General features: G+C 43.4%; 5 protein-coding genes and 1 long non-coding RNA gene across 16 annotated transcripts in view; 3 read left to right on the forward strand and 3 right to left on the reverse strand.

Annotated features, from left to right (window-relative positions):
- Positions 1-3,726: 3,726 nt before the first annotated feature.
- LOC112250665 (FYVE and coiled-coil domain-containing protein 1) lies at positions 3,727-64,340 on the reverse strand. Of its 3 annotated transcripts, none has more exons than XM_024421009.2 (18): positions 64,253-64,340; positions 47,123-47,232; positions 45,818-45,924; positions 44,340-44,465; positions 43,055-43,161; positions 42,169-42,312; positions 41,942-42,035; positions 39,231-41,744; positions 38,922-39,014; positions 34,628-34,746; positions 31,539-31,706; positions 30,159-30,308; positions 28,252-28,382; positions 26,488-26,641; positions 9,559-9,651; positions 8,062-8,272; positions 6,175-6,284; positions 3,727-5,763 (listed from the first exon to the last, which is right to left on the reverse strand). In XM_024421009.2, the coding sequence occupies exons 2-18, from the start codon at positions 47,181-47,183 to the stop codon at positions 5,691-5,693; spliced, it is 4,455 nt and encodes a 1,484-aa protein (XP_024276777.1). In that variant the 5' UTR covers positions 47,184-47,232; positions 64,253-64,340; the 3' UTR covers positions 3,727-5,690. The 3 variants fall into 3 exon arrangements, with proteins under 3 accessions (XP_024276777.1, XP_024276775.1, XP_024276776.1); XM_024421007.2 differs by having other exon boundaries at positions 28,153-28,382; XM_024421008.2 differs by having other exon boundaries at positions 28,153-28,382; positions 47,123-47,229; positions 64,253-64,316.
- Positions 64,341-65,654: 1,314 nt separating this feature from the next.
- Positions 65,655-67,642, forward strand: LOC112251784 (chemokine XC receptor 1-like). Its single transcript, XM_024422723.2, has 2 exons — positions 65,655-65,787; positions 66,086-67,642. The coding sequence occupies exon 2, from the start codon at positions 66,100-66,102 to the stop codon at positions 67,111-67,113; it is 1,014 nt and encodes a 337-aa protein (XP_024278491.1). The 5' UTR covers positions 65,655-65,787; positions 66,086-66,099; the 3' UTR covers positions 67,114-67,642.
- Positions 67,643-75,410: 7,768 nt separating this feature from the next.
- On the reverse strand, positions 75,411-77,687 carry LOC112250668. The gene is made up of 3 exons (XR_002953563.2): positions 77,598-77,687; positions 76,610-76,730; positions 75,411-76,234 (listed from the first exon to the last, which is right to left on the reverse strand). It is a non-coding gene; the product is annotated as an uncharacterized LOC112250668 (long non-coding RNA).
- Positions 77,649-82,873, forward strand: tal1 (T-cell acute lymphocytic leukemia 1). Its single transcript, XM_024421010.2, has 4 exons — positions 77,649-77,782; positions 79,313-79,958; positions 80,563-80,660; positions 81,047-82,873. Exons 2-4 carry the CDS (start codon positions 79,450-79,452, stop codon positions 81,502-81,504), a joined length of 1,065 nt encoding a protein of 354 aa, XP_024276778.2. The 5' UTR covers positions 77,649-77,782; positions 79,313-79,449; the 3' UTR covers positions 81,505-82,873.
- Positions 82,874-86,778: 3,905 nt separating this feature from the next.
- pdzk1ip1 (PDZK1 interacting protein 1) lies at positions 86,779-98,105 on the forward strand. Its single transcript, XM_024421016.2, has 4 exons — positions 86,779-87,045; positions 90,707-90,821; positions 96,219-96,308; positions 96,464-98,105. The coding sequence occupies exons 1-4, from the start codon at positions 86,979-86,981 to the stop codon at positions 96,534-96,536; spliced, it is 345 nt and encodes a 114-aa protein (XP_024276784.1). The 5' UTR covers positions 86,779-86,978; the 3' UTR covers positions 96,537-98,105.
- The window catches only part of patj (PATJ crumbs cell polarity complex component), a 220,670-nt gene continuing 177,721 nt past the window's right edge, over positions 96,746-139,694 (reverse strand). For 6 of the 9 annotated variants that reach the window (XM_042321981.1, XM_042321982.1, XM_042321983.1 and 3 more), the window contains 19 exons: positions 133,783-133,979; positions 130,168-130,259; positions 120,881-120,953; positions 120,372-120,506; positions 119,994-120,092; positions 119,605-119,682; positions 119,223-119,361; positions 118,867-118,976; positions 115,830-115,913; positions 114,922-115,115; positions 114,287-114,434; positions 113,299-113,385; positions 112,783-112,915; positions 112,585-112,622; positions 112,366-112,488; positions 112,185-112,289; positions 103,015-103,118; positions 102,555-102,678; positions 96,746-100,174 (listed from right to left, as the gene is read on the reverse strand). In XM_042321981.1, the coding sequence (XP_042177915.1) occupies positions 100,028-100,174; positions 102,555-102,678; positions 103,015-103,118; positions 112,185-112,289; positions 112,366-112,488; positions 112,585-112,622; positions 112,783-112,915; positions 113,299-113,385; positions 114,287-114,434; positions 114,922-115,115; positions 115,830-115,913; positions 118,867-118,976; positions 119,223-119,361; positions 119,605-119,682; positions 119,994-120,092; positions 120,372-120,506; positions 120,881-120,953; positions 130,168-130,259; positions 133,783-133,979 (2,210 nt within the window). In that variant the 3' untranslated portion in view covers positions 96,746-100,027. The other 3 variants (XM_042321979.1, XM_042321984.1, XM_042321985.1) reach the window with 3 other exon arrangements.

Consider the following 139,694-nt stretch of genomic DNA (forward strand, 5'->3'; position numbering starts at 1 on the left):
ATTTCTGAATGCAAATCTCTCATAAAAGCAAAATATGGTCAGCATTGCTGTGTGCTGCAGGTTATAACATGGCAATAAAGAAGAGAGAGAAAAGAGGGACCAGTTTAATGTTTTAAGTGGGATTCTTCAGTTTTGCACATTGTTATTAATTTTTCTTTGATATGGTGCAATATTCTATTATTATGTTGTTCAGATTGTATTCGATTTGAATTGTTACATTTATATGCACTTTGTTTATATTACATTAAAGTTATATTTTAAATGCACATGTGTAATAGCATCCTTCTTTTTTACATTTATTTTAATTTGTGGGATGCTGCAGTTTTGCAAATTGTTATTAATTTTTCTTTGATATGGTGCAATATTCTATTATGCTGTTCAGATTGTATTTGATTTGAATGTTTAGATTTATATGCACTTTGTTCATATACATTAAAAAGTTATACTTCTAAATGCACATGTATAGTAGCATTCTTTTTCATAACAAACCAATGCATTTTTAAATACTTTGTGGTTAAGGTAGAGTATGATTTAATTTAATCATTTAATTATAATTGTTTTAACACCAATCATTGTCAAACGATCGCAAACTGCTTGATTTTTTTTAAAGAGCTGGCTCTTTTTGGTGAGCTGAACCGAACGAGCCGGCTCACTGAAAAGAACCGGAATGCCCATCACTATCGCATACTCCTTAGAAGACCTTCACTTGATAAACGAGAAAAACAAAGCGGAAATAGTACTATTTGTTCCTCTTGAGACGCCGTAGTGTACGCTTCATCAACCTAGTCTGAATTAGTCTAAAATAACTCAAGTCTGTAATTAATTTAGACGTTTTTGCCGAGGAGGTCTTAGTCCCGCAATTTTACATCTAAGATGTTTGAGGCATTATTTTTTCCAGTAAAAAACTGTGCATGAAAACGAGTCTTATGTCCTTGAATGATAACAAACACTTCATTGAATAATCCCTACTGTTCACCAATCACAAACTAAGGGGCGTAGAATTCGGCGACCGAACTTCTGAACTTCGGCTTGCCTCAAGAAAAAAAATGTCACGTGGACGAACAACCGAAGAAAAACCTCGCTGAAGACCAAAATGAACAAAAACGTTACAAAATATGCACAATGCCATTAGTGATACTGTGGTTAAAAAAGCACTTCAAATACTCACAGATGGAGCCAAAGATGTCGCGAAAAGAATCCAATAGACAGGGACGCACATCTTGAGTGTTCAAAGCTGTATGAATGCGCCAGTACAACTCAGCTCACAGTCCGCTCTTACTGAACTGCTGTCTATTTAAATACGTCTCCATGCATCCTTTATCATAGACAGACAATGACGTGCACTAAGGCAGGTAGCGGGAAGCTTCTCTCTCCACCACCCAGAAAGATTCATCTAAAACCATCTGCTCTCTGCTGCTTCGGAGCCTGCGCGTGCCACTTGTGATCTGCACAAGCATCTCGCACTTCAAAGTCACATTTATGAAGCAAACATTTTATCAAAACTAACACCTGTGTAAACTTTAATTGTGGGTGTATGCTTGTGCGTCAAACCAAGTGTCCTATTGCAGTCCAGTCCTTTGTCGTGCGTAATTGGCCATTTCTGTAAGCATGTATGGGTGGAATAATGACAATTTCCACGTAGGATAGATCACCTGTAGACTGGAACGAACGTTATGTATTTCATCACAATTGCATCTAAAATACTGAACACACCAACAGCGTATCGTGCACCAGCGTTGAATTTCATCCAAACGGATCGTGCGCGTCTGCGTAGCCAGGCGACTAAAATAGAACTTGGCTCTATTTTAGACACTTGACCCGCTACAAGTCCCGCATCTCCCATCTCATTGGTTTTTAGGAGCATATACACACGTGGGTGATTGAAAGATGAAGGTGTCCCGATCAGTTGGTTGCGATAATGCACCTTAAAGTTGGTTGCCAAACGCCATATAAAATCAAAATCAAAAGAAGAGAGAACTGAAAACGAACTAGGTTTCCCCTTTTATCTGTGGATGAATTGTTGGAGTAGAGAACACATTATTTTGTGTGACTCCAAATCCTACAAAGATCTAGCAAAAAAAAGGACCTCAAATAACAACCCAATGTTTATATCCCAGAACAAATTAGCTAGCAATAGCAAGTTTCGACCTGTCCCCAATGAATATAGTTGTTCACAGTTCATTTTGATATTTCAACCTGCATGTCCTGAACGCATCTGAGGGGGATAGACCAACTCAACATACACACAATGGCGCACCCGCAGAGCCGGATTGGTCATCATATAAGTCAATAGGTAATGATATGAAAAGCACATTATGCACTCAATTAACCCGTAGCTCCAGCATATATCATTGTTGTCATTGCTTCCCCTCAAGCTGCGTCGATGCGTTTGTCTCCAACTGAAAGGCACCGTTGGCCCTCGCCAGACGAAACAGTGGCCAGGTGAGAGGGGATGCCAAGACGCAACAGAGGGAATTAGGGAATGAGGGAATTAGGCTTGGAGTGTCAAAACCCCTGGTCTGTGCAGTGTCCTCTACGCATAGAAATTGAGACCCTGAAAACCACTCTACACACACACAGAAAAAAGGGTCTACCTAGAACCACAGGGATAGCTGATGGACACCTTATTTTCTAAAGACTGTCCACCTGGAATAGGTGTGATGAGTTAGGAAGTGGAAGAAAGTGACATTTACAAACTTTATTTTAAAGTTGAACTGTACGTTTTACCAGTACCATAACCATTATAACAGTGAGTGCATAGATAGAGAATATGATGGTGGCTGACTCTTGAAATACGTTTTTTTTTAAATAAAATACATAGGATATCTTCCCCAGCACAACCACCATCAAACAGACTTGGTTCAAAACACAATTCCTTGTGACTTTGTAAATCATTATTATTGTTTTTCATTACAAAAAGTGCAAAACTGTAGAGAAAATATGAGGCTTTTTGTAAACAAATTGCACAAATTTAGACCACTCATAAAATCTTAGAAATGGGAAACAGTTCTCTACAAAAGCAGCATCCGATTTAGCACTCGACTCTTTGGTGTAGGGTGAAGTTGCCCCTAGAATCTGATCTTGGGTCAGTATTGCATTTTCCACTCGAATGGTTATCGTTAGGATGGGGGAAAACCCCACCCCGGACCTTGCTTCATTCGTGAAAAACATTGGTAAGCTCCTTGAATAGGCAGTATTGTAAACAAGGGTGGTCACGCCTTATTACTATAGCGACTAATAGAGAAAGACAACGATCAACTTAGATTAGTGACAACAACAAAAAACACAAGATCTAGAATGTATGGCTGTAACAAAATTCTAAACTCCTTTACAAATATATATTACAAAATCATATTCCTATGATGGTATATCATATATAGGCCTGCTATTATAAACAGTTCAGATATAATCCAGAAAGACCTTACATAAACATAAGCTTGCCATGGTACACTACACCAGCAATTCTCAACTGGTGGGTCGCAACCCAAGGTTTTGAATGCGTCTCGGGTGTATTTTTTTAACAAATATTTATACCAGTCAAAAGTGTGCAAAGCTGTCATCAAGACAAAGGGGGGCTACTTTGTAGAATCTCAAATCTAAAATATATTTTGATTTGTTGAACACTTTTTTTAGTTACTACATGATTCCATATGTGTTATTTCATGGTTTTCATGCCTTCACTATTATTCTACAATGTAGAAAATAGTACAAACTAAGAAAAACCCTGGAATAAGTAGGTGTGTCCAAACTATTGACTGGTACTGTATATATATATATATATATATATATATATATATGGAAAAAATACTCCAGTCTGAACTTAAATCAGGTAGGTGTGTAGAAATGATAATGAATTACATTTTTTAAATAATTTAATCTCTGAAAAATCTTTTTTCAATCACAGTATTTCAATATATAGCTATTAGCAGTGCAATTTTTTGGTTGATTTTGTCATCTCAAACCAGTGAGTTTAAAATTCTTCATCAAGAATATGGTCCAAATTGAATTCATGACAATGAAAGAGGTGGGTATGTTTTTCCCTTGTCATATAATTTCTACATTTACTATTAATATTGCATTAAACATAGTTTTTGGCACATTTTGCAACTGAGACAACCTGGTTCAATTTGGGACCCGAGGCAAAACCAGTTGAGAACCACTCTACTCCACTTGTGCCCTGAGGTGCTCCTTGAGGATAGCCTTTCGGCTAAGTATTATTCCATGAGGATAGCCTATGGGTAAGTATTATTCCATGAGGATAGCCTATGGCTAAGTATTATTCCATGAGGATAGCCTATGGTAAGTATTATTCCATGAGGACAGCCTATGGCTAAGTATTATTCCATGAGGATAGCCTATGGCTAAGCATTATTCCTTGAGGAGAGCCTAAACATTAAAGAAGTAGAAGCACTGTATACAACAGTGGATTCTTAAAGATGCTGAGTATAGCACGAATTGGCTAACCAAAACACATGTCAAATCTGCACACGTGAAAAGACAATGCGCCATCTTGGCACTTAACTTTTCATTTTCACAGTGCAGTTTTTATGTGTCTTGTAATGGAAACATAACTTTGAAAAAATTATGTTCAAAGGCAAGGATTGGCACTTGCTTTGTCAGTGAGTGAAATTGAGCTTGGTAATAGATCATAATAGTTGACAGTGTGCTGCAATAATATAATATAGTGTCCTTTTAAACAATAGTATTATGTTAAAATAAGAGAAGACATTGTCTTTTAAACAAAACCATTTGAAAATGGATTTCTCTTTGGGATATAAAAGCCCCCCGCCCCCTTGTGCTTTCAACATGACATTGACGATGGCAGTCTTCCATATGAAAACATGAAATATGGACTAACTTCAGGAAAGGCTATCGACGGGTCAAAAAGAGAGGTCCTTCATAGTGTTCAATTCACTCAAACAGTAGGCTTCAAAAGTCCCAGCTGACACAAGAATTTGGTAGCAAAGCTTTCAATCCCCCTGTACTACTGACTGTTAACCCGCACTTTCATTCTGTTCCCTCAGCATCACAGCATTTTGAGGATGCTCCAACGTAACTGCCTTCTCCTTAACAACGTGTTGTTTTTGGAGCTTGAAACAGATGCTCTATTTGTACAGTGTTCCCTACTGATTGTGTGATTCAAATGTATGCAGTTGCTCAAGAAGAATCATCTCACCTGTGGACACTGTGCTAGTCCATGGTAGAAAGAAAATCAGAACTAATGACGTGTATAAATGTGTGGTCATCTTAAGGAGTGTGTGCAATAACTTCTCCATCTTTAACAAGACCATGGCGTGTGCTTACAAGGTTTTTAACCCCTTAGCTGTGGTTAGGTTTTGTTTTGAATTTCACCACCGAATCTCAGTGAGGAGTCCATTAGGTCAAACCATTTGACTTAAGAGCGAACCACTATGTCTGTAGGGTGTTTGTGCTCTAACTAAAACATAACTAACACACTCCAAAACATAAAAGCACTAGTGTTAAAAAAATATAGGGATCCTACAAAAAACAATTCAGAATAAAACAGCAAAACTAAACATAAAATAGATGGTGGGGAACACAGAACAAAATAAGCAGATGAAATCCTTTCAAATTAAATACCTGTAAAAATGAAATGGACACATTGTCCTCCCTCTGTACCCTCTCCCTCCCCTATAACATTTAACCTGCGTAAGTGTCCACTATCAGTCTTAAAAATCCCTTCCGTTGTAAATAACCGGCTTCTCGAGTGTCAAGCGGTAGAGGACTTTCTTGGAGATGAACCTGTGAGGATGCGATGAAGAAGTAGAACAAAATGAAAATATGCAACATTAAGATTATACAATCACAAGCAATTAGTACGGCGCAGTACTTCATTGTACTTCAGTACTTTAGAGCCGTCATCCTTCGCCACAAGGGAAGCCTGGGAACTGGATACGGACTTGATGCTAGTGATAGATGTTCTACACAAGCACACGCTACCATGAGGAGGAGGATTTCAGTGTGAGTGTTGAAGGGTTTTGCTCGAGTACGGGTAAGCACATGAATGTTTTGCCTGTCGTATGCTGATAAGGAGTTGTCAAAGGGATGACGCTCTGCTCTAGACAAGCACACAGAGTGTTAAAGAACTTTGAGTGAGTATGGGTAACAACAATAATAATACAAATAATAATGGGCATCTTTAGCGTATCGAACCTTGAGAAGGAGTTGTCGAAGATGAGTGTGTAGAGACCAGGGTTCCTGACTTTCAGCTGGCCTTGGATGGCCTCTTTGTGGGAGTTACAGCGAGTCAGAGGAATCAGCACCTGAGAGCAAAGCATTAGAAGATGTCTGTAAAGTCCTAGATTTTAATGCTATTACTTCAAAAAATGCTCAATACAATGTTGTCTAAGTCAGAGGTGTCAAACTCAATCCCTGGAGGGTCATGAGTATGCTGTATTTTGCTATTTCCTGTCAATGCTTGTCCAATTAAGACCTAGACAACCATGTGAGAGGAGTTCCTAACAAACAAATTGCCTTCATTGATCAATCAAGTACAGGGAAGGAGCGAAAACCCGTAGACAGAGTGTCCAGGAATTGAGTTTGACAACCCTGGTCTATGTACTATTTATGTGTAAAAAGGTTTTGTATTATCGGCTTTGGATTATCATATTTCCAATTAGTAAACAGTATGTATGTAGAATCCAGGGTAATTTAGGTCACACAAGATTGTAAAGTATTTCACATTTAGTCTAAAACCCGCTTCAAAAATCATCGTAAGCAGAACAAAAGAAAATGTCAACATGAGAAAAAAAGATGATTGTATTGACATTTAGACAGGAAAAGAGGTGACTTTTCAGAACAACCGTTGCCCTTTTAAACAAACTGTAGAAACAAGCTTGAGAAACAGACTATTTAAAACACTCGTTGACTAGAATGATGAGTCAATTATTTATTCTCATCGGCAGTTGAAGCCGATGGAGACAAACTCTATAAACTCAGTGGTGTAAAGTACGAAAGTAAAAATACTTAAAAGTACTACTTAAGTAGTTTTCTGGGGTATCTTTACTTTACTATTTATATTTTTGACAACTTTCACTTTTACTTCACAACATTCCTAAAGAAAATGATGTACTTTTTACTCAATACATTTTCCCTGACACCCAAAAGTACTTGTTACATTTTGAATACTTCCAATTCACACACTTATCAAGAGAACATCCCTGGTCATCCCTGCTGCCTCTGATCAAGTGGACTCACTGAACACACATGCTTTGTTTTTGGGGACTTTTCCCACCACTTCTTAAACTCGGGGCTGTTCTGAACAGAATGAGCCCATGTTCACCATATTGTAACGACAACTGCCCACTAAAGTCGCACCTGACGAATGAATTTCATGAATCCATTCTGGGCAAAACAAAATGACGATGCGTTTCAATAAAGGGCCGTGCACGAATATTATTACCAAGTTACTGAATGTATCAAGAGTACTTTCAGATTTCGTTATCAACAAATGGCTGTGAAAAAGTACAGTGAAGATAAAAAGCAGATTAAAAGTCATCTCCAAATTCAGTCTTGTCAGGTCAACTGCTGTGTTCTCACCTTTGTTTTGAAAATGTCTCCATAATCTCCAAAGTGCTCCCTTTATACCATGGCTATGCATTATGCGCCAAATATCTTGTTTCTGTTAGAAGCATTTCAATTTGGCCCTGTCCATATTCATTTATTTTATTTAACTAGGCAAGTCAGTTAAGAATAAATTCTTATTCACAATGACGGCCTACCGGGGAACAGTGGGTTAACTGCCTTGTTCAGGGGCAGATTGACAGATTTTTACCTTGTCAGCTCGGGGATTTGATCTTGCAACCTTTCAGTTACTAGTCCAACGCTCTAACCACTAGGCTACCTGCCGCCCCCATAGACAGGGGAGACATAATCCTAGAAGATCAACTCTCCCAAACCGAGACGCTTGACACATCCCCTAAATCAAATAAAGCCTTGATGACTGCAGAAAATCCTGCCTGTACACACAGTAGCTCTCCAGGACTTGGGTTGGTAATTGACCACTGATCTAAGAGCTGAGCTGGGGCGTGGTTGTCCTACCTTGGATTGTTCCACGGGGACGTCGGCGGTCACGCGGTACACCATGCCGAACGAGATGCTCTTGGGCTCCGAGGAGAACATCCAGCTCACGGTGGGGCTGCAATCGACCACGACGATGGAGATCACACTGTAGCAACTGGACTTGACAAAAAGCTCCCGGGAGCCATCGCCAAACTGAGAGATGTCGTCGATGCTGACAGGGACGACCAGACTGGAAACACAACACAACATATCAAATCAAATATTGTTTGTCACCTGCGCTGAATACAAAAAGTGTAGACCTTACAGTGAAATGCTTACTTACAAGCCCTTAACCAACAATGCAGTTAAGAAAATACCCCCCGCAAAAAAAAGTGAGAGATAATAATAACAAATAATTAAAGAGCAGCAGTAAATAACAATAGCGGGGCTATATACAGGGGGTACCGGTACAGAGTCAATGTGCAAGGGGACCGGTGTCGAGGTAATATGTACATGTAGGTAGAGTTATTGAAGTGACTATGCATAGATAATAACAGAGAGTAGCAGCAGTGTAGAACGGGAGAAGGGGGGGGGGGGCAATGCAAATAGTCTGGGTAGCCATTTGATTAGCTGTTCAGAATTCTTATGGCTTGGGGGTAGAAGCTGTTTAGGAGACTCTTGGACCTAGACTTGGCGCTCTGTTACTGCTTGTCGTGCGGTAGCATAGAGAACAATCTATGACTAGGGTGGCTGGAGTCTTTGACAATTTTTAGGGCCTTCCTCTGACATCGCCTGGTATAGAGGTCCCGGATGGCAGGAAGCTTGGCCCCGGTGATGTACTGGGCCGTACGCACTACCCTCTGTAGTGCCTTGCGGTCAGAGGCCGAGCAGTTGCCATACCAGGCAGTGATGCAACCAGATGCTCTCGATGGTCCAGCTGTAAAACCTTTTGAGGATCTGAGGACCCATGCCAAATCTTTTTAGTTTCCTGAGGGGGAAAATCTCTGTTTCCTTCTCCAGCGAATGAAGGGGATGAGGGTATGTTCGGGTGTTTGGAGTATATCCTTCCCGTACGACTCATTAAAGAAAAACTTTGTCCAATTTGAGATGAGTAATCACAGTTCGGTTGTTCAGAAACTCTTTTCGGTCATAAGAGACGATAGCAGCAACATTGTGTACAAAACAAGTTACGAACAACACAGAAAAACAAACAAAATAGCACGGTTGGATAAGAGCCAATAAAGCCATCCCCTCCAGCGGCATCATCACATATCAGAGGAAGAGTAATTTGATTTGACTGAGATTTCAACTTGAGTTCTCTCACACAATACACTGCCAGTCTTGGCCGGGATTCAGTGTAGTCGTGAAATTGCCTGTAATGGAAAAAGGAAGTACTGGCAGAGGGAGCTGGAATAGTAGTGCTGTTATTGACATCAGAAATGTTAGTTGTTGATGTGTTATTCGGGTTCAGTGAAAGATCTGCAACGTGTGTGTGGGTATGTATGTGTGTGTGCGTGCACAAAGTTCTAGACTCACGTGACTTCTCCAGACTTGAGAAGGGCGATCTCTGCGTCCTGCAGAGTGGGCACATTCTCTTCTGGGTCATCTGGGGTCGTGTCTCCTGTGCCTCTGCATGCCGTGGGTCACATGACAAAAGACAGTATTGATTTACCACATAGCTTCTCATAACCACACATCTACTGTGTAATATTGGCTAATTAAGACTTTAGGGCCGAACCAAACCATACTGTGGTCGTAATGTTTACAACCACAAATAGCCGGTGGCGTAATGGAGGCTAAAACTGCATGACAGTTTATCTGCCTGTAAGGAAAAATGTATAGGGAACGTAACTTTCTCACTGTGACCGGCGATCAGAGTTTGCCCAACTTTTCATTTACCACCACATCAGTGCAAATAGCAATATTTGTGTTAGTGACCCTGTGTTTGAAGACGTTTGCCAATTTGATGCTATATATAAACATTTTGAAATATTTTCAACAAATGATCCACCACCAGGTTTCTGTGCTAATGCACCACAACTAATGAGCAAAGCATACCGACTTCAGGCGCTTCAACATCATGGTTTGCAATTTCAACACCATCAATCTGCACAGTTTGGATGCTGGATTATATTCCGGACGAACGCGCCCAGGTAGCCTACAGGAGACTTTCGAAGTAGCCTAATCAGATTAAAACATTGTGACTGGTTGTGTTTATGCCACACATAAAAGGAAATACATTCTAAAAGTTAAATGACAAATATTTAGCCTATATTGAAGCGTTTTGGGTTCTAGGTACGCAAGGAATAGCCACTCGGATCAGTGAGGAGGCAGAGCAGGTGTTAAGCTTTCCTGAATAACTAGGCCTGCTGGGAGCATATTTGGCCACATTATTATACGACAGGCTGAGCTGCTACTGTGTCTTTCTATACCTTATGAACTGTCGAGAGTAGACCCACAATTGGTCCAAATGGAATGAATGGCATGAACTATTCAAATCACAAGGCTTTTGCACTGTTGATCAAATGACAGTTGCAGTTTACAGCCTACAGTAGAATGTTTTACTCACTTAAAAACAACAACGCAATTATGCATTACAATGTGGTGCTGTAGGCTAGCCTGTGCAGGATAATTGTATTGTCCCTAAACAAGACCAATAGGACAGCTTTTTGAGCTGCGTGTCTCAAGCCTTCACTGTTCTTTCATAGGCAATGACTCACCTTGGCATCTCCGCTTATATTGAAAATTGGTCCAGCTTTGAATGATTTTATGTGTGGTAGGATTGCTAGTTAGCATATTGCAGATCTAGACAATCCGCCTACCACCACAGGCACTATGAATGGTGGATAGAGGGCAGGCTAGACAGACTGGTTGACTATATTGACCTGTGTGGTATAGTTAGCGTGTGGAAAAACAGAGTGCATAACGGATGTACCAAAACACATTGATATAGGGGAGGCGCATGCAAGCAGATGAGGAAATTTAGCTAGGATGGAAGACACTATATAGGAAACCTGGGGGAAAAACACACCACCCTACCCAACCTGGCAATTTAGCTAGGATGGAAGACATTATATAGGAAACCTGGGAAAAAACACACCACCCTACCCAACCTGGCAATTTAGCTAGGATGGAATACATTATATAGGAAACCTGGGGGAAAAAACACACCATCCTAACCAACCTGGCAATTTAGCTAGGATGGAAGACATTATATAGGAAACCTGGGGAAAAAACACACCACCCTACCCAACCTGGCAATTTAGCTAGGATGGAAGACATTATATAGGAAACCTGGGGGAGAAAAACCGCACCACCCTACCCAACCTGGCAATTTAGCTAGGATGGAAGACATTATATAGGAAACCTGGGAAAAAAACACACCACCCTACCCAACCTGGCAATTTAGCTAGGATGGAAGACATTATATAGGAAACCTGGGAAAAAACACACCACCCTACCCAACCTGGCAATTTAGCTAGGATGGAAGACATTATATAGGAAACCTGGGGGAGAAAAACCGCACCACCCTACCCAACCTGGCAATTTAGCTAGGATGGAAGACATTATATAGGAAACCTGGGGGAAAAAACGCACCACCCTACCCAACCTGGCAATTTAGCCAGGTCACAAGGTCACAATTAACTTTAGTTTGCGACCAACTTTTTTGTGTTTTTCTTTTTCTTGTGAGGGGTTCAGATCACAGACAGGCAATAATATTCAAAAAGTACACAGAGAAAGCATCAAAATAAGGTAGAAAGTAAAAACATGCATAAAAGACAAAACACCAAACAAAATCAAAAATAAAATAGCTGCAAGCAGCAATGCCGGGGTTCAAGCTGTGGGCCCACTGCCACCAGGACAAATTGGAAACATTGCCCTTAGGATAAGCTACTTCTGTACTCCTTACCAAGCTTGCAAATGATCAAAACTCAAAATCAAACAGATCAAGCAATACTCTTTCAATGTATTTTGGATTTTTTTTATTACATTGACTACTTTCAAACATTTTCTTCTGTAGAACCTCTGGACTGATCGGCACCAAATTTGGTAAATAGCAAATATAGATGCACATCTTCCAACACAATATTTTCCAAGACTCTTGCTTAAACAATATTGCCGCTATGAGCCAATAAGCATGCATGAATGATTTTACCTGTCAAACAGCGCCCCCATGCAGCCAAACTGAACAATAGGTTAGCTAGACTCATATCCCTGAGCATGTGTGCCAAATGTCATCATTCTGAGCTAAATTGGCAGCATTTTTGCAGAGTCAAATTTAATCTGTGAATTAATTTAGTGTATTCATTTATAATACACATTTTGGGAGGACATTGGGATATTATTTCAGACTCTTTTCTAGTCTGTATTGTGTTGATGTCTAAGACCTGTGTTACATACCGTAATTATTCCCATTGGTTTTTGGAGGGTTTCTAGTAGTTTTTTTAATATAGTTTGGATACAAAGCCTCAACTTGTGTTCTTGCTACCTATAGTACCAACGTTGTAAGTGGGTGGAGTGGGAGTGGTTGACCCCAAGGGACTCCGTATGTGTGAATAGTGGTTTGTAAATAAAAAAAATAAAAAAAGGACAAACCAGGTAAATTATACATGTTTTTCAGGTCTGTAATTGCAGCAGTGAGTTGTTTGTAGTTCCTCTACACAATTATATCTAGAGGGAATAATGTCAGAGCCTAGATATTTAAACAGGGTCCTAGTTGGTATCTCCAATTTCAGGTTGGACATTGCTTAAAGTGGGAGCAAAGATGATCCAGTGAGGTTGATCATTTACAGTTGAAGTCGTGAGTTTACATACACTTAGGTTGGAGTAATTAAAACTATTTTTTCAACCACTCCACACATCTCTTGTTAACAAACTATAGTTTTGGCAAGTCGATTAGGACATCTACTTTGTGCTTGACACAAGTAATTTTTCCAATAATTGTTTACAGACATATTATTTCACTTATAATTCACTGTATCACAATTCCAGTTGGTCAGAAGTTTACATACACTAAGTTGACTGTGCCTTTAAACAGCTTGGAAAATTACAGAAAATGATGTAATGGCTTTAGAAGCTTCTTATAGGCTAATTGACATAATTTGAGTCAATTGGAGGTGTACCTGTGGATGTATTTCAAACCCTACCTTCAAACTCAGTGCCTCATCATTGAAAAATCAAAAGAAATCAGCCAAAACCTAGGAAAATTGTAGACCTCCACAAGTCTGGTTCATCCTTGGGAGCAATTTCCAAACGCCTGAGGGTATTACGTTCATCTGTACAAACAATAGCATGCATGTATAAACACCATGGGACCATGCAGCCATAATACCGCTGAGGAAGGAGACACGTTCTGTCTCCTAGAGATGAACGTACTTTGGTGTGAAAAGTGCAAATCAATCCCAGAACAACAGCAAAGGACCTTCTGAAGATGCTGGAGGAAACAAGTACAAAAGTATCTATATCCACAGTAGAACGAGTCCTATATTGACCTAACCTGAAAGGCCGCTCAGCAAGGAAGAAGCCACTGCTCCAAAACAGCCATAAAAAAGCCAGACTACGGTTTTCAACTGCACATGGGGACAAAGATTGTGCTTTTTGGAGAAATGTCCTCTGGTCTGATGAAACATAAATAGAACTGTTTGGCCATAATGACCATCGTTATGTTTGGAGGAAAAAGGGGGAGGCTTGCAAGCCGAAGAACACCATCCCAACCGTGAAGCACGGGGGTGGCAGCATCATGTTGTGGGGGTGCTTTGCTGTAGGAGGGACTGGTGCATTTCACAAAATAGATGGCATCAAGAGGAGGAAAATTATGTGGATATATTGGAGCAACATCTCAAGACATCAGTCAGGAAGTTAAAGCTTGGTCGCAAATGGGTCTTCCAAATGGGCAACGACCTCAAGCATACTTCCAAAGTTGTGGCAAAATGGCCTAAGGACAACAAAGTCAAGATATTGGAGTGGCCATCACAAAGCCCTGACCTCAATCCTATAGAAAATGTGTGGGTATAACTGAAAAAGTGTGTGTGAGCAAGGAGGCCTACAAACCTGACTCAGTTACACCAGCTCTGTCAGGAGTAATGGGCCAAAATTCACCCAACTTATTGTGGGAAGCTTGTGAAAGGCTACCCTAAACATTTGACCCAAGTTAAACAATTTAAAGGCAATGCTACCAAATACTAATTGAGTGTATGTAAACGTCTGACCCACTGGGAATGTGATGAAAGAAATAAAAGCTGAAATAAATCATTCTCTCTACTATTATTCTGACATTTCACATTCTAAAAATAAAGTGGTGATACCAACTGACCTAAAACAGGGAATATTTACTAGGATTAAATGTCAGGAATAGTGAAAAACGTAGTTTAAATGTATTTGGCTAAGGTGTAGGTAAACTTCCGACATCAACTGTATTAAAATATGAATATCATACAGTGGACATCTAAGCCTATAGGCCTTTGTTTTAGGAAAGTAGCCAAAACACCCCCCAAAAAAGGCTAGAAGCTACACATCGAAACACAAGGAATAGTGTTTTTGTAATTTGTTACAGGCCGTTTTTAAGGACACGTAAATATGTGGCTCATTTGGCCAACATCCCTTGCTTATTGATAGCGCTGGCTGTGCCAGGTTGCATCTGAATGCATATGGATGTGCATGACATTTCTCAAATGTACAGTAAATGGATGGAAACCTAGCTATGGACACCCTAAAGACTCTGACAAGTGCGCTAGTCCACTGTCACTTATGCCTGCACATCATGGTTCACCAGAAGCCTCAAACATCTAAATAATAAGCTGCAAGCCAAACAAGCTTGTAAGAATTGTACTTAAATTCCCCCTTCATACTCATCTGGAGGTTGAGCTTTTTTTGTCTCTATGTCTGTAATGTGCCTGCATTTAAGTCATTGTACATGTATTACGTAGAAAATAGGGCCCCACAATGACAATAAGTCCCGACTTTTTTGTGCAATCCTGGTCACTTTAAAAAATCTTGGTGTGTATATACTACTCTTCAGAAGTTAGGGGTCACATAGAAATGTTCTTGTTTTCTATGAAAACATAAATGAAATTAGTTGCAAAATGAATAGGAAACATAGTCAAGACTTTGACAAGGTTATAAATAATGATTTTTAATTGAAATAATAATTGTGCCCTTCAAACTTTGCTTTGTCAAATAATCCTACATTTACAGCCTTGCAGACCTTTGGCATTCTAGTTGTCAATTTGTTGAGGTAATCTGAAGAGATTTCACCCCATGATTCCTGAAGAACCTCCTACAAGTTGGATTGGCTTGATGGGTACTTCTTACGTACCACACGGTCAAGCTGCTCCCACAACAGCCCCATAAGGTTGAGATTCAGTGACTGTGCTGGCCACACCATTATCGAGAGAATACCAGCTGACTGCTTCTTCCCTAAATAGTTATTGCATAGTTTGGAGCTGTGCTTTGGGTCATTGTCCTGTTGTAAAAGGAAATTGACTCCAATTAAGTGCCGTCCACAGGGTATGGCATGGCGTTGCAAATGGAGTGATAGCCTTCCTTCTTCAAGATCCCTTTTACCCTGTACAAATCTCCCACTTTACCACCACACCAAAGCACCCCCAGACCATCACATTGCCTCCACCATGCTTGACAGACGGCGTCAAGCACTCCTCCAGCATCTTTACATTTTTTTCTGCATTTCACGAATGTTCTTCTTTGTGATCCGAACACCTCTAACTTAGATTTGTCTGTCCATAACACTTTTTCCAATTTTCCTCTATCCAGTGTCTGTGTTATTTTGCCTATCTTAATCTTTTATATTTATTGGCCAGTCTGAGATATGGCTTTTTCTTTGCAACTCTGCCTAGAAGGCAAAGCATCCCTGAGTCGCCTCTTCACTGTTAACGTTGAGACTGGTGTTTTGCGGGTACTATTTAATGAAACTGCCAGTTGAGGACTTGTGAGGCGTCTGTTTCTCAAACTAGACACTCTAATGTACTTGTCCTCTTGCTCAGTTGTGCACCAGTTGTGGTGCACTCCCACTCCTCTTTATATTCTGGTTAGGGCCAGTTTGTGCTGTTCTGTGAAGGGAGTTTCTTGGCAATTTCTCACATGGAATACCCTTAATTTCTCAGAACAAGAATAAACTGCCGAGTTTCAGAAGAAGGCATTTCCTCGAGAGCAGTTCACACCAGACATCCCAAGAATATTGCTGAACTGAAACAGCTTTGTAAAGAGGAATGGTCCAAAATTCCTCCTGACTGTTGTGCAGGTCTGATCCGCAACTACAGAAAACGTTTGTTTGAGGTTATTGCTGCCAAATGAGGGTCAACCAGTTATAAATCCAAGAGTTCACATACTTTACCCACCATGCACTTAAATGTTTACACGGTGTGTTCAATAAAGACATGAAAACTTATAATTGTGTGTTATTAGTTTAAGCAGACTATGTTTGCCTATTGTTGTGACCTAGATGAAGATCAGATCAAATTTTATGACCAATTTATGCAGAAATCCAGGTATTTCCAAAGGGTTCACATACTTTTTCTTGCCACTGTAGGTCTACAACGTTAATCAATAGACATACATGCCCTTCTGTGAGTCAAGCAGGAGATGGAGCCATCAACCAAATTGAGGTACCTAAAAACTCTGAGAGAACCACATTAAGGGCAAAAAGTTCCTTCATACCTCCCCCCAAATGCAATGCATCCATAGAAACCTTCTGTAGGATTGTTGAAAATTATGTAGGTAACCTACTGAAAGACAAACAGAAACACAAATCCTATGATAACCTGAGTAGAGACGAGAGAATGGCTCTGAAGGACTTACAATCAGATCCTTCCATTATCATAAAAAAATGTGACAAAGAAAGAGGAATTTGTATACAAAACAAATGTGACTATGTGAATGAATGTCGCCGACAACCATCTAAAGGTGACTTCCATCACAAACTTCTATCACTATCACAAACGGGCACTGTAACATTTCCTTCAGCAGAGAGAATCCACCCTTGCTCCATTCAATGACTGCATCTTGCAACTCACTGAACTGGTATTATCCAATAACTACTTCATCTTTGAGTCAGACTTTTTCCTTCAAATTCAGGGAGTAGCCATGGGCTCCCTTTTTGCACCCAACTATGAGAACCTGCATGTGGGACAATTTGAGGAAGCACTTATTTACAAAACAGAGACACACCCTACTTTCTAAAATCATCCCATTGAAGAGATACATAGATGACGTCTTTGTGCTCTGGGAAGGAAGCCAGCAGAATTCCAAACAGTGTTAAACGAGAGCTCTCAATTTCTCAAATGCTCCATGCAGATTGATGAGAGAAAAATAAATTACCTGAACGTATGGATCAAAGAGAATGATGCATTACATACAGACTTGTACACAAAGCCCATAGATCGCAATACCTTGCTACCTGCAGATAGTATGCATCCCCTTCCCCTCAGGAATGGTCAACCATTTTGCCAGTTAAACAAATCTGTGGCCACCAGTCAAATTTTGACAGCAATGTTAAGAAAATGACAGATACATTCAAAAAGAAAGTCTACAAGGACAAAACTCTTAATACTGCAATGATGAAAACATGTCAAAAACCAAGAGAGGAATTGCTAAAAACTAAACCAAAGAAGAAAAACAACGCAACAGTGTTTTGTACTAAGTACACCAAGTGTTCATAGAAAACGAAAGCAATCCTGAAAAAGCACTGGCATACCTCTTCAAGGAGCCCCCACTGGTGCTCTATAAGTGTGGTCGCAATATTATGGATAGATTGGTGAGATCTAACCCGCCTGCCCCCTGAGCCCACTCCGAAACTCTTGACACCCATTCCAAATGGGAACTATGTGGCTCATGTGCCCACCTGCATTGCTTGCTGTTTGGGGTTTTAGGATGGGTTTCTGTACAGCACTTTGAAATATCAGCTGATGTACGAAGGGCTATATAAATACATTTGATTTGATTTGCAATAGCACTACAGAAACATCCTTCTTCAGACATCCACACACAGGTCGAAAAATCCCTGTTAGTGGTATCATCTCATGCAAGACAAAGGGAGTAATCTATCTCATCACCTGCACATGTGGGAAAGCCTATGTATGGCAAACGAAAATACAATTAAAACAACGCATAGCTGAACACCGCAGCTCAATCAGGTGTATGAACATTGACTATCCAGTAGCAGCTCACTTTGTTGAAGCTAACCATCCCATCTCCTCCCTCAAATACACAGGCATTGAGCATGTTGCTCTACCAAGGAGAGGAGGTAGCATGGAGATCCTACTACCTCAGAGGGAGGTCTACAGGATATCCTGTTTAAAAACACTGTCCCCTAGTGGTCAGAATATTGACTTTGATCTCAGGCCATTCTTATGACCAATTATATTGGACAGGTCTTGTAAATGAATGTATTCTTTCCACAGCTTATCAGAGTACACCCAATATGTTGCCCCTGTTGATGATGCTTATAACGCATTATGGTCGAACCAAAAGTTTATAAATGTAAGAAAATAAAAATGGAAATATTTAAATATTGTGGCAGGAAAAAGTATGTGAACCCTTTGGAATTACCTGGATTTCTGCATAAATTGGTCATAACATTTGATCTGACCTTCATCTAAGTCACAACAATAGACAAACACCGTGTGCTTAAACTAATAACACACACATTATTGTCTATTTCTTGTCGAAATTGAATAGATAATTTATACATTCACAGTGTAGGTTGGAAAAAGTATGTGAACCCCGAGGCTAATGACTTCTCCAAATGCTAATTGGAGTTAAGAGTCTGCTAACCTGGAGTCCAATCAATGAGACGAGATTGGAGATGTTGGATAGGGCTGCCCAGCCCTGTAAAAAAACACTCACAAAATTTGAGTTTGCTATTCACAAGAAGCTGGAAAGGGTCACAAAAGTATCTCTAAAAGCCTCGATGTGCATCAATCCACAGTAAGGCACATTGTCAATAAATGGAAAGTTCAGCACTGTTGCTACTCTCCCTAGGAGTGGCCGTAAGGGAAAGATGACTGCAAGAGCACAGCGCAGAATGCTCAATGAGGTTAAGAAGAATCCTAGAGTGTCAGCTAAAGACTTACAGAAATCTCTGGAACAGGCTAACATCTCTGTTGAAGAGTCTATGATACGTAAAACACTAAACAAGAATGGTGTTCATGGGAGGACACCACGGAAGAAGCCACTGCTGTCCAAAAAAAACATTGCTGCATGTTTGAAGTTTGCAAAGAGTGCACCTGGATGTTCCAAAATATTCTGTGGACAGAAGAAACTACAGTTGAGTTGTTTGCAAGGAACACACAACACTATGTGTGGAGAAAAAACATTCACAGCACACCAACATCAAAAACTTATCCCAACCGTGCAGTATGGTGGAGGGAGCATCATGGTTTTGGGCTGCTTTGCTGCCTCAGGACCTGGACAACTTTCTATCATCAACGGAAAAAACAAATTCCCAAGTTTATCAAGACATTTTGCAGGAGAATGTAAGGCTATCTGTGTGCCAATTGAAGCAGAATTGCTTCAACAGAAGAAAATACGCCTTCTGGAGTGGCCCAGTCAGAGTCCTGACCTCAACCCGATTGAGATGCTGTGGCATGACCTCAAGAGAGCAGTTCACACCAGACATTCCAAGAATATTTCAGTTTTGTAAAGAGGAATGGTCCAAACATTTGCATGAGGTTATTGCTGCCAAAGGAGGGTCCACCAGTTATTAATAATAGAGAAATCAGACCATCCTGCTGAGTACCTGACAGACTACATTTTAGTAGTTAATCTTGGAACTACCCATCCCGGATCCGGGAGAATTGTCATCAACTGACACTAATTAGCATAACGCAACTGACAAAAAATCTTACTAGAAAATATTCATATTCATGAAATCACAAGTGAAATATATTGAAACAGCTTAGCCTTTTGTTAATCACCCTGTCATCTCAGATTTTGAAATTATGCTTTACAGCCAAAGCAAGACAAGCATTTGTGTAAGTTCATCGATAGCCTAGCATAGCATTATGCCTAGCTAGCAGCAGGCAACTTGGTCACGAAAATCAGAAAAGCAATCAAATTAAATCGTTTACCTTTGATGAGCTTCAGATGTTTTCACTCACGAGACTCCTAGTTAGATAGTAAATGTTCCTTTTTTCCATAAAGATTATTTTTGTAGCCGAAATAGCTCCGTTTGTTCTTCACGTTTGGCTGAGAAATCGACCGGGAATTGCGGTCACGACAACGCCGAAAAATATTCCAAATTAGATCCATAACATCGACAGAAACATGGCAAACGTTGTTTAGAATCAATCCTCAATGTGTTTTTCAAATATCTATTCGATAATATATCAACCGGGACAGTTGGATTCTTAGTAGGAGCGACAGAAACAATGGCCGCATTTGTCTATTACGCACAAATCACTATGAGAGCCACCAGCCGACCACTGACGCCTGTTGTCGTTCACGCTCATTTTTCAAAATAAAAGCCTGAGATTATGTCTTGTGACACTAGACACATTAAGGAAGCCATAGAAAAAGGAATCTCGTTGATATCCCATTCGCTGCTCAATAGGGATGCATAGGAAGGGACTCTTATTTAGAAACCGCTGCGTTCCTGATTGGATTTTTCTTTCGCCTGCAATATAAGTTCTGTTATACTCACAGACAATATTTTTACAGTTTTGGAAACTTTAGAGTGGTTTCTATCCTAAGCTATCAATTACACGCATATTCTATTTTCTGGTCCTGAAAAATAGGCCGTTTACTTTGGGAAAGTTATTTTAAAAAAAAAAGTGCCCTCTAGTTTCAAGAGGTTAAATCCAAGGGTTCACATACTTCTTCCACCCTGCACTGTGAATATTTACAAGGTGTGTTCAATAAAGACATGAAAACACATACTTGTTTGTGTGTTATTAGTTTAACCTGTTTGGGTTTGGGGGCAGCATTTTCACGTTTGGATGAAAAGCGTGCCCAGAGTAAACTGCCTGCTACTCAGTCCCAGTTGCTAATATATGCATATTATTAGTATATTTGGATAGAAAACACTCTGAAGTTTCTAAAAATGTTTGAATGATGTCTGTGACTATAAAATAACTCATATGGCAGGCGAAAACCTGTGAAAAATCCAACCAGGAAGTGGGAAATCTGAGGTTTGTAGTTTTTCAACTTTTGGCCTGTCGAATACACAGTGTCTGTGGGGTAATTTTGCACTTCCTAAGGCTTCCACTAGATGTCAACAGTCTTTAGAACCTTGTTTGATGCTTCTACTGTGAGGTAGGGCCGGATGAGAGGGGAATGAGTCAGAGGTCTGGCAGAGAGCCATGAGCTCGTGACGCGTTCATGTGAAAGTTACCTCGCGTTCCATTGCTTTTCTACAGACAAAGGAATTCTCTGGTTGGAACATTATTGAAGATTTATGATAAAAACATCCTAAAGATTGATTCTATACTTCATTTGACATGTCTCTACGAACTGTAATATGACTTTTCATCTGAACTTTGCCCGGACCTGCCCACGCGTCGTAAGTGAACGCGCAAACCAAAGGGAGTTATTTGGACATAAATGATTAACTTTATGGAACAAATCAAACATTTATTGTGGAACTGGGATTCCTGGGAGTGCATTCTGATGAAGATCATCAAAGGTAAGTTGTTACGGATACAGTTATCCTGTGTGTGTGTGTATCCTGTGTGTGTGTTTCTTTTCTCTCCTTCTCCCCTCACAGGTGAAAATCATCACTCCCCAATCAGTCAACAATCAATCATCAATCAGAAGACACACCTCCTCCTGTTTCCTACCCTATCACAGTTCCTTCCCCATGGTTTAAAAACCCCATCATTTGTTTGCTCTAGAGCTCAATCTCTCTGTAAATGCCATGTCTGTAGGTCTCTGTGGTTCACTCTCGCTTTGTGTCTTAACCTCTCATTTGTTTGAGCACCTCCATAGCACTTTGTCATCCCCTGTGAGTATTGTTTTGGTTATGGTGTTTGTTTGTTGCTGGTGGGAAAAGGGGGAAACAAGACAAGTCGCCCATGGGCATACACTACCCGTAGGTAAACTTTGTTAAATACACTAGTTAGAACTGGGCGGACCACCCACTGTATTTTTGGTTAGTTAGCTGTTGTTAAAGTAGGCTAGTCTAGCTTAGGGGTGTTTTTGTATATTTATTGTTTCATTCCTTGGGTCCAGCTCAGCCCCTTTTCCTGCTCCCCCCCCATTACCGTGTGTTTATAAATAAACCTGGAGTTTGACGGTAGATTTCTGTTGTCGTGGTTATTTCATTCACACTTTTACTTTGTCACAATAATAATTTGCATGAGATATGTTACGGGTCTCATTACCATCCCCCCTAGACTTTCGGGACAAAAGGGATTCGTAACATAAGTAAATATTTATAATGCTATTTCGGACTTCTGATGACTCCAACATGGCGGATATCTTTTTGGGTTGTGTTGGTCTCTGAGCACCATACTCAGATTATTGCATGGTTTGCTTTTTCCGTAAAGCTTTTTTGAAATCTGACACATATCTTTAATTCTGTGAATAACACTTGTATCTTTTATCAATGTTTATCATGAGTATTTCTGTAAATTGATGTGGCTCTGTGCAAATTCACGGGATGTTTTGAAGGTGTTGGCGAGGGGTTCCGCTAGCAGAACGGGGTTGTTTGTCTGTTTGTCTATTGTTGTGACTTAGATGAAGATCAGATCAACTTTTATCACCAATTTATGCAGAAATTCAGTTAATTCCATAGGTGAAATTAAATGAAACAGTAATGTATGTAGATGCTAATGATAACAATGGCATCATATATTCAATATGCTGTGGGCTATTGTCTTAACAGTTTTGCTCAATTCATTCGGCTCAACCTGTGACGTGGTTAGGTTGGACACCAGGCGCAGAGAAGAGACCAGACGAGGAATCTGTGCTTAAGTATAAACATAATACTTTACTGATATACGGTAGCCGCAAGATCACTGTATACTTGAAAGAACAAACACTAAGTCTCAAACTCACTCAGGAAAGGAACACACACGATAAACAATTCAAGCATCTGCAAAGTACCACAGAAGACACTCCTCTTTTAAAACAGGGACACAATCATGAAATAAGACAATAAGAATAAGTCCAATAAAAGTCTCTAGGACGGCCTCTGTCGCCCTCTGGTGCCAGAAGGAACCATGACACAACCTAGCAATTACGACACACCCCTCACTGTTGTCATTGGTTGCACTAATTGTACTGTTTGTCGACATAACCGAGTTCAAGCATTCATGAAATGACCCTGAAGTAGGCACAGTGATGCCGAAACGTTGGTGTTTTTTTACCCAATAAATGACTGGGAAGTTATATATATGAAGTGTGCAACTCCCTTTGTTTCTATAGCTTACAGTTTATTCACCGTTAGTTAGCACCTCTACACTAAATAATTTTCTCTGGGTGTGCGCCATCTCATGCTTTTTGAGGCTTTCTGTTTGTCAAGATGTTTGATGTTGAAAACGCAAGTTTCCGAAGTCGTTATGCTTTGTCGATTGGTTGTGTGGTGCATTGGCACAGACACCTGTTGGTGGAAAAATCATTGTGTATATTTTATATAATTATAAATATGGCATCAAAATGTAGAAAATCCTATTTCTACCTAGCTGACAATTGTCTGCAGCGGGCTCTGGTCGTTGTGTAATTAAACAGGCAGGGAGAGTGAGCTCGTCGGCGAACCGTCAAACTTCTGGTCCGTAGCCCTGTGTGGCATCGTCTGTGCCACCAAAGCATGCTGAAGTGGCAAAGTTGATAAACACAGGGTCGCTACAGTTATTGCTATTTGTAGTCGTAAACATTATTTTTAGTTAATTCTATGGGGGGGGGGGAGCCCTCCCCATTAAATGTTGATCTGTCCCTCACTGCTTTTGTTTAATTATTAGCAGTAGAGGAGGCAGCCACCTTGAAGTTGTTGTTTTCTATTTTGCTTATATCATCCATCATTATTATGAGTTTCCTAGAGCATGGGAATGTCTACCACTTCCTATTGATAATATCAAAACAACTGTAGTAGTACATTTTCTTTGTTCATTCATGCCCTGTAAATTCCAAGAAAGCACTGATAAGTTAAAAGTAAATAGATGTGTATTCAGTAACAAGCATAGAATATGTAAAGAAAAAAACATTTCCCAGGAGTCTCCCCAGGTCGCAACTCATATAAACCTTCCCCTTTCCTTCCCACCAAAAAGGGAATATTCATGATTACATTGCAGCTGTGTTATATTCGTAATATTTACAACATCCTTTTCTTGTAGATTCCAACAACGATGCATCCTGTTGCAGGGCTCTGGCATGACAGGAACAAATAGCCCATCCACAGAGCTCCCTCTATTATCGTCCCATAATCTAAATACCAAATACATTCTACTGGACTAGAAGGGAGATAATAAACCATATGAAATCATTAACGTGAAATAACTCATAAGCGTGAAACCAAATAATGTTTGTACAGTCACTATTTAATAGGGACAAATAATGAAGCATTCAACAGATCCTAATTTGAACAGTAATTTGCTCATTGCTGTTCAGTTCCCTCTGGGACATTCTATTCGTGGGTCCCGTCTATGAGGGTCAAGAGGGTGTAAAAAAGTAAGTGGGTTGAACACCCACACAAAGAAAGACGGGAGTTGAACGTGAAATAAATAATATAGAAAGGGGAGTGGGGTCAGAAAGCCTGTGAGGCCGAGTAGATTATGGTCGGGGGAGGAATCCAGCATTGGTTTGACTTCCATTGCTTGCGTGGGTCTTGTTGATGCTTCGCCGGGTGAACCACGCTGTACCTCAGGTTAGTTTCGCGCAGTAGTCCTCTCACCTGGTTGTAGGTAGCTTGCTGCTTCTGTAGATCTGTGCTTACATAGGCTGTTGGTTAACTATTATTATTATTATTAACTATAATTATTCTCAAATTACATTTCCTGCCGTGGTTTCCCAGCACCTGTGTCTTTTCCTCCAGCAGCTTATTTGCAACTTGCAATGTGTCATAGTTCTTCTCCACCGTTTCCAGCCAGGTGTGTAGGGCGGTAGCTGAAACCTTGATCTTTTTCCTTTTAGTCTCAATTGATGACCGTGGTTTGAAGTTTCACTACTGTGTTGTTGATTGGGCTCAGCTTGGTGATGTGAGTGGAGGATATTTCCTCACGGACAATCACTCTGATCACACTTGCAAGATCGTCAGGATCCATTGGAGTGCTGCATGTCTTGTACGGCATCCACGTGTAGGCTAGTTGTTACTTCCCGAAACGTTAACCTCTCTTGGGTAGGGGGCAGTATTTTAACATCAGATGAAAAGCGTGCCCAAAGTAAACTGCCTGTTACTCAGGCCCAGAAGCTAGGATGTGCATAATTGGTAGATCTGGATAGAAAACACTCTAAAATTTCTAAAATGGTTCAAATAATGTCTGAGTATAACAGAACTGATATGGCCTGCGAAACCCCGAGGACAAACCCCGAGGACAAACCATGAGAGCGCATTCTTTGGTATTTTTCTCCGGCAGACAATAACAATTCTCCGTCTTAAATTTTATCATTTATTTACTTATTAGGGTACCTAAGGTTTGATTATAAACGTTTGACTTGTTTGGAAAAGTTTATTAGTAACGTTTGGGATTCATTTTGATGGAGAGAAACTGGGTGGATTATTGACTGAAGCGCGCCAGCTAAACAGAGTTTGTATGGATATAAAGGACATTATCGGAAAAAAATGACAATTTGTGATGTACCTGGGACCTTTGAGTGCCAACAGAAGAAGATCATCAAAGGTAAGGCATTTTTTATATCGCTATTTCTGACTTTCGTGTCGCACCTGTCTGGTTGAAATATGTTTTTCATGGTTTTGTATACGGGGCGCTGTCCTCAGATAATCGCATGGTGTGCTTTCGCCGTAAAGCCTTTTTGAAATATGACACAGCGGCTGGATTAACAAGAAGGTAAGCTTTATTTTGATGTATTACACTTGTGATTTTATGTCAGTTAAATACTTATAATTCTGTAGTTTGAATTTCGCGCTCTGCAATTTCACCAGATGTTGGCCAGGTGGGACTACCGTCTATAAGAGAAAGGCCAGGTGGGACTACCTGCCCATAAGAAGTTAAGCCAATACCGTTGGAATTCTTAATATTGAAAAATAAAGATATTTGTTGTGAATAAAGTCTTACTTTGAGGGAATTCTGTGGTACACTGCATGCCACTGGAAATCAAGTGCTTTTTGCTCAGTCCTCCTAAAGGACTGAACTTTTCGTCATGAAATGAGCGCACGTCTTTGAGAGATTTGAGAGTTTTTCATGACTCTTTGAGAGAGAGCTTGTCATTACTCAAGGGTTTGTCATGACTGTCCACTTGGAATGCTGTGTATGTACCCACGTTTGTGTATAGGTGCATGCGTGTGCGTGTGTGTGTGTTTATTTGGCTAGGTATCTGTCCATGTCTAGTTGCACTCACATTTCTAGCGCCCCCAGTGGCCGTGTGTCCTGCTCCCCCTCCAGTGAATCCCCTGTGGTTAGGGACAGCATGTCGCTGTCATAGATACCGTTCGCATCCTCCTCTGTGATTATGTCATAGGCCCCGTCATCAGTCTTGGTGCTGGGGTCCGACACTGCACAGGAAACAGGTGATCAAACCAGTCATGTACTTGTAACACTAGCCTGTATGTATGCATTAATAAAGTGTTTATAAGAGCTGTCTAAAGACATAACAGGAGCAAGAAGTCACACCTATACCCAATTCTATCCCAGGCAGTCATACATGTTTTACACATAGAAAAGCCATAGAGATCACATGTTTTTAACAGCAAATTGTGATCACCAAGGCTTTTGTCTTGATGATCTTTTACAAAAAAAATATATATATTTTTTTACCTATCCACTTTCGGAGGACAAATATATATATATATATATACATTTTTTTCAGCTTTTCTGCTACACATACAGGTCCAGTCAAAAGTTTGGACACACCTGCTCATTCCATTGTAGAATAATAGCAAAGACATCAACTATGAAATAACACTTATGGAATCATGTAGTAACCAAAAAAGTATAAAATAACCCTTTGCCTTGATGACAGCTTTGCACCCTCTTGGCATTCTTTCAACCAGCTTCATGAAGTCGTCACCTGGAATGCATTTCAATTAACAGGTGTGCCTTGTTGAAAAGTTAATTTGATCTCCGCAAGTGTGGTTCCCACCGTGAAGCATGGAGGTGTGACGGTGTGGGGGTGCTTTGCTGGTGACACTGTCTGTGATTTATCTAGAATTAAAAGGCACACTGAACCAGCATGGCTTCCACAGCATTCTGCAGCGTTACGCAATCCCATCTGGTTTGCACTTACTGGGACTATCATTTGTTTTCAACAGGACAATGCCCCAACACACCTCCAGGCTGTGTAAGGGCTATTTGACCAAGAAGGAGAGTGATGGAGTGCTGCATCAGATCAGGCCACCACAATTACCCAACATCAACCCAATTGAGATAGTTTGGGATGAGTTGGATCACAGAGTGAAGGAAAAGCAACCAACAAGTGCTCAGCATATGTGGGAACTCCTGCAAGACTGTTGGAAAAGCATTCCAGGTGAAGCTGGTTGAGAGAATGCTAAGAGTGTGCAAAGCTGTCATCAAGGCAAAGGGTTATTTTCTACTTTTTTGGTTACTACATAATTCCATAAGTGTTATTTCATAGTTGATGTCTTTGCTATTATTCTACAATGGAATGAGCAGGTGTGTCCAAACTTTTGACTGGACCTGTATGTGCTTAGAACAAGATAATGGAAGTATACCACTAGAATGGTTAGGAATGCCAGAAGGTTTCTGTTCTTATTCCACAGGGTACAGAGGATGGTCTTGTTTCAGTACCTGTAATGACTTCCCTATTCAACACAAAACCACTTTACACAACCTTGAAAGAAGGCTAGAGTAATTGTGACAAATTGTTTTTCAATCAAATTGTCTCATGGGGGTTAGCTTAAATACGTGTCCCTTTCGACTGAGTGTTTGAAAAAGGCCTTTGCAAGTGTGTGTGAGCATGTATTTGTATGTGTGGGTTTTTGAGTGCACATACTAGGAGTGTGTACGTGTATTTGCGTGTGCCTACGTGTGACCATCTATATCTCACCTGTAACCCTGGGAGTAGGTTTGTAGGGGGCTGGTTTGGGGAGTGAGTGAGGCCCAATTACGGGGGGCGGCAGCTGGGTGTCGGAGGGACTCAGCTCACCCTCTGTGAACCTCTCCACCACGGCTCTATGTTGGGTGTAACACTCCCTACAGCAACGCTCCTTTTTCCCACTGTGCTTGGTCATCACAAAGTTGTTACTGCAGTAGTAGCAGAAGATGCGTCCACATAGCCTGAAACAAGAAGAGAGTCTAGTATTGTATCACTGTGGAACATTCATTCAATACAGGAGTTAAATTACTAAAATGCCAATTCAAATACTGAATTGCCTGAAAGTCCAATATAATTGAGACCTTGGAATTATTAGCCAATATACTCAATCAACCATCCTGGCAATATCGCCAGATTCACCACCTCTGTCCATTGTAACCACTATGTAAAATGGCCTGTTTACAAATCTGTATAACAGTGGCGGTCAGTGGAGTTAAAGATGAGGAAGGACAATTTATTTTTATCAGCATGGCCTTATTTCTATTACAGCATATCGGATGATTGTCATTCATATTCCATTCACAGAGATAGGTTTAGGCTACATGATTACATGATTACATGATACTCTAATTTTCCCTATACCCATCATGAGGTTGCTACAACATAGCCTATGAATGAAAGTTTACAATGTAGGTTCATACAGGTCAAGAGAAGATTTTGAGGTGACAGACAGTGACACATGGACAGACAGTGACACATTCAATACCACCTTGCACACTCTTGCCTGCATCTAGCTGATAAAGGGTGTGATAATTAATAGTTGCAAACGAGAGTTTCTATTGGACGAATTCAGGTATGTTTATCCCGTTTAAAATCAGTGGAATGAATACACCCCTGATTACACGTAAATACAGTTCACTTTCATAATAGCCACGTTTTATTCCTTCTCGCATCTACATCCTCTCCTCCTCTCATATTTTCCCTTCGTCGCTTGTGGACATTAATGCACAACACATCAGCAGTATGTGTCCAGGCGAAAAAACCTTTTTAAGCCAAACTGCTACCCACAGCCTACATCGTTGTCACCATATTAGCTAAAGTAACGTCATAGTCAACATAACTAATAACGTTACAGTGTACAGTCAGTAAGCAGTTTAGCACTTACACTGGCGGGCTACAGTGGCAATACATTTGTAAAAACCAAAAGATTACCTTGACTTGGAAGAGTTCCAGTGTTGTGTTGGATAGTCATAGCCAGCTAGCTAACATAGCATCCCTCTGTTTGAGTAGGGTAAAGTAGCTAGCTGCATTTGCTAGCTAAGTGAAACTGAAAGTAAAAAAATGTAATCTTTCTCTCTTGCTTGCCCTTCATTTTGAAAGGAATTAATTTGTCCACCCAATCAAACTGCAGTGCTAGTTGGCTGTATCTTATACTTTCAATACTAGATTCATTTTCTGATTGATTGGGTGGACAACATGTCAGTTCATGCTGCAAGAGCTCTGATAGGTTGGAGGACATCCACCGGAAGTTGTCATAATTACTGTATTTGTCTATGGAAGGGGGCGAGATTTGTATTGAAGTCAATGTACCCAGAGGTGGACGGAAGCTAGCTGTCCTCCGGCTACACTATGGTACTACCCTACAGAGTGCTGTTGAGGCTACTGTAGACATTTCTTAGCAAAATAGTATGTTTTAATCAATCAATTATTTGGTGACGTGATTATATTTAGCATAGTTTTATCTAAAAAGGATAACGTTTTGAATGTTTGAAAATCCCTGAGGAGGATGGTCCTCCCCTTCCTCCTATGAGGAGCCTCCACTGGTATATAGGTGTATCACAATGTTTTCAATCATTACCAGTCAGACCGTAGTCTGTTAAGAAAAAAAGTCACGATAAGAAAAAGTCAGCCATTTCTAAAGTCACCGACTCTCTAATAGCAATTAACACCTTGTCTACGGTTCCCGTAACATGACGTAATATGGCCATTTGGTGAGTCAGTGCCCCCTCAGTGCCCACCTGCAGTGGTGTCGGCGTAGCCACCAGGTGAAATGGCCCTGACAGCCCAGGCAGTGGGTGGCCTCCTTGTCCTGCAACCAGCGTTCCTCTGCACGCAGCTTCTGCTCAAACTCCAGAGCATCGGACTTCTGCCACAGAATGTCCTTATCCCTGCCGGAGCACATACACACTGTGAATACATTTTGAATGTTTGGATCCAGCATCGAAGTACAAAGCACCCAAAAGGTCACAAACGCACATGGGTACACACACACATACACAGGTGGGGGGTTAGAGCGCAGGACCTGCTGCCAAAAAGAACATGGGTTATACAAATCTGGTTGTTCCCCTCTGTTCATCAGAGAGTGACAGAGTATGGCAATTATCCGCTCAGTTAGGTTCATTCAGGCATGGTTTCTTTGTAACGAGTGTATCATACATTTTGTATGGTTTGTGGGTATTTGAGGACCACATAATCATTACTCGTGCTATTCTGTTTACATTGTCCTAATCTAATTCCACATGCACTTTCCAATGACCCCCTGTTCTGGAGTGCATCTTTCTGGCAATGAGCAGTAAGGAATAAGAAGTGAAAGAGTAAATGAAGACTGTAAATAAAAGCACTCTAGTGGTTTAAGGAGACCCCAGGGGAGCTGGAATTGTGTTTTATCCCCTACTGGGGATGAGAGCTATGCGAATAGCTGAGACGGAGAGAGAGAGAGAGAGAGCGCAGATGAGAGCTGTTGCTTTCTCTTCATTCTTCTCCCTCTTGAAATCCCCCTCGCACTCTCTTTCTCCTTGAAATCATAGACTTTCTGAATTTCAAATCGACGACTCCTAGGCACTTTATGTACAGTAGATTTCAACAGATCGAATATGTATAATCCATACAGTACAGTAGTTCTTTCATCTTGCCCTTTTAGCTGTATATTGGATACACCTAACCAATTGTTTTACACCTACAGAAGTGCCTACCGGTTGATTTGGAATTCCGAATTGGTTTGTCTGTCTCCAAACAACTTATTTCTTCGTCACCCTCCTCTGTGTCACTTTTTTATACCCTTTTCCCCCCATCCATCTATTTCCTTTCCCTCCCTCCTTCTCATCAGATGAGGCTGTCAGTGGTGAGATGGCATATCAAAGGCCCAAACTGTGTTCGCTATGGGAGAGCATCCTCAGAACACACACTTCCCCCAGGGCTCAGCTAAGAGGGCAGAACCCAGACATAACATGCCATCTGATCGCCCAAACAAAGGGGGGAAAACAAGGCATCAACACCCTTTCAAGTTCCTAAACAAAGCTCCGCCCCCTCTACAAGATCAAAAGGTGCAGCTGTCACTTTTCTGTTTCCTCCCATGGCTCGGGGCAGGTGCAGAGGAGGGTGGAAGGCCCAGGGCGTACTTGATTAGTTCGATGAGGCGCTCCTCCAGGGTGCTCTTGGTTCGGTAGAGGTCGTCGATCTCTGCTGTCGTCCTGAGGCAATGACTATGCCTGTCAACCTCGGCCTGCTCCAATTTCTTCTTCAGCTCCTCACGCGCCGCCTGGACCGCCAAGAGAGCCTCCTCGGCACTAAATGGGGGAGCGATTAGAAGGGAGTGAAAGGGATTAAGCGAATGGAAGAGCGAATTGGCGTTTGTCTACAATGTGAGTTTGATATTGTACTATATTGTACTATTGTACTTTGGACACATGGGGTTAAAGTCCTGTGAATACATGTTTAATTGATCAGATCGTAATGATGTTTGGTATATACTGTAGATTGTCAGGACCAATATATATATTAAAACTATATCTAAAGAAATCCACTCATACACTTCTAGAGTAGATTATACAGTATAAGCAAATTCCATGCAAGTCAATGGAGAGTGAGGCCTGCTTCAGCATTCTCCAATGTTCTCTCCCTCTCTCACAGGCACACATGTACATACAGCACACATGTACCACAGACATACAGTATATGTTATTTATTATATGTAAAGACAACGTTAAATTAAGAATAGTCTGATGGGTGACAATATTAGCCTATCATTTGTGAATGATGTATTATCACTTGTGAATGATTCCCAGCTTGTGCAGTAAGGCAGGAAACAGTGCATGCCTTTTTCCACCATTAAAAAGGCATCTTTATAATAATAATCGCATTTGCCATCCCTTTCAGGAAGAGCGTTTTCCCGCTAATTGATTGCATTTTGGAACATTTGCGCTTATAGCCTCCTGCCGTGTGCGCATTGCTGCGATGATAATGTGAAGAGAGTTTATCAACATTTGAAGCAAAACGTTCTGATCTGTTGCATCAGCCTCATTGCTTACATTTTTTGTTGTTGATGCGAGTGGTTGTATTAATTTGGCCTCAGAATTCATGGATTTCTTTAGGGGGCATTACAGCCACACAAGGGAGATGCCACTGGGAAATTCGAGGTCTGGTGAGAATATTATCAAGCGCTTGTAAAATTGTGAATGAGAGACTGATGAAGTGTGTGCAGCTTGAACAAAAAACAAAATCAGAGCTCATGCGTTTCATGCAACTTTTTTTCAAATCACCATTAGAGTCCCGTCATGCAGCCTTAGAATGTATAAACAATTTTTTTTTTTAAATATAGCCCTACGTTTGTATCACAACTTAAGTTGCATAAATAACTCTAAATTAAACATATAGGAGGACCAGTTTATTTGTAAACTCTCCACAGAATAGCCGCATGTGCGCACTTTCTTCGAAATCGTTTGGAGAAAATATCCTTTATATTCTATGAAGCTATGTTCAATTCTAGGCAAATCTTGTCTTCTAAATGAACTAGTGTAGCTCATAGCCATATGGTATAGCCATATCAGGTCCTAACATAAGGACAACTCAGTATGCTATTCTGTTCTTCTGAAATAAGACTACATTTTGTTAATATCATGTTTCTTTAGACGTGTCTAAAATAAAGAATGGATTTATTGTAATGGTGTCGTCCAGGGGTGGGCAAACTTTTTGGCTCGAGGGCCACATCCGGACTTTGAAATTCAATGGAGGGATACATTTTTGTTGAAATCAATGTGGGGGCTTCCTGAGTGGTCTAAGACACTACATCTCAGTGCTTGAGACGTCACTACAGACCCGGGTTCGATCCCGGGCTGTGTCACAGCTGGCAGTGACTGGGATACCCATGAGGCGGCGGACAATGGGCCCAGCGTTGTCCGGGTTAGGGGAGGGTTTGGCAGGGCGAGATTTCCTTGTCCCATCGCGCTCTATAGCGACTCCTATGGCGGGCCGGGCACATGCACGCTGATATGGTCGCCAGGTGTACGGAGCTTCCTCTGATACATTGGTGTGGCTGGCTTCCGGGTTAAGTGGGCATTGTGTCAAGAAGCAGTGCAGCTTGGCTGGGTCGTGGGACGCACTAATCTCCTTCGCCTCTTCCGAGTCCGAACGGGAGTTGCAGCGATGGAACAAGACTGTAACTACCAATTGGATAACATGAAATTGGGGAGAAAAAAAAGGGGTAAAAAATATATAGATATTTTAAAGTGCCCGGTGGGCCGGATACAGCCAATGGGCCATACTTTGCTTCTCCTTGGTGTACGCTATATTAAATGGATTTATTAGACTTTTTTTAATGTAGATGTTCCAAAAGGACTGCATCAGTAGCTTGTAGGCTGTGCGTGAAAGCCAGGAGATGATAGACATGTTTATGTTAATTAAGGGTCAATTACCGTGAGACAGGCAGTTATTTGTTTGACAATCACTGGTTGACAACATTTTGTGACCGACACGGCCCTACTAATAAGGTGACATGACTGAACAAGGTGTGGCCTAAACATATGGTTAACGGTCCGGTCCGCAAGTAACCCAGTTTTAGAACGGCCCGAGATATGCATCATGAACGTAAGAGGCGGCCGCCAAAGCACAATAGAAATCAAAAATGTATAATGGGTCATATCTTTTGAACGGTAAGGGCTTTTCGAGACGTTTTCTACCAGGGAAAGAGGGAGACTTGGCCATGTTGGCTACTGAACCTGGCTATGAAATGCAGTGAGGAAAGTGGGAGGGTTGAGCGAGACTACAAATTTAAAGACTGGCTACTTTTCTATGCTCAAGGGAGAGAAAAACATAGCTAGACTTGTTTTACTATTAAACTCAATGCTGCTAATTGTTTTTTATTTTGTAAAGCAGCTTGGGTTTCTTAACCAGGCAAAAGGTAGCTAAGTAGAAGGCTGATGGTGACTGGTTAGCTTGTGTTTATTATCATTGAAAAGCATAATCTCTCCAAAAATCCTAATCCAGTCCATTTAGTAGTCCGATTTTATTCACAGAGAATTTTTTCTCGTTCCGTTTTAGTCAACTGAAACAATTTCTGTTTAGTTATAGTTTTTCTGTGTCTATTTAGTCAGTTATAGTCTCGTCATTTGCCATTGAAAAACATGAGTTTGACTAATATTTTAGTCACTTTTGTATGAAATGAACGCAGCCCGTATGTCAGAGATAAATGGAAGGGGGATTATAGCCATACCTGGTGACAGAGTCTCTCAGTCGCTGAATCTCTCCCTCACTCTGACGAATAGCGGCTTCCGACTTTGCGACGTGAGCATCCTTCTCTCCAATCAGCCGTGAGTACTCCTCATTCACCCCCTTCATCAAACATAATCATAACATACACTCGTTTTTTTTTTTTAAGAACCAAAAAAGCTTTCGTAAACAGATGAACTGCTGACCCCTTTAAATACAGACAAAGGATTAAGAAGTCTACAGTGGAGCGATGCTTTGTAAATGAACTCTCTCCTTCACTCAATCATAGCAAAGTATTATAGTACAGGCAGACTCTCTACACAGGGTGAGGAAGGAGATTCACACCACCCTGCCCTCAGTTTTATCATCCTCGGCTTATGAACACTGAGCTAATCTAATCTTCGGGGTATTCATTAACCCAGTCAGGTGTGTGAAGCCCTGCTCCTCTCGCCCCCTTTTTGTATTTTTACCTTTTCCCTTTCTCATATTCATTCCTCTGATTCTCTAATGAAAACATAACTTTTGCCAGGGCAGACAAGATGAATGTGCCACGGCTGGATTTGTCATCCACTCTCTCCTTCTACACACAATATGATCTTTCACAAATTCCTCTTACTGATTCTTTCTTTCAGCTATTCCAGTGTCAGCTGCTAAACAGACATGCCATTTAGCCAATCAGTTGTCCTGCGCCAGTGTATTCTAAAGTGGTCTATCTTGATAAGGGATTGAAGACTGTGGTTTCATTTTTTCGTCTGGCGCTATGTCAAACGCACGTTAGTTTGTAATTTCGTCTTGTAAAAACTGCAGCACTGGCATTTTACAGCCCTAACGCCAGGTTCGGTAATTTGCCTGTCTAACAACAGATCGCTTGCGCCGAGGTGGGAGGGGTGTCAATATTTGAGATGTTGCCTTAAAAACAAGCACAAAAGTGACAATTTCATGCAGTAGTAATGGGAAGTTTTAAGACTCACAAAAAGCACATCTTAACGGTAATGCAGTTGATAATGGAATGGATTTTGAGAGAGAAAGCGCAGACTATCCAGCCATGATGCACAGTGCCCATGGAAGGAGAGATGCGTCTTTTGTGACAGTGAATCGTGTTTATAAAAAAACTATTTCATTTAATTTGATTAAAAAAACAAGCATAGCCTACCTTCCCCTTAATCAAGGCTGGTTTAGTAGCATTGCGATATTAAAAGTAGCTTATGAATATAGAGGTTTTAAATGGTCAACAGAGTGCTTTGAAACATTTGAGGTTTTTGTCCTCATGCTTTTTCATTATTCACATACCTGCATTTTTCTTGTTCAAGTAGGCTATCCATTCCCATTTTCAAAGAGCTACCCTTGTCCGATTGCAAAAGATATCCTCCTCCAAACTATTCAGTCCTCCTATAATGCCATATCAAAAGCAGATTTTTTGGAGAATCTGCCTCACACATATAGTACCAGTCAAAAGTTTGGACACCTACTCATTCCAAGGTTTTTCTTTATTTTATTATTTTCTACATTGTAGAATAATAGTGAAGACAACAAAACTATAAAATAACACATATGAAATCATGAAATAACAAAAGTGTTAAACAAATCAAAATATATTTCAAAGTAGCCACTCATTGCCTTGATGACAGCTTTGCACAATCTTGGCATTCTCTCAACCAGCTTCATGAGGTAGTCACCTGGGATGCATTTCAATTAACAGGTGTGCCATGTTAAAAGTTCATTTGTGGAATTTCTTTCATTCTTAATGCGTTTGAGCCAATCAGTTTGTGTTGTGACAAGGTAGGGGTGGTATACAGAAGATAGCCCTATTTGGTAAAAGACCAAGTCCATATTATGGCAATAACAGCTCAAATAAGCAAAGAGAAACGACAGTCCATCTTTACTTTAAGACATGAAGGTGAGTCAATATGGAACATTTCAAGAACTTTTAAAGTTTCTTCAAGTGCAGTCGCAAAACCATCAAGCGACATGAAACTATCTCTCATGAGGACCGCCACAGGAAAGGAAGTCCCAGAGTTACCTCTGCTGCAGACGATAAATTCATTAGGGTTAACTGCACATCAGATTGCATCCCAAATAAATGCTTCACAGAGTTCAAGTAACAGACACATCTCAACATCAACTGTTCAGAGGAGACTGCGTGAATCAGGCCTTCATGGTCGAACTGCTGCCAAGAAACCACTATTAAAAGGACACCAACAACAAGAAGCGCTTGGGCCAAGAAAAATTAGAAATGGACATAAAACCGGTGGTAATCTGTCCTTTGGTCTGATGAGTCCAAATTTGAGATTTTTGGTTAGTGGTGTGAGGGCTGTGCTTTGGCAAGGTGGGTGGGGTTATATCCTTCATGTTTGGCCCTGTCCGGGGGTGTCCTCGGATGGGGCCACAGTGTCTCCTGACCCCTCCTGTCTCAGCCTCCAGTATTTATGCTGCAGTAGTTTATGTGTCGGGGGGCTAGGGTCAGTTTGTTATATCTGGAGTACTTCTCCTGTCCTATTCGGTGTCCCGTGTGAATTTAAGTGTGCTCTCTCTAATTCTCTCTTTCTCTCTTTCTTTCTCTCTCTCGGAGGACCTGAGCCCTTGGACCATGCCTCAGGACTACCTGACATGATGACTCCTTGCTGTCCCCAGTCCACCTGGCCGTGCTGCTGAGTTTTTCCTAGCCACCGTGCTTCTACACCTGCATTGCTTGCTGTTTGTGGTTTTAGGCTGGGTTTCTGTACAGCACTTTGAGATATCAGCTGATGTACGAAGGGCTATTTAAATAAATTTGATTTGATTTGGTTCTAACCTATGTGTCTTTGTGAGACACAGAGTAGGTGAATGGATGATCTCACCTTGTGTGGTTCCCACCGTGAAGCATGGAGGAGGATGTGTGATGGTGCTTTGCTGATGACACTGTCTGTGATTAGTTTAGAATTCAAGGCAGACAACCAGCATTGCTACCACAGCATTCTGCAGCAATACGCCATCCCATCTGGTTTGCGCTTAGTGGGACTATCATTTGTTTTTCAACAGGACAATGACCCAAAACACAACTCCAGGCAGAGTGAAGGAAAAACAGCCAACAAGTGCTCAGCATATGTGGGAACTCCTTCAAGATGGCTGGAAAAGCCTTCTTCATGAAGCTGGTTGAGAGAATGCCAAGAGTGTGCAAAGCTGTCATCAAGGCAAAGGGTGGCTACTTTGAAGAATCTCAAATATAACAATTTTTTTTAATTTGTTTAACACTTTTTTGGTTACATGATTCCATATGTGTTATGTCATAGTTTTGATGTCTTCACTATTACTCTACAACGTAGAAAATAGTAAAAATAAACAAACTCTTGAATGAGCAAGTGTGTCTTTTAACTCGTACTGAAGGTAACAATACAATTGACAGGAGCCTAGCATATTGTATAGACGTGTGAATGTTATGCGTTAAGACATTTATGCCTACGTGTGCACACAGTGCCATGTAACGAGAGAAGCGATTTATGATATCATGCTTCGGATCCGATCCTATTTAGAAATATTGTTGGTTTAAAAAAAAAAGATTTATTGTTTTTCGTTTAATTTTATAAAAAAACTAACTTAATTAGAAAGATTCACCGTCCATGGGTTTATGGTGAGAACGTACATGGTTCGGATGCGATGCAATTTCGTCTGCTATTTCCAGAGGAGTGCAAATATGATCCATAAGATGGTTCCATGATGTTTATTAAAACATTACATTTGTGAGCAGTATAACGGTGAGTGGACATTCCCCCTTTCTCTTTATATTGGATCTTTATCCAGCTCCTGTGAAAAGTTTGGATGTGTGTAAAACCTTCCATAGTCTAAGTTGCCTGGTCTGTATTATACGCCTTTGGGGAGTAATTATGGTGCCAGTAACTGTAGTTAGACATAGCATATTTAGAACAAGTTGTTGTTTCGTTTAAAAAAAAAAAAATATACAGTGTCTTTTCAGGTCTTATCAATATTCTAGTGAATTTAATAAACTAGGCTATAACGGACTAACATTCTAATTGGAGTTGATGACAACGCAATACATAAAATACCGTAAATACACAACATGAAGCAACCACATATTTAGCCATGGAGCATGTTCTGACTGGCCAGAGAAGCCTCAACACACACACAACCTGTTTATTCATCAAAATCCAGCCCTTTCACGCCACCGCCAACTTTTGCGCCCATAATTCTAATAATAATAAAAAATATTTTGGGCCCCCCCAACGCTAAGATTTACCATTGCATTAGAGTTGTTATAATGTTCTCTGTCATATGTGAATAATGAAAGAGGTGAAGATACAGACCTCTATCTCAAAGATTTTAGCCTCCAGACTGGACACCTTCTCCTGCTCTTTAGGCAGCTGGACCCTCAGTTTCCCCAGCTCATCTTTCAGACTCTGGATAGAGAGCAAAACATACAAGTGCTCAAATTGTGCCAAATCGGTCATTCAAAAACATGAAAGTGAGGAGAATTCTGCAGCTCCTGCAGAGCAAAAGCACACTGTTTTATAAAGAGGTAAATGTGTTCTGATTCACACACAGTAATTAAATGTCTAATTAATCACAATTTCCCCCCTGTCACAGGCTTTTGACAGAAATCCAGCCAAACTCACCTTGATCTGGTTCTGATGATTCATGCTCTCGGAGCTCATCTGGAACTTGACCGCCTCCATCTCCTCCAGACTGGTGTCCTGGAGGCTCCTCACCTGGCACTCTGCCTTCTCCAGCTTGTCCTGCAGCTCCAGCATGGCTCCCGGAAGGTGCTCTGTCATCCTCAGTTCCTCTCTTAGGCCGGTGTTCTCCTGGCGCATGGCAGCCATGCAGGACTCCAGCCGCTCCACCTTCCCGGAAGTTCTCTCCTCCAGTTCCCCTATCCTGTCTGCCTCCCCCACCCAGCCTTCCTTGGCCTCCTCCCTTTCTGCTGTCAGTCTACAGATAGTCATCCCAAGCTCTGCCATCTCTGTATTGGCCCGGTGGAGGCCTTCACGTATCTCAGCATTCTCCATGGCCAGCCTCTCATTTTGGGCCTTTAGCGTGGCCAGCTCTCCCCTGGTGGAGGCCTCTGCGGCAGCCAACTCGGACCGGGTGGCTGCCTCCTGGTCACGCTCCCTGCTCAGAGCCTCTTCCCTCTCTTTGCACTGCAGGAGCTCGGCCACGTGCCTCTGGTTAAGTGCCTCGGTCTGGGCTTTGAGCTGCTCTGTTAGGGTACTGAGTGCGTCTTTCTGGGCCTCCATCACCTCCAGCTGGGCCTGGCTCCTCATCCTGTCCTCCCCAGAGGTCTTCAGCTGCACTCTCAAATCCATCACTTCTGCCTGGAACCTGGACACCTCCTTCATGTTCACTTCCAGTTGGCACTCCACCATAGTCAGCTTGGCGGCTACCTCCTGGCTCTCCTTGGCCTGGGCAGAGCTTCTCTGTAGCTGTGTTCTCTCCACCGTCTGTTTCTCAGTGGTGACCCTCTCTATCAGCTTTGTCTTTTTGGCACAGGCATTTTCTGCATCTGCCTTAGCCTTTTCCAGTGTCCTTCCTCTGGCCTCCAGGGCCTCCACCCTGGCCTGGAGCTCTGCACAGCCCTTCTCCTTGTTCTCTAGCTGGGCCTTCCGGTCTTTGAGCTGCTCCTGCAGGCTGGCCTCGCTCCTGCGGGATGCCCCCAAGCTCTTCTCCAGCTCTCCAATCTGCCCGTGGATGGACTTCAGTTCCTCCTGCATGGAGCTCAGCGCCGCCCTCACCGTAGCCTGCTCCTCCCTCAGGCCTTGGTTCTCCTGCTCCAGCCGTTTGGTAGAGGCATCTGAGACCGCAGCGGCCATGGCTGCCCTCTGTAAACTCTCGTCCAAGGCCCGGTTCTCCTCACGCAACTTCCTGTCCTTCTCATCCACTGTTACCTTGGCGTCGTCCAGGTGGCCCCTCAGGTGCTTGTCAGACGCCCTGAGAGCAGCCACCTCGCCCTCCAGGGCTGCCCGGCTCTCTGCCAGCTCCTTCTTCAGCTCCTCATTCCTCTTCACTGTGTCAAGCAACTTCCCATTCAGCTCCATCAGGTTGGTGCACTGAGTCTTGTACTCTTCAATTTTATTGGCCTGCTCCCTGATGCTAGATTCCATCTTGGAGAGGTTGGCGCTCAGGATGTCCCTCTCCGTTGTCAGGCTATGGCTCTGGACCTCCAGGTGCTGAAGCCTCTGTATACTGGAGAGCAGCTCCGCCTCTCTGCTCTTCAACTGCTCCTTCAGGTAGAGTTGTTCCACCTCCAAGGCCTCTTTCAGACTGCATATGCTTTCCTGGATCTCCTCTTTCTCCTCCTCGGCTCTGTTTCTGGCCTCCTCTGCTTGTCTCTTCATCTCTTCCAGAACACTCTGGAGGTCCTGCAGCTGCCTCTGCAGGTTGTTGACCTCCTTCTCTCTCAAAGTCAATGCCCCCTTCAGCTTGTCAATGGCATTACGCTGCTCCTCTGCACACTCCGCAAACTTAGCGTTCCCCTCTGCAATGGATTTTGACAGCGACTCGAGCTTGGCCTCATCCTTCTTTTGTGCCACCTCTTTGACCCTTAGCTCATCTGCCAGCCTGTCGGCCTGTCTCCTCCTATCCTCTCCCTCTGCCAGAGCCTCTATCTTCCCCCTCTCAGCCTCCTTCAGTCTGTCCAGTAGCTCATGGATCTTCTGTGCCGAGTCAAAGTAGCTTGTCGCCTGCTGGCCCTTCTCATCCAACACCCCATCCAGTTTGGTCATTAGTTCTACATTCTTCCCCTCTGCGGATGCCAGCTTCTCCTGAAGGTGGCGATTTTCGATCTCCCTGGCCCTCTCCCCAGCCCTCAGGGATTCCAGCTCACAGGACAAGGCCTCCTCCCGTGCCTCCAGGTCTTTCAGGGTCCCTTGCATTCCCTGCTGTTTCTCCTGGGCGGTCAGCGACACGTCCAGCTGCCTCTGTAGCTCCACCACCACACGTCTGAGCTCAGCACCCTCCTCCCCCATCTGCTGTACCCTGTCCAGGAGCTCCCGCTGCTTCAGCTCCGACTGGTCCAGCTCCAGGCGGAGCTCGTCCAACATACTCACCTCTACGCTGGAAGGCAACAACTCGTTCAACTCGCTCAGCATGCTTGGGCCATTGTCAGGGCTGCCAAGGAACTCATGAGCCTGCTGCGGTGGTTTAGGGTGGTTGGGGAAAGAGAGTATTAGATTGAGTACAGATGACACCACTCAGTTTATGGTTTTACGTTTCATCATGGTATAATCTGAGCAATATGACTAGCAATATGATATGTTAAGATATGACCAGTTCATAATAGTGCCAGCAGAATAAAAGCTTTGAGGAGGAAGGCGGGCTGTGTCAGTACCTGTGAGTAGGTGCTGGCCAGACTGTTGATGCTAGAGCTGCGACTGGGTGGTTTCCACATGTGGCCAGGTGAGTTGGGCATGCCCAGTGTCCTCCTGGATTTCCGAAAACACGTGATGAGGTGACATCACCAAGTATCGTTTTAATCTACATCAATTCCTCAATCCAATACACAGCACCTGGAGAATGGGATGTATTATAAACCACTCTGTCTTTGTGATTGGTTACCTTGCGAAGGTGGGCCAAGACGAGTCAAGGTCATGACCCCTGGAGGCCACGTCAAACTGGACCTCGTTGAGCTCATACAGGTGACTTATGATGTCAACACCGAGGTGAGATTTCAGCAAGGGGCTGCGAGTATAGTACCAGTCACTGCACAGAGAAGAAGATAAGCATATTGATAGAATGAAAGGAGAAATACACACATTCACAAAGAAATACCTTCACTAATATACTTAGCCTGTTGGTTATATCCAATTACCTTGGCCCTCACAAAAAGTACAGTGCATATATGAAAAATGAACATCCCTTTTGTAAACACACAGATACATTTCACAAGTACATCGAGCACACAGACACGACTCTTTACGAAGGGAGAAGCAACTTTTTGAGAAGCAGATCTGTACAATATATCTTGACTACATCTGAAAACATGTCAACCCCTCCAAAACCCACTGGACACTGCTTCCAGTAACCTTTGGCGCCATAGTACAGGCACACTCTCTTTACTCACCTGAGGAACAGAGAAATACATTTATAGAAGTAAAACCCCACAAGGGAAGAGAAATGAAGGGAAATGATGTTTACTCGAAACAATAAACTTACCGTCAGATCAGTCCAAATCTCAGAACAGTAGTCTATGTCTAATGAAGTGTCACTTCAACCAAAACGCTAACAGTCCCTTAATTTAGCCAAACATGATTATGTTCCATAAATTTGACCCTACGCATCCATGTTCAACCCCTAAAACTGTTCCAGAAGTGGTGTCAGGTTTGAGACTTTCTGCTCACTTTGTCATTCCCACGTGTGATACATATTTGAGAGATGAACCCCTCTTTGCCTAAGGGTTTTTAACCCATGACCTCTGTAAATCCTGTGCCGGGTTGAATTTTACCTGGTTACCCTTTGGTTCATCAGACACTGCTGCAGAGTGTCGGCCAGTCGTTGGTGCACCAGGGAGTAGCGAATGAAAGCCCTGCCCTTCCCCAGAGATGTCTTCAGCTGGAAGGGGAAAGTAAATAACATATTCACAGTGTTGTACAGCAAATATATGTGATAGCTGTTCAGCTGCAGCACCAATGAGGCCTAGAATGAGCATATGTGCTTCCTGAACATGTCCGTTAAAAGGATAGTTCAAATCAACGTTTGTCAGACATTTTAATTCCTCAAAAGTGGTTTATAATTCATCCATATTCAGCAACATCTGTTGTGTAGATCCTGCTTACAAAGAGTATTTGTGTTTCATGGCATGCCAAATTCCCCCATGTACTTATAACAACAGGTAAGTGCCAAAATAAAGGAAACACCAACATAAAGTATCTTAATAGGGTGTTGGGCCACCACGAGCCACCAGAACAGGTTCAATGCAAATTGGCATAGATTCTACAAGTGTCTGCAACTCTATTGGAGGGATGCGACACCATTCTTCCACAAGAAATTCCATAATTTTGTGTTTTGTTGATGGTGGTGGAAAACATAAGGGTTCAATTGGGTTGAGATCTGGTGACTGTCACACAGACACACACACACACACACACACACACACATGCTCCTTTGAGACACCTTTTTCAAAGTCACTGATCCCTTCTCCTAGCCATGGTAGCCCAAATAATAGGTAACTCTGCATTTTTATACATGACGCTACGCATGATTGGATGTTAATTGCTTAATTAAATCAGGAACCACACCTGTGTGGAAGAACCTGCTTTCAATATACGTTTTAAAATCGCTCAATTACTCAAGTGTTTCCTTTATTTTGGCAGTTACCTAGTTATCAGCGAGACAGAGAACTGAATGCATATACGTTAATTAAGCAATCCATGACAGTTGCAATGTCAGGAGTATTAGCGATCAGGTCGATTTCAATCCCTGCAATCACTGTTGTGAAATATGTGTCTGAGTGGATTTGGTACATCATTTGTAGATCAAGTATATTTGTTCCTTCATTATTTCATATTAGGTAAAAAACAAACAAACATTAAGACCCAAAACTGTAATATTATACATAACTTCAGATAGAGGTTACACAGAAATGGTGACAGTGTTTGCTGGGACCCATAAAACGGTGTCAAAAAAACCTCTGAAGATACAACAATATTACATATGAATTACTACTAAACGTTGTGTATCAACAGTTGACAATCCTTATAATTGACTTTTAAAAGTGCAGATCTCCATACCTCTGGGATGGATTTGACAAAGCGGATACCATCGTTGGCGCCTTTGATCTTGGCCAGACAGTCGCTGAAATAATCCCAGTAGTCTTTTCTGGTGCCAAGAAATGTTGTCTTCTCCTTCTGGTCAAACTGAATAGTGTAGATGACGTGTTGGCAATAAATCTTACATGACATACTGTTTAGCGATGTGAACAATGTCATATTGGTGAACATAGCATGTTGGCCTTGATTTGACTTGGATTCTTCTGGAGACAGATTAGATTTTTAGTCTAGGACTAGACTTAATCTGTGTCTGGGAAACCACCCCTAAATCAAATCAAAGTTTATTGGATGTGTACACAGTTTAGCAGATAGGTGCAGCAACAAAATTGTGTTACTAGCTCAAAACAGTGCAGTAAAAAAGTACACAAATAATAACAAACTAAAATCAAGAAACCAACATTAATTTGGATGCAACCATGATTATGGATAATCCTGAATGAATTATGAATAACGATGAGAAAGAAAGTTAGAGAGTCAAAGGTTATACACCAAAGACATGTTAACCTCTCTCCATTACCAATAACAGGGAAGGTTAGCATGGCTTGGGGGTATGATCTTTGCCTATCTGTTACTTTCTCACTCATCATTATTTATGATTCATTCAGGATTGTCCGTAATCATGGCAGCATCCACGTTCATGTAGAAGTGTTCAGAAACCTATTCTACTCTTATTTACAATAAAAGTGACTCCAAAATGAGAAAATACATTGTTTACCATTCATTTATATTGGGCAGCAAATAATCTGAAACAAAACCAAAACTAACCGCAAATGCATCCAACCTGTTTGTAGAGTCACAAGCTTGATGTAGTCATTGCGTGCTAGGGCCTTGTTCCCATCCGGGCAGATGGTACCGGTGCATCATGGCTCAGACCAACAGACTGCTAAACAGCTTCTATCCCCTGGCCATAAGACTTAAATGGCTCACAACTACTGCTCCCCCTCACACCTACGCTGCTGCTAAAATTACTATTGACCAGATGTATTACAACCACTACACTACTATACATTGATTATTGATTTCCATTACCATTAGTATCAACCTATTTTATCCTGCTACTGGTCACTATTACTCCTGTTTGTACTCAAAGTACAAAATATTAGGAACACATGCTCTTTTCATGCCATAGACTGACCAGGTGAATCCAGGTGAAAGCTATGATCACTTATTGATCTCACCTGTTAAATCCGCTTCAATCAATGTAGATGAAGGGGAGAAGTTACAGGAGGATTTTTAAGTCTTGAGACATGGGTTATGTACGTGTGCCATGCAGAGGGTGAATTGGCAAGAGAAAAGATTTAAGTGCCCTTGAACAGGGTTTGGTAGTAAGGTGCCGGACATACCGGTTTGAGTGTGTCAAGAACTGCAATGCTGCTGGGTTTTTCACACTCTACAGTTTCCCATGTGTATCAAGAAAGATCCACCACCCAAGGACTCACCTGCAGCAGGTACTCCAGTTTGTAGGAGAATTTGTGCAGATTGGGACTATCATCCGTGATTGGCTCCCCATTCTCCCTGTACTCTTTAGTGAGCTCGGCAACAGCATCTGTGGTTCAGAGAGAGAAGGGAGAGTCCATCACATAACAAAAACAGATGTAAACACACTTAAAGGCATATACTATACACGTGCATTCCCCACACTCAGACACCACTGACAAAAACAGGGAGTTTCTACTACAGTAGCTACATGCCCTTTACCTGCTGAGAGAAACACATTAATACGATTTCTCTCTGACCTGGTAGCCTCTTTCTCCTGAACAAAATGCAAAAAAAACGTCCACCCATCTAATCCGATAGTCCTGCTACCTTTTTGCGAGGCAGGTAGCCTAGTGGTTCGAGCGTTTGGTGGATCGAATCCCTAAGCTGACAAGGTAAAAATGTGTCTGCCCCTGAAAAAGGCAGTTAACCCACTGTTACCCGGTAGGCCGTCATTGTAAATCAGAATTTGTTCTTAACTGACTTGCCTAGTTAAATAAATAAAGCATTTTTAGTTAGGTTCTAGAAATTCCAGGGTTTCTGTGCTTATTACAGCTCCACCATTCAATGACAAACAAACTGAGGTCCCACACTGACACACATACAAAACGCACCACACGTACAGACAGTCAAGATGGAATATCCTCACAGCGATACATTTAAATGGCTTCCAGATCATATACAGGTCAAAACAGATGGGAGTCGAAAGCTCAGCGTGTCCAACCTGGCATGTCTCCCCACATCCTCCTTACATCTCTACCTCCACAAAAACCTTCTCCAGTCCCCTTCCACCTTACTCACACATCCCAGCTCAGCACATTAACCCACCTGCCTCTCATCCAGCGTAAAAATAAATAAATGGAAAGACGATCGACGGGAGGCTGAGCACCTTCTCTCTCCTGCTGCATGCTGATAGGGCCTTTAGGGTCGCCCCCGCCACACTCTAGAGAGCACACCCCAGGGGGCTGGGGGAGAGGGTCGGCTCAATGATGTCCTCCCAATGAGGAGCGGGGACAACCAAAGTGTGGAAAGAAGTGCTGTCTGGATTGTAGCCAATGCCAAACCAGTCACATCCAGGCCACTGCAACCCCTCTGTCACTTGACCTCTACGATCCTTCTCTATTTCTCTCCCTCTTTGTTACTCGCTGGCAGCAGACAGTGGCGGTCTCCCCCTGTCACATTTACACAGGCCCGGACGCACTCGTTGTCACAAAGAGACTGATGCGAGCAACCACACGCAGCCTCACGCACACTCAATGGCAACGTACCATGCAGATCTCTGATAATCCTCCGAAGCTGGCTCTCCCCCAAAGCCTCCCCGGCGGCCATGGTCAGACTAGCTCCCCGGCAACCAGTTCACCGGGTCATAAACAGCCTGCTGAATCAGAGAATCAGAGGGACAGTCAGAAACAAAAGACAAGCACGTAGGTTCGCACACACATTTACTACATCCCTTTCACTCTTTCATACAGTGTGTCTGTCAGTCACTCACATGCATGTAAACACGCATGGACGCACACACACACGCACATATATATATATATATATATACTACCGTTCAAAGGTTTGGGGTCACTTAGAAATATTATTGTTTTTGAAAGAAAAAGCACATTTTTTGTCAATTATAATATCAAATTGATCACAAATACAGGGTAGACATTGTTAATGTTGTAAATGACTATTGCAGCTGGAAACGGCAGATTTTTTTATCCATCATACCCGTGTTCCAATGGCACGTTGTGTTAGCTAATCCAAGTTTATCATTTTAAAAAGGCTACTTGAGCATTAGAAAACCCTTTTGCAATTATGTTAGCAGAGCTGAAAACTGTTGTGCTGATTAAAGCAATAAAACTGACCTTCTTTAGACTAGTTGAGTATCTGGAGCATCAGCATTTGTGGGTTCAATTACAGGCTCAAAATGTCCAGAAACAAAGCCCTTTCTTCTGAAACTCATCAGTCTATTGTTGTTCTGAGAAATTATGGCTATTCCATATGAGAAATTGCCAAGAAACTGAAGATCTCGTACAATGCTGTGAACTACTCCCTTCACAGAACAGCGCAAACTGGCCCTAACCAGAATAGAAAGAGGAGTGGGAGGCCCCGATGCACAACAGAGCAAGAGGACAAGTACATTATAGTGTCTAGTTTGAGAAACAGATGTTTGGATCACAAAGAACAACATTCGTGAGACGCAGAAAAAATGTAAAGATGCTGGAGGAGCGCTTAACGCCATCTGTCAAGCATGGTGGAGGCAATGTGATGCTGGGGTGATTTGAAAAAAAAGTGGGTGATTTGTACAGGGTAAAAGGGATCTTGAAAAAGTAAGGCTATCACTCCATTTTGCAACGCCATGCCATACCCTCTGGACGGCGCTTAATTGGAGCCAATTTCCTCATACAACAGGACAATGACCCAAAGCATGGCTCCAAAATATGCAATAACTATTTAGCGAAGAAGCAGTCAGCTGGTATTCTTGTCTGTAATGGAGTGGCCAGCACAGTCACCGGATCTCAACCCTATTGAGCTGTTGTTGGAGCAGCTTGACCGTATGGTACGTAAGAAGTGCCCATCAAGCTAATCCAATTTGTGGCAGGTGCTTCAGGAAGCATGGGGTGAAATCTCTTCAGATTACCTCAACAAATTGACCACTACAATGCCAAAGGTAATTGCTGCAAATGGGGGAGTCTTTGACGAAATTAAAGTTTGAAGGACACAATTGTTATTTCAATTAAAAATCATTATTTATAACCTTGTCAGCGTCTTGACTATATTTCCTATTCATTTTGCAACTCATTTCATGTATGTTTTCATGGAAAACAAGGCCATTCTAAGTGACCACAAACTTTTGAATGGTAGTGTATACAGTACCAGTCAAAAGTTTGGACACACATGCTTATTACTGGGTTTTTCTTTATTTTTCCTATTTTCCACATTGTTGAATATTAGTGAAGACATCAAAACTATGAACTAACACATATGGAATCATGTAGTAACCAAAAAAGTGTTGAAATCAAATTATATTTTGATTCCTCAAAGCAGCCAACCTTTGCCTTGATGACAGCTTTGCACACTCTTGGCATTCTTTCAACCCATCTTGAGGTAGTCACCTGGAATGCATTTCAATTAACAGGTGTGCTTTGTTCAAAGTTCAATTGTGGAATTTATTTCCTTCAAGACTGTTGGAAAAGCATTCCAGTTGAAGCTGGTTGAGAGAATGCCAAGCGTGTGCAAAGCTGTCATCAAGGCAAAGGGTGGCTACTTTGAAGAATCTCAAATTTATTTTGATTTGTTGAACACTTCTTTGGTTACTACATGATTCCATATGTGTTATTTCATAGTTTGTGTCTTCACTATTATTTTACCGTGTAGAAAATAGTAAAAATAAAGAAAAACCCTTGAATGAGTAGGTGATGTCTAAACTTTTGACTGGTACTGTATATACACACATTCATTACCCATTTCAAGGTATTGCTGGAGACAATGTTGTGCTTCCCAACTTGTGGTTTGCACTCATAAGCCTCTGAGAGCTCAGTGTTGGACTGAGAATGAAAGAATTAGATGTACTTTTAGTTTGTGAGTTTTACTATGAGCTCCACATTAAACTCAGCATCGCTTTTAGTACATGGTGTTCATGGCTGCTTGGTTGCATAGAGGTAGAGTCATTTACCACAGCAGCTGTTCCTCCAGGCTAAAAAAGGCTAAAAATGTATCCATGAAATATTTCTAAAATATCACACTTCTCAATTCAGTCAGCTGTGTCTGTGACAGCCTCTCTCTCTCTCTCAGCGTGAATAACAAAGCCACTGTTGCTAAAGCAAAGTGAGACAACATCAACAATAACAGTATAAAAAAACCTATAATAAATACTCAATAATAATGATAATAATAGTGATTAGACAAAGGGGACAATATACAGTGCATTCGGAAAGTATTCAAATGTTTCCCAGATTTTGTTACGTTACAACATTCTAAAATGGATGAAATTATTATTATTGTTTCCCTCATCAATCTACACACAAAACCCAATAATGACAGAGCAAAAATAGCTTTTTTGAAATTATTGCTCATTTATTAAAAATGAAAAACAGAAATACCATATTTACATAAGAATTCAGACCCTTTGCTATGAGACTCGAATTTGAGCTCATCCTGTTTCCATTGAACATTCTTGAGATGTTTCTACACCGTGATTGGAGTCCACCTGTGGTAAATTCAATTGATTGGACATTATTTGGAAAGGCACACACCTGTCAGAGCAAAAACCAAGCCATGAGGTTGAAGAAACCGTCCGTAGAGCTCCAAGACAGGATTGTAATTGAGGCACAGATCTGGAGAAGGGTACCAACAAAATGTCTGCAGCATTGAAGGTCCCAAAGATCACAGTGGCCTCTGTAGCAATATTGATGTTAATCATATTGATGTTACACAGGACACGGAAACCAATTGTTACTTACCGTCTTCATGTACTGGATGTGCTGGTTGACAACATGCATAGTAAAGTTTGCTTAACTACATCTTTGTCTGTCGTGACCACAACACAAAGCATATTGAAACATGGTGGCAGCGGTACTCAAAAGAACCTGGATCTCATCGACGTAAATGAAGAATACATCCCAGGCGGCAGTTTGGAAAAGTACCGCATTTACAAGCTAGTCATTGAGCCTAACGTCAACGCTAGCTGACTATCGTGAGTGAGTCTATGCTAAAAGCTAACTGGCTACTGGACACAAGCAGATTCATGAGTAACTAACATTCCAATCTACAAATAAATCGCCATGGAAAATGCACAGAAACCTCTGGAAAAAATAGACTTTGATGATTGTAATTTAGCACTGACCTGTACAGTCGTGGCTAAAAGTTTTGAAAACTACACAAATATAAACTTTCACAAAGTCTGCTGCGTCAGTTTGTATGATGGCAATTTGCATACACTCCAGAATGTTATGAAGAGTGATCAGATGAATTGCAATTAATTGCAAAGTCCCTCTTTGCCATGCAAAGGACCTGAATCCGAAAAAAAATATTTCCACTGCATTTCCGCCCTGCCACAAAAGGACCAGCTGACATCATGTCAGTGATTCTCTCGTTAACACAGGTCTGAGTGTTGACGAGGACAAGGCTGGAGATCACTCTGTCATGCTGAGTGAGTTCGAATAACAGACTGGAAGCTTCAAAAGGAGGGTGGTGCTTGGAATCGTTGTTCTTCCTCTGTCAAACATGGTTACCTGCAAGGAAACATTTATCTGATCATCAAGAACTTCAAGGAGAGCGGTTCAATTGTTGTGAAGAAGGCTTCAGGGCACCCAAGAAAGTCCAGCAAGTGCCAGGACAGTCTCCTAAAGTTGATTCAGCTGTGGGATCGGGGCACCACCAGTACAGAGCTTGCTCAGGAATGGCAGCAGGCAGGTGTGAGTGCATGCACAGTGAGGCAAAGACTTTTGGAGGATGGCCTGGTGTCAAGAAGGGCAGCAAAGCTTCTCTCCAGGAAAAACATCAGGGACAGACTGATATTCAGCAAAAGGTACAGGGATTGGACTGCTTAGGACTGGGGTAAAGTCAATTTCTCTGATGAATCCCCTTTCCGATTGTTTGGGGCATCCGGAAAAAAGCTTGTCCAGAGAAGACAAGGTGAGCACTTCCATCAGTTCTGTGTCATGCCAACAGTAAAGCATCCTGAGACCATTCATGTGTGGGACTGCTTCTCAGCCAAGGGAGTGGGCTCACGCACAATTTTGCCTAAGAACACAGCCACGAATAAAGAATGGTACCAACACATCCTCCGAGAGCAACTTCTCCCAACCATCCAGGAACAGTTTGGTGACGAACAATGCCTTTTCCAGCATGATGGAGCACCTTTCCATAAGGCAAAAGTGATAACTAAGTGGCTCGGGGAACAAAACATCAATATTTTGAGTCTATGGCCAGGAAACTCCCCAGACCATAATCCCATTGAGAACTTGTGGTCAATCTTCAAGACGCGGGTGGACAAACAAAACCCCACAAATTCTGACAAACTCCAAGCATTGATTATGCAAGAATGGGCTGCCATCAGTCAGGATGTGGCCCAGAAGTTAATTTACAGCATGCCAGGGCGGATTGCAGAGGTCTTGAAAAAGAAGGGTCAACACTGCAAATATTGACTATGCATCAACTTCATGTAATTCTCAATAAAAGCCTTTGACACTTATAAAATGCTTGTAATTATACTTCAGTATTACATAGTAACATCTGACAAAAATATCTAAAGACACTGAAGCAGCAAACTTGGTGGAATTTAATACTTGTGTCATTCTCAAAACTTTTGGCCACGACTGTAATTTAGTTTGGTGGAATGTATCATGGCGCCGGAGAAGATGGCTGACATTTTACGTGCTCCTGACCAACTGTGTTTTAAAAAAAAACGTATTTCTTAGTTTACTTATTTTGTACATAATGTTGCTGCTACCGTCTGTTATGACCGAAAATTACTTTTGGACATCAGAACAGCATTACTCACCACGAACTGTCAGAAGCTTTTTTGTCCTTTAAAGAGTCCAACATGAAGGACATACTGCTTTCCCGGGAACAGGCCCAAATCCACGTCATTTGGGTGAGGAGAAGACAGAGAAAATGAGAACGGAGGTCTGGCTGCATCGGAGAATTCGTAGGTGATCGAATAAACCCCCACTGCCTTCCGTTTTACAAGCTAATGTGTAATCATTGGAAAATAAAATCGACAACCTACGAGGAAGACTAAACTACCAATGGGACATTAACAACTGTAATATCTTATGCTTCACGGAATCGTGGCTGAATAACGAAATTATCAACATACAGTTGGCTGGTTATACGCTGTATCGGCTGAATAGAACAGCGGCGTCTGGTAAGACAAGGGGTGACGGACTATGCATGTTTGTTAACAAGAGCTGGTGCACGATATCTAAGAAAGTCTCAAGGTTTTGCTGGCCTGAGGTAGAGTATCTCATGATAAGCTGTAGATGACACTAACTACCTAGAGAGTTTATCATCTGTATTTTTTGTAGCTGTCTGCATACCACTACAGACCGATGCTGGAACTAGGACCGCAATTAATGAGCTGTATTCCGCCATAAGCAAACAGGAAAACGCTCATCCAGAGGCTTCAGATGAAGCAGATGCTAAGCTGCAGGACTGTTTTGCTAGCACAGACTGGAATATGTTCCGGGATTCTTCCAATGGCATTGAGGAAAACACCACATCAGTCATTGGCTTCATCAAAAAGTGCACCGATCAAGTCGTCCCCACAGTGACCGTACGTACATACCCCAACCAGAAGCCATGGATTACAGGCAACATCTGCACTGAGCTAAAGGCTAAAGCTACCGCTTTCAAGGAGCGGGACTCTAACCCAGAAGCTTATAAGAAATCCCGCTATGCCCTCCGATGAACCATCAAACAGGCAAAGCGTCAATTCAGGACTATGATCGAATCATACTACACCAGCTCTGACGCTTGTCGGATGTGGCAGGGCTTGCAAACTATTACAGACTACAAAGGGAAGCACAGACAAGAGCTGCCCAGTGACACGAGCCTACCAGATGAGCTAAACTACTTCCATGCTCGCTTCAAGGAATATAACACTGAATGATGCATGAAAGCACCAGCTGTGATCACGCTCTCTGCAGCCGATGTGAGGAAAACCTTTAAACAGGTCAACATTCACAAGGAAGCAGAGCCAGACGGATTACCAGGACGTGTGCTAGCCAACTGGCAAGTGTCTTCACTGACATTTTCAACCTCTCCCTGTCCAAGTCTGTAATACCAACATGTTTTAAGCAGACCATCATAGTCGCTGTGCCCAAGAACACTAAGGTAACCTGCCTAAATGACTACCGACCCGTAGCGCTCACATCTGTAGCCATGAGGTGCTTTGGAAGGCTGGTCATGGCTCACATCAACACCATTATCCCAGAAACCCTAGACCCACTCTAATTTGCATACCACCCTAACAGATCCACAGATGATACAATCTCTATTGCACTCCACACTGCCCTTTCCCACCTGGACAAAAGGAACACCTATGTGAGAATGCTATTCATTGACTACAGCTCAGCGTTCAACACCATAGTGCCCTCAAAGCACATCAATAAACACCTCCCTCTGCAACTGAATCCTGGACTTCATGACGGGTCGCCCCCAGGTGGTAAGGGTAAGGTAGCAACACATCCGCCATGCTGATCCTCAACAAAGGGGCCCCTCAGAGGTGCATGCTCAGTCCTCTCCTGTGCTCCCTGTTTACTCATGTCTGCACGGCCAGGCACGATTCCACATGATTAAGTTTGCTAATGACACAACAGTGGTAGGCCTGATCACGACAACGACGAGACAGCCTATAGGGTGGTCAGAGACCTGGCCGTATGGTGCCAGGACAACAACCTCTCCCTCAACGTGATCAAAACAAAGGAGATAATTGTGGACTACAGGAAAAGGAGGACCGCGCACGCCCCCATTGTCATCGACGGGGCTGTAGTGGAGCAGGTTGAGAGCTTCAAGTTCCTTGGTGTCCACATCACCAACAAACTAACATGGTTCAAGCACACCAAGACAGTCATGAAAAGGTGCACGACAAAACCTATTCCCTCTCAGGAGACTGAAAAGATTTGGCATGGATCCTCAGATTCTCAAAAGATTCTACAGCTGCACCATTGATAGCATCCTGACTGGTTGCATCACTGCCTGGTATGGCAACTGCTCAGCCTCCGACCGCAAGGCACTACAGAGGGTAGTGCGTACAGCCCAATATATTACTGGGGCCAAGCTTCCTGCCATGCAGGACCTCTATACCAGGAGATGTCAGAGGAAGGCCCTAAAAATGGTCAAAGACTCCATCCACCCTAGTCATAGACTGGCTACCCAGACTATTTGTATTGCCAACCCCCACCACCCCTTTTTACGCCGCTGCTACTCTGTTTATTATCTAAGCATAGTCACTTTAACTCTACCTACATTACCTTAATTACCTCGACTAACCGGTGCCCCGCACAAGGACTCTGGTACCGGTACCCCCTGTCTATAGTCTTGCTATTGTTATTTTACTGCTGCTCTTTAATTACTTGTTCCTTTTATTTCTTATTCGTATTTCTTAAAACTGCATTTTTGATTAGGGGCTTGTAAGTAAGCATTTCGCTGTAAGGTGAAACACCTGTTGTATTCGGCACATGTGACTAAAAACATTTGATTTGAAAAGATGGAACGGAATTAAATTTGTACATGGCTCTTACAAATGTGAGAAAAACCTGATGACTACAAAGTGTTGCTACTGTATTATCTCATTGGGGGGGGGGGGAGCAGAGAGTGCAGGGACCAGCAAGAGAAACAGAGTCCTGGCAATGGGAAATGCGTTGGCTGACACAGAGTGGTGTAGATGTTCTCTGCATCAGACTAGGACCGAAGTCAGAGAGCATCAACGTGGTACAGGAGAAAACCACAGATCTTAATGCAGCTCTCTTTGCAATCATGCTGGTCAGCAAAAAGTCAGTCAGATTTCAGCTAGATTGTGGTGCTAGTTGTACTGTTATCCCTGCAAACATCACAAAAGCCAGTCACCTAGAACCCTGCAGTCAGGTATTGGTGATGTCTAACAAGAGTACTCTGATGCCACAGGGGAAGTGTACACTTAAAGTGATCAATCCACGCAATAAGAAAACTTACCGAGTTGAGTTTATCGTAGTCAACAGGAATGCGCGCAGATCCATTATAGGCAGTAAGGCTATCCAGGCAATGGAGTGGATTACTGTGCAGCACCACAACATCCTGGCCATCGAGAAAACAACAGGGTTCTGGACTAAAGAGCACATAAAACAGGAGTATGTTTATGTATTCCAGGGAGACGGATACTTACCCAGCAAACTGTAGCTGGAAGTGGATGAGTGAGCGGAGCCTGTCCAGCTGCCAAAGAGTGTCAGTAGCACTATATAAAGCACTCAGAGAGGAGCTTGATGGTCTAGAGAAAAGAAGGGTGATAGATAAAAGCAGTTGAAAAAAAAGCACAGATTGGCTTGGCAGCCTGATCGTGGTGCAGAAACCATCCGGAAAACTACGAGTGTGTACTGATCCAAAACCTCTCAACAAGGCGCTCAAGAGGAACCATTACCCACTTTCCACTATTGAAGAAGAGCTGCCAAATCTGAACAGAACACACGTGTTCTCTGTTTTGTGAAAAATGATTTTTGCATGTGTATCTGGAGGAGGAATCCAGCTATCACACCACGTTCTCTACTCCCATGGGACGCGACAAGTGGCAAGTCACAAGGAGGAGACAATGATGAAGCAGCGACTCCGGACCAAGACAAGAAACTGAGAATGCTCCTGGACAGATACAGGAAGCTCTATGTCAAGCTGAGTCTGGAGAAGCTGCAGCTCAGGCTGAAGGATGTGCCCTATATTGGCCACCTGCTAACATCAGAGGGGTTGAAAGTGGACCCAGGAAAAGTGACAGCCATCAAACAGATGCCTAAGGCCTACAGATGTGCAGGGGGTGCAGCGCTTCCTGGGCATGGTAAACTACCTAGCCAAGTTCTACAAGCCACGGCCATGGAGCTCTGCGAGCCACTGCAAAAGCTAACAAACAAGGACTCACTGTGGGAGTGGTCAGAGACTTGAGCTGGCTTTTAATAAAATCAGGAATACCATTGCACAGACCCCTGTGCTGAAATTCTACAACCCAACAGAGCAGCTTGTACTGCAACGTGATGCTTCAGAAAGGGGGTTAGGAGCAGCCTTGATGCAGGGAGGACAACCAATAGCATACGCCAGCAGAGGTGTTTGGCATGGAGAGGTTCCACCAATTCACATTTGGACAAACTGTGGAAGTGCAGTCAGAACACAAGCCTCTAGAGAGTATCATGACAAAGGCTCTCCTCAGTACACAAAAAAAGACTACAACGCATGCTCATGGGACACCAAAACTACGAGGTCAGTCTCCAATACATTCCTGGAAACCATGTGGTGCTGGCCGACCTAACAGTACAAGAAAACAGAGGTCCTGTGGGAGGTAGAAGTGGAATCAATCAATATGATACATTACCTGCCTGTGTCAAGCAAGAGACTAAAGGCCATCCAGAGAGCCACTGAGCTGGACCGGGAGCTCCAGACACTGAAAAATGTGATCCAGAAAGGGTGGCATGAAGTGAAAGAACATGTAGCCTTGGAAGTAGTCATGTATTTTCACAACAGAAATGAGCCGAGTGTGCAAAATGTAGTTATCTTCAGAGGTGAGCGAGTCGTTGTGCATGCTGCCCTCAGGTCAGAGAAAATGCAGAGAATCCCATTCCTCACACATAGGAATCGAGATATGTCTAAGAAGAGACCAGGAGTGTGTCTACTGGCCGGGCATGAATGCACAGCTGAGAACATGCATGGCACAATGTAGCACCTGCACTGCATGGGATGTGAAGCTGCAGAAAGAGACGCTGAGCCCACACGAAGCACCCAAGTATCCCTGGGAGAAACGACCTGTTCCAGTTCAACGACAGAGACTTCATGGTCACAGTTGATCATCTCTCAAACTTCTAGGAAGTGGACCATTTGGAGAACCCACATTAATTTGAAAACTGAAGACAAACGCTATGGGATACCTGACATCCTTTACTGCGACAATGGCCCCCCCAGTACTCGTCAAGAGTTCTGAAGTTTCAGCAAGGCTTGGGACTTTAAAACACACAAACCATTGTCTACAGTGGTTCCCAAACATGTTATAGTCCCGTACCCCTTCAAACATTCAACCTCCAGCTACGTACCCCCTCTTGAACCAGGGTCAGAGCATTCTCAAATGTTGTTTTTGCCATCATTGTAAGCCTGCCACACACACACGATACGATACGTTTATTAAATATAAGAATGAGTGTGAGGTGTCACAACCTGGCTCGTGGGAAGTGACAAAGAGCTCTTATAGGACCAGCGCACAAATAATAATAATCAATCATTTTGCTCTTCATTTAGCCATCTTATATATAAAACCTTATTTGTTCATCAAAACTTGTGAATAACTCACCACAGGTTCATGAGAAGGGTGTGCTTGAAAGGATGCACATAGCTCTGCAATATTGGGTTGTATTGGAGAGAGTGTCAGTCTTAAATAATTTTAAAATAATTTTGAAGAGACTCTCTTGTTCAGATATTGATAAGTGGACTGGAGGCAGGGCATGAAAGGGATAACGAATCCAGTTGTTTGTGTCATCCGTTTCGGGAAAGTACCTGCGTAATTGCGCACCCAGCTCACTCAGGTGCTTCGCTATATCACATTTGACATTGTCCGTAAGCTTGAGTTAATTTGCACACAAATAAATCATACAATGATGGAAAGACCTGTGTGTTGTCCTTGTTAATGCAGACAGAGAAGAGCTCCAACTTCTTAATCATAGCCCATTTTGTCCCGCACAATTGAATATAGTTGCAGAGTCCCTGTAATCCTAGATTCAGATAATTCAGGCGAGAAAAAACATCACCCAGATAGGCCAGTCTTGTGAGAAACAAGTCGTCATGCAAGTAGTCAGAAAATGAAAATCATGGTCAGTAAAAGAAGACTTTAAGCTTGTCGCTGAATAAAAATGTTTTTTAAAACGTGTCAATACTTTGCCCCTTGATAACCAGCGCACTTCTGTATGTTGTAAAAGCGTTACATGGTCGCTGCCCACATGCAGAAAATAAACAAGAATTCGGGGGCCTTGCTTTGACAAAGTTAAACATTTTCACTGTAGTGTCCAAAACGTCTTTCAAGCTGTCAGGCATTCCCTTGGCAGCAAGAGCCTCTCCGTGGATGCTGCATTGTACCCAAGTGGCGTCGGGAGCAACTGCTTGCACGTGCATTATCACTCCACTATGTCTCCCTGTCATGGCTTTTGCGCCATCAGTACAGATACCAACACATCTTGACCACCAAAGTCCATTTGATGTCACAAAGCTGTCCAGTACTTTAAAAATATTATCTCCTGTTGTCCTGGTTTCTAGAAGATGATGTCTTCCTTAATTGACCCCCCATAAACGTAACAGACATATACCAGGAGCTGTGCCAGGCCCGCCATATCGGTTGACCAACCCAGCTGTAACGCATATAATTTATTGGCTTGTATGCGAAGCAGTCATTGTTTCAAAACCTCTCCTTCCATGTCACTGATGCGTCGTGAAACAGTGTTGTTTGATGAAGACATTGTCTGTATAGTTTTTTGGGCCTTTTCCCCCAGCATTGTACCAGCCATATCCGCAGCAGCAGGAACAATTAAGTCCTCCATAATAGTATGGGGCTTGCCTGTCCAAGCCACTCGGTAGCTCACCATATAAGACCCTTCTAGCCCCTTCTTATTAATGATATATGTTGCTTTTATACATGTCATACGACTCGAAAGTCATATTAATTCTCGCTGAAAAAACTCCTGTGGCTTATTTTTCAAATTGGCATGTTTCATTTCTAAATGTCTGCGCAAGAGTGAAGATTTCGTTGAGTTGTACTGTTGCACATACAATACACTGTGGCTGAGGAAAGGCACTACTCCCAATAGAAGTGAACCCCAAATCAATGTAGTTCTCATCATATTTGTACCTCTTCGATGGTCCAACACCTGTCTGTTGTTCGGTGCTTTCGGGTAAGGGGGCAGTAGCTCTTCGGCTGCATCAGATTCACAACTGTCAGTGTCCATGCTAGCTGGGCTAACAAATGTAGAATTCCTGGTGCTAGCATTGGATGTGCTCGTGGAAGCAGAACAACTTGTGTCGTTGACAGGTGCAGGTGTAGTGCTGCTGGTAGTCATACTACCAGTAGAGCTGGTATGTGTCTCTATGGACGCGGGCCTGACTTTTCTTAACCATTTATCCATGTTTGAGCAAACGGAATGAGCAGCAGCTACGTTTAGCTACATACGGACCATTAGTGGAATTCCCGCAAGAGAGTAGAGGTTAATGTGATTGGATGTTCATTACTTGACTAGGCTACCTGTATGACATTGTGTTGTTATTTCACTGAACACTAGATGGTTTAATGTTTGGCAGTGAAACAAGGCTACTCAGGCGAGAAAAAAACATCACCTAAATGTATAGCCCTGTTGGAAAATCTAAATGGGATGTTCAGAAAATGTGAATCACATTTTTATTTGGCGTACTCCCAACGGCATTCGCATACCTCAGTTTGGGAATAGCCGGTATACAGGATACCCGCAAATTAAATGGGAATGTGGAAAACAGCCAAAAGACTAATGGCAAAAGCAAAGAGTGTAGGTGCTGACCCATACCTGGATCACGGAAATACCTTGCCACAAGGAACAGACAGCAGCCCTGCAATGGAGCTCATGGGATGATGTACAAAGACACTACTGCTAATGAGTAAAAATCTGAACGGTGATGACAAGCTGTCAGCAAGAGAAGTTCAAAGGCAGACAGCAGAGACAGGCAAAGTACTATGACACCTCTGCTAAGGATCAAACAGAGATGCCAATGAGATGACAGGGTGAGAGTTCAGCCACTCAACAGGACAGAAACAGTGGTGGCAGAGGGCCACAGTAGTCAGACCTTTGGAGCAAAGGTCCAACGAGGTGAAGGCAAAACAGGGACAAGTCTTCGGGAAGAACAGGAGACACCTGAGGAAGAGCAGAGAAATAGAGGAGGATCTCCCCACTGTTGAGGTGCTGACGCCCAGGAGTGGACGCTGCACCTCAACAACAAGTTCCAAACATCGCAGGTCAAGCACCTCCTGATGTAATCAGCACTCCCCACACAAGGTCTGGTTGGGCCATCCGAAGACCTAAATACCTGAAAGACTTTGTGTGAATGTACATTTTTTTTAAAATGAATAACGTCAATGGAAAGGCAGACATTAAACATTCAGTTCACATTCAAGTTTATTGCCGACTTGGACTACAAGCCAAAGTTAGGTGGAGTCTGCCTTTGTAGGTTAAAATTATGTCACACATGAAACGGAAACTAACTGCTTCTTACTGTCTTCATGTAGTGGATGTACTTGTTAACAACATGCAAAGTACAGTTTGCTTAACTATATACACTACCGTTCAAAATCAGCCATTTCCAGCTACAATAGTCATTCACAACATTAACAATGACTACATTGTATTTATCAATTTGATGTTATTTTAATGGAATTTGTTTTTGCTTTTCTTTCAAAAACAAGGACATTTCTGAGTGACCCCAAAATTTTGAATGGTAGTGTATATAGTTAATATTTTTCTTTGCCACTCTGCCGAGAAGGTCAGCATCCCGGGGGTCGCCTCTTCACTGTTGACGTTGAGACTGTTGTTTTGCAGGTACTATTTAATGAAGCTGCCAGTTGAGGACTTGTCTGTTTCTCAAACTAAACACTAATCTACTTGTCCTCTTGCTCAGTTGTGCAAGGGGCCTCCCACTTCTCTTTCTATTGTGGTTAGAGACAGTTTGTGCTCTTCTGTTACGGGAGTACACAGCGATGTACAAGATCTTCAGTTTCTTGCATGGAATAGCCTTCATTTCTCAGAACAAGACTAGACAAGACTCAGAACAAGACTAGACGAGACTCAGAACAAGACTGAAGAAAGTTTTGTTTCTGGCCCTTTTGAGCCTCTAATTGAATCAACAAATGTTGATGCTCCAGATACTTAACTAGTCTAAAGAAGGACAGTTTTATTGCTTCTTTAATCAGAACAACAGTTTTCAGCCATGCTAACATAATTGCAAAAAGGTTTTCTAATGATCAATTAGCATTTAAAAATTGATTAGCTAACACAACGTGCAATTGGAACACAGGAGTGATGGTTGCTGATAATGGGCCTATGTAGATATTTCATTAAAAATCAGCCGTTTCCAGCTACAAGTGTCATTTACAACATTAACAATGTCTATACTGTATTTCTGATCAATTTTGGACAAAGAATGTGCTTTTCTTTCAAAAACAAGGACATTTCTAAGTGACCCCAAACTTTTGAACGGTAGTGTATATCTTTGTCTGTCGTGACTACAACACAAAGCATATTGATACAGCCTCCATCATTCTTCAATATAAGAAGTTTGGAACCACCAAGACTCTTCCTAGAACTGGCCGACCAGCCAAACTGAGCAATCGGGAGAGAAGCGCCTTGGTCAGAGAGGTGACCAAGAACCCGATAGTCACTCTGACAGAGCTCCAGAGTTCCTCTGTAGAGATGGGACAACCTTCCAGAAGGACAACCATCTCTGCAGCACTACACCAATCAGGCATTTAAGGTAGAGTGGCCAGATTGAAGCCACTCCTCAGTTAAAGGCACATGACAGCCTGCTTGGAGTTTGCCAAAAGGCACGTAAAGGACTCTCAGACCATGAGAAACAAGATTCTCTGGTCTGATGAAACCAAGATTTTAACTCTTTGGTCTGAATGCCAAGCGTCACGTCTGAAGGAAACCTGGCACGATCCCTACAGTGAAGCGCGGTGGTGGCAGCATCAGGCTGTGGGGGTGTTTTTCAGCGGCAGGGACTGGGAGATCGAGGGAAAGATGAACGGAGCAAAGTACAGAGAGATCCTTAATGAAAACCTGCTCCGGAGCGCTCAGGACCTCAGACAGGGGCAAAGGTTCACCTTCCAACAGGACAACGACCCTAAGCACACAGCCAAGACAACACAGAATTGGCTTCGGGACAAGTCTCTGAATGTCCTTGAGTGGGCCGGCCGGAGCCCGGAATTGAACCCAATTGAACATCTCTGTCAAAACCTGAAACAGCTGTGCAGCGATGCTCCCCATCTGCAGAGAAGACTGGGAGAAACTCCCCCAAATACAGGTGTGCTAAACTTGTAGCGGCAGGTAGCCTAGTGGTTAGAGAGTCGGGCCAGTAACTGAAAGGTTGCTAGATTGAATCCCTGAGCTGACAAGATAATAAAAAAAATCTGTCGTTCTGCCCCTGAACAGGGTAGTTAACCCACTGTTCCTAGGCCGTCATTGTAAATAAGAATTTGTTCTTAAACTGACTTGCCTAGTTAAATATAAAATAAATAAAAATACTAGAAGACCCAAGGCTGTAAACGCTACCAAAGGTGCTTCAACAAAGTACTAAGCAAAAGGATCTGAACACTCATGTAAATGTCATAACGTTTTGGATTTTTAATACATTTGCAAAATGTTCTAAAAACCTGCTTTTGTGTGCGTTTACACATACACACAGACTTGTGCACATGATTTTGCATGGGTGTATGCATTTAGGATAGCATGGATGAGTGTAATAGACTACATGTTATTTGATGTAGTATCTAAGTTGTAGGCTGTTTATAGAGTGCATACATGAGGTGTTGTGTGTAAGTATGTAAAGAAATGAAACGAGTACAAATAATTAAATAAGGAAACAAGAGAAAAACATAACACAATTAAACAAAACAGCCCGCAGTCTATCCCCCCTCTTTCCTCTCAGCATTGGGCTCCATTTAATATGTATCACTGAAAAGTAGCCTACGCATTTCCACTGTTAGTCTACGCCTGTTGTTTACGAAGCATGTGACAAATAACATTTCATTTTATTTGAAGAGTTAAGGATAGGGCGCAGGCCCCTGTCCGGTCTGGATCAAGTCACGAGCTAAACTGGTCGGCTACTGCGTAGCAAACTAGCGGTGCCAATAACACTGGTATGCCCAATAAAGCCTATTTCAATTCCGATCGCCAGAACGTCCCAGAAATAATTCTGGGCTCTCAGAATTAGTTTATTATGATCAAGTTCGATCCCCATGGTGAAGTATTTTGAAGTTCGCTACAAATCGAGATATTTTATTAAATAGTGATCCATTCTGACTACTGCATGTCTCACACAGGACCACGTGCTAATCTGGCTACTATACAATGTATCAATAAAATACACTATGTTGACACATGCCCAGTCAGAGCAACAGTCAGAGCTGAGCCTTTGCCGAAAACAGGCGCTAATCTGAACTAGGAAACACGTCATTTCCAATTTGATAAGTAGTTGAACGCAGCACAAATACAGCAACATCCAGTTAGCAAGTCGGACATTTCAGTTTCCTAGTTCCGACTAGTAGTTGAACGCGGCATTTGTTTGTCTCGCACACGCTACTGCAATCGGTTGATCATGTCTCTCGTGTTTGATGGGATTTCGTGTGCGAAATAACATACTTTCAGTGATAAGTACATCTTTAAAGGTCTACTGAAAGCACAATGTTTTCGCCTTTCGGTGTTCCCCGTCCTTACGCAACAGTTTGCGATGGCCACAATTTTGTTTCAGCCATGAGGATAAAAATATGTTCCACTCAGAGAGGATACATTTAGCCTAATGTTGTTATTATCGATATCCAAAGTGACCGCGCGTGAGTGTAGTATGCTTGGTATGCATACAGCCCCAAATCAGTTGTCATTAGAAGTGAAGTTGCATAAGACACATTGATATTCATATCAACAAATAGACATTGATTATTTAAGAGAAAAACGTACTTTAAACTTGGCGATCCATGAAAATCCAGAAAGTTACCATCCATACGCAACCTTGCTATGTGGGGCGGAAACAATAACTGGATTGACAAGTAGCTAAACCACTTACAATGCGAGAAACAGGACCAGGACAGAGGGTTCGTTATGTAGGCTATAGTTTGGTTGTAGAGTATTACAAGTTAAACAGTAAAATCATGTGACTACAGTAGGAATTCAACGGCTCAGACACGAGAGGTATGTGGCAGGGTCTACAGTCAATCACGGACGACAAAAGAAAAACCAGCCCCGTCGCGGACCACGATGTCTTGCTCCCAGACAGACTAAATAACTTATTTGCTCTGAGGACAATACAGTGTCACTGACACGGCCCGCTAACAAAACCTGTTGGCTCTCCTTCACTGCAGCCAACATGAGTAAAACATTTAAACGTGTTAACCCTCAGAAGGCTGCAGGCCCAGACTGTCTTGTTTTGCACACTTTGTACAAAATGTATGTTTACACATATGAATATTACACAGAAGGCATCCTCTGCTGCCAGTATGTTGACTGCTGCCAACATACTGTCTCAACTCTAGCCACCTTAATAATGGAAAAATTGATGTAATAAATGTACCACTAGCCACTTTAAACAATGCCACTTCATATGTTTACATACCCTACATTACTCATCTCATATGTATATACTGTACTCCATTTACTGCATCTTGCCTATGCCATTCGGCCATCACTCTTTCATGTATTTTTATGTACATATTCTTATTCATTCCTTTACACGTGTGTGTATAAGGTAGTTGTTGTGAAATTGTTAGGTTAGATTACTTGTTAAATATTAATGCATGGTCAGAACTAGAAGCACAAGCATTTCTCTACACTCGCATTAACATCTGCTAACCATGTGTATGTGACAAATACATTTTGATTTGATTTGAATGTCTGGTTTATTTGTCAGGACTGTCCCACAGTCATATAGGCAGGATTTGTAAGAAAATAAATAAGCTTTAGTGAAGAAGAAGAAGAAGAAGAAGAAGAAGAAGAAGAAGAAGAAGAAGAAGAAGAAAAAGAAAACAAGAACAAGAAAGTGTTTTATGTTTTTAAAAAAATATTTAAAAAAAGGAAAGTTTATTTTATAAAACATTAAAAGCAGATGATAGCCTATTTATAAAATTGTAACATGCTACACGATACAGTACACATATTTCAACTAGATATTGTATTTGTACAGCTAGCCTACTGCACTTCTTTTGATGGCACAGTTACTTTATCGGTTGGTTGTAAACCTGTTGAGTTAAACCACAGATGAAAAAAAATAAAAATCATGTACTGCACGCCTACGTAGAATGGAAATACCTTCGGCAGTGCAATTAAGACTGTAGGATATTTCATGTTTGCCCCAAAAAAGGTACACCGGAACAAACTAGGAGGAATAGAAACCTGATTATTTTGTTACCTTAGCGACATCACACCTCAACGGTCCTCGTATCATTGTGCATATGGGAACGTGAGGCCATCAAGCTAAACTTAAAGAACAGACACAACAGGTAAGTTTGATCTTGTAAATAATTTATTGAGCCTAATCCTTCAAACTTGACTCTAGAGTTTTAGCCAAACCAAGATATAGATCAATACCAAAAGACTGTTGTTACATTTGAATTGTTTCAGTTTCAGATGTTTCCATGACTTCTTCCTCATTCATTTTTGTATACCTTTTTTTACATTTCTGTAATTGTAGTTGTAGGCAAATTGTTAAGTCATTTTGAGATTTGTGTTGCAGTTTTTAAAAGAGGGACACGCATGAAGAAATCATTGATAATTATAATTAGCATTTTTCTTTTCCAGCATCCAACCTGACCATGGGATATTCCAAAACAAACATCACTTATGATTACGACTATATAGATGAGGTCTGTAACAAGGAAGGTGTTGTCAAGTTTGGCTCCATCGCCACCCCTGCCTTCTTCTCTGTGGTGACCATCCTGAGTCTAGCGGGCAACATCCTGGTCCTGGCCATCCTGGCCAAGTACGAGAACCTCAAGTCTCTCACCAACATCTTCATTCTCAACTTGGCCCTATCTGACCTGGTGTTCACCTTTGGTCTGCCCTTCTGGGCAGCCTACCACATCTGGGGCTGGACCTTTGGCTGGTTCCTCTGCAAGACTGTGACCTTTGTCTTCTACGCAGGCTTCTACAGCAGCGTTTTGTTCCTGACCATCATGACGATCCACCGCTACCTGGCCGTGGTGCATCCTCTGTCCGACCACGGCTCCCGGAGGGGCTGCTACGGGGTCACCGTCTCTCTCATCATCTGGGCGATCAGTTTTGGTTTGGCCGTCCCCGCTTTGATTTTCAGCTCTGTCCAAGAGAATCCCCACGAGCGAAAAAACAATTTGCATTGTGAATACAGCATTCCAATGTGGAGGAAAGTGAGCACATACCAACAGAACATCTTCTTCTTGGCTGCTCTTGTAGTTATGGGTTTCTGCTACGTAAGAATATTGGAGGCAATCTTCAAGTCAAGGTCACACATGAGGAATCGAACCGTGAAACTGATCTTTAGTATCGTGGCAGTATTTGTTCTTGGCTGGGCACCTTACAACGTGGTTATATTTCTGAGGTTGTTGACCGACTACTCCGTAGCACCTTTCAACGATTGTGAGGTCAGCATGAAGCTCGACTATGGGTTCTACGTGTGTCGACTCATTGCTTTCTCCCACTGCTGTCTCAACCCTGTCTTCTACGCATTTGTTGGGATCAAGTTCAGAAATCACTTGAAGCTTATTCTGCAGAGACTTTGCAGTCGCCGAAGCACCGTAGATTCACAACCGATGGGAGCGACTCATGTTCCCTTAAGGGGATCCAAGTATTAGTCTGGCTCTTGAAGTTTCAGAGCACCATGGACTGAGCAGTCCAACCATGATCAATTGTAAAATGAACCTCTTTGCTTTTTCAATACATTTAGAATGTTACTTTTTAATATTTTATTTCCATTACTTATTATCATTGTCATTTTGTCTTGTTCTTTTCATTCTATTGTTAATCCCACTATTGGTATTTTAACAAGGGTTAAAATACTTTGCCTGGTGTATTTGTTTGTATAAAGTATCAAAAGTACTTTTCAAATAGTTATTATTGATCTGAACCATTTTTACAGTGTGTGTACTACAGTGGATATTAGGATAGATACAGAGGAGGACAAATTCCTAATTACGTCTTCAAATATGGGGATGTAGAGTAGATCAAGTGGTGTGGGGGGGATAGGCCCCCATAGTAACTTTACCACTTTAGCACTGCATAATGGGACTTTTTCATAGCTTCAGCTAGGGTTCCACTGCCCTCTGCTGGGGAAAGAAACAATAAAAAGGATTACAGCAGAGTCCTCAATTCTTTTCCCTGTGAGGTTCAGAGCCTGCTGTTTTTTTGTTCTACCTGATCACTACATTGCACACATCTGGTGTCCCTGGTCTGAATCCCTGATTAGAGGTGAACAATACAAAAATACAGGGGCACTGGCTTCGACGTCCAGAGTTGAGCTTGAGAGGTTCACAGCAAACGGGCCCATATTCATGAAGCGTCTCAGAATGCTTTTTAAATGTTTTTTAAAATGTATTATTTCACCTTTATTTAACTAGGAAAGTCAGTGAAGAACATTCTTATTTATAATGATGTCCTACCCCGGCCAACGATGCTGACCCAGGTTCAGTTGACCCCCCCCCCCATGTAATTATTCATTATGATCTAAAAGGAAAAACTGGTCCTGGATCAGCACTCCTCTACTATATGAATATGCACCCTGATATATAGTATATACCAAGCCGGTCTCCCATCCAAATACCCTACCAACCAAGTCCAGAGCTGCTTAGCCTCCGAGTCTAGAGATTGGGCGTGTTCAGGGTGGTTGGACATAAGCGATGATAAGGGAGGAAGAGATGCCTCTTATGGCTGTCATTATGCTTTTGGAGATGTGGGGAGAGAGACAAACTAGGAGTAGGAAAAAATAGTGAGAGATTAAAACTGTGGCCAAGATATGAATTTGTTCTAGAAGTCTTTAAAACAGGAGCACTATTCCACTCTTTAAAAGTGTGTGTGTGTGGCAAGGGGGATAGGTAGCCTAATGAAATCTAGGCTAGGTGTTGGGGTTGAGTTCAGGAGTTAGATTAAAGGGTTAAATAACCATCTGTCTTGTGTAACCATACCAAATGTAACATATCATACTAAATAGCTCATCTCAGATTTACATACATAATAATACGAAATGCTCTTAGACCAGGTTGCAACCACTGATCAGAAACATTTATCATGCAATAATGAAGCCCAAATCAAGCGTAGGCCAAATATTTTTGCTTGATCGCGTATAGGCAACTCCAAAAGCACGAGGAGGTTATGAAATATGATCAAGAGACTTGCATGATTTTAAAAATAGGATTGCTATTATTTTGTGTGGGTATCATGATGAAGATACTCTCACAATGCATGATCCTAACGCCGCTCCCTAACAAAGTGGAGTGAGGGTAGGAAAGAGATGAAACGTGGTTTTAAAAAAGCGTGGGCTTGGGCTCTGTTTCAAAATATCACCTTTTTTTATAACAGGGGTTCCAAACTTTCCCGTGACACAAATTGTGTGGGGAAAATATTGTATTTTATTCTGTTATATTCCATTATATTCTTACTGCAAAATATGTGTGTTAACTGTGATCGGGGTAGGTGTGTCTGTTTAAAGAACAAACATATTGACGATTTAATTCACTTGGAAGTAACCTAATTCAACTCAAAATATGGCATTCTATTCTTTTGAAAAAATATATTATTCCTGTTATGTTTCTTAGGACCTGCCTAAAATGAATTAATAATGGATTTCTTTTTGATGGTGTATGTTCAATGGGTTTATTCAAATAGGCGCCCAACCACATCCGCACACCATTACTACCACTCATCACACGGGAGGTATAAAAGGCATGTGCGGGCAATAATGTGTTAAAAATGGGCCTGTTTGGGCCAAAACATTTTTAAGGAAAAATATACATCAATCCTATGTGAATGCAGAATATATATTTTCTTGTGATGACAGCAAATTACCAGCAGAGGATGTTAAAGCATAACATAAGAATTCACATCCATGTAGCCTAGGTCAGGGTGTTTTAAACCGTCCATGTAGCCTATTTGAACTATTTCACAGCTAGCACACCTAATTCAACTTGTCAATTAATCATCAAGCCCTTGAATGGGTGAATCAAGTGGGCTAGTTCAGTAGCCTTGTAGTAAGTACCCTTGCCTTGTACGAGCTGGAATGTCTCATAGGAGCAGATCTCCTGTTTCTGTAGCGTAAGGCAGCTTGATGTACAAGTACACCCCCTGGACAGGAAGCGAGTATATCGCAGTGCCAAGCAGAGACGCATTGGGTCCCATTTGTACAGTCTTCGATATGACTCAGCCAGAAAAAAACTCTCCGCCTAATATATAAATTATAATATATGCCATATTGCGGATGCTTTTTTTTTCCAAAGCGAGTCGACTTATGCATGGGTCCATTTTTACAAAAGGGTGGTCCCAGGAATCAAAAACCCAATATCCTGGCGTTGCAAACATGTCCAATCACCGTCCATGTATCATAAGCCAATCATGTATAGCTTCTCCTTCTTAGAAAGAATGACAAAGCCAAAAGCATCGCGCCCCTCCATCGTTGGCTGACTCAGCCAACCAACCACTAAGAAAAATGTGCGATGTCCAGAGAGTGCACGATCGAGAATGAACTGTAGAGCCAACTTGTTTTCCAACAGTATCATTTAAATAGCAACCGCTAGACATGCTAACACTTCTAGGGAGAGAGAAGGTTTTTGTATCGTTACCCATGTTCCCCTAATGTTTGAGTGTCCAGTTTTCCGTTAGTTTTTGGGAACATTCTATCTATGTTAGCCAAAACCTTCTGAGAACCTTTTCAGCATGCCGAGTAGACCTGATCTAGAACGTGATTACAATGTTCTCAGAATATACAACATTAATGGACTAGGAGCTTTTTATGGGACCTTGCAACAACATTCATGTGTCCAGTTTTCTGAGGGTTAGGAGAATATTCCACACACACACACACAGAGAGACCCTAGGGGCCCAAGGTTCATTGCATGGTAATGGTACAGTAACATTACAGTAACTCTAGCATTCATTTTCATAGGTAATAGAACTGTCAAAGTTGGTGAGATCTAAAGTAATCATGCAATCTGCTAACATTACCAAGGTTAAGTTATTGCTTATTGTCGTAAATGCTATTCAGCTAGCTAAGTTTGTTAGCTATGTAAACAGCTTACAGTACAGCCATGCAAAAAAAATGGTAACGTTCACATTCATACCCACAAGTGGGTATGGTAACTGACTGATTCTTAGTGAGGGACAGGATCCAAACATATAACAACATCCAAGCAAACTGCCAAAAAAATCTCCATCTGGAAGTTCTAGGGCTCGATTCAATCCAACTATTTGAATCCAGTGGAGGCTGCTGAGGGGAGGATGGCTCATAATAATGCCTGGAACGGCGCTAATGGAAGGGCATCAAACACAAACTGTGTGTTTCATAACATTCCACTGATTCCGCGCCAGTCATCACCACAAGCCCGTCCTCCCCAATTAAAATGTCCCCCAACCTCCTGTGTCTGAATCAGTGTGCTATCATGGCAGCAGAGCCGTAGTAGTTGAGGAAAAATAATGTGACAAAAAATGTAATGTTGACAACAAGCTCAATACAATCCTCAGTGGAGGAGTCTGAACCGCTAACTCAGACGCAGGCGCTGGCGATGTTGTCGGTGCTGGACCAGTAGGTCCACTGGTAGAGACCTGCTTAAAAGGGAGTAATATACAGAGACAGCACTACAGTATGGTAATTTCAGTAAAAGAGAGTGCATGTTGTTTTAGCCTGTAAGCTTGATTTCATTGTACCTCCATGGGATGAAATCCACAGACATCTCTGAAGTCCCCGGAGCAGAGCTAGCAAGGACATGCATTGGTCAATTCTCTATCTGTAATAATACATAAGGAAAGCCTACGATAGGAATTCCCCCCCGCTGGTGACTTCCCCATCTCACAGCACTATCAAACAGCTCACCCCACTAACCATCCCCCACACCAGAAACCGGGAGTCAAGGGGTGATGCACTCTGGCTCTCTCTGGACCTTTCCTTAACCTGTTGTGATTGGTTGACAAGATCACAGCTTGGGACTTTGACCGTGCATATACTCTCTTTGTTACAATATGCAATGACAATTTGATGGCCGTATATTATAATACAGTTGCTGTTCATTAGTGGTAACGAAATACATTTAATGACAGGTATTTCTAGTAACACGGTATGTTTTTCTAGATGAACACAAAGTTCAACTGTCATAGGCCTATGCATGTTTTGCCAATATCTCGGCATAATACATACTTTTGGAGAGGTCACACCACTTCTGCCTCAGAGCTGGCCTGTTGCCCGCATTGGAGGGCCAAACCCCTGTGGTGGCAAATGTCCGCAAGCGGGACATCCACTCCCTTATGGGGCCTTTGGGGCTTATGGGGCTTTTTCGACGTCTGAAACCAACAGGCCAATTAAGGACAATGGCAAGTTAGTCAACTTTGGCTATTATCAGCTAGGCTATCATCATGGACTGACTGATTTGAATTCATAAACAAATACTTAGATATTAACTTAGGCTATATACTGTAGGTAACATAAGCATTGGCTAAACATGGGCTCCCGAGTGGCGCAGTGGCCTAAGACACTGCATCTCAGTGCAAGAGGCGTCCCTATAGTACCTGGTTCGAATCCAGGCTGTATCACATCCGGCCGTGATTGGGAGTCCCATAGGGCGGCACACAATTGACCCAGCGCTGTCCGGATTTGGGTGGAGTAGGCCGTCATTGTATAAGAATTTGTTCTTGACTGACTTGACTAGTTAAATAAAGGTTCAATCGAAAATAAATGTTTATGACAAGGCAGAAGTTTGTCTCCTGGACAGCAACGCATTAGCTGGCATAATTCTACCTAGCTAGTCAAAAGAAATTCAGTTGACACTAACTCTGATAGCTGCCTCCATTGAAAGTGAATGTTACTGTAACATTACCAAATTATATGCATGACTGTACTGTAAGCTGTTTACAAAGCTAGCAAACAAACTTAGCTAGCCGAATAGCATTTACTACAATGAGCAATAACTTAACCTTGGTAATGTTAGCAGATTGCATGATATTTTAGATCTCACCAACTTTGACAGTTCTATTACCTATGAAAATGAATGCTAGAGTTACTGTAATGTTACTATACCATTACCATGCTAGCTAGCTTGCCAGGCAGCTGCTAAGCCAAAAGTGTGTGTTCTATCTGTGTGGCTAAACTAAGCAGAAACTATTGATAATTTAGCGACAAGTTAGCGGTTGCTATTTTATTATACTGTTGGGAAACAAGTTGTTAATATCACCATTGCAGTATAATTCAGGTATTATAATTTTTTGATATATATATATATATATATATATTTTATTTATTTTTACCCCCTTTTTCCTGATATCCAATTGCGATCCAATTGTCTCATCGCTGCAACTCCCCATTGGGCTCGGGAGAGGCGAAGGTGAAGTAATGCGTCCTCCAAAACATGACCCGCCTAACCTCGCTCCTTAACACCCACCAGCTTAACCCGGAAGCCAGCAGCACAAATGTGTTGGAGGAAACATTGTTCAACTGGCAACCGGGTCAGCCTGCAGGCACCCGGCCTGCCACAAGGAGTCTCTAGAGCACAATGAACCAAGTAAACCCCCCCCGGCCAAACCTTCCCCTAACCCGGAGACGCTGGGCCAATTGTGTGCCATCCTATGGGACTCCCGGTCACGACCGGTTGTGGCACAGCCAATGAATGAAGCCCAGGTCTGTTGTAACACCTCTAGCACTGTGATCCAGTGCCTTAGACTGCTGCACCACTCAGGAGGCCCCTGAAACACTCTAAGTTGCATGGATATGGGTCAGAAACGGTAATTCTAGTTTAAAAATTGACTACAAAGTGTAAATAGGATAATTTTGGTCATAAAGTAAGTCTTATCTAAAAGAGAGTTTGGAATATCAGTGTGTCACACTGAGTAAAATAATGTTGGGCTTGGATTACAATTATTTAATCAAATCATGCCCCCCTTTTCCAAGCTCCATGTACAAATCGGCCCTCCACCCACTTCACTTCCCTTTATTGAATGGGGCTCATCACCCCCAACATGTTCAAAGGACGACAGACTGAAAAGCCTCCACAGCCAAAGTTATATGGTTCGCACGCCCTGCTGACGGACCCAAGTATGCTGAATAGCTAGGTGGTTGGAGTTTGTCGGTCCCCAAGTCTGCACCAGTAACGCTAGGCCGGTGTGCAATGACTGGAATATAATGACCTCTCTGGTATAACTTAACTAACAACGTTAGATCATGTTTATGCTGGTTATGTAGGTAGCTAGCTATCTTTTGATAAAGCAATGCAGGCTAGCTAACATTAGTTAATGTTAGCATAGCTAGGTCATTATAACTTTGTTAGGTCGTAGCTTATACACGCTTATTGTGTATTGTCTAGATACTGCTGCAGGGCTCTACAGTGCAACCATTTACTCTTACTCTTAAATATTTTGCAGTGCAACCTGGGATTTTAATTTAGGAACACCAGTGCGCCTAGACAAATTAAGGATTCTAGCTTTAATAATACCTCAAATATTTTTTATTGTGCTCCTACATTTCTTTGTGTGTGCCTTTTCCAATTTAGGCGCACACGTCGCTCTATGTAAAAAAGGTCAGCATTAGAGCCATGGGCTATGTAATATTATAAACTGAGTGGTTTGAGCCCTGAATACTGTTTGACTGACAGGTGTGGTATATCAGATCGTATACCACAGGTATGACAAAACATTTATAATTACTGCTCTAATTACGTTGGTAACCAGTTTGTAACAGCAACAAGGCACCTCTGGGGTTTGTGTTATATGGCCAATATACTACGGCTAAGGGCTGTATCCAGCACTCCACTTTGCGTCATGGTATATTTGCCATATACCACACCCCCTGGGCCTTACTGCTTAATTATCATTGGATAATGCTAGCAAGGCAGGCTAGCTAACGTTAGCCTACAAGTCAAATTTGCAAGTTAGTTCATAGCTCATACAAGTGTATTCTGTATTGTCTAGGGCAAAACTAAACAATGGATGCAGCAATGGTGGTGGCTAACTCGTGTCTGAGTCTAGCTAATGCAGTGTTCACGTGTTAGTCGGAACTCGGAAATTTGCCATGTTCAACGAATCAGCAAGTCAGATATTTCCGAGTTTCTTAGTTCCGACTAGCATGTGAACTCGGCATAATACAGTGAATCTAATCCAATCTGGAGCTACAGTCTGTCTCCACCTGTAAAACATAGAATTAGGGTTTCCACTAGTTACCAGAGACAAAGTAAAAATTGGCTATAAGTATAAATGGATGAAAACAAAGGTCAATTTTAGTAGTGTGGCTAAGGTTAGGGTTGGGTTTAAAATCACATTTTAGGATAAATAAATAGTTGAAATAGGAGGGATTAATGACTTTGTGGCTGTGGAATTAGCTTTACCCGAGTTACTGCCCTGATGACACAAATGGCTTCATCAACAACGGTAATCTTGTAAAAGGTTGTATTAAAAAATACCCAGTACTGGATGTCATTTTGGTTGTGAAATGCATTATCAGAAAGCTTATTTTCTTTATAACAAAATGCACTTCACCACTTGGCTGTCTATTGTATCACCGTGTCACATGTCCTCCCAGTCAACACCACCTCGTAAAATGAGGAAGTACAATGTTTATAAAGATTGCCTGCTGCAGTTGTCCAAGTATGAAGCTGAACATGCAGCTCACTACATTCAATTCGATATAATTGAATAGCCCATTTCATTGAGTGTGTTATAAACTGGGCGATTTAGTAACTTACTTTGAAAGGATGGGGATTGGGTCTAAATAGTTGTTTGGTCGTCTAAATTAAGTGTACTTGTCTTTAACTGCCATTTCCCGAAGGTCAGACTCTTCCCACACGCCAACTAATTTCTCTCTGCTTAAAGAAGCATCTACATTCAACTACTTTCATGTGGTTATCCTTATATATACACAGACTTGCCCAGAGGGAATTGTTGATATGTTGTAAATGTTTTATTCTAGATTTAAAAATATATATATATTCACAAAAAATGCATTTCACATGCATGTCTTTAGTATATTACAGATAGAAATATGAAAACGTTTCAAAACCTAGCCTGGGGGTGGCCCCCATAGAATTAGGAATTAGAATACTAGAATAGCCACGAGCCTTCTTATGATGGAATTAAGGTCATCCATCTTGGTCAGAGAGTTGGTAAACCATGGTTTGTCAGTGCTGTGATAAGATACTGTAAAACATCTTGTGTAAAAATGAATTTGAAGAATTTATCTGCACTGTATGTTTGTTAGCTAGCTAGCCAGTTTTAGAGGAATGATTCCATTGATTTTTCAAATGAACTGACAACATTCCATTCAAACAATGCAGATGATAGGACTTTGACAAGTTGTAAATGCAACAAGTAGGCTACTGATATTTGATCATATAATAGCAGTCTCAGCTTTCCAAAAATATTAAATGTATGGTCTGTTTACATATATTTAGAAGCTATTTATAACAATAACCTATATAAATCTTGTAAACTGTATTTATGATTATATGACAATATTTGAGGTTGACAGTAACTATATTATACCATTTTTGATACATCACGTCTTTGTTTTATTTTCCTGCATAAGCAAAATCAGGATTATGCCTCTTCTGCCATTCATTCCAATTAGACTGGGTTGGATTTCTCCCTGACCAATATGGCTGCCATTTTCACTCCATTCTGGAACTTCGAGAGTTAATGAAAATCTTCCTCTGGATCTCAATGTTCGTCGCTGGTCTTCACTGACAGGATGTTGGTCGTGAGCAATGACCATATCTATGGTCGTGACAGAGGGAGCTGCGTTGACAAAGAATTAATGACAAAAGGAAATAATTTCAGCAGTTTTCTTTTTTTCCACCATCAGGCCTAAATGTCAGTAAAGCTTGTGAATATCTGACCTAGGCTAATTAGCCAATTTGCTAGAAAAAAAAATATCTTCCAAGCGGTCTCACACATATAGGATATATTTAGCCATTTAAATGTGTGTTTTGTTCACTAGAGGTCTACTGATAAAAGATTATTGATTTAATTGTGGCATGTCTTTGAGAACCCCATCATTTACCCTCAATCCCCTACTTTGAAAGAAGGGATCGAAACTGGCAGGCCTAAAGGACACATGTAGACTTAAAATAGCACCAAACATTGCGTCTCTGAGAATATTGGGTGTCTCACCTCCCGCTTTGACGGATGAACCTGCAGGCCGTCTTATCTCTGTCTGCAAGGTGGTCCTTTGAGCTTTACACCAAATTCAGCCAAGTCTCTCAAGGCATCCCTACGCGATCGATCCAATCCACTGCAAAAAATAACAAAGCAAGAGAGGATTAAAGGAGTCTGATAATTTATACGATTTACCTATTTTCCTCTTATGTGGGTCTATGTTTATTTAATTTAGGCTATAGGACTTTCATTGTATAGCCATGCAGCTAATCAGGCTGATGAGAATGATGATAATCATAAAAGTGATGTAGACTATACCCGGTAGGCTGTGCTGCTTCAATTGATATTGTTGATACAATTGATACTGTTGTTTGGTTTTTCATGCAAACCTATCTCGTGTGAATATTGAATACGCCTATTTGAATGGCCCATAAAACGGGGAGATAAATTGTGTTCCGAGTGTGGTCAAATGCATTAACATATGAGTTTGACCCAAATGACAAAGTATTAGACTACTTAATTATCATTGTTGCACAATATAAAACTATCGGAAATACATTCAGTAGCCCAATGGTATTAATTTTACATGTCGCATTCATTAATTCAAATGCATTCATCAAAAACTTGCGAATTCGCTGTTTATTAATTCTCCTTCATAAAATGTTAAAATATTAGTCAAAACAAATACATATGCCTAATGGTATTTTTCTCAAGTCAACATCCCAACTGATATGATTTAAATACGCTCCATTGCTCTTGAACTAAGACTTGGAGCATTTTACAAGGCATGCACCTGCTGTAATAAACATGGATTTGTATCCCTTAAAATCTCCCGTTATAGGTCTATGTCAGTGCATATCCATTCACAATATAAGGCAATAGTTTTTCCTCGCGCTTTCCCAAGATAAAAAGCCAAATAATAATGAATAATTTAATAAATAATGGTTTTAGGGGCTTATCGAATATGGAGTGGCCGCAACTGCGTGCCCTTATCTCTCCTCACCACATTGCGCCTGTGTTCCGCTCGCTCCCCATACTAAGTGGCGCACTGGACGTGATGTGGAATTATATAGACCTCACTTCCAGTTTCCACGCAGCACTTCAGTGAATCTAAAACATCAGACATGGATTACCCTCGACAAAATGGCTCCACACATAGGCTACTCGATCAACAACACTCCGGCTATGGTAAGGACAACACACCCAAATAGGCCTTATCAAGTCACATATGTTGTTGTCGATTTATGGCCATGTTATTGATAATGCGAATAGATAGTTGGAACATTGTTGATCATTGGCCGTTCCTATTTCGGGTTGACGTTTGTTTTCTCGGTGAAGTGGAACACATCAGTTAGCCTATCGAATTAGCATTCGTTTTATCCACCAATAAAATGGGATTGAACACGAAACATGGACAAATATTCGATATAGTCAAATATTTTTTCGTTTTGATAAAATGTCCTCAGTCTATCGACGCTTTCATTTAAATCAAACAAGACTAGCCTACACACTCAGGGAAATGCTAGCCGAGAGGCTAAGATTAATTTATGGGTGATCATTTTATTTTGCAACAATAAACAACAAATCTATTTTAAATATAAGTTAGCTATGCATTCGGCTATTATATCTCCATAGGCTATTGAAACAGAAAATGATGTAGCCTACCGCAATGTTTTTGTAAAAATGTGTGATGTCCTAGCGTACCTACACATTTTATAGAATGAAAAGGTTGGCGATGCACAACGTTCTGCGGACTGTGGCTCAATTAAGGTTCAAGCTTTCAAAGCCACAGTAGGCTCATAAATAAACGACGCAAAACGCACTCTTATTCCTTTTTCATTTTACGTGCCCTACAAGCTGTAGCCCAAAAACTATTCCCACAGTGGTGGTGAAAAAAACGACACCAGTTCCTTTTTCACATGACGTAAGAACTTTACTGAGGAGCAAGGATCTGATTATTTTGAAACTCAAATCATGAACACGCAACAAAGTAGGCTAAGAACAGAAAAAAATCTAATAAAAAACACGTGAAAAAAGACAAATCAATGAACGAAGAATTATGAAATCAATTGGAAAAACAGGCCCTCGAGTGACAGAGGTTATCATTCCACTTATATTAATGAGTATGTTATATAACGATAATGATACAGTGAAGGGCAATCAATTGTATTGATTTCCACGCAGAGATAACGCTTCCGTTTAACTGCACGACGTGCGTTGGACAGAAGCAATATTGGGAAATCGGGAATTTAGAACCAAGGCAAACTCTTTTAACAAAGAGGCAAACAAATAGGCCAACAATTGTAAACAACAACAACACAAATCACAAAGAAAGGCATTGGCTCTGATAATATCCTCTAAATTATTAGCCATGAAGGGATATGATTTTCCCATGTGATGGACCGCAAGAGTGCAGTCCGAACACTTCATTGGATTACAAGCCGTATTGACAAGGGAAGCAGTAGCGCAACAGTGCGTTCGTAGTTATAAACATTGACAGTATACGCACCCACCCTCAATGATGCAGAGAGAGCACCGGGCAGAATACACAGGTCTGCCTGTTGGTTGATGATTTGCCGCGCACGGGATTGACTGTAGGCCTACCATTTTAGATCTCTGGTTCATTCCAGTGACGCGCGTACTCTGCATTTTTGGTATTTTATTCGTTAGAATTTTTTTATTAATACATAAAAAGCATAAAAGCTTTCTTTTTTGCAGGTGACATCAAGGATTAATATCGGCGGATGAAAGAGATCGTTTCGATGCGGAGGCATCCGTCGATGGCATTAAGCAAATGCACTTTCACAATTTAAGATATATTTACGCACGGTCTAATCTATCAAATAACCGCGGAAATGATGGAAAAACTGAAACCAGAAGTTGGGCAGCTCAGTCCTATGGGCAAGGAATGCAAGTCTCCACATCACGACAGCATGACGACTTCCATAACAGGTCGTGTAAGTGGGGAGGGGTGCGAGGCTGGTGGTGAGACACAGGAAGCGGCGTCGGCGAACTCCGCTGAGAGGGATCGTGTCCCGGGGGAGCGCTGCAACGGGACTATCCTCTTTAATGCAGTTACCAAGGAAACCGCGTACCATAGCGAGCAAAAAAAGGAAGTGCCGGTGATCGAGTTGGCCAGAAGAGGAGGGCTCGTGGACATAAAAGCTAGGGAGCTGACGGCAGACGGCAATCACAGGATACAGACCACCGAGCTGTGCAGACCTCCTATTCAACTGCCACTGCCTTCCCGGGACCCGTTGTTAAGCGAAACTCGAATGGTGCAGTTGAGCCAACCTGGGTTCTCTCTACCTGCACGAGCGATGCTGTACAGTAACTTTGCTCAACCGCTCGCTACTATGAACAGGTAAGGCAAGCTATTCCTTTGGAAAATGTATATGTCATAATAATGTGATTTTTCATGGACAAGTTTGTGGCATGCGTCAGTACATGCACTGTTCATCTGTCATATTTTGATTGATGTAGCCTATTCTACTTTTAGGACTGAAATGTGCATCGCTATTTCCATTTTCAGAGTTTGTTTTCATGATCATCATCATATTATTATTATTATTATGACATAAAGTCTTTAATTTGGTATACATTCGGCCTAACTGTCATCATTTAATTCAACAAAATCACCAGAATAAAATAGTCGACATATAGCCAAAAATACACACTGGACAAAAACGAGTTGAATCAACATTGTTTCCACATAATTTCAACCAAAAATCGCGTTGAATCAACGTGGGACAACTCATTGAATTTGCAAAATGTAATCTTTTTTACCCAACCTTTAAACTAAATCCAGTGACATGGCGACATGTTTTGTTGATTTCACGTTAGTTGACATCTAAACCAAATATAATTCAAACCTAGATGTTGAACTGACATCTGTGGCCAGTGAATATAGGCCTATATATTTGTAGAGGGAATTTGTAATTTGACTAATTCACACTATCTTCCTGCAGTGGCTACGGTGGGGAGATGGAACAGTATGGCATGTATCCCAGCCATCGGATAAAACGTCGACCAGCGCCCTATGAGATTGAAATCAACGATGGTAATGGTAAGATCATATAGATTTTTTATACTTATACAAAATATATACATACACAAACACTACCATTCAAAAGTTTGGGGTCACTTAGAAATGTCCATGTTTTTGAAAATAAATAAATAAATTGTCCATTAAAATAACATCAAATTGATCAGAAATACAGGGTAGACAATTGTTAATGTTGTAAATGACTATTGTAGCTGGAAACAGCTGATTTTTAATGGAGTATCTACATAGGCGTACAGAGGCCCATTACCAGCAACCATCACTCCTGTGTTCCAATGGCTTTTGTTCCAGGTCAACTCTAACACATCTGATTCCTACATACTGCTGGTGTATGCATACAGTGTATAAATCAGACATGATCAGAATACCTATACTCCTCTCCCTCTCAGGCTCACAGCCCAAAATCGTGAGGCGGATATTCACCAACAGTCGTGAGCGCTGGCGCCAGCAGAATGTGAATGGTGCCTTCGCTGACCTCCGCCAGCTCATCCCCACCCACCCGCCCGACAAGAAGCTCTCCAAGAACGAGATCCTCCGACTGGCCATGAAGTACATAAACTTCCTGGCCAAGCTCCTGGACGACCAGGAAGGTGTGTTGGAGGCCGGCGACAGCGGTGGTATTGTGGGGGCGCGGACCCACGAGGCCCGAGGGGAGGGCCTGGTCCGGGAAGAGCTCCTCCAGGGAATGCTGTCGCCCAGCAACTCCAGTTGCGGGAGTCTTCTGGACGGGGACGGTAGTCCCGACAGCTACACCGATGACCAGGATTTGTCTATAGGGTCCCGAAGGCCCACCTCCAGAGGCCTCCATCACTCAGGACTCCACACTGACGAACAAAACCAGAGATGACGCTACGTTTTCTTTATGGGGAGAAGAACAGAGAATGTGAGATGGAGGAGCTTGGCAATTTTCTACCAACCTGGAGTGAATGGGCATCAATAGGATGGTTCCGATGGCGATACATTTCGTGCTGTGTACAAATTTGATCTTTCTCTAATTCCTGTTTCCCTCAATGGCCCTGTCTGTCGTTGGCTTTTCCAGAGGTGGGTATGTTCTCTGGTGGAACATAAAGGCTTTGTCCCAACTGCTGTTGTAAGCAGGTGATGGAATGGAAGTCATGACAGACCTAAAATGTAACTCAGAACATAATATCGAAAAACAATTAAGGGCATTTCCAAAAACAGCATGAATCTCATAATGGTACCTTTTCTTGCCTGAGATCAAAGTTTGTTTAGGTACAGTGTTTGACTCTTTCAATGACAATGAGAATTTTGTTCTTAAGTACTATGGACTGTACTAAATTTAAGTGATTTGTTTTCATCTTAGAGCCCTCTAATGTCAGTTCTTTTGTTCTTTTAGTAACTCAAATTTGGAGTTATCAAATAATAGTATTTCGACCTGATTTCCAGTAACATTTTTCTTGAACACCACGTCATAAGTTGGTGGATAGCACAGTTTATCCCCGAACACACAGTTTTGCAGTGAGATAAGTGATAATTGTTTTTAAAAAGTGGGAGATCTGTGTTGCTGTCAATGTTAATGTTGGGAGAACAACAAAACGTTTGAAAGTGTACTTGTTAATGTGATATTCACATAAACCATATGGTTAAAATATTTACCATACAACATTTAATTGAGGTCAAATTGTTGCCATTTTTGGATGGAATAATATGGATAGCATATTAGTATGACATGCACATGACACAGACGCGCACCACACACACACACACGAGGGCATGATGCCTGTCCAATAATAGAACAAAATAACAATATAATATCTCTGTATCTTGCAACGTAAGAGGTACAAATGTACATAAAAACAGACCTGTACATTTGTATTGAACAATGAAACGTGCCATTTCTGCACTGCTTCTTTCATTGTGACCATGGTACATTGAGTTGATAATGTTTTCACATTCACTTCTTAAATTTCTCTTTCATTCATAACATTAATCAAGTGTTTTACCACTGTATTTAACATTATGTACGTCTGCTATTTCAGCAGACTATTGAGTAACCAGAAATGGTACCTTTACGTCTTCGATGTGTTAAACAAAAAAAGGGATATTCTTTTTTTAGGTGATATTTAGTAAGAAAAAAAACTGTTGGTTAAGGTGATTATGGAGACATCTATAAATATATTCAATGTTATATCTCAAATTTTATATACCACAAAATAAAAATGAGGGGAAACATATACTGTTACGCTCATCTTGTATTCAAATTTTTATGTAATATTTCTTAATCATCAATTAAAGATGTGAGTCTATAGAAATGACAGTAATACAGTACAGTGTACAACTCCCATCACCAGTAGATGCTTCCAGTTTTTTAAAGGTAGACTGTCTGTATATGCAGTAGGTTGTAATCAAAGACATGTTGATATTGCCATGGCAGGTACAATCCAAGTCCAATAATTCAATTTGTTTTATTTATTTCAAAGTTTAATCAAATAGAGATAAAAAGAATGACGATGACATTTAATTAAGGGAATTTCGGGGGGATTTTAGAAATGGACCCCAACCCCTGTAACTGTCCATAAAAAAAATGCCATGAGAATTTCAACACATTTTTAGGGCAGTTCCCAGCTTTTCAAATTCCCATCCCTAAATATGACCATCATAATTGAATAATCGATCCACAGACAGTCCCCACAATCGATCTGGAGCGACGCCTCTTAGATGAGATGCAATGGGTCCAATGTAGTCTCCATGTTCCCACCATATGAATTGAACACGATTGTTATTATCCCCGTATTAGATTGAGGTAGTGCTAGAGATATTGGCCAGTTTGAGCTAGAAGGTATTTGAGGGGGCACTGGGGAACAGTATGTCATGATTACAACTATGATGAGCGGAGAGTTGGAGCTGATGACAGATAAGGATCAGAGCCAATTAAAAAGCTGTCAGCAGAGACCGTGAGGTTAGGTTACTGGTCCCTTAGCGAATGAAGGGGTGCGTGTGAAACACCGGCACATCACCAGTTCCCACCTCAGTCTATGCTACGTTTCACACTCAACAGTTTTCCCGTGTGTATCAAGAATGGTCCACCATCCAAAGGACATCCAGCCAACTTGACACAACTGTGGGAAGTATTGTTCACCGTGGGCCAGCATGCCTGTGGAACGTTTGACACCTTGTAGTCCATGCCCCGACAAATTAAGACTGTTCTGAGGGCAACGCAAGGGGGTGCAACTCAATATTAGGAATATTTGTACAATATTTGAAAGCGACTAGTCAAATATCATTAGTTATCAGCTTAATTCAACTGCAGGGGTGCAACTCAAGATTAGGAAGGTGTTCCTAATGTTTTGTACACGCATTCATAAAAATGATCTTTGTTAGCTTATTCAATAAGTAGGACTTCATTCACCTCATACTGCACACTAAAAACCCAGATTAATACTGGTCCTCTACTTAAATGCACTTTCAATAAATGGGGAAGACACATGTCAGTTGAAGGCATTCAGTTGTACAACTTACTAGATATCCCCCTTTCCCAATGGAGATTTTCCATTGAAATAAAAAAATGTTTTTGTCCAGGACTAGGTTTAATCTGTGTCCAGGGAACCGGCCGTAAAGAAAGTAATGACAAACACACAGTGAGGGAGAGGTATTACATCAGCAGTGTATTTACAGCAATTGTGAACACAACATTAGCCTGACTTGAGGTGGCGTGAAGGACTGGAATGTGTCCCTCTGTGAAACGCCATGGAAGGTAAAGGGAGAATTTGGTGAGAGGGAGGCTTCAGTGATTATTCAGTATTGTTTCTGTGAAAGGCTGTCTATAGAGAGGCTGTTCCCTTAGGGACACCTCAAGGACTTGTTATTGTGAGGTTTAATGCGGCTACATTAGGTGCAACCCCACTTTCCGGGACACAACAAACACAGGTCTATATATAGTGTATTTTACAGGTTTATGAAATGAAAGTTGTTTCACTGTGAAAGTTGGCTATGCAGTATGTTATGCAGCTGTGTAAAAAAGTGTAGTGAAGACTTTCAAGCATGGTAACTACACACACACACACACACACACACACACACACACACACACACACAGAGATCCAACAATATTAAAAAAAGTGTAGTGAAGACTTTCAAGCATGGTAAACACACACACACACACACACACACACACACACACACACACACACACACACACACACACACACCGAGAGAGATCCAACAATATTAAAAAGTGTAGTGAAGACTTTCAAGCATGGTAAACACACACACACACACACACACACACACACACACACACACACACACACACACACACAGAGAGATCCAACAATATTTTAAAAAGTGAAGACTTTCAAGCATGGTAACTACACACACACACACACACAGAGAGATCCAACAATATTAATTACAGATCTGTTCAACACTAAAGTATCTACCAATTATGTACTGCTTTTTAATCGGGTTAAGACTCAGAATGAGACTTTCGACAGATGAACAGCCTCATCCACAAGAATCCCTCTGGTGTCCATTCATTATCCATCCATAGATAAAATCTCATTTCACATTCATCTCGTTTCATCATATTGAGTATGAGAGCGAGTTCCCTTCATGGAAATAACCCATTAAAATAACGGATTCAATCAAGACTTTTTCAACTCATCAAAAGCACACCGCAGTGGAACAGGTCTTGTCCCTTTTTAATTAACTCTTAGAATCCTTCTCCCAGTTTCCCATGAGAACACAGGTGGAAGAGAGCAGTCAGAGCAGTGAGGCGACAAACCAGATCGGCATCCCAAATGGCACCCTATTCCAAACATAGTGTTCTCCTTTTGACCGGAGTAGTGCACTATATAGGGACTAGGGCTCCATTTGTGTCACACCCCAGGATAGATCTCCAAGGGACCCTCCCAACAAAGACAAGTGTTACAGACAGATAACAAAATAAAACATCTTTATGGCTGGAGATAACGAGACCGACAGGGCTGGAGAGAAATCAATTAACGGCCTCCTCCCTCCCTCTGTGTGTGGTTGATGGTGGGCTGGATGGGATGGGCCATAGGGGAGTTGTGCTGGCCCCAGAGAACAGAGCAGAGGGCTGGTTCTCAGCCAGTAACGGGACAGTGGGGAGAACCGCTGCTACTGGCTCCCAGGGCTGCTATCTGGCCACACATCCCAGCCTGCCTACTCCCCTGAGGTGTGTCTGTATGTATGTGTATGTGAGAGAGAGAGAGAGAGAGAGGCGGGAGGCTGATAATGAGGGGGTGGGGCTGAGTGAAAAGGGACCTGCTAATTTGGCTGGTGCTGAGGTTGGGACAAAGCCTGGTGTTGATGCACTGTATAGACAGGCGGACAGAGAGACAGACAGATAGACGGACGGACACACACAAAGAGATGCTCATCATGTGTCCCTGGAGTCCAGAGGGGGTGTGTCCCCTGTCCTTCCAACACCTCTCCCTCTCTGCTCTACTAATCAACCATCTTTCATTTCCACTTTCTCCCATTCTCTCTCATGCCTAAAATAACAACATGCACCTACAGTATGCGAAGCCCACCGCACTAACTTGACCCATGCTGGCTACAATAGCTGGTAGCTGCTGAATACTGAAAATACCAAAGCACCATTCTTCTGAATGCCGGATTTCAGTGCAAAGTCACTTTTTGCATAATGTCGGTTCAGACTTGTGCATTTGTCAAGATCTCCTTAGCCTTTTGAATATAGTTTTATACTTAGAAATGATCCTTATATACAGATGTAAATAATGTTAGAATGAATAGTTAAGCCTGAATTTAGGCTATTACACGTTAATCTTGGAACACTGTCAAATGTTAACTCCTTAGTAGGCAAAACAGAGCTCAATAGATTACTTTTTAAACCAGACGTCCAGTGACATATTAGAAGTTTGGTCATGAGACTGATTGAACACTCACTCACCAAACCAAAGTCCTTCAGAGATTACTGTATATTCTCTAGGTTTCCATGTGTTTTCACCGGGCAGCTGTTGTATTTCCTGGTCACTATAGGGGAAAATCAACTGTATCAAGGGTACAGGATTATTCTCTTTTTACCATTTGATATTTCTACTGAATAAGTTAATGGATGGCCTACAAATGTCATTATCTTCCCAAAACGATCAAATAAAACCTTAGAAGTTATCGCTATTATTATTGAATGACCAGATGTTTTGTTTAAGCAAGTTTGGGTAAATCATTCACTGACGACAGAACCAGGATGTGTGTGCTCTACATTCCAAAAACAATCCTAAACCTTTGAGAACACACATACATTTTGAAGAGCTGCTCGCAAGCCTATTTTGTGATCCTAAAACTTCATTTGGGGATTTTCAGTGAGACTCAACAATGGGTAGAGCGACAACAGGGATTCTTTGGTTGATGCTAACTCTGGGAGTCGTCACAGCTCAAATAGGTAAGAACTCAAACTCATGGTTATTTTGAAGTTAATAGTACCCTATAAAGAAAATAGCTGCCTTTATGTGACTCTGCATGCTGGTCCAATTCACTGTTGGTAATAGGATGGGAAGGATAGGAAGTAATTTCATTCCCTAACAGTGGGCTTTTTTTTCAGTCTTTTACGGTAAATTCCAGAATGATGAATGTATCGGTTCACTATGTACTCGTTCCCTCTAGTCAATTCCCAGTAAGCAAAATGGTGCATTTTAAGTGTTGAATAAAATGTGAAAATACATAATTTCCGAACATTGAAAATACATAATTTCCAGATGTTGGAAATGCATATATTTCAATCATTAATTCGATGGCAAAATTTCAACTCCACATTCCCAAAGAAGTAAGCATTACATTACAATAAGATTTTTCCAAGCCTATTAATACAGGAAAGAGGAGCCGGCTGAAGATTGCAACATAGAATATTTATTATTTCTCCCGTCTGTCACATGCACTTACGTTAGCTTTTTGAAAACCTGGCAGCGATGATGTTCAAAGTTGTCCAGCACACAGAACAAACAGACCACTTCTACAGCATTATCATTCATAGTAACGGTTACAGAATTTATTCTTCTTGCTATGACTTCGATATGTAGTTGTTTATGTACCTTAGATGAATCCACTGACTAAGTCGCTCTGAGCATCTGCTGAATGACCAACATGTAAATGTAAAAAGAAACACTTACTAAACATGCTGGGTTTTATTCTAATGCGCTCTGCCTCCCAAACAAGTACACATTTGCAGCCAGGTCACCCGTGATACAAGTCAGTATTCGACGTCCATCCATGTCTGATGACGTCGGGAAATTACGTGGATACCGGCCACTAGGGGCAACAAAGGGCACTGTTACCTTCAAGTTGGTTTGGGTTTTTGCAAGGGCATTGTTCATGGGAATGGGCATTTGCATCTGCCTCTGCCTCTGGTGCCAAAGGTTACATGTTTGAATCCAGCGATAGAAAGTTGCTTTTAAGATTGTTGTTTTAAGCCTATCCTAAACCTTGACCCTTACCTTAAACATTCAGAGTTAATGTCTAACATTAAGATTTCGGAGTTAATGCCTAACCTTAAAAACACTTCAAAATGTGACGATTGAGAAACATGGATGAACTTCTAATTCTGATGTGAGACAAAGCTTGTTGCAAACGACTTTTCTTTACTATGTACTGTACACCGATGTGCTGTCCAAACTCGTGAAACATAGATGTCTATGTGATTGGTTCCGATTTGGTGCAGTCTCGAACAAATCTGAACCAATTATAGACATCTAAGTTTGGGTCAAATCAAGGCCGGTCCGGATCGTACGTAATCTGAAACAATTAGTCAAGTCTACAGTGCATTCCGAAAGTATTCAGACCCCTTGAACTTTTCTCAATTTTGTTACGTTAGACTTATTCAAAAATGGATTAAAAAAAATCCTAATCTACACACATTATGACAAAGTAAAAAAAACGTTTTTAGACATTGCACATTTAAACAAACTGAACAATTACATTTACGTAAGTATTCAGACCCTTTACTCAGTACTTTGTTGAAGCAACTTTGGCAGCGATTACAGACTCTTCTTGGGTATGATGCTACAAGCATGGCACATCTACATCTCTGGAGTTTCTCCCATTCTTCTCTGCAGATCCTCTCAAGCTCTGTCAGGTTGGATGGGGAGCATCGCTGCACATCTTTTCTCAGGTCTCTCCAGAGATGCTCGATCGAGTTCAAGTCCGGGCTTTGGCTGGGCTTCTCAAGGACGTTCAGAGATTTGTCCTGAAGCCACTCATGTGTTGCCTTGGCTGTGTGCTTAGGGTCATTGTCCTGTTGGAAGGTGAACCTTCGCCCCAGACGGAGGTCCAGAGGAGGTTTTCATCAGGGATCTTTCTGTACTTTGCTCTGTTCATCTTTCCCTTTATCCAAACTAGTCTTCTAGTCCCTGCAGCTGAAAAACATCCCCACAGCAAAATGCTGCAACCACCATGCTTCAACGTAGGGATGGTGTCAGGTTTCTTCCAGACGTGAAGCATTCTAGCCAAAGAGTTCAATCAGACCAAAGAATCTTGTTTCTCAAGGTCTGAGAGTCCTTTAGGTGCCTTTTGGCAAATTCCAAGCAGGCTGTCATGTGCCTTTTACCGAGGAGAGGCATCTGTCTGGCCACTCTACCATAAAGGCTTGATTGGTGGAGTGCTGCAGTGATGGTTGTGCTTCTGGAAGGTTCTCCCATCTCCACAGGGGAACTCTGGAGCACTGTCAGAGTGACCATTGGGTTCTTGGTCACCTCCTTGACCAAGGCCATTCTGTCCCGATTGCTCAGTTTGGCCGGTCGGCCAGCTCTAGGAAGAGTCTTGGTGGTTCCAAACGTTTATTTTGGTACCCTTGCCCAGATCTTTGCCTCGACACTATCCAGTCTTTTTATTTTACCTTTATTTAACCAGGCAAGTCAGTTAAGAACACATTCTTATTTTCAATGACGGCCTGGGAACAGTGGGTTAACTGCCTGTTCAGGGGCAGAACGACAGATTTGTACCTTGTTTGATTTGCTCCAAGTCTTGGAGCTCTACCGACAATTACTTCGACCTCATGGCTTGGTTTTTGCTCTGGCATGCACTGTCAACTGTGGGACCTTATACAGAATAGACAGCTGTGTGCCTTTCCAAATCATATTCAATTAATTTAATTTACCACAGGTGGACTCCAATCAAGTTATAGAAACATCAAGGATGATCAATGCAAACAGGATGCACTGGAGCTCAACTTCGAGTCTCATAGTAAAGGGCCTGAATACTCACGTAAACAATGTATGTTTATTTTTCATTTTGGCAAAAAAAACTAATGTTTTTACTTTTTCCATTATGGGTTATTGTACAAAATAAGTTTTAAAAATCGAATGTAGATTGATGAGAATTATATATTTTTAATCCATTTTAGAATAAGGCTGTAACGTATCAAATGTTGGAAAAAGGGAAGGGGTCTGAATACTAACTGAATGCAGTGTATGTTTGGGGGAAAAAATAGACCGGTCCGAACCGGATATCTATGGACATTGAAATCAAGGCCTGTCCGGACCTCACAAAAAAACAAAAACATCATGAATGCAATGTTAGTAATCGCATCAACTGGGAGGATAACTCAAGAGAATGAAAATTACATTACAGAGAATTAGAATGACATGTGACAGACATATTGCACCTGGCCTTGCCTAGATTGAATATAAGCACTTAAAAAAATGCTTTAAGTAAAGTGTAGGCGGTCGGACGTTTAACAACAAATCCGATCCGTGCGCAAATATGGGGCAAAACAGTCGGCTTTGGCTTAGATCTTTATCAACGTGTAAACTATATTTTGTCTCCATATTTATTGAAAACAAATACATTTGCACTATGAGCACATTTTTGCCATGTTAGCATAGACATGATATCAGTCAAAACACCTCAAAACAGGACCTGGTATCAAAAACAAAATTAATCTAGCTGAAACGAGCCACCTACGATTCCCCACACGGCAGCTTCTTCTGATTGTTGATCGCTATCTGGCCATCCAGAATCACAACAACACATGGACTTCTGCCCCATTGATGCGTGCGTATCGTTTTCGTGACGTTGTCAGCTAACCCGTCTATGGCCTGACTCTTTAAAAGGTAAGGTGGATCGGACACTGCCCCAGTGGCTGACAGGCATCATAGCTGTGGGTGTGTTTCTCTTCCTCATCTTCGTGGCGTTTCTGGTCAACAAGGCCTGGTGTCAGGACTCAAGGTAAGCCTATAAATCACTGTGACACCTGACCATCTCCAGTCCATATAGCTACAGTAGTAGGACAGTCAACACTATCATAGGCTGAGTCTGAAAACTTTAATAGGCATAAAATACTTGCTTCATCTGTCCTTTGTGCAATTTCCTCACCTCCCTCTCAAAGCACATCGGAGGAGAGGATTAAAGGTTACTTCTTCAGACATCCTCGAATGAGCGTTGGGAGAGAGGCAAGGAATCGAGGAAACAAGTTTGACGGAAGCAAGGATTTGACAGGCAACATTTTTAAACATACTGTAGCCAGACATGGTTTTGAAGTACACAGAGTATACCAAACATCATGATCGCCTTCCTAAAATTGAGTTGCACCCCCTCCTTTTGGCCTCAGAACAGCCTAAATTCGTCAGGTCATGGACTCAACAAGGTGTTGAAAGCGGTCCAGTGGGATGCTGGCCCATGTTGACTCCAATTTTTATCAGGGAGTCATAGAGACCAAGGTCTCTTTTAAAGATGAGCCCTGGATTACATAAATTACAGAAAATACACATCAATATTAATACAATATGTAAGCAGAAAGCAAAAAAAAACAAAACTGTATTAAGGTCATCAATCAGCCTTCTGAATTCACCAGAACATCACATTTATGAACATTTTGAAGATTTATTTGTGGAACAGGTGCAAGAAAACTAAAAGCTGACTTACCCAACTCAGTAGAGACCAAAGGAATTCCCAGAGTTAACCATCCCTGAGACCGGGTGTAGACTTGTAGGTCTAAAGTTAAGTAAAGATGTTCGGTACACTGTGACTTTTTGTAAAATGGCTTTATACAGTGGGGAGAACAAGTATTTGATACACTGCCGATTTTGCAGGTTTTCCTACTTACAAAGCATGTAGAGGTCTGTAATTTTTATCATAGGTACACTTCAACTGTGAGACTGAATCTAAATCAAAAATCCAGAAAATCACATTATGATTTTTAAGCAATTAATTAGCATTTTATTGCATGACATGAGTATTTGATACATCAGAAAAGCAGAACTTAATATTTGGTACAGAAACCTTTGTTTGCAATTACAGAGATCATACATTTCCTGTAGTTCTTGACCAGGTTTGCACACACTGCAGCAGGGATTTTGGCCCACTCCTCCATACAGACCTTCTCCAGATCCTTCAGGTTTCGGGGCTGTCACTGGGCAATACGGACTTTAAGCTCCCTAAAAAGATTTTCTATTGGGTTCAGGTCTGGAGACTAGCTAGGCCACTCCAGGACTTTGAGATGCTTCATATGGAGCCACTCCTTAGTTGCCCTGGCTGTGTCTTTCGGGTCGTTGTCATGCTGGAAGACCCAGCCACGACCCATCTTCAATGCTCTTACTGAGGGAAGGAGGTTGTTGGCCAAGATCTCGCGATACATGGCCCCATCCTCCCCTCAATACGGTGCAGTCGTCCTGTCCCCTTTGCAGAAAACCATCCCCAAAGAATGATGCCCCATGAGGTGAGATCTTGCATGGAGCTCCAGACTGAGGGTGATTGACCGTCATCTTGAACTTATTCCATTTTCTAATAATTGCGCCAACAGTTGGTGCCTTCTCACCAAGCTGCTTGCCTATTGTCCTGTAGCTCATCCCAGCCCTGTGCAGGTCTACAATTTTATCCCCGATGTTCTTAAACAGCTCTCTGGTCTTGGCAATTGTGGAGGTTGGAGTCTGTTTGATTGAGTGTATGGACAGGTGACTTTTATACAGGTAACGAGTTCAAACAGGTGCAGTTAATACAGATAATGAGTGGAGAACGGGAGGGCTTCTTAAAGAAAAACGAATAGGTCTGTGAGAGACGGAATTCTTACTGGTTGGTAGGTGATCAAATACTTATGTCACGCAATAAAATGCAAATGAATTACTTTTAAAAAAATCACACAATGTGATTTTCTGGATTTTTGTTTTAGATTCCGTCTCTCACAGTTGAAGTTGTACCTATGATAAAAATTACAGACCTCTACATGCTTTGTAAGTAGGAAAACCTGCAAAATCGGCAGTGTATCAAATACTTGTTCTCCCCACTGTATATGAAAACATAGCTTTGTATCCACCTATGTGACATCAAAGAGGGCACACCAACTTTCTAGTAGAGAATGCAGTGATGAGTACTAAAAAAGTTGCCCATAATAAACTGCAATTAACGGCTTTAATTAAGAAGTGGTAGAACGTCGACTGAAAAATGAACTAACTCATCAATATCCAGATTCCCAAAAATGTATAAGCCGGGACATAATCAATGTGGACACCATACAAAGTACATATTTTATTTTGACATGCTCTAGAGAACAACGTATACTTAGTTTTACATGCAATCAATACTCATTTCAGGTCAATAGAGTTTTTCTGTAATACGATGAAGGCAGACTAGTTCAGATAGAGGCTGGTCAACCGTGGGGGCAATAGACAACAGTATCATCAGCATACAAGTGCAGGTTACAGTTTTTTTTATAGACAAGTCGATAATGTTAATGTAAATAGTCAAAAGTACAGGACCCAGAATCGACCCCTGCGGGACACCTTTTGTAATATGCAGGAAACCTGATCTAACACCACCAGTAGATACACATTGAGTTCTATCGGTCAAGTCATTTTTAAACCAGTTACATGCAGCCTGGTCCAGATCAATTGAGAAAAGCCTCCGAATTAGCAGTGAGTGATCAACGGTATCGAAAGCCTTTGACAGGCCGATGTGGAGCGAAGCACAATGTTGCCTTTTATCCATACAGTTAACCACGTAATTTATAACTAGGGATGCAGCAGAGATTTTTGCTATGACCTGGTTTAAAACCTGACTGATGTACATTTAGAATACATTCCAAAGATAAGACCTTATCTGAGAATGAATCAAGGATTCTTACATGGGCTGCCTTCCAAACCTTGAGGCTAGTACCTGAAATAACTGTCTGGTTAAAAATATGGGTTAATGATTCAACAATCAGGGGGCAGGGAGCTGCAGCAAAAATGGATCAAGCATATCAGCCCTAGTGGATTTTTATTTTTTACACATCAATCTTAAGGTATCGAGCGCTTAACAGATAGTAAATTGTTGAAATGAAAACAAAGACTCACTAGAAGCTGATGAGTTAACCGTTGAGTCAGCTAGAAGCTGGCAGAGAGAAAAGCATTCGATTGATTATGTTGAGTGAGCTGAATTTTAGCCAAGGTCCCTGGACAACCGCGTGAGAGCAGAGCAGACTGAGCATTTGACAGAACTCTCGCAAGTCGCTGGATGCAAGGGGCTGAGACGGGAACTGGAAGAGCAGTACTGGCAGAGCTCAGTCCACCCAGATGAAGCTCCCGCCAAAGGAGTGGAGCTGCTGCAGGGGATCGGAGTGGCTGCCAATGCTCCATTCTGGGTGTGCACAGGAGGCCTTGGTGTGGCTCCTGTTGCAGGGTTGGGGCTGCCACGGGGGCCATGAGTGTCCCAACCAAAACTAGCATGGGATAGAGGTTGTGGGGGGAATTGAGGATAGTGGTGTTGAGGGCAGTGTGGCTGGCAAAGCTTCAAACTCTCAGCATGAGGGCTGATGTGAATGATACATGGTGTGGACTGCATCATTGTGATGCACTACCCTCAACAGTGTTTTGCCAGACCCTAGGGTAGTAGTCAGTGGTGTGTAGAGCTGGGTTAAGTTGAGTTGGGTCTGGTCTGGTAGAGCTGTGATGGGTCAGGTGTTGTTGATTTGTGCTGAGACGGGCCTGATCTGGTTGAGCTGTGCTGAGACGGGACTGGTCTGGTTGAGCTGTGCTGTAGAGTGGATGGTGGTGGCTGAGAAATTCCTGCCTCAGCTCAGGTAGCTCCTTCTGCAGGTTGTGTACATGGCTGATGTTGACTGTGCTGGACAGTTCCTCTAAGTCTGTGCACTTCCATCCTGGTTGTACTCAACATTATTCATTGCACACCGCAGCTCCTGGATCTCCTCCCTACGCCGGCGCACCAAGCTGATCTCCTCCCTACGCCGGCGCACCAGGCTGATCTCCTCCCTACGCCGGCGCACCAGGCTGATCTCCTCCCTACGCCGGCGCACCAGGCTGATCTCCTCCCTACGCTGGAGCACCAGGCTGATCTCCTCCCTACGCTGGAGCACCAGGCTGATCTCCTCCCTATGATGGCGTACCAGGCTGATCTCCTCCCTACGCTGGCGCACCAAGCTGAGCTCCTCCCTATGATGGCGCACCAGGCTGATCTCTAGAAGATGCTGTGGTACTGCAGGTGTCCCGTGTGAGAGGCATGCTCAGGCCTGTGTCTGCTGCAGGCGAGGGAGGAAGAGGAATACTGGGGACTACTTACTAGGGTACAGAGGAAGAGGAGGCTGTTGTAGGTAGTGACAGTGGGGAAGGTTTTAAGAGGTTTTATTTGGTCAAAGTAGCGGACAAATCGATCCAGATTGGCCTCCGAACCTTGAGCCATCACAGTGCCGTTATTATAAATATCAATGTTAAATTTGGGTGTGGAATCAAATGTACAGTTGCCTCATTCTTCTGTTTTCTGACATTTTAAGTTCATTGTTGGTCTTGTGGAGGGCTGTGTGCCAAGCATTAGGATGATCCGTGTAGAACAAAAGGTCTCCTTCCATTTCCATGTTCGCTTTTAGGATGAAGTCTGCCCTCAGAGTCTCTTAGCAATTTATTTTTTGAATACATTTGTTCCTGACTCACTTGTAACATTTTCAGGATATGAGATGGCAAGGTATCTGAAACACTGCGAAGGGAATGCATCCGTCTTCACGGTGACCTCTTTAAACAACGCACTCTGCTCTAAAATGATGTGCGTGAGCCTCTTGCTGAAAGCACCGATTAAAATAATGCACCTATAGATAAATGCATTTTTCTATTAAATACATTACACCTAAATTAAGACTCAGTGTTCAGAATTCTACCACCTCCTTTCCAAGTGCGATTTTGCTTGCTTGTTTATCTGAATGTTTGTTTACCTATCAAGGCCTGAACTATCCTCCAGAAATCATTCCTCTTCCTCCCTCGGTTGGTTTTGCATTTGTTTATCTATGTCCTAATTCTGGTCCTTGTTGGGTTTAAAGTCATCCTTTCCCATTCCTTACTTCTTTAACCTGTCTCCTCCCCTTCATCTACACTGATTGAAGTGGATTTGACAGGTGACAAAAAAAACAACAAAAAAAGAGACCATAGCTTTCACCTGGTCAGTCTATGTCATGGAAAGAGCAGGTGTACTTAATGTTTGGTATACTCTGTAATTCACACTAAAGATTTAGAGTATTGGCACACAAGTTTTTGGGTCTCTAGTAAGACTCTAGTTTTCCACCTGCACCGAACTATGAGATTGACAAGATGTTATAACTGAATGTAAGGCAGCATTTTAACGTTTACCATTCTCAATTGCATGAAGGCTGGAGACCAAAGAATGTGAGTGTGTGGAGACCACTGGCTATGCCAAGACCAACAGAGACAACTATAATACCAGTCTGGATACAGTCAGGTAAGATGCTCAAACAATGTCACTTAAAACACTTATTTTCTGTAGTTTTGTAGTCTACATTTCTAAATGATACTTGGGACCTAAAGATACATAAATGTTGGTGTGTGTGCAATTACAGCAGGGGTTGTGTTCTAATAGGTGTGTGTGTCCCACAGGAATGGAGATGACGAGGGTGCATATGAGAACATGGCCCTTGAAAGTGTGGAGGACAAAGCCACTGCCATGTGACCGATAAGAACCCATACAAGACACCAATGTGTATGGGTTTGTCGTGGACACACACACGGGCCTAAAGTGTGATTCAACGCTTAATAGACCTGAAAAATAAAATAAAAAAGGGAAATTCTCATAACAATGGAAGCAACTGAAATATTTGCTATCAGTGTATGAATGAGACGTGGTGGTACAAGGGAATAAATTCACTTCGAGATCAGAGGTAGGACATGGTGGAAATGATTGTGCTCCCCTTGTATTTAATAAAACATCATCAAACAATTAGTCAGAATTCACAAAATGCATCAGTGTATGACCACAGTCAGTAAGGCTAAACATATTTTAAAAGATGAGACTTGCATTTGTGATCATAGACAATATATTTTTCTATAGATATACTGTGTAGCCACACGTCATTACAGCAGAGTTTGTCACACATCGATATATAGGAAGGGTGGATTGTTTCTTTGGATTTGAAAATGCGTTCCGTCGATCAATGACGTGAAGAAAGACGTTTTCTGTGGTGCTTCGGACGAGCGCTCAGTTCAATGGCAATATAGACGGAACTATTGGGCGTGACGGAATCATCATTAGTCCAACTTCTGACGAACACGTGCACGTGTAAAAACACTCACAGCCTATTGCCGATTGACACGCATAGGACAAAGTCAGACAAAATCTAAAAGTCTAGAGTAGATGGAGAGATCACAGCATGAGAGAGGAAAAGAAATAGGTAGCAGTGAGTTTAAAATTAATCTCTTTAAAGGGATCGGCATTAAGACTTATAGAAATAGGCTCTCACAGAAATAAGACTGATGTATGATGAACACACACACACATAACAATCTACTCTAGCACATCAGCGACTCACGGCAGAGCAGGAGTCAGTCCCCTTAATAGGCCGACCTCCCCTAAATCCTAGGACCCCTAACAAGTATTTAGGACGCACACCAGATTGCACTTTTACTGAGACAGGCACAGCGCGAGAGTTAATATGCAGGGTTTTCCTTAGTGTTAACCGGGGTCATATTCATTATGGCACAACGTAGCTAAATGGTTTGCAACGGAAAACAAGTGTTTTTGTATTGGACAAATTCAGGTAGTCCCTCCTTTTTTCAGTCTGCTTTCTCCCGTTTGGGACCTAATGAATACAACTGTGTAGGGGGGTCTGAAAGTGTCTTGGAGTTGTTGTCACTTCCCGTGAGCGTGGAGGGGTTGCAGCGACACGGGAAACAGACGACAGGCTCCAGCCGAGGGAGAAAGGATATCCTGTAATTGTTGGACGTGGTGAGCTTCTCTCGCAGCTGGACAGAACAGTGTGGAGCTACAGCCACACATGGTTTGTATTCATTAGTGCACACCGTGGCAAAATGTCTTGCTACGCAAAACAAAACAAGCATTTATTAAGTTCAGGGTGTCCCTTCCTGTTTCAGTCCATTTTCATTTGATGCCTAAGGAATGCACCCTTGATAGATGACGACAACGGCTCGCAACAAGAAACCGATTGCTTCTGATAGTGCCCCAAATGATAAGAAAACGTTGGTATAGGTTGGTACATGTCTGAACAAAAGAATAGGCTTACGGTAACATGCATGCAGTACCATCCGCATGACACAAATAAAGACAATGACAAAGGCAGGTAAAACAGAGAGTAATGGCACTTCATTGAAATGCACGTGTCCAGTCCAACAAAGTTCAAATGATCGGGATTGGCTGGGAGGTGGATCGTCAAACTCAAAGCATCAATCAGAATGATCCTTCTCCCTTTGCTCAGTTAAGACAAAGCCTGGTTCCAGTCCTGTTTGGCATGACAATGACCATGGAAGTAGAGCACAAATATATTGGCGCATAGCTAAGACATGGACGTAGTTTGACACCATTTCATAGGACCTTAAATAGGCTTACGGGGATACTCCAGGGTCAGCGACAAAGGGAGGTAAAGATTTGGCTAACCTCCATACAAACCCATATGAGGGGAAAGCAAGCAGGCCCCGCAACAGATACAATGCCCGATTTAAGTCCTGAGATTCGCCTACATTATATTGTATCGCTAATAGCAACGTGTCTGCCGCAACAATGCTAACAAACGCATAGTGTATATATTTTTCCTCGCTTTGCTAAACGGTCTTGGATTCAAAGGGGGGGGGTTCAGATAATTTGGCAACACTGTGTACTAATAACCGGTCTCACATCTGCATACACAAGGCAAAACTCCTTCGTGACACGCACAAAAGCTTACAGCTCTTAGCAGGGCTACACAACATACTGCAGAGTGATAAACCAGACAGCAGTTGTTGGCCTTGATAACTGCGTTCGAATGGCTCCAGAGGGTGCTGTGTCATGCTATGAAGTGTTATAGAAGTACACGGCAGGTTACCAGTTATTTCAGCATAAACGCAATCGATTCATTTAGTTGACCACCCTTATAGACTAGAGCAGGGTTATTCAACTCTGAGCCTACGAGGTCTGGAGCCTGCTGCTTTTCTGTTCTACCTGATCATTACATTTCACCCACCTCCCAGGTCTAAATCAGACCCCTGATTAGAGGGCAACAATGCAAGAAAACACAGTGGAACTAGCTTCAAGGTCCAGAGTTGTGTTTGAGGGGACTAGACTGTTGAATGTACTACCTTTGCGTAAGAGTATGACACTACGAGTTTAAATCGTGTGCGGGCAATGAGGAATGAGAAGATGTGCGTCGACCTGACAGTGACTCACTAGCCTACTGTGTGTGGGTGTGTATATACAGTATGTGTGTGTCTAAATGACCTATTCCAGTCTAGTGTGTCGCAGCCCCGCTCCCTGCCGAGACCATTCGCCCTCACAGTTTGCACATTAGCAGCAAATGAAGCTGACATCTCTAACAGCTATCCAGTGTCTCCCGATCAGGGAGATGCTAAGCTAACGCTAGGCTAACGTTGAAGAGACCTCAACCAACTGAACCTCTCATATTGTTCTACCAGTGTTCTATGTAGGAAGCATGGGTGCGATCACACAAATAAAAGCTGAAATGGCAGAGAGACTGTAAAGCTTCCCTGTGATTCCTTGCTGTATAATATCCAAGCATTTGCCATTTTAAGAAGTGATGTGTTATCCTGTCAGCGCAGTGATCGGAGCACCCTCAAAGTGAGGCTCTTAAGATGGCACACAGGAAGTTAGGTGTCACTACTTCCTGCAGCCCCCCAGATTACAGTCCTCTTATTTCTCATGGTTCACTTGAGGGCACAGCTGAACAAGGTGCGGCACACATGTTCTCTACATCTCTACAGGGCAGGGCTCTCCTTGGCAGTGCCACCTAGTGACCGAATCCTTCCAGAACCAATGCCCCCTTTCTCATTAATGGGCTGTTTATAAGGGTGAAGATGGGTATCAGATGTTGGCCAACTCAACGGAACAGAGTCTTGTTTTTGTTTTTTTTTGCACGTTGGAAAGTTGAAACCAGTTCAACCCCATAATGGTTGCTTTGCCAGTGGGGGTATAAGTGTGTGTGTGTGTGTGTGTGTGAGCTAGGAGAGGACTTCCAGAGTGACGGCCCCCCTCTGTCTCTTCAGTATGGCCACGGCCAGTTCGTGGGTGGCCCCCTCCAGACTCTCTCCGTTTACTGACAGAATCTGGTCACCCCTCTTCAGACGCCCGTCCACCGCCGCTGCCCCCTGCAGGGAGAACAGAGGAGTACAGAGTAAGTGAGGGGAAAAGGTGGTGGAAATAAGACAAATGTTTTTTGAAGCAACCTTATGATCCTTGGAACTGATGGCCTTTTAACTACAAACAGACAATCATAATATCAGTAAAACAGCAAATTCCCTGTTCATGCTACAAAACCAACTTCAGAAGAGGTTTTAAAGATAAGTGAAATAGAACCTAACATTCCATGACGTACACTAAGGCATTGTTGGCAGAATAGATGGATGCAGTTCAATGCATGATTAATGTAATTCATCAATACATTTCTTGGTTGTCAAATATTACTATCAGGTTGAACATCACAGCTGGCCTGGTACATTGTTTACTGCCTCCAACTATTCGGGACACACCGTTTCAGTTTCAATAATTCAATATTAAGGACAAAAACGGACGAATGTAACCAAGGCTGGGAAAGTCAACACAATGAAACTAGCAACGGCAATGATCACAAGCCAGTCATAACGTGGCTAATAGGCTAGCGTATCTATTTACGTAGCTATTTATTTAGCAAGCTAAAAACACGGAGCCTAACGTAATCTAGCTAGTTAGCTGCTGGGAGGATGTCATGTCATTGCAGGAGCGGGTGAGTGAGTGACAGGTTTTTGTAAAAAATACATTTAAATCATATTGTTTTTTCGGTGGCTACAGCTAGTGATGCAGGTTTCATTTGGTTAGCTACCAAGAAATGTGAATCCCTTTGCTCGCTAGCTATGCTGAACTTGAACGACTGTTATCCAAGTTAGCATATCTTTGCGTTTGTAAATTCACTCTGGCTATCGACTCTAATTTCAGAGCACTCTCATTGGAGTGTGCCAGAGAGCAGAATATCTGATGAATTTACCAACGCGCAACACCGCGCGGAATATGACTGGTGTCAGTAAACGTTGGATAATTTTTTTTTTGCCAGCATTCGTTAGTCACTAACGCTCTAGATAACATGTAAACCGCCTAACCAGCTCTGCTAGGGCGAGTAAAATGGTCAGAGAGGGGTTCTCTCATTCGTGTCTGGAAGTAACTAGCAAGCTAGTCAACTTCAGGTAGTTAGCTTGGGTGCTTGACTGCCACTGTGAGGAAGGCTCGGATCAAACCTACTCCCCAGCCAGAGCGTCCAGTGTCAATAGCGCAGTGTGTGCTCTGAACACTCGGAGAGTGAAAGACACTGAATTTACAAACAGACAATCTGACAACGCTCTGAATTTACGAACCACCCAGAGCGCACTGTGACACAATGGAGGCAAGGAGGAGCGCACCCTTAGTTCTCAATCAAATGTATTTGACTTCGATCAAAATGGGCAGGCAAGCGCAGACAAGTTCCCATTCAGATGTCAAAATGTTTGAGAGGGTTAACTTAATGTTCCCTCGTTAGATTTTTAGCTCATCTCACTCTGGCAAAGCATTCGTTGTTGATGTGCATAACTAAGGGAGAGGGAGCCTACTTTTTCATGGTTGTTTGATCAATAGGACTGTAAAGTTCCCAAATGTAAGAGGACCTCCATGGTATTTACATATTTGCAGAAATCCATTCAGGTGTATTTCGTGGCTTTCGGCAAACGCATTCTAATGATCTAAAGTCCCGCTGTTACCACTGTAAATGTAAATAAATGATGGCAGGTCCGTGTGGCAAACGGCTAATTTGCATTAAGGCCAACTGTAGCTCTGATTGGCTATGGCGCACTGGTCCTGGACATGACAGATGTTTTTATAAAGTTTTATTTACTGCAGTGTCTATTAATTGTCCAAACGCACAGCTGCATTCCCAATAGATTGCGATAGAATTTTCACAAATGCCTTACTATATGCCATTCCCAAACATTCTATGAATGTATGAAAATGTGAAAATGACCATATATAAGTACTCGCTTCTCAGTGGTTTAACAAGATGTCATGTTGCTAAAAACGCTGAGCAGTTCTACTTGGACTTCCTATTTTAGAAGTAATTACTGATCTGTTTTTGAATGCGTTATTGTGTGGATGTGTTTAAGTATACTTGTGGGGACTAGATTAATCCACAAGAATAGTAAAAGAAAAATGTTTTGACCAACTAAAGACATTTTTAGTCTTTAGTTTCTTTTTCTAGGGGGTTTAGAGTTAGAATTAGGGTTTAGGAGCTAGTTATTTTTAGGGTTAAGGTTAGGAAAAATAGGATTTTGAATGGGATTGAATTGTGTGTCCCCCACAAGATTAGTTAGTATTATGTGTTTGTGTGTAAATGTGTGTGTGTATGTGGTGAAGGAGCAACTGCTGCCATCTGGTGTCCCAAAGGGGAACTAAAAACACACTCTGCCCTATGGCAAGCTAAGCCACATTACCCTGCAGGCACGTGTGATGGTGCAAAGTGGAGTTAGTTACCTTGCTGAAGACAGTCTTGATGTAGATGGGCAGGTCTCCATGAGGGCTTCCGAAGCCCCCTACGATGCTGAAGCCCAGGCCGTCAGAACCCTTCTCAAGAGAGATATTCTTGGGCTTGGGGGCCCTGCAGAGACATGAAGGAACCAGAGGTTTAGGACTAGGAGGCACTGGGCTTCTTATTAAACAGGTCAAGGATCAGCTTTACCATTACCTAATCTTAACCATAAGGGGAGAAAACACTAAACTGACCCCAAATCATTATCTAGGAGTAAATTTATCCTACTTGCTCAAACAATGTGCCGCATTATTTTTACTCTTCTTTTACTTGAATGTCTTTAATTTTGTGTCATTGTACAGCTCTAGGGTCAGCATACCCTCCCCTAGTCCAAACCTTAACCACTAGGGGAGAACGCAAAAATGACCTTAGATCAGTGTCTAGGAGCAACTTAGTCCTACTCACTCTGGCTCCCCTGGCTGTGTGTCTGGGCTGTTGGGAAGGCTGGTGCTAGTGGACATACTCTCCACCTGACTGGCTATGGCACTGATGTTGGTGTCAGCGATCACCTGCAACACACACAAATTAGTATGCACAAATGACATTAGAATTCACAGGGTATAATCTGTGTGAACTTGTGTGCGTTATAGACAAGGATGAGTCACAGGGATGTGATGTGGGTTTCAAATGGAATTCATTTTTATTTTTTATGTACTACAGATATGGCTCCTGGTTCAAAGTCTTGGTTCAATGTCAGAGAGAGCCACACAAAGCATAATGTGGTTATCATTGATCATTTTCCCCTTTCCCCCTCCCTCTCTCACGCACTCTCTCCAACTTTGGCAAGGAAAACAGCTTTGTTAGGTTTTAGTCCTCTCGTTTAACGAGATAGTCAGCCAGCCAACTACGGCGGGCGGTGACGTTCAGTCAGCATCCGTTCATTTCCATATTTAAATCAAGCGGGAGGCAATTAAAAATATGAAAAACAACAACAAACAAAGGCTAATTAACGGACGACTTGTTGGCTGTGCGAAGGAACATTAGTGGAACGCTCCCCAGCCGTCGCCTGCACTAATCTTACTGATACCTTCTTTCTGGAGAAAGAGAGAGGGAGAGAGAGAGAGAAAGGGGAAGGAGTGAAAAAGAGAGCGAGAGAGAGAGAGAGAGAGAAAGGGGAAGGAGTGAAAAAGAGGGAGAGAGAAAAGGGGAAGGAGGAAAAGAGAGCGAGAGAGAGAGAAAGGGGAAGGAGGAAAAGAGAGCAAGAGAGAGAGAAAGGGGAAGGAGGAAAAGAGGGAGAGAGAGAGAAAGGGGAAGGAGAAAAAGAGAGCGAGAGAGAGAGAAAGGGGAAGGAGGAAAAAGAGAGCGAGAGCGAGAAAGGGGAAGGAGGAAAAGGGAGCGGAGAGAGAAAGGGAAGGAGTGAAAAGGGAGCGGGAGAGAGAGAGAGGGGAAGGAGGAAAAGGGAGTGGGAAAAGCGGGAGAGAGAGAGAGAAAGGGGAAGGAGAAAAAGAGCGGGAGAGAGAGAGAGAAAGGGGAAGGAGAAAAGAGCGAGGAGAGAGAAAAGGGGAAGGAGTGAAAAGAGCGCGGGAGAGAGAGAGAGAGAAAGGGGAAGGAGTGAAAAGAGCGCGGGAGAGAGAGAGAGAAAAGGGGAAGGAGTGAAAAGAGCGGGAGAGAGAGAAAGGGGAAGGAGTGAAAAGAGCAGAGAGAGAGAAAGGGGAAGGAGGAAAAAGAGCACGGGAGAGAGAGAAAAAGGGGAAGGAGTGAAAAGAGCGGGAGAGAGAGAGAAAAAGGGGAAGGAGTGAAAAAGAGAGCGGGAGAGAGAGAGAGAAAGGGGAAGGAGTGAAAAAGAGAGCGGGAGAGAGAGAGAGAAAGGGGAAGGAGAAAAAGAGAGCGGGAGAGAGAGAAAGGGGAAGGAGTGAAAAGAGAGCGGGAGAGAGAGAGAGAGAGAAAGGGGAAGGAGGAAAAGAGCGGGAGAGAGAGAGAGAGAGAAAGGGGAAGGAGGAAAAAGAGAGCGGGAGAGAGAGAGAGAAAGGGGAAGGAGGAAAAGAGAGCGGGAGAGAGAGAGAGAGAGAAAGGGGAAGGAGTGAAAAGAGAGCGGGAGAGAGAGAGAAAAGGGGAAGGAGTGAAAAGAGAGCGGGAGAGAGAGAGAAAAGGGGAAGGAGTGAAAAGAGAGCGGGAGAGAGAGAGAGAAAGGGGAAGGAGGAAAAAGAGAGCGGGAGAGAGAGAGAGAAAGGGGAAGGAGGAAAAAGAGAGGGGAGAGAGAGAAAAGGGGAAGGAGTGAAAAAGAGCGGGGAGAGAGAGAGAGAGAAAGGGAAGGAGGAAAAGAGCGCGGGAGAGAGAGAGAGAAAGGGGAAGGAGTGAAAAGAGCGCGGGAGAGAGAGAGAGAGAAAGGGGAAGGAGGAAAAAGAGAGCGGGAGAGAGAGAGAAAGGGGAAGGAGGAAAAGAGCGCGGGAGAGAGAGAGAAAGGGGAAGGAGGAAAAGAGCGCGGGAGAGAGAGAGAAAGGGGAAGGAGTGAAAGAGCGCGGGAGAGAGAAAGGGGAAGGAGGAAAAGAGAGCGGGAGAGAGAGAAAGGGGAAGGAGGAAAAGAGCGCGGGAGAGAGAGAGAAAGGGGAAGGAGGAAAAGAGCACGGGGAAGGAGTGAGAGAGCGAGAGAGAGAGAGAAAGGAGGAGAAAGGGAGCGGGAGAGAGAGAAAGGGGAAGGAGTGAAAGAGAGCGAGAAGGAGAGAAAGGGGAAGGAGTGAAAAAGAGCACGGGAGAGCGAGAGAGAAAGGGGAAGGAGTGAGAAAGAGAGCGAGAAAGGGGAAGGAGTGAGAAAGAGAGCGAGAAAGGGGAAGGAGTGAGAGAGCGAGAGAGAGAAAGGGGAAGGAGTGAGAGAGCGGGAGAGAAAGGGGAAGGAGTGAGAGAGCGGGAGAGAAAGGGGAAGGAGTGAGAGAGCGGGAGAGAAAGGGGAAGGAGGAGAGAGCAGGAGAGAAAGGGGAAGGAGGGAAAAAGGGAGCAGGAGAGAGAGAGAAAGGAGTGAGAAAGGGAGCGGGAGAGAGAGAAAGGGGAAGGAGTGAGAAAGAGAGCGAGAGAGAAAGGGGAAGGAGTGAGAAAGAGCGAGAGAGAAAGGGGAAGGAGTGAGAAAGAGCGAGAGAGAAAGGGGAAGGAGTGAGAAAGAGCGAGAGAGAAAGGGGAAGGAGTGAGAAAGAGCGAGAGAGAAAGGGGAAGGAGTGAGAAAGAGCAGTAGAGAGAGAGAGAGAGAGAAAGGGGAAGGAGGAAAAAGAGAGCGGGAGAGAGAGAAAAGGGGAAGGAGTGAAAAAGAGAGCGTGAGAGAGAGGGGAAGGAGTGAAAAAGAGAGCGAGAGAGAGAAAGGGGGAAGGAAAAAAGAGAGCGGGAGAGAGAGAGAGAAAGGGGAAGGAGGAAAAGAGAGCGGGAGAGAGAGAGAGGGGAAGGAGTGAAAAAGAGAGCGGGAGAGAGAGAGAGAAAGGGGAAGGAGGAAAAGAGAGCGGGAGAGAGAGGGGAAGGAGAAAAAGAGAGCGAGAGAGAGAAAGGGGAAGGAAAAAGAGAGCGAGAGAGAGAAAGGGGAAGGAGTGAGAAAGAGCGAGAGAGAAAGGGGAAGGAGTGAGAAAGAGCGAGAGAGAAAGGGGAAGGAGAGAAAGAGCGAGAGAGAAAGGGGAAGGAGTGAGAAAGAGCAGGAGAGAGAGAGAGAGAAAAGGGGAAGGAGGAAAAAGAGAGCGGGAGAGAGAGAGAAAGGGGAAGGAGGAAAAAGAGAGCGTGAGAGAGAGGGGAAGGAGGAAAAGAGAGCGAGAGAGAGAAAGGGGAAGGAGGAAAAGAGAGCGAGAGAGAGAAAAGGGGAAGGAGGAAAAAGAGAGCGGGAGAGAGAGAGAGAGAGGGGAAGGAGTGAAAAAGAGAGCGGGAGAGAGAGAGAGAAAGGGGAAGGAGTGAAAAGAGAGCGGGAGAGAGAGAGAGAAAGGGGAAGGAGGAAAAAGAGAGCGGGAGAGAGAGAGAGAAAGGGGAAGGAGGAAAAAGAGAGCGGGAGAGAGAGAGAGAAAGGGGAAGGAGTGAAAAGAGAGCGGGAGAGAGAGAGAGAAAGGGGAAGGAGTGAAAAGAGAGCGGGAGAGACAGAGAGAAAGGGGAAGGAGGAAAAGAGAGCGGGAGAGAGAGAGAAAGGGGAAGGAGGAAAAAGAGAGCGGAGAGAGAGAGAAAGGGGAAGGAGGAAAAGAGAGCGGGAGAGAGAGAGAAAGGGGAAGGAGGAAAAGAGAGCGGGAGAGAGAAGAAAGGGGAAGGAGTGAAAAAGAGCACGGGAAGGAGGAGAGAGCGAGAGAGAGAGAGAAAGGGGAAGGAAGAGAGCGGAGAGAGAGAGAAAGGGGAAGGAGTGAGAGAGCGAGAGAGAGAGAGAGAGAAAGGGGAAGGAGGAGAAGAAAGGGGAAGGAGGAGAGAGCGAGAGAGAGAAAGGGGAAGGAGTGAAAGAGAGAGAGAAAGGGGAAGGAGAGAGAGCGGGAGAGAAAGGGGAAGGAGGAAAATGGAGCAGGAGAGAGAGAGAGAGAGAAAGGAGGAGAAAGGAGCGGGAGAGAGAGAAAGGGGAAGGAGTGAAAGAGAGCGAGAAGGAGAGAAAGGGGAAGGAGGAAAAGAGCACGGGAGAGCGAGAGAGAAAGGGGAAGGAGTGAAAAGAGCGCGGGAGAGAGAGAGAGAGAAAAGGGGAAGGAGTGAAAAGAGCGCGGGAGAGAGAGAGAAAGGGGAAGGAGGAAAAGAGTGGGAGAGAGAGAGAGAAAGGGGAAGGAGGAAAAAGAGCGCGGGAGAGAGAGAGAAAAGGGAAGGAGGAAAAGAGAGCGGGAGAGAGAGAGAAAGGGGAAGGAGTGAAAAAGAGCGCGGGAGAGAGAGAGAAAGGGGAAGGAGTGAAAAGAGCGCGGGAGAGAGAGAGAAAGGGGAAGGAGGAAAAGAGCGCGGGAGAGAGAGAGAAAGGGGAAGGAGTGAAAAGAGCGCGGAGAGAGAGAGAAAGGGGAAGGAGGAAAAGAGCGCGGGAGAGAGAGAAAAGGGGAAGGAGTGAAAAAGAGAGCGGGAGAGAGAGAAAGGGGAAGGAGTGAGAGCGGGAGAGAGAGAGAAAGGGGAAGGAGTGAAAAGAGCGCGGGAGAGAGAGAGAAAGGGGAAGGAGTGAAAAGAGCGCGGGAGAGGGAGAGAAAGGGGAAGGAGGAAAAGAGCGCGGGAGAGAGAGAGAAAGGGGAAGGAGGAAAAGAGCGCGGGAGAGAGAGAGAAAGGGAAGGAGGAAAAGAGCGCGGGAGAGAGAGAAAGGGGAAGGAGTGAAAAAGAGAGCGGGAGAGAGAGAAAGGGGAAGGAGTGAGAGCGGGAGAGAGAGAGAAAGGGGAAGGAGTGAGAGAGCGAGAGAGAGAGAAAGGGGAAGGAGTGAGAGCGGGAGAGAGAGAGAAAGGGGAAGGAGTGAGAGAGCGGGAGAGAAAGGGGAAGGAGTGAAAAATGGAGCAGGAGAGAGAGAGAGAAAGGAGTGAGAAAGGGAGCGGGAGAGAGAGAAAGGGGAAGGAGTGAAAGAGAGCGAGAAGGAGAGAAAGGGGAAGGAGTGAAAAAGAGCACGGGAGAGCGAGAGAGAAAGGGGAAGGAGTGAGAAAGAGAGCGAGAAAGGGGAAGGAGTGAGAGAGCGAGAGAGAGAAAGGGGAAGGAGTGAGAGAGCGAGAGAGAGAGAGAAAGGGGAAGGAGTGAGAGAGCGGGAGAGAAAGGGGAAGGAGTGAGAGAGCAGGAGAGAAAGGGGAAGGAGTGAAAAAGGGAGCAGGAGAGAGAGAGAAAGGAGTGAGAAAGGGAGCGAGAGAGAGAGAAAGGGGAAGGAGTGAGAAAGAGAGCGAGAGAGAAAGGGGAAGGAGTGAGAAAGAGAGCGAGAGAGAAAGGGGAAGGAGTGAGAAAGAGAGCGAGAGAGAAAGGGGAAGGAGTGAGAAAGAGAGCGAGAGAGAAAGGGGAAGGAGTGAGAAAGAGAGCGAGAGAGAAAGGGGAAGGAGTGAGAAAGAGAGCGAGAGAGAAAGGGGAAGGAGTGAGAAAGAGCGAGAGAGAAAGGGGAAGGAGTGAGAAAGAGCAGTAGAGAGAGAGAGAAAGGGGAAGGAGTGAAAAAGAGCGAGAGTGAGAGAAAGGGGAAGTAGTGAAAGAGCGAGAGAGAGAGAGCAAGAGAAAGGGGAAGGAGTGAGAAAGAGAGCAGGAGAGAGAGCGAGAGAGAAAGGGGAAGGAGTGAAAAAGAGAGCGGGAGAGCGAGAGAGAAAGGGGAAGGAGTGAGAAAGAGAGCGAGAGAGAAAGGGGAAGGAGTGAGAAAGAGAGCGAGAGAGAAAGGGGAAGGAGTGAGAAAGAGAGCGAGAGAGAGAGAGAGAAAGGGGAAGGAGTGAGAAAGAGAGAGAAAAGGGAAGGAGTGAGAAAGAGCGGGAGAGAGCGAAAGGGGAAGGAGTGAGAAAGAGAGCGGGAGAGAGAGAGAGAGAAAGGGGAAAGAGTGAAAAAGAGAGCGGGAGAGAGAGAGAGAAAGGGGAAGGAGTGAGAAAGAGAGAAAGGGGAAGGAGTGAAAAGGAGAGCAGGAGAGAGAGAGAAAGGAGTGAAAAAGAGCAGGAGAGAGAGCGAGAGAGAGGAAGGAGTGAAAAAGAGAGCGGGAGAGTGTGAGAGAAAGGGGAAGGAGTGAGAAAGAGCGGGAGAGAGAGAGAGAAAGGGGTGAGAGGGACCGCGAGAGATGGAAACAGCACAAACTAGAAAGAGAGAGAGAGGGAGAGATCGAGTCAGACACTGAGCGAGAAAGAGATGTGTGGAGGGAGGGGGTTAGTAGTCAACAGTAATTGCTGGGTGTCCTGGGTGGTGTGTGTGTGTGTGTGTGTGTGTGTGTGTGTGTGTGTGTGTGTGTGTGTGTGTGTGTGTGTGTGTGTGTGTGTAATCAGCGCTATGCAGCAGGGCTAGCCCAGTGCTGAGGCTCCTGGAGCTGGACTGATAAAGCTGCATTAGCATAAAGGCCTGGGATTATCTGGCCCAGTGCTCCAAACTGCCAGCCGGCTGCACGGAGCTGATAACCACACAGTGCATGGGCGGGTGTGCGCACACACGGCAGTATTTTCTACTGCACACACATACGGTACATAGAGAATGTATGTGCATACACACTCACACCCCCATTGATAAATACATACACACACATCATGGTCAAATAAAATTAAAGAATTCATGTTAGGAAAATGTATTTTTTTGACATATCTGGAAATAAAATGGCATCATTGTCCCTTATTAGGTAATATGTCTTTGATGGAGGTAAAATAATCTGCAATTAAAAAACAATGCGGACACATTGGGTGATCGGTGTCATTACGTTTGAAATCTGATACCTTATTTGGCCATATAAATATGAGTAGTGGGGTGTTAGTGTGTTTGTGTGTGTGGACATGTGTGTGTGTGTGGACCAGAAGTCCCCACAAGAATAGTTAAACCAACAAAGATTTGACCAACTGGAGACATTTTGTTAGTCCCCACGAGGTCAAATGCCATTTCTAGGGGGTTTAGAGTTAAGGTTAGAATTAATGTTAGGTTTAGAATAAGGTCTAGGATTAGGAGCTAGGGTTAGGAGCTAGGGCAAGAGTATGGGTTAGGGTTTTGGGAAAATAGGATTTTGAATGGGACTGAATTGTGTCCATCCACAAGGTTAGCTGTACAAGACTGTGTTTATATATGTCTACAGTCACCGGACAGTTTATTAGGTACAGCCATCTAGTACCTGGTTCGGATCCCTTTATGCCGCCTGAATTCTTCAGGGCATGGATTCTACATAGTGTCGGAAAACGTTCGTTGCTCAATTGGTATCAAGGGACCTAACGTGCTCCAGGAAAACATTCCCCACACCATTACACCATCAGCCTGTACCGTTGACACCAGGCAGGATGGGTCCACGGACTCATGCTGCTTTCGCCAAATCCTGACTGCCATCAGCATGACGGAACAGGAATTCATCGGACCAGGCAATGTTTTTCCACTCCTTAGTTGTCCAGTGATACCGGGCCCACTCGAGCCACACTGATAGAAGTGGAACCCGGTGTGGTGGTCTGCTGCAATTTTTAAATTTAACCTTTATTTATCTAGGTCAGTTAAGGACAAATTCTTATTTACAATGACAGCCTACCCCGGCCAAACCTGGATGACACTGGGCATTGTGCGCTGCCCTATGGGACTCCCAATCACGGCTGGATGTGATGCAGCCTGGATTCGAACCAGGGACTGCAGTGATGCTTCTTGCACTAAGATGCAGTGACTTAGACCGCAGTGCCTTTGACTGCTGCGCCACTCGGGAGCCCTAAATAGCCCATCCGTGACAAGGACCAACGAGTTGTGCGTTCCGAGATGTCATTCTGCACATCACTGTTGTGCAGCACAGTTATTTGCCTGTTTGTTAGCTTGCACGATTCTTGCCATTCTCTTTCGACCTCTCTCATCAACAAGTTGTTTTCGTCCACAGGACTGCCACTGACGGGATGTTTGTTGCGCCATTCTTGGGCTAAACCCTAGACACGGTTGTGCATGAAAAGCTCAGAAGTCCGGCCGTTTCTGAGATACTGGAACCGGTGCACTTAGCACCAACGATCATACCATCATACCACGCTTACATCATACCCACCCCGGCGCCATTGTGCACAAATGGATTTTGCTCCCCCTCACACGAAACGCAATCACGACACACAGGTTAAAATATCAAAACAAACTCTGAACCAATAACATTAATTTGGGGACCGGTTGAAAAGTATTAAACATTTATGGCAAGCTAGCTTGCACTTGCTAGCTAATTTGTCCTATTTAGCTAGCTTGCACTTGCTAGCTAATTTGTCCTATTTAGCTAGCTTGCACTTGCTAGCTAATTTGTCCTATTTAGCTAGCTTGCACTTGCTAGCTAATTTGTCCTATTTAGCTAGCTTGCTGTTGCTAGGTAATTTGTCCTGGGATATAAACATTGAGTTGTTATCTTATCTGAAATACACAAGGTCCTCTACTCCTCCAATTAATCCACACATCAACCAAATCGTTTCTAGTCAGCTTTCCTCCTTCTAGGCTTTTTCTTCTCTTGACTTTATATTGCGATTGGCAACTTTCATAAATTAGGTGCATTACCACCACTGACCTCGTTCGTCTGTCAGTCACCCACGTGGGTATAACCAATGAGGAGATGGCACGTGCTTCTATAAACCAATGAGGAGACGGGAGAGGCAGGACTTATGGCGCGATCTGCCCTTGGCAACACAGACGCTCGTTGGCGTGTGCGAGCAGTGTGGGTGCAATAATTTAATAATATAGATTTAAAAATGTATTTTGTGAGCGGTGTAGTAGCCTGTAACGCTCAAATAAACAGTAACTGAATGCCTCGATACCTACACGCCTGCGGGTGCAATAATTTAATAATATAGATTTAAAAATGTATTTTGTGAGCGGTGTAGTAGCCTGTAACGCTCAAATAAACAGTAACTGAATGCCTCGATACCTACACGCCTGCTTTTCATAGCAAGCCACTGTCATGTGACTCAATGTCTGTAGGAGAAATCAATTTGTGAATGGGGTGGTGTACCTAATAAACTGAGTGTATGTGAGTGTATGTGTGTGTATGAGTTCCATGTGCATGCTTGCAGTGTGTGTGTGTGTGTGTGTGTTTGTTTCTCTACCTGGAGAATGATGCTGCCGTAGGCATTCTTCAGCATGGTGACCACATCCCCATGGGACAGGCCATCCAGAGACTGAGCGTTGATACTCACGATCCGGTCTCCTACCTGAAGTACAAAAAACACACACACCATGGTGAGAGATTATAGACAGCAAGGGATCGTAACACACTGACACACGCACCTTGAGCCTGTGTGTCTTGGCTGCCACCCCGTTGGCCTGGATCATAGCCACGAAGATGGGGATATCCCCAAGAGGACTGCCCTTCCCCCCAGCTATACTGATCCCCAACGCATCAGTAGGACCCTGAGAGAGAGGGAAGGAGAAGGGTGATTGGTCTGGTTGGAGACTCATCTTCTGATGATCACTGTGAGCCGAACAGAAGAGGAGCTCTCCATTTACCCGGGTGATCTCCATAGTGCGCACACCCATCTCTGCTCCTATAACACAGAGAGAGGGACAGACGGGCATTACACAGGGAACTGACTGGTATCCAATCCCGGTCCTCAGAGCTCAGCACTCCAAAAGACCAAAAGTGCAGTACCAACGTTCAGACGGAGAGGCTAGGTTCCAATCCAGGAGAGAAAAGTGGTCCTCTACCTGCGCTCTTTGATGAGGTCATGCTCTCCGTCATGGGCTTCCTGGCGTTGTTGAGGAGCTGAGAGGTGGAGGGGGTGGAGTTCAGCGGGGGGTGGGGCGTGGCGATTGTGCTGTTGGCAATCACGTGGCTCATCTGTTGAAGGGAGAGAGGGAGGGGAAACTGAGCTGTGATCCAGTCAGGAGAAGAAAAAAAAAAACACACACTGAGGCATGCTGCCCGGTGGCAGCGAGTTTGTTTTGGGCAAGGTGAGTGAGTCACTGACACACAGCTGACACCAGAATAAGTATGGTAAACGTCCAGCAGGCGGCCATTTTGGCTCCCATGCATGAGATGAATGGAGCGAGGAGGAGGTGGTGAGACAGTGGGTATTAATGACACAGCAGCCAGGGTGAGTCAGTGTGACGGAGCTTCTGCATGCAAGCTCCCCGGCAGCAGGGGTGAGAATGGCCGCACACACTCTCCTCCGGCGAGATCACACACACCACACACACACACACACACACACACACACACACCTGGCTTCCCTGGGAGGTGTGTCTGGGAGAGATCCAGGAGACAGCCTTCAGTCGACCCAGCTCTAGGAGAACCACCCCCCTGGCGCACTGCAGAGGCACAGGTAACGCAACAGCAACAGCACGAAGCAGAGCAGCTAGGGACCAGGCCTTACAGAGTCTACAGCCACATCTTAGTTAACTGCTGGCTGATGCAGCCTGCTGGGATCTCCACGACAGAGGACAGGGCACACGCTTCAATCGTACAGGGTCTCCACTTCAAAAGCCGCGTCCCAAAATGGTACCGTATTCCCTATATGGTGCACTATATAGGGAATAGGGGTGCCATTTGGTACGCAGCCATCGTGCAATACTACGACAACAATACAACCCATTTAACGCCCAACTGCAGCCAAGATACCCACTCCAGGTCATAGACGGAAGCAAGAAGTTGAATACTACTATATACTTTGATAAGGGCGCTGGCAAAGGTATACACCACTGTAGCAACTGTCCACAAAGCACCCACAAAGGACTCCACAAAGTGCTCAACTGTAGCCAGAACCACCACTCCAGAAGGCCTCACCGCTGCAGCTAAAAGCACTTCTGAAGAGCACCGCAGGCTTTGACAATAACAGTACCAACGGTGACCCCTTGTGGTAGAAGGAAGGAGAGTTTGGTGGTTACGGACAGGCTGGGTATTGTCTTGGTCTGTGACGGTGAGAGGGATGTTCGTTTGTGTTATTTTTGAGGCAAGTATTAGCTGTTGTTATGGGTTTTAGTTGGACTACTGTAGTTATTTGTTTTGCCTGTGACTATTGTTCTTTGTTTTGTCTGACTGCAGTTGTGATTTATTTGATCTGCAATTGCACAGTATTTGTTTGGTCTATAATGGCAGTTTTGTGTCTACAAGTCTGTGTCTACAAGTCTGTGTCTACAAGTCTGTGTCTACAAGTCTGTGTGGTTGTTTGTTGGTGTGATGTTGAGCCATAGGTCTAGCTCCTCCCCTTACCTTGAGAATGGCGGCCACCGTCTCCTGCGAGGCCTGCCTCATGTCATCGCCGTCGACAGAGAGGATCTGGTCCCCTTGCATCAGTCGGCCGTCCAGCTCGGCGGCGCCCCCTTTCACCACGTCCGAGATGAACACCCCCGTGCCGTTCCTACAGTGCACGCAGACCAACAGCCATCTGAACAGGTGCCGAGCCAATGTATTGCAAAAGAATTCCAACAAACATTTTCCAGCTTTCAAATCCATGTGACATTGTAAGCCTGAGAAAATGCTGGTTAACCCTTCGTTGCCGTTTGACGGAGATCCTGTAGCTAACAAGCAAGAAGTGAGTGCGAACGGCTCCAGCAGTTCCTCGTTACATGTTTTGCTAGTTAACATTACACTTCCTGATAGGGGTGAAACTCCTGCAGTGGAGACACACGGAGGTCGCATCCCAGCTCTCCACCCTCCTCCCCAAGTGTGCATTTGCATAAATCCCTTCATGGATTTAAAAGCTTCTGATTGGTGTAAGCATTGGCTTGAGGGAGTTTCCACCACTGTTAAATCTAAGACGGGGAGTGTGCAAATGCGGAAGTGCACAATTTGTGAGAAATCAGGAGAGTGGGGACGCAGCCCGTGTGTCAGAGTAGCAACTGTACCTCTTGCCGACGATACTGAGGCCCAGGCCGCGGCCGGCCTTCTTCTGCAGTTCCACACTGAACACGTCCAGGTTCTCTTCGTCGCGGTACTGCGCCTCGTCCCGTAGCACCGTCAGACGCACCTTGGCCGGGGTCTGCCGCAGGGCTGTGATGGCGTCTTCGTGGGCCGCGCTACGCAGGTCCACGCCATTCACCTGGATGGGCGTACACATACATGTACACTGGTGTAACTCAGTTTCTCTGGTCGGAGTTCTCCCACCTATATACAGTATTTAGCTGCTATTTATAATCTTAAAAAATAAAATAAATTTGCACATAAAATAGCCTAACAATTAAGAAAAAAAGTACTCGGCTTGAGGATAAATACAGCCACTGTTTAACTCAGCGGGTTTTGTCTTGCAAATAGCCGACACAAATGGGATGCAACATTCAAGGTCCATTTTATTAAATCAAATGGAAATCCAACTTGAGACTCCCCTGAAGTCCTCCTTTTTGGGTGCAAATGTTTTCACCACGGCCTGCAGGTCCAGCAGTTTTCTACACGGAGTATATGACTTTTTGGAGAGTTACTGTCAAAATGATTTACTTAAAACATAAAAAATAAAAAAATACACATTGATGACACGGGCACCCAGAGCTCGTGGTCCTCCCCGCCTTGCAGGGGTTGCCCGATACTCACTCAACTACTCCTTTATCTCAGTGCAAGCCAGTAGAGGGAGACGTTGTCTTAGTTTAGTGCACTGGGGAGCACGACACTACCATGTGCATTGATGGAAAAGGTGCAGTGAGGTCTGTGATTATTCCATTTTGCTCTCTGTTGCACAGCTAACAGACTTTTTAGAGGTGTGATGAAGGGAGAGAGAAATAGAGGAGAGAAAGAGGATAGATAGAGAGATAGAGAGACTAACCTCCAGGATCTGATCTCCAGCCCAGAGTCGTCCATCGCGTGCCGCCGCCCCCTCCTCATATACCTCATGGATCACTATGGCATCCTAGATAGAGTCCGAGACAGAGGGGGATAGAGAGAGCGAGCGAGAGGTAGAAGGAGAGAAAAGAGGGGATATGATAGTGAATAGGACATTAGGACTGCTTATGGTGACTATTAGACCCAACCACTCACACCTGCCTACACCGCTCTCATTGACAGCACCTTCAAACATCAGCAATTTATATGAACCCTCAACAGCGATTCTTCAGAGAGCGTGAGCGAGAGAGAGAGCGAGCTCCACCCACAAAACATCCACAGAAAAACAGCAGCTTGATTTTTCCAAAAACATTAGGAAGACTTCCACTTCTACTGCCAACTAAAAGAAGGCCATGCACATTCTGGGTGCAACCAATCCAACAAAGGTTCATACAAGCAGAGAGCATTTATGGAGAACTGTCTCTGACCAGAGTGAACCCTTAACAAAACCGTCCCAAAAACACAACATTGAAATTCACACCAAATTTAGACTGCTGGAGGAGAATAATAAGAAAACCTCACTTCACCAATAGTTGATTTAGGTTAAAGGTCAGAGAAAGATGGAATGCGATTGAACATTGGAAGGAGACTTCACTTTAAGGCCTTTCCACACTGTATGTCGGATTCAGCCTTTTACAGTTATTTTGCCACACTGTGCGATGTTGCCACATTTAAATCTTGATGTCAACCTGGCCAAATAGTACAATTTGCTTTAGTTTTGTCGTCACATTCTGCGTTTGCCTTGCGGGACTACGGCAACCGACGTAGGCTGCGCCAACTGCAGCGGTGTGTTTGATCTGCGCATGTGCCGACACCAGCAGCACAAGCCTCTCTCTATGATTATGAGCGAAATAGTTGTCACATAGAAACTTTGTCTTGTTAGACAAGGTGTGACAAAAGAAAGAAAGAAAGAACTTTTATATTGATTTTCTGCATTCATCAAGGTAGCTTGATTTCATATGTGTCATGTAACCAAGATTAACAGGGGATTCGTTCTTCTTGCAAAGCATGTAAATGTTAAAATCAAACTTACATGAATCATACTACTCACAATAAGCTAATCGTATTATTTTGTATGCATACTCAGTGCCGGCCATGTTCCTATTGGTCAGTCACCGGGATCGGCTCGTAACACCAACCACACTACACGATAAAGCAGCGTTTCCCAAACTCAGTCCCGGGGACACCAATGGGTGCACGTTTTGGTTTTTGCCCTAACATTATACAGCTAATTCAAATGATTAAAGCTGGATGATTAGTTGATTATATGAATCAGCTGAGTTTGGGAAAGATTACTGACACTCAGAACTTTGTCGGAGCCGACAAAGGCCAGCATCCAAGAGTCGCCTCTTCACCGTTGACGTTGACTGGTGTTTTGCAGGTACTATTTAATTAAGCTGCCAGTTGAGGACTTGTGAGGCACCTGGTTCTCAAACTAGACACTAATGTACTTGTCCTCTTGCTCAGTTGTGCACCGGGGCCTCCCACTCCTCTTTCTATTCTGGTTAGAGCCAGTTTGCGCTGTTCTGTGAAGGGAGTAGTACACAGCGTTGTACGAGATCTTCAGTTTCTTGGCAATTTCTCACATGAAATAGCCTTCATTTCTCAGAACAAGAATAGACTGACGAGTTTCAGAAGAAAGGGCTTTGTTTCTGGCCATTTTGAGCCGTTTCCAGCTACAATAGTCATTTACAACATTAACAATTTCTACACTGTATTTCTGATCAATTTGATGTTATTTAAAAAAAAAAGACATTTTTTTTGTTGCTTTTCTATCAATAACAAGGACATTTCTAAGTGGCCCCAAACTTTTGAAACTTTTTGTAGCTCATATCCCGCTCAAGATCTTATTTGGGATAAGCTGTTTACCATGCACATTTGACATCCATGAATAAACAGAATATTCCTAATGTAAGTTAACATATGGGTTAAATGGAATAGTAACTGAAATACGGACACCGACTGTAGGCCTATAACATGTAACATAATATATTAATAACTCCTGCAGAATTATGCATTTCTTGCAGTAAAATTATAGAACAAATGTTAATTGTGTCTTAGGAACAGGAGTGGAGAAATAGGATTTCTTTCAGCAGCTCTTGAGAATTTGCGAACGCACGTGTTATGTGTCATCTTTGCACTGTTATGCAAGCGGAAGGTATTTCAACCACATAAAATATCAGCCCGGTCTCATAGACTAGACTCTGAAATTAGTATGATTTGAAGGGTTTGGTAACATAAGACAAAAGGTTACTTAAGGAAACCTCTTAGATGTAAGCTGCATTGTTCTGGTACCGGTTCCGACCAACAATAAATTAATATTTTTTTCTCTTTAGTATTATAGCTACGATTCTTATTGTTGTTGCTTCCATAATTGTTTTGTGTATCACTTCGGCAACATTGACCTTGTCATTCATGCCATTAAAGCATATTGAATATGTGTGAGTGTGAGTGAGAGTGAGTGAGAGACAGAGCGAAAAACAGAGCGAATCAAAGCTAGGCTATAAGACTAACTGGACTCTGGAAAGATCAGTCGAAACAAAGTGAATGCTTCTCTCAATGCTCATCCTTGGGCAAATCGACTACAGAACATTCAATTAAATAGCAGGCGACTCCTTTGTTCTGCAGTGGCCTGAGGCTGCTGCTGTGTGTTCCCAGAAGACTAAGGAGAATGGCAGTGAGAGAGAGAGAGAGAGAGAGAGCTAGACCACTCTCTGCAGTGTCTTTCTCACCTCTGGCTGAGACAATGTGCTGTAACTTCAAATAAACCGAACAGAAATTGACTACAACAGACTGGGTAAAAAGCAAATCAACTAAAAGTTGACACTTTATTTGAATAAAGGCAGACCTTGGCTCGTGTCATGCCGTTTCATTAGCCCATATCAAATTCCAATGTCAAGCTCACGTCCGTCTTGGTGACCGTTGTTGCCGGTTGACGTAGAAACCAGTCGCACACCCCTGAGTAGAGTTAGTCATCTTACCAGCTGTGTATCTTTGCCCCCTACGATGCTGAGGCCCAGGCCAGAGCGACCCTTGGCGATCTCTATGACTATCTCTTGGCCTGGAACGATAGGACACGTGGCTGGGTCTACTGGAGAGAGGAAAGATGGAGAGATTCTGTAATAAAACGTCACGGCAAACAGAGTTGCTATTTTTGTTGGACGTCGTCATATTTCTAAGGAATTTAAAACAGATGTTGACTTACAAGGTGTTGCACAGAGAATTGAATATGAGACAGTTGAGTAAAAGGCTCAGGCCTGTACTGTGAATGGACTGCTAGTTGTGAGTGTGACTCCAGGGAGGGGGAGGTTAGGAAGGGTAGAGGGGGGATCCATACCTTTGCTGCAGTACTCAAAGTCTGGACCGGTGCAGGAGGAGGGCAGGGAGGCGGCAGGGGGGGACACCAGCCCTCCGTCCACAGCGCTCACCATTGGCACCTTACTGGAGCCCTGCGAGACCTTGGACAGGTTGGCAGTCTACACAGAACAGAAGTCGTAGTCAATATTTTACCAGATCTTTGCCCAGACAACGAGTTGTGAATAACTGAATAATGCATTTTACTGTTCAATTTGAAACACGAGTTGTCTGATACTTTGAGCTCGTTCTGCTTCACTCTCCCGTCCCCACAGAGTGGAGTCCAGTGCCCTACATGCAGTGCTGTGGAATGCCCTACATTGCCTCGTGTATAATAGGTTACCCAAATCCACTGTCATGCTCACCTGCTCCAGGTGGGTCTTGGCATCCGGCACAGGCATGCTCTCCGAAGACTCCGCCCCTTTCTCAGAGGCCTTGAGCTTCTGCGGAGAGCACATAGAAGTACATGCATGAATACACACACACTAGGGTCACGGGATTGAATTGACTCGTGCCCTATGTCTTTATGTATGTAAGTTATGCCTGGAAAACTTCAAAAAGGAAAGTATATTTAGATAGGGGTGCTGAAGTGTCTGCCTGGTGTTCATGCTTGACTTTTAAGTTGCTCAACTAATTCGGTAAACAAGTCAGTAACAAAAAGTCAGCTGCAAAAGTGCACACTGAGGCTCACAGAGCTGGTCGAGACGTGTAGGGTGCAAAGAGGAAGTGTCACGGGGGCTTCCTGTCAGCTGACCTTGGAGGCGGTCTCTCCCTCTCGGAGGCTCTTGAGTGTTGCTTCTCTGGAGATGAGCTCTGTAGCTGTGCTCCCACTGGAGACGACACTGGACTGCCCCTGTGTGTGTGTGTGGTGTGAGTGTGAGTGAGGTGTGGTGTGTGTGTGTGTGTGAGAGAGGTCCAAGCCACAAAATGATCACCACACTGGCACACATTTTTACGAAAAAGACAGATGGAACACTAAAAAAAAAAAAAAAATTTTTTTGCAAGGAAAACAATCATTTCTTATTGGACCAGGTCCAGGTAATACCTTCCTGTTCCCGTCCACTTTCGTACGTTCGGTGTCTAATTAACATGACCCAGGACAGGTAAGAATGTGGGGAGTGGAGCCTCTTACCTTGCTGATGGAGATGGAGGCCTCCAGGGGGCCCCTGCAGAGGTTGGGGCTTCTCTGGAGGTTGGGAGGTTGGGGCTTCTCTGTGGGGGCCAAGGCTGATACCGCTGCTGCTACTGGTGGTGTGGGGGGAGGAGCCTGGGACAATGATAATCATAATGATGGTTATGGTGATGATACATGGGGGGAATAAACACATTCAAAAGTAGAAAGTTGTCAACTGCACTGTCATTTCTTCCAATTGAATAACAGTCCATGTCTTCAGGTAAGTGCACTGATCGGACATGCACAAATAAAAACATTCATGTTTTGGATAAGGCTCCATTTTGGACCAAGGGCCTACGATTTCAGCTCGATGTCGGTTGTTGTTCTGTTTGCTTTTGGAAGTGCGTGTGTTTAGGCCCAAGCATATGCTATCGCATAACGTCATGGCTAGTGCCATGCTCTTTCAGCTTTTGGATGACCACACGGCCATAAGAGTGTGTGTGTGTGTGAGAAAGAATAGGACTCACCTCAGTGGAGGAGAGGACAGAAGGAGGAGTTGGGAAGGGGGGAACGGCCATCTGGTTGATAGCATCTTCGTTCCTATAGGGAGGAGAGAGAGAGAGAGAGAGCGAGAGCGAGAGAAGGTGCTATTCAATAGAACTGTATTAGCAGTAATCAATGGTGTGGAGAGTGTGAGGTGAAGACCGCTGCATTGGAAGGGATGCCAAGGTTAATGGGAGCATCTCCTCCTGTGTACCAGAGTGTGGTATTAACACGGACTGTGTGTGTGTGTGTGTGTGTGTGTGTGTGTGTGTGTGTGTGTGTGTGTGTGTGGTGCTTGGTCAGGACAGCAGAGAGAGACATCAGGTATAAAGCTGATCAAGGACATCATTTCCATTCATCTAGATCAATATCCCCCTGACCTTAGGGAAACATTTGAAGGAAGCTCAATGGGAAAGGAAGCTAGGGTCCTATTCTTTATTCATACTGTAGCAACAAAAAAAACAGAAGAGTTTCTTATTGGACGTTTGGTTAGTTCTTCCCTGTTTCAGTCCATTTTTCTTCCATTTTGTGCCTAGTGAACACGACTCCGGTACACACAGCTGGCCACAGGCCCAGTTCAAAATGGACAACTTGCACCATTGCACTTGTGGAATGATGACTAAAGCGCTAATCAGAGGAGTTCAAAATGTGTACGCATCCGCACTGCCATGTTCCAGAATGTTGGGACTGTTGGCTTTTATACTTTCTCAGAATCTCAGCGCGGCTCAAGCAATTCAAATTCAAATGAATAGAAGCCGTTTAGGCGGAGCCGCATTGGTTGGGAATTTTGGGGAGGTGCACGGTTGGGGCAGTGGGTCCCCCCACGGACTATGGTCTGAGAGCCGCGTAGATACAGTATTTCACAATGGACCGCCGCCTCTGCAACTGTGGACACCGAATTAGCATTTAGACATGTCGGCCTATATGCTTATACATATCCAATCCTTTCAGATTTACAGAAGTGCCTGGGGGGGGGTTGAGGCTTGTGATTCTGGTAACATCTGCAGGGGACAAATGGAAGCTAGGATGGAGAAAGCCAGAGTAATGCTCGGTTTGGGATTGAGAGGGCCAACCAGGCTAGACATTTCATCATTTCTCACATCAGGCGATTTGGACTCAACGGCTGCGATAGCACCACCTGAGCCCAACACAATCCCCGTACAACACGCATGCTCAACACTGCATAGTCAGAGTAGACTTTATGCTCACTCTTTCTCTGAAGAGAATCGTCTCCATTGAAAACAATGGCTTAACACAAATTGGTACAATAATCAGTTCGGGTAGACGTATTCAACCCATTATATTGTTAACGATTACCCTGTATCGGTTACCAATAGCAAAGATAATTAGTTGAGGAAGTTATATAATTAAGGTCAATGTGCTATGAAATTCAAGTCAGTCACTTCAGAAAAAAAGAAAGAAAGGGGAATCGGCAACACAAATTCGTATCCCTCCACAGGCCAGCGTTCTCCAGTTCTTATACGGTTTCCTTTCCTCACCGCCTACATGGGACCTATTTTGCACATCTTTAGTCTTTCCTTTTGTTCAAATCTCATTCATTCCCTCTCCGTTTGTGCGGTAACTGAATCTCCCGGCGGCAGCTGAGGAAGCCAGTCATTCATGTGTGTGCTCGGAGAGAGAAATAAATCCCACCGCTGCCGCCAGTTCGTGTGAATCCTACTGCTGTCACCAGTCCGCGCACTTTTCAAAGACAGCTGTTGAAATTGTGTGAACAGCAAACCAGGGGAAGAAACAAAACAGTTTGGCGACGCGCTTGTTCACGCCTCCTCAGGGGACTACTGCGAGACAAGGACACGAAAATGATCAAAGCCGAAAGATATGACAGAGCACCCCAGGTGAGTGCCGGAGAGACACGGAGTGAGGGAGGAGAAGACGAGTCAACAATCACTCCCTATTGTACGCAAACGGCTCCGAGTGGATTCGACAACAAGCATTCGGGTTACTAATGGTCTGCCGATGGCAGAGGAGACACCTTCATGGATTCAAGAGGCATACGCAAAAAAAAAAGCCCATGGGGTAATTGACATGAGCTGCTTGATTTATGAACTATTCTACGTAGTCTAACCATCTGTGTCTTAGTTTCTATTACCATAAATACACACAAACGGGGTGAGGTAAAGAGACAGCCAGTTCCAATTTACTCCGTACCCCTTCACCATGGCCCTATGTCTAAAATGCGGAAGCAATGTGGTGGACGATCAACCACTACACTGCTTATACCCACGCAGAGCATTAAGAGTGGCAAAAGAATGGAAGGATTAGGGCCAACGGGAAGGGAGCGAAATAGGGCTGGCAGGTGCTATGGACTGTTGAGAGGTAAAAGTGGTTCACCATGTGCAGCAGAAGATGGTGAGCGCAGGCATTTCTTCCGGTGTCGACCTATAGGACAGTTCCTTCTTTGCCGTGTGAAACATCATGTCACTGGCGGCAGCGTCAAAGAGGTCAACTGTCAGTCTAATGGATGGTTCAGTATGCTTAGGTTAGAGACCCACAGAGATAATGAAGAGGAAGAAGATGAGGATACTTTGGAACTTCTCTTGACCGCTCTGCCATTCTAGAGTCCCTTTATTTTCTCTACCGTCCTTGTCCCCTCATCTCCTCTCTTGTAATCTCCCCTTCTATCTGGTTTCAGTCAAAACCGGTGGGGGTGCGCTCATAAATCTGTACCGGGGATATCTTCACTTTGTCCTCTCCTCTCTTGACAGATGGTCAGACACAGCCAAGAAAAGCAGGAGCTTCTGGCTTCTCCAATCCACTAGGAGGGTCCTCAGCTAGCCCAGACCAGCAGTCAGTGATGAACAGGAAAGATAGCTGGATATCAACTCTCAAGTGGTTATATGTGGTGGTTCCCCTGCTTCAGGTGTGCAGGTACCCTCCTCTCGCCCTCTTCCCACTCCCTTCTTTCCCCGTCTTCGCCTCTCTATCCAGCTCCCTCTCTCTCGCGATACTCCAGTCTTCTCTTCGCCTCTCTCACACCATTTATCTACCTCCCTCTCCCCCTCACCACTGTTATTCTCTACCCCCAGTAAGTGATCATTTTCCAATTACAGTTAATGCTTTTGTTCCCTCTTCCACCAAGGGGATGGTAGGGACATTGGGAATTTATTAATCAATCAATCAGCTTCTTGTGTTGCCTTATCCCCCCGTTCTCCTACAACTAAAATAAGAAAATGTGGCCAATCCACAGTAAGCTGACAAAGTCGTAGGATGTGTTGTTTGAGCATTTGTGTGTGTGTGCGTAAACGAACACGCTCACTGGCGTCACAGCACTAACTCACTCCAATGCGAGGCTGGATAAGCGAACGGGCGCTGGGTGGGCTGACACTTTACCATTTGCGTTCCTAGTCGGACCTTTTTCTTCCCGTCTGCAGCCTGGCCGGCGCCAGCTGACGTTTCCATGGCAATATGGCTACGAGGCGCCCTATCCTTGACGTCCCACCGCTCATTGCCAAATGAACTTTGACTCAATATAGCATTTTTCGAGCCACCCCTCCCCACCAACCTTTTTAAAGGAGTTTTTCACCAAACCCCTGAGCACGTACTGACCTATTCTGCTCCTACTGTGAATTGGCTGCAATCTAATCACAGCTACTGTGAAACCTGGATTTCCCCCCAGACAAATGGAGGAAAACAAAACACGGAATACTGGACAGCAGAGTGCACATGACCAGTGGAATAGAAGAAAGAGAATTTCAATAAATCTGAAAACCAACATCTGATGAGGATGGAAAATTAATTGAGGTGTGTCCGCTCTCATGTTTATGCCAAATCAACAGTGTTCAGGGACACAGAAGGACAAAGTCCTCCAAATGTCAACAGTATGACCAAGCGGTTCCTTCCTGTTCGCTCTACCTCGGTAACTTGCGCTCTTGCACTTGAGACTTGGGTGGGTCGGACAGCGACAATATGTCTGCATCCCAAATGGCACCCTATTCCCTATATAGTGCACTACTTTTGACCAGGGCACATAGGTTTCTGGTGAAAAGTAGTGCACTACATTTGTATTGGTATTTATTATTCAACGGGCTCTTGGTCAACTCCCTGACCAAGGCTCTCCACCCCCAATTGCTCAGTTTGGCTGTGCGGCAAGCTCTAGGAAGAGTCTTGGGGGTTCCAAACTTATTCCGTTTATGGAGGCCACTGTGTCAAGTTGTAGAAACATCTGAAGGATGGTCAATGGAAACAGGATGCACCTGAGCTCAATTTCAAGTCTCATAGAAAAGGTTCTGAATACTTACGTAAATGAGGTCATAGTTTTTAAAATATTTTTAATGAATTTGCAAACATTTCTAAAAACCTGTTTTCGTTTCATCAATATGCGGTATTGTGTGTAGATTGAGGAGGACATTTTTTATTTAGTCCATTTTAGAATAAGGCTGTAACGTGACAAAATGTTCAAAAAGTCAAGGGGTTTGAATACTTTCCGAATGTACTGTCAATCTGCTCCAAACCACTCCCGTCCACTTAGCAGCATGCCGCTGCCTTCGGTTTCCACGACTTGTGACATGGGACCAGCACTGATCTAAACACTCTGATTGCTGTTCTCCGTCTACTCCACGACAGGATGGAGGGGGAGAAGTAGATGGAAACGACTTCCTTGGCAAGCAAGTTCCAGGTAGCACGGGCCAATCGGATAGGAACAGATGACAAGGCAGGGAAACATCCATGAGCCCTGAGCAGAGTCCTACCATAGGAGCGGAGAATGAGAAAATTGCCATTTGCGTTTTCCCCATAAGTTTGCGCATAATTGAGATTTGCTTGCTAAGCATAACTGAGTAGGGCTCCCGAGTGGCGCAGCGGTCTAAGGCACTGCACCTCAGTGCTAACGGCGTCATTACAGACCCTGGTTCGATTCCAGGCTGTGTCACAGCCGGCTGTGATTGGGAGTCCCATAGGGCGGCGCACAATTGGTCCAGCGTCGTCCGGGTTTGGCCATCATTGTAATTAAGAATTTGTTCTTAACTGACTTGCCTGGTTAAATAAAGGTTACACAAATAGTCCTCCGCTAGCAAACAATCGCCGCATTGGAACTCTGGAGTGTCAACACATATGGAATAGGGTGTCATTTGAGACAAATTTTTCTTAGAGTAAAACCCTTTATTTGACTCTGGCATTGGCACGAGACGCATAACTTAACAGACACGGTTGAAAGCTGTGCCGATAACCACAAGCTCAGAATGACAGCACTGCCGTGTTCCATGAAGTGTCATCATGGACGTGTCAATTCCATGGAACACAAAAACGACACCTTAAACACAGATTCCGTGCTTGCTATACATGACGTTTTAGTTGTCAGCCAACGAGGCTGCCTAGCGGACAGACACTTCAACAGAGAACCTCACGTCACCAATGCATAAATCAGCATGTTGTTATCTTTTCCGCAGCCTTTTCCCCGTCAGCAGCTCAGAAATAATGGATGTGCTGCTCGCTGATGCCATGTCTGTCGTTCACATTTTGACAGCCGTCATAATGGCCTGCTTATGCACTTCCCTTGGCCCGTATTCACAACGCGTCGCAGAGTGTGGATCACTTTAGCCTTTTAAAGCATATTGAATTAGATGACAGACAGAGGGACCAGCACTCCTACTCTGAGATGCTTTATGGATATGGGCCCATCCTAGGTCTCCCTCTCTCCCTTCGGTATGTTTTAATATGCGTGGAGAACACAGGTGATTGGGCTCCGGCCCACTGTGTTCAATTACAGGGACTTAAGGATGGCAAGAAGCGGCGCGTGGCATGGGGAGGAAATTAAGTGCTGCGTTGCCGTCGTGCTCTGTGTGCTCCTCGCTCCCCAGAGAGATGATTAGGCTACTAGACAGGCAGCAGTGAGAGGGGGTGGGGGGGATATGGAAGAGGTAAAGAGAGGGATGGAGAGAGAGTTTGCAAGAGCAATTAAGACAAGAGACAGAAGGTTTGAGAGCGGGGGACGGCTATGGTGAGAGGGAGGAAGAAAGACAGAGGTAGAGTGAGGGGTAGAGCGGGAGAAGTAGAGTGAGGGGTAGAGCGGGAGAAGTAGAGTGAGGGGTAGAGTGGGAGAAGTAGAGTGAGGTAGAGCGAGCGGAAGAAGTAGAGTGAGGTCGGGCGAGCGGCAGGGTGCGAGGTCGGGCGAGCGGCAGGGTGCGAGGTCGGGCGAGCGGCAGGGTGCGAGGTCGGGCGAGCGGCAGGGTGCGAGGTCGGGCGAGCGGCAGGGTGCGAGGTCGGGCGAGCGGCAGGGTGCGAGGTCGGGCGAGCGGCAGGGTGCGAGGTCGGGCGAGCGGCAGAGCGGCAGAGTGCGAGGTAGAGCGGCAGAGTGCGAGGTAGAGCGGCAGAGTGCGAGGTAGAGCGGCAGAGTGCGAGGTAGAGCGGCAGAGTGCGAGGTAGAGCGGCAGAGTGCGAGGTAGAGCGGCAGAGTGCGAGAGGGAGCGGCAGAGTGGCAGAGAGGGAGCGGCAGAGTGGCAGAGAGGGAGCGGCAGAGTGGCAGAGAAGGAGAGAGGGAGAGGTAGAGCAAGAAATAATGAGTAATAAGACGGAACCAGGCGAGTGCAGTCAGTTTCTGCATCTCAAATGGCAACCTATTCCCTATATTGAGCCCTGTGGACCCTGGTCAAAAGTAGTGCACTATATAGAAAATAGGGTGTGATTTAGGATGTGGAAGGTCAGCGGGTGGCTTCATAGCTGGTGTTTGAGTGGACGGATATTGAAGCCCAGTTAATGAGACTCCACTTCTCCCTCTCTCCTTTCCTCATTCTCTCTGCCTCCCTCATCCTCTCCTTCCCACATGATCCGATAAGACGCAAATCCCCAAAATTACACAGAGGTCGTCGTCGTGCTTTGGGGTTCATTTGCCTTCCTTGGGTAATAGTGGCAATAGACGGGGAGCGATGGTGCCACCAGCCTAATGGTCTTGTCAGAGCGTAACATATGCATTCTGTCAACGTTGGCTGAGGGAGAAAATAGCCTTCAAATGTTACAATGGTTCTAAGAACGTCCCCCTGAAGGGCACAATATCTTATTTCTATAGAGCGGAGGGGTATTTGGCACGACTGTGGAGGAGGAAGGAGGTACAACTGTCCTCGAGTACTGTTCGTCCCCGAAATCGACAGCTTGTACACTGAGAACGGATCGTACCAAAATAGCATCACTTTGCTCGCTCACTCAAAGGGAGCATAAACAGCGGTTGTGGAGTAAAATGTAGGCTCTCTCTCCCTCCCTCCTTCAGTTAATTAAAATGATAACTCAACATACAGGTACCTCAGATTTGTAAGCAGAAACAATTGGGATGCAATTTTTTACCTCAGCTAACGGCCTCAAAACGGTCGCATTTCGATCCCCCTTGTAACCCTTGCCGCTGAAGTAAACGTTATCGTCAATAGAATTACACATTTATTTCAAGAGAAAGCAATTTATCTTTGATTTTGTTTTGGTCCATGCCTCCATTTAGAGAGCAATGTCCATATAAAACATCACGTGGTTCAGTACTTTTGTGCTGTAGAACGGCACGTCGGAGTGACTTCCAAATGTTCTCCAGCTGCGCCACAAGGCGTCTCGTTAAGGTGGTCAAGAGGAACTCCTTCATCCCTGTCGCAAGAAGAAGCCTGTGCTGAAATGCTTGTGGGAGTTAAACGGTGAAGAAATGCGGAACTATGGCTGCTTTAGTTGAATGGAGTGGCGAGGCTTAACCTGTTACGGCAAGCCAAAAACTACATGGACAATGTAGTACAATAACTACAGTGCATTTGAACAGTATTCAGACCCCTTGACTTTCCCCACATTTGGGTTTTCCTCAATCTACACACAATACCCCATAATGACAAAGCAAAAACTGACATTTTTGCAAATGTATTAAAAATAAAACAGCTATTTTCAGGTCGAACATTCAGAGGATGTTCGATCGGGTTCAAGTCCGGGCCACTCAAGGATATTGAGACTTGTCCCGAAGCCTGTCAGAGTGACCATCGGGTTCTTGGTCACCTCCCTAACCAAGGCCCGTATCCCCCGATTGCTCAGTTTGGCCAGCTCTTGGTGGTTCCAAACTTCTTCCATTTAAGAATGGAGGCCACTGTGTTCTTGGGGACCTTCAGTGCTTCAGTGCTGCAGAAATGCTTTGTTACCCTCCCCCAGATCTGTGCCTTGGAACTCTACAGACAATTCCTTCGACCTTATATAGACAGGCGTGTGCCTTTCCAAATCATGTCCAATCAATTGAATTTACCACAGGTGGACTCCAAGTTGTAGAAACATCTCAAGGACACTTAATGGAAACAAGATGCACCTGAGCTCAATTTCGAGTCTCATAGCAAAGGGTCTAAATATTTATTGTAAATAAGGTAGTTCTGTTTTTTACTTTCAATACACCCGTTTTTCCCTTTGTCATTATGGGGTATTGTGTGCAGATTGCTGAGGGAAAATTTGATTGAATCCATTTTAGAATAAGGCTGTAACTTAACAAAACATGTGGGAAAAGTCAAAGGGGTCTGAATACTTTCCCCCGAAGGCCCTGTATATGGAGACTGTATAATGGCAAAAATGTTGCCAGCATGTTATGTAGCTTACCAAGTGGATTATTTTCCTCTTGACTCTAAGTCACGTATTACCCAAGGTCTACTCCCGATCAAATGCCTGTGACTAGTCTTAATCAATCAATGAGATTTTGTTTCACTGAATCTCTGTCTGTATATTTGGTTAATTCTCTGGCAGGGCAAATAAGAGGAAGTGGTACAGCTCATCTATTTGTTTGCAAATCCATCACTGATCAGAAACATTTAGCGTGCAATTGGTTAATGTAGCCTAGATCAAGTGTAGGCCATTGTTTTTGCTTGATCACGTAACGCCCATCGGAGGTCGTGACATATGCATTCTGTCAACATTGGCTGAGGGAGAAAATAGCCTGATTTTACAAAATAGGATTGCTGCTATTTTGTATGGGGATCATGATGAAGATACTCTCAATGTATGACCCTAACGCCTGCTCCCTAACAAAGTGGAGTGAGGGTAGGAAAGACATGAAAAGTGGATTTAAAAAGCAAGGGCTCGCCTTGGGCTGTTTCAAAATGGAACCTTTTTTTATATGACAGCCATTCCATTTTATTCGGTTATATTTCATTATATTCTTAGCCTACTATAAAAAATATATTTGTGTCGACAGTGCTCAGCGTAGTTTAAGTGTGTCTTGTCTGATTTAATGAACAAAATAACTATTGGTTTTAGGTGGCCCCCTCCTTTTGAATAGGCGTTAACGCCCTTGGTCCCAGGGTCGGCTGACTAGCCTTACCTGATGAGGATAATCTTGACCTTGGACGAGGCACTCTTAATGATGGCTGAGGCGTTCAGGTGGCTGCGGCCATACAGGACCTGGTTGTTGATCTGATGGGGAGGAAGAGAAGGAGAGAGTTGAACTACAATCTGTGTCATATTCGTTATGGCACTACATAACAAAACAGTTTCCAACAGAGGAAAAAAAAAACAGATTTCTTATTGGATAAGTTCAGGTTGGTCCCCTCACTGTTTCAGTCCGTTTTCTTCCCTTGATGCATAATGAACACAACCCAGGTCTTTATCATAAACAGGAAGAAGGGATGGATTTAATGTATTTCTCTCTCTGACAAAGAGATGGCAACATAAGACTCAAACATGCATGAACACATACAGGCATATACAAATAAACCCTGTAAGCAAATACACATGTGTGCAGCAAAGACACACCATACACAGTGACCTTCTAGATGGCAACAATGAAGGCATGATGCATCCACCCAAGTGTGACAACAGTGTTTAGTGGCAGCAGCCGCAAGCACATGATTACTGATGTGGGCACACACCCACACCCACATTCACTTACACAGCTCCCCCCTCACCCCTAATTGAGACAGGTTTTACTGAAAGGTCATTGAGCTCGCCTGCTAGCACCCTACAATCCACACCAGTCTGCTACTCAAATGAGCACATTCAGTCGTATCTGCTACTTCCAAATGTTAAATCAATAGGCAATTCAACACTCTGCAGATACGAATGGGCCAGCACCCAGCCCCAACACCTTGCTCTGGTGGAACAGCACAAATCCTGACTGGGGCTTAGATGGGCTCATAGACACGGTTTGTGAGGGTTCAGTGTTCATCAGTGAGGGAGGGAGTGTGTATGTTTGCGTGTGAGCATGTGGATCAGCCTGTGACTAACAGTGTAAGTGCATGTGTGTGTCTGCATTTATGACTGTGTGCGTGTGTTTCTCTGTGATTACAGTACAATGCCTTTGGAAGGTATTCAGACCCCTCAACTTTTTCCACATTTTGTTACGTTACAGCCTTATTCAAAAATTGATTAAATCATTGTTTTTCTTCATCAATCTAAACACAATACCCCATAATGACAAAGCCAAAACTGGTTATAAATTGTTGCTAATTTATTCAAATAAAAAAAACTGAAATCTCACATTTATGTAAGTATTCAGACCCTTTACTCAGTACTTTCTTGATGACGCTACAAGATTGGCACACCTGCATTTGGGGAGTTTCTCCCATTCCTCTCTGCAGATCCTCTCAACCTCTGTCAGGTTAGATGCGGAGTGTCACTGCACATCTATTTTCAGGTCTCTCCAGAGATGTTTGATTGGGTTCAAGTCCGAGCTCTGGCTGGGCCACTCAAAGACATTCAGACTTGTCCCGAAGCCACTCCTGCGTCATCTTGGCTGTGTGCTTAGGGTCGTTGTCCTGTTGGAAGGTGAATCTTCACCCCAGTCTGTGGTCCTCAGCGCTCTGGAGCAGGTTTTCACCAAGGATCTCTGTACTTTACTCCGTTCATCTTTGCCTCAATCCTGACTAGTCTTCCAGTCCCTGCAGCTGAAAAACACCCCCATGGCATAATGCTGCCACCACCATGCTTCACCGTAGGGATGGTGCCAGGTCTCCTTCAGACGTGACGCTTGGCATTCAGGCCAAAGAGTTCAATCTTGCTTTCATCAGATCAGAAAATCTTGTTTCTCATGGTCAGAGTCCTTTAGGTGCCTTTTGTCAAACTCCAAGTGGGCTGTCATGTGCCTTTTACTGAGGAGTGGCATCCGTCTGGGCACTCTACCATAAAGGCCTGATTGGTGGAGTGCTGTAGAGATAGTTGTCCTTTTGGAATGTTCTCCCATCTCCACAAAGGAACTCCCGAGCTCTGTCAATGACCATCACCTCCCTGACCAAGGCCCTTCTCCCCCGATTGCTCAGTTTGGCTGGGCGACCAGCTCTAGGATGAGTCTCGGTAGTTCCAAACTTCTTCAATTTAAGAATGATGGAGGTCACTGTGTTCTTGGGGACCTTCAATGCTGCAGAAATGTTTTGGTACCCTTCTCCAGATCTGTTCTACGGACAATTGGCTTGGCTTTTGCTCTGACTGGCACCTATATAAACAGGTGTGTTCCTTTCCAAAGCATGTTCAATCATTTGAATTTACCACAGGTGGACTCCAATCAAGTAGAAACATCTCAAGGATGATCAATGGAAACAGTATGCACCTGAGTCTCATCGCCAAAGGGTCTGAACACTTATGTAAATAAGGTATTTCTGTATGTAATCTTTACACTGAATACATTCTAAAAACCTGTTTTCACTTTGTCATTATGGGGTATTGTGTGTAGATTGCTGACGATATGTTTTTATTTAATCCATTTTAGAATAAATCTTAACGTCACAATGTGGAAAAAGTCAAGGGGTCTGAATACTTTCCCAAGGCACTGCATGTGTGTGTGCGCGCATCAGCTTGTGTGTTGCAGTGGGTCGGGTCTCCCTCCCTCCGCTGTCGCTGCTTGTGGCAGTCCACATACATTTTTCATGGTGGCAGTGACATTGTTGTAATGAGCAGCGCTAGCACAACAGAGAGGGCGGGAGGAATGGAGAGAAAGAAAGAAAAAGAGGGTTGATGGAGGAAGGAGAACGTGATATGATGGAATGAGAAAAAAGAAAGAAAGGAAGAGGTCATAACAGACTCGGGTCAGCTGACAACACGTCAGTTCCAATTCAGGCTCTTCCACGTTAGTGTCAATGTTTGTGGAAGATCATCTCAGACAAGCGTTTTGAAAAACCGGCAAACACTTCAGCTCCAGACCGACACATTTATAATTCACTGCATTCATGAGACACTTACTCTGCCAGTCCCATAGCTCAATCCCAGCAACGACTCTAATCAAACCAGAAGAACTAAATCAACCAGAAGAGTTAATCGCATCTATTTTGCATGACTAATCCCCGCTTAGATTCATTAGTAGTAGGCCCACACTCAAAAAGGAGAAGGTATTTTCATTCATTGAGGCAGCAAGAGCAAATGCTTTTCCGGGAATCTTCCCAGAAAGACAGAAAGAAAGAGAGACAGAAGAGCGAGAAAAGAAACTAAAAAGTGGAGAAACAGAGTATAAGAAAGTATAGGAGGCACACCATTTTTTGCGTTTCTCTGAGGCAGACGCACACAGCCCCTATTCGCACACGCCGTTGTGATGGATTCTGTGGCATGAGAGGAGCACTGGCCTCGGCGTCAACAGTGACAGTGATTGAGCCGTTTCATTTTCTCCCTCAAGGACTTAACAGGATAAGACTATTACAGGGAGGGAGGGGAGGGAGGGAGGGAGCGAGAGAGAGAGAGAGAGAGAGAGAGAGAAAGGGCTGTGACGATCACAAATGAAAGAATGCATGGGCAGGGGACAGGAGAGAGAGAGAGAAAAAGAGGGAAGGAAGAGGGAAGGAAGAGAGGGGAAAGGACAAGGGCAGACTATTCAACATGGCCTCTTATACTACTATGTCCACCTAATCAACCCCTGTGATTGGCTCATGTGTGCGTGTGACTGTCTTTTCGCACACGTGTGTGAGAGAATATGCATGTGCGAGTTCGCACAGGTGTGTGTGTGTGGCCCCCTCACCTCCAGCAGCTCGTCCCCAACACGGATGTTTCCGTTTTTGGCAGCGGGGCCCCCGGGGCTGATGCCCACCACAAAGATACTGAGGCAGGAGCGGTCGCGGTTCCCCGCCAGGCTCAGGCCCAGACCGTGGCGCTCTTTGTCCAGCTCCACACACAGCAGCTCCCCGCACAGCTCCCCGTAGCGCAGCCTGATCCGCTCTGAGGGAGAGAGACAGGTGGTTATTTCTAATACTGTGTTTCAGTGTTGGAGGGGAAAGATTACACCGGCAAACCATTTATCTGGTCTTACACTAGAAAAGGTCTAAAAGGAAACCCTCCTGACTGAATTCTTGACAAACACATCCGTAGGCGGCGCGCGCGCACACACACACACACACGTTTCTTCTTTCGCTTTACTGTGATGACTATTTGACCTGTCCAGTCGGTGGAATACCCTGGCCTGTTCCATTATACACGAGGGCAATTATTATAATTACCATATCCCCCAACTTTCTGAAGAGGCACGGGGCTGCCTCCAATACACAGAGGAACATTCATCTCTGCTCTCAAACTCAAGTCTGAGCTTTGCTTTCCAGTTTTATAATGCTAGCTAGTTTCTATCTATCGCCGGGGGCGAAAAGTAATTGCATGCAATGCAATAATCCCTTGTGCAGAAGTATTCAAAAGGCATTTATTTCGCCCACTGCATGTGCTTTTTTTTGTCCAAATCAATCCATTCTGGGGTACCCCAGGGCTGTGTCCGAGTCCCGCTGTAGAGCTGATAGATCTACACTGGTAAATAAAAGAGAGCCGCACACTCTAGGAGCTCAGATGCAAAAACTTAATTACCAACGTTTCGACAGCCAAGCTGTCTTCATCAGGGTATAATCACAAACACTGCGGGATGACTCGTTTATATAGTGTCAAAAGACACAGGTGTCTGTAATCATGGCCAAGAGTGGCCTAATATCATTGGTTAATAATCAAATATTAAAATGTCATACAAACAACAGCATACAAACAACAAATGGATAGCATACGATCATAGATTAATTTGACTACACAAGCTTACAAACAATTACAAGATCCAGGCAGCCTCTCGTTTTAACAATAAATTATCAAGGTCACCACCTCTCCTAGGGAGGGTGACATGTTCGATGCCGATATAACGTAGGGACGATATCGAGTGGCCTGCCTCCAAGTAGTGGGCCGCAACTGGATAAGTAAAGTTTTTACACCTAATGGTGCTACGATGCTCTGATATGTACTTTAAATTCGCACTTTGTTTTACCTACATAATTTTTACCACAAGGACAAGTTATAAGATAAATAACTGCCTTAGTGGAGCACGTAATAACACCTTTGATTGGGATCGATTTCCCTGTTTGTGGGTGTTTGAAGGATCTACATTTATAAGTGCCATTGCATTGAGCACAGCCATTACATTTGTAATTTCCATCCAGTAGAGGCGCAAATAGACGTTGTTCAGGAATATCCTGGGGTGGTAAATTAGAGTTTACCAATTGGTCTCTGAGATTTCTGCCCCGCGAGAATACGACCAAGGGAAGGTCCGAAAACACATTACCGAGACTGTCATCGGATTTTAGGATGTGCTAATGTTTGTGAACAATTCTCTTAATTTGTTCAGAGCACTTTGAATAGCGGGTAGTTATAACGCAAGAATGTGAATTTTCTCAATGGCAATATTAATCTGATCATTCTTGTAGCCCCTCTCCTTGAACTTTCTTTGCGTCTCAGCCATATTTCTGTCGAAATCTGATTGTTTTTTGCAAATTCTTTTGATTCGACAGAAAGCTCCTAGAGTGTGCGGCTCTTTTATTTTCAAGTTTTCTACTCCGCTAGCCAGCACCTCGTCTTAATAGGTGTGTGTTTCTTTTTCTTCTAGATCTACACTGGTGCCAGGTTAGATAGGCTGTTATTTACTGTAATCCTCTGTCGTGGGTAAAGGGATGGCCGGGCAGGCCACAGGCCTGTGTGTTCTCTCATCTCTATTTCCTTTCTTATTTTTCCACCCCCTCGGTCAACGGCTAAGGCAGGGGAGAGCCGAGGTCCTGACTGAAATTCTTAAGTGGGTGGGTGTGTGTGTGTGTGTACGTGTCATGGAAACTAATCACGTCTGTTGACATTTGATGATGATGCTGTGTGTCCCGTTGAAGATACTGAATGCCCATCTCACGTGATAGGATTAGATTTCCCTCAAAGGCAGGTGCCTATCAAAATGACATTGAAATCTTCTGCTTTCTGATCAAACAGCCCTGCGCATGTACGCTGGGCGTGTGTGTGTGTGTGTGTGTGTGTGTGTGTGTGTGTGTGTGGAAAGAGGGCAGAGAACACCTTCAAAGGAAACTTGGTCCTGCTGCAACACCTGTAAAGGGACAATCAGCAGTTGCTACATTCCTTTTTGGACTAAATTAATGCTATGTATCCAGTGATACTTGAAGAATATAACTTCATAAATGCTTCATGAGCGTAGTTTAACTGTCGCACTTCATGAGAACCAAAATATACGCTTGTTTTACTCCGTTCGAAAACTAAGAAAACGTCAACAAAACACCACATACAGTTGAAGTCGGATATTTTCATACACCTTTGCCAAATACATTTACTCAGTTTTTCACAATTCCTGACATTTAAACCTAGTAAGAAATCCCTGTCTTAGGTCAGTTAGGATCACCACTTTATTTTAAGAATGTGAAATGTCAGAATAATAGTAGAGAGAATGTTTTATTTCAGCTTTTATTTCTTTCATCACAGTGGGTCAGAAGTTTACATACACTCAATTAGTATTTGGTAGCATTGTCTTTAAATTGTTTAACTTGGGTCAAATGTTTTGGGTAGCCTTACACAAGCTTCCCACAATAAGTTGGGTGAATTTTGGCCCATTCCTCCTGACAGAGCTGGTGTAGCTGAGTCAGGTTTCGCCAAGCATCTACTCTCTCACACATACACTAGTAAAAGACTTGTAACTGCAATCGCCGTAACTGATTACTTGATACACACAAACCTGTGCATCGATGTGTGTGTGTGTGCACGCATGAGTAGGGAAGAGAGAACATTTACAAAAAAAGGGAATTTGGTCCTGCTGCAACACCATGAAAAAGCCACCCACTCCAGAGTTAACTTGATAGCACACAGATTCCTCCGTCCAACTCATTTATCCCCATCACCCATTCAGCAAACAGGTTCACACGGGTCGTTATTTGGCCGAGACAAATGGGATGGATGCTTCCCAAACCACAACGCTACGCTATTTCGGCCTCCCTACAATAACAAGCCGACATGATTCCAACATTTTGATGGATGGCTGGGATTCATGACCCTGCTCGCAAAACTCTTCACCTTTCATAATATGCCGACAGGCCCTACGACATGATGCACACTTAAATATCCCCCTTTTCCTCTCCTCCCTTTCTATTTTCCTTTCTGTCCAGCATTGTTTTTCACTCCTGTTTTGATTAAAAACCACAGTAAACATGAAGAGCGAGAGAGAGCGAGAGAGAGCAAGAGAGAGCGAGCGAGCGAGAGCGAGAGAGAGAGAGAGAGAAAAAAAAGGAGGGTGACAGAACAAGGAGGGATGGTGTCTTTGACCTTTGAGGCGACCCTCAGTGTTTTTATTTTCCATTGTTCTTTTTACTGCAGAGAGAGATGGAAAGAGGGAAGGAGTAAGGAGAGAGGGGGGATGAGAGAGGGAAGGAGGGAGAGAGCAAGAGATACAGGGAGGCAGAGAGATTTACATTCCAGTCACACCGTGAGAAGAGTAATTAAAGAGGTCCATAAATTCCAACCGATTAAAATGAGGGGGAGAGAATCACCCCATGAGCGTCAGGGGGGGACAACCCACCTTACGACATGGATGCGTTGAATTTGAGCGTAGGAGTGGAAAAGAGAGAGGGAAGGAATGAAAAGAACAAGAGACCTTTGCGATAGTAACTGTGGATAATAGGAAGCGAAAGAGAAGGGAGAGGAAAAGAGCGGGAGGGTGGATGGGTTGAGGGGGAGAAAGGGGAAAGAGAAAGGAAGAGGTGGAAGAAATTGGATGGGTTGAGAAAGGGAAAACGAGACTTTTCTCTGCCTCACTTCAGTCTTAAGAGAGGTAGCAAGATAGCGATGCGGACAGAGAGAAAACGAGGAATGTGAAAATGGTGGTGCAGGGTTCTGGTCCGAAAACCGCAACCTCAGAAACGTTGCTAGAACATCTTATTAGTGGTTTTAGTGACAACGTTTGGACTGTGGAATCCATAACTTTATCCAACAGACACACGGATCCCGTGGATTTTGGGGGGACAGTGAGTATAGTAGAATACACAAGGTGCGATTGCAACAGTTTTTCCCTCGAGTTATGTCAGTCACTGAGAGTCATTGAATTAGCCCATGTCACTTAACATTTTTTAGATTGGTCGAGCCTGATATAGTCTATCCAGCTATCTTAACTTGAGGTAATCATGCGAATTACAGAGGGCCTCCCCCTTGATTTTGTTAAGTCACTCAGATATATTAAAAAACTGCACATTCTTCTCTCCGCCCCATGGCAAAATGTGTAGAATTGCATGAAATGAGTTAGAAAATTGTCTAATCTTCTCACCGACCATGGTAAATGTCTAGAATTGCAGCAAACTTAAAAATGACAACATTTCTCTACATCCAACAAAATGCCTTAGGGCCCCCAAAAGGCTAGGGCGAAAGAGAGCGAGAGAGTGAGTGTGTGTGTGTGTGTGTGTAGATGACAGGGAAAAGGGGAATTGAGTGGCATGACTGTATTTGATTGAATAGGCCCTTAGTGAGGCTGCTGGCGAAGAGGACCTGGGAATGATCCGGTGGAGAGAAGTAGTGGAAAAGGAGGAGAGGAAAAAGGAGTGTGACAGAAGCTAGTCCCCGTTAGTTCAACACTTAGTTGTGGCATAGTAGCTGTGTTTAAGACTTCAGTCGGAGAGCGAGGGCGGGAGAGAGGGAGGGGGGAGAGAAGATGAGTGTCAGGTCATCAACATCAGCATCTACTGGTTAATGAGGCTCCATCACTGTCCAGTGCTCCACTACCATCGTAGGGCTGCTTTCCACTTTGCTTCTTAAAATAAATTCACAAGTGCTCTACGATCACACTATTAGTTTGTGTGTCTTACTGTCGGCAAAAAGCTAGGATTTTTCTTTTCTCAGCAAGTTGTGGGTAAAATAAATTGCGTTAGCCGCTAATGCTAATCGCGTGTTGGCTAGCTTCATCACAAACCACAAAATGTTAAAAGGGGCAGTGCAGTCAAAACCGTGATTTTTCATAAAGAATATACAGTACCAGTCAAACGCTTGGAGACACCTACTCATTCCAGAGTTTGTTTATTTGTACTATTTTCTACATTGTAGAATAATAGTGAAGACATCAAAACTATGAAATAACATATGGAATCATGTAGTAACCAAAAAGGTGTTAAACAAATCAAAACATATGAGATTCTTCAAAGTAGCCACCCTTTGCCTTGATGACAGCTTTGCGCACTCTTCACATTCTCTCAACCAGCTTCATGAGGCAGTCACCTGGAATACATTTCAATTATCAGGTATGCCTTGTTAAAAGTTAATTTGTGGAATTTCTTTCCTTCTTAATGCGTTGGAGCCAATCAGTTGTCTTGTGACAAGGTAGGGGTGGTATACAGGAGATAACCCTATTTGGTAAAAGACCAGGTCCATAATTATAGCAAGAACAGCTCAAATAAGCAAAGAGAAACGACAGTCCATCATTACTTTATGACATGAAGGTCAGTCAATTTGGAAAGTTTCTTCAAGTGAAGTTGCAAAACCATCATGCGCTATGATGAAACTGGCTCTCATGAGGACCGCCACAGGAAACAAAGACCCAGAGTTACCTCTGCTGCAGAGGATAAGTTCATTAGTTACCAGCATCAGATTGCAGCCCAAATAAATGCT

The sequence above is a fragment of the Oncorhynchus tshawytscha genome, linkage group LG05, assembly GCF_018296145.1.
Source record: "Oncorhynchus tshawytscha isolate Ot180627B linkage group LG05, Otsh_v2.0, whole genome shotgun sequence".
NCBI classification, from domain to species: domain Eukaryota; kingdom Metazoa; phylum Chordata; class Actinopteri; order Salmoniformes; family Salmonidae; genus Oncorhynchus; species Oncorhynchus tshawytscha.

Bases quoted from the DNA above. Each gene is read 5' to 3' on its own strand.
- LOC112250665 (XM_024421007.2), bottom strand. From the start codon at position 47,183: ATGGCCGCCGGGGAGGCTTTGGGGGAGAGCCAGCTTCGGAGGATTATC. The intron at 39,015-39,230 runs GTGAGTTTGGCT...CTCTCTATCCAG, and splicing joins ATCATCAGAACCAGATCAAG to AGTCTGAAAGATGAGCTGGG. The intron at 9,652-26,487 runs GTGAGTGCAACT...CACGGCATGCAG, and splicing joins CCACTGGGGGCGCTAGAAAT to AGGCACAGGAGACACGACCC.
- LOC112251784 (XM_024422723.2), top strand. From the start codon at position 66,100: ATGGGATATTCCAAAACAAACATCACTTATGATTACGACTATATAGAT.
- tal1 (XM_024421010.2), top strand. From the start codon at position 79,450: ATGATGGAAAAACTGAAACCAGAAGTTGGGCAGCTCAGTCCTATGGGC. The intron at 79,959-80,562 runs GTAAGGCAAGCT...ATCTTCCTGCAG, and splicing joins CCGCTCGCTACTATGAACAG to TGGCTACGGTGGGGAGATGG. The intron at 80,661-81,046 runs GTAAGATCATAT...TCTCCCTCTCAG, and splicing joins TGAAATCAACGATGGTAATG to GCTCACAGCCCAAAATCGTG.
- pdzk1ip1 (XM_024421016.2), top strand. From the start codon at position 86,979: ATGGGTAGAGCGACAACAGGGATTCTTTGGTTGATGCTAACTCTGGGA. The intron at 90,822-96,218 runs GTAAGCCTATAA...AATTGCATGAAG, and splicing joins GCCTGGTGTCAGGACTCAAG to GCTGGAGACCAAAGAATGTG. The intron at 96,309-96,463 runs GTAAGATGCTCA...TGTGTCCCACAG, and splicing joins ACCAGTCTGGATACAGTCAG to GAATGGAGATGACGAGGGTG.